Genomic DNA, 137,543 nt, shown 5'->3' with positions numbered 1-137,543 from the left:
AGCCTGTGGCCGTTAACATTCTTGTGATGTCTTGGTTTGAGGAAGAACTGGTGATAACATCTTTAATGGCTGACCTCTTCTTTGGGGGTCTGTTTACAATGTGACTGCCGGTAAAAAAACAAAAAACGAAAAACAACCCACCTCCGACCCGCAGGGCAGGGTGGTCTGGTTTGTTCTCTTATCTCTGGGATTTCTGTGAAGCCTGATCCTGTAGCCCCTTACCCATCCCTCCCTACCCAGCCCCGCCTGTCCCTTACTCAATGAGACCCTTCAGATGTATATCAGCGGGTCATATCCTTGGGGGATGATTGCCAACCTATATGGGGGGGGGGCGGGTAAGAGATAAAGGAAGTTTGCAAAGGAATTTTTTTATTGTTAAAATAAAAAAAATTTTTTTTATTCCAAAGGATCCTGGGGGTCCAGCTAAGATTGCCTTTTTGCCCTTAGGAAAGTGTCAACATCCAGGCAGTTGAGTCCCTAGAGGAATGTCACTCCGCCCGCCTCAAGGACTTGTCAATGGGCTGCAAGTAGTAAGGAAATTCAATAATGTTTCTTCTGCCTTTGTTTCCAAATCAGTTAGATCTCGGGCTCTTGAGTCAGACGGACATGGGTTCAAGTTTCTGCTCTGCCACACTCACTACATGACCATGAACAAGTTGTTTCACCGAAGCACCGAATGGGCTTATTGAGAGGAATAAATGAGATATTAGAGGTACTGCACTTAGCACAGAGTTGGGTACGTAGGAAGCAAATGTCATGCATTATTATCATCGTTCACTTTTTCTTATTTGAAAAATTGTCACTACAGTAAAATCGACTTATTTATTTATTTATTTTTAAAGATTTTACTTCTTTATTCATGAGAGACAGAGGGAGAGAGAGAGAGAGAGGCAGAGGGAAAAGCAGGCTCCCAAGGAGCAGGGAGCCCGATGCGGGACTCAATCCCAGGACACCGGGATCGTGACCTGAGCTGAAGGCAGACGCTTAACGACTGAGCCACCCAGGTGCCCTAAAATTGACTTTTTAAAAAAAGATTTAATTTATTGATTTGAGAAAGAGTGAAAGCGAGAGAGATCATGGAGGGAGAGGGAGAAGCAGACGCCCCGCTGAGCAGGGAGCCCGATGTGGGGCTCGATCCCAGGACCCCGGGATCCTGACCTGAGCTGAAGTCAGACGCTTAACCAACCGAGCCACCCAGGTGCCCCTAAAATTGACTTTCTCCCTGGGTGTACAACTTGAATTTTAGCACATGTACAGATTCATGTAACTGTCCCCATAATCAGAATACACGACAATTCCATTACCCCTCCTCCCCAAAACCCCCGCCTGCTATGCCTTTCCTTTCGCCACTCACGACCCCTGACAACCACTAGCCTTTTCTCCAACCCTAGAGTTTTGGCCTCAAGAATGTCCTATAAAGGCGCCTGGGCGGCTCGGTCGGTTAAATGTCCGACTCTTGATTTCGGCTCAGGTCATGCTCCCAGGATCATGAGATCGAGTCCCACGACTCGGCCATGCTCCATGGCCAGCATGGAGCCTGCTTAACATTCGCTCTCTCCTTCTGCCCCTCCCCCACCTCCAAAAAGGAAGTCGGATAAATGGGATCTGACAGTATGTAACCTTTGGAGACTGGCTGATTCATTCAGTGTAAGGCCTTTGTGATTTGTGTATCAATAGCTTCTTCCTTCCATTGTCCAGGAGACACATGCTGAAAACTGCTTCCTCGCTTTTCACCCCAACTGACTGTCCACGCCAGGTAGACACAAAGAGATACCACAAGGTCTTGGCCTCGAAGTCACTCTCCCTGGGGAAGCTGGCGGCCCCCATCCTTTGTGTCAGCTGCCTTTCCCATCAGCCCCCATAAGCCCTCCTGAAAGAAAAGGCTCTGAGTCCAACTATATGGTTTTTTTTTTTTTAAAGATTTTATTTATTTCTTTGACAGAGAGAGACACAGCGAGAGAGGGAACACAAGCAGGGGGAGTGGGAGAGGGAGAAGCAGGCTTCCCGCAGAGCAGGGAGCCCGATGCGGGGCTCGATCCCAGGACCCTGGGATCATGACCCGAGCCGAAGGCAGTCGATCAACCAACTGAGCCACCCAGGGGCCCCCCAACTATATGGTTTGAGGGAAAGAAAAATCTTTGGTCCCCTCGGTGGTAGCAAACAGAAGACCCAAGGGGCTGACAGCTGGCGTCTGGGGGAGCAGCACTGAGCCTGGATCCCTGTGGGCTCCAGGACCCGCGGCGTGCTGCCATCTGGTCGGGCAGAGTTGGGGAGCCCGTTCTCCTGTCCCCCCCACGTACCAGTCACAGGACAGAACAGGCTGGTGCCCGTGAGTAGGAAGAAAAAATTCAGAGGGCAAGGGAGACATGGAGCAGGAGAGACAGACCGTTTGTGGCCTGAATGACATCTTTCTTTGCGCTATTTTCTTCCTCCAGATGGGTTTGCAGCCACAGCCCAGCCGCAGCCTTGGCTCTCGTTCAGGCTTAGCGTCTATGGGCGCGTCCTTTCTCAGTACTGTTAGAGAACGAGGGTGACGCCGGCCTCCCAGTTGTCCTAGGAACGTCTTTTTTGCCTTTTGTCTGTCCTTCTGTCCATTCCCGGGCATCCTAGGGCTGGGCCCTCGGGCAATGGCACATTAGACAAAAGACAGGGAGGAAGGAGCAGGGGAGAGAAGGAGAGAGTCTGACCCTCTTTGCTTTGTAAGTGCAAAGTCTGTGGCCGGGCCTTTCCAAAGCCTCTCAGACCCTGAGGGGACACATGGTGGCAGCGGCACTAATAAGGGGCTCAGTTCTGCTGTCCGCGGGGGGACTAGTGAGCATTGGCTCGGGGCAGAGAGGCTCGCTCTGGGTCCCAGGGCAAAGCGAGCGGCAGGGGTGGGCTCTGGCTAGCTGACCCGGGTGGCCAGCTCTCACTTCCTCTGGAAGTCCCACGCACCTGACCTCTGAGGCTGCTTCCGTGTGTGTGTGTGTGTGTGTGTGTGTGTGTGTGTGTGTGTGTGTGTGTGTGTGTGTGTGTGTGTGTGTGTGTGTGTGTGCAGCTCTGTGCCACCACCCCTGCTCCAGAACTCCAAGAGAATCGAGCTGTGATCGGACCTGAGCCGAAACAGCCTTGCCCCATCCTGCCTCCCTCTCTTGCCAGTTGTCATCCCGAGAGCTCCCGCCCAACGTGCCCTGTGCATAAAAACCTCCAGCTCAGATTCTGCTTCTAAGGAACTCAACCCAACCAGCAAGTGGGGCCAACACAAGGCAGGGTTAAGGGCACCCTGCTTGTGCTAGAAGAGTTTGGAGCTTGTGGACTGACCAAATAAATAGAAGGAAGCCTGGTTCCTTCAACCCGTTCCCACCTGTGTCCCTTTACTTTTAAGGTCCAGCAAGTCGGGCGCCTGGGTGGCTCAGTTGGTTGGGCGACTGCCTTCGGCTCAGGTCATGATCCTGGGGTCCCGGGATCGAGTCCCACGTCGGGCTCCCTGCTCAGCGGGGAGTCTGCTTCTCCCTCTGACCCTCTTCCCTCTCGTGCTCTCTATCTCTCATTCTCTCTCTCTCTCGAATAAATAAAAAATAAATAAAGTTCAGCAAGTCAAAGGGGCCCACCCCATTTTTTCCAGCATGGGGCTCCCGGTTCCAGCGCCACAGAGAAAAATTTCCAATGGCTTTGCTCCCGGGGCCAGATGTGTTTTGGTTTAGACAGAGAGCAGTGGCAGGTATGGGTCCTGCTGCCCCAGATGCGCCTCTGTCGGGGACAGTCCCTTGGCCTAACCCCAGCCTCCCCGTTGGTGAGGGCACTCAGAGGGACAGGGGGCCGTGGGATGCCTTTTTCCTCATGTGATCAGCCCCTTAAGAGGCACAGGAAGAAGAAAGCCGGTGGAAAGAAAAGGCATCTCCGCCCTGCATTTCCATGTCTTTCTCCAAACCACCTTCTTCCTTTCTCCTTCAACCCAAGTACCACCCACTGCTTCCGCAGCTACGGAGTGAACACCCACCAGGTGCCAGGCGCTGTTCCAGGCACCGTTCCAGGCACTGGGATATGGCGGTGATCGCTACGGAGCGGCCTGGCTCTCAGGGAGCTCATGTTCCTGTTAGTGGAGGTTGGAGAATATAAGTCAGCATATTAAACAGAAAATAATATTAACAATTATAAAGAAGAAAGAGTAGTGGCATAGAGAGAGACCGAGTCCTAGGGGGATGGGCCACTTTGGATAGAGGTCAGGGAAGCTCTCTAGGAGCTGACGCTTTAGCTGAGCCATCAGTACCAAGAAGCCAGCCCAGCAAAGATCTGGGGCAAAAGTCCCCTGGCAGAGGGAACAGCATATACGCAAGTCCTGGGGAACAGTGAATATGCCCAAACTGGGAGATCCAGGGAGATCTCTGGGGAGTCTCTTGGAGCGGGGGTGGAACCAGATGGACCTTTCCTCGCAGGGATCACAATGGAGGCAAGAAGTTTTATATATCTGCATGAATTTTATACACATTTACATTGAGGGCTATCCTGACAAGGCAGAGATCTTACTGGAGTAGCTTCTCTTCCAGACGGTAAAGCTAGGTTTTCAACAGTCACCCAAAGCTTTCAGAAGGACAGAGGACAGCCCTGTGTTCTCTTTTTAGGGCCTCGTGGGGCACTGGTACAGGCAGCTGACTCCCACATGCCAGGAGTAGAGATGACAAAACTTCCTGTCTGTATGCACTTGCTTCAACTTCAGCTTCTCTGGACACAAATGCCTTGGAAACTTACAAACCAAAACAGTCCTCTTGGCAAGGTAGGCCCCAGGTGCCTGAATCTCTTCTCCCAGGAACCATGAAGTCAGGCAAGGTACTGGTTAACCTTCTAGCAGGCTCCCTGCCAAGGCCTGCTCCCCAAGGCATCCTCACCTGACGGCTCAGCTCAGCCCCAATGCTGGCCTCCTTCCTCCAGCCTCTGAGCTGCCTGGGCGCTGGTATGGCTCCCAACGGTCTATTTCACTTACTTGGGCAGGAAGAGACCCGAGGGCCTCCGTGGTACGTCAGACAAGTTTAGGAACATTGAGCCCCAGTGTCACCCTATCGTTCCTCCAGTTGACACACCCATTAACTCCACACACCAGGCCTGTGAGATCTGATCCCACAGAATTGGTTTTCTCTATGAAAATAATCATAATGCTTATGTGGAGGGAGAGGGAGAAGCCTTTGGCCCCCTCCCAAGTCACAGGATAGTGTCTACTTGGTTTCATCTTTTCGGGCAGGTTCTTGGTAGTTTCTCTGTCAGAGGACGTGGGTGTGACTCCCCAGGGGTTGAGGAGCGCGCAGAGGTCACTTCGTTCTAAGAAGGAACAGCTTAATTTTCCTGCAGCCCAGCAGAGAAAGGGGCTAAAGTGGTGAGCAGCGCCCCCAGCCCACGCTGAGTTCAGCCCAGAAGAGCGGGTCCTGGATCTGGACGAGGCCTGTGCTTGGGGCAGGCTGGACAAGAACCAGACAACCCGGGCAACTCCTCCCTCTGCATGCAGCTGAGGGGCAGGACACGCTCCCTTAGGATCCCCGGCTTCCCAGGAAAGTAAGTCCTAATGGAGCTGGGGGTCCACACCTGCCACTGTTCTTCACCTAAACCAACAGTGCCAACACCGAGAGGGATACCACGATTTCTATGGTCCCTTTAACTCAAGCAATGTCTGATTCTAGGAGCCTGGGGCATCAAGGTCACCTCAGAGTCCTAAGGGAGGGGCCGGGTCAGAGCTGCTGAGCTGTGAATGGCTGGGGTGGGGAGGGGCAGTGGGTACAAAATCCAGGCTCCACGAACGATAATAATATTGTGGGGTACTTGACCATCAGTCAAATTCTACAGTGTCGATTGTCACAGCGATGCTGTGAGGTGAGTAGAACAGGTCTGACATCATGCAGGTGTCCCTCCAGAGAGGCAAGTAAGAGGGGCCCTCCACTTCCTGTGGCCCTACCCTGCTCTGGACCTTGAGGGTCTGCCTTCTAGGTGCTGGGGGGAGGTGAGAGCTGCCACTCTCCCAAAGGACCCCTCCATATACTCATAGCACATGCCGTTGGCCGGCCAAGTCCTTGAAAACCAACCCACCCAAAATCAATTTGCAGATGTATTTGCAAATTGAATTGATTTATCACCCCCACCCACTCATCAATATTTACTTCTACTTCATAGCAAAATCAATTCAACATATTGCTCCTAGAGCCCCCACGCTAGAAATGATCTCTCCCCATCTAAACTTCAAGCCCATCTTTTATTATTTTTTTTTTAAGATTTTTAAAAAATATTTTATTTATTTATTTGACACAGAGAGAGACACAGCGAGAGAGGGAACACAAGCAGGGGGAGTGGGAGAGGGAGAAGCAGGCTTCCCACTGAGCAGGGAGCCCGATGCGGGGCTCGATCCCAGGACCCTGGGATCATGACCTGAGCCGAAGGCAGACGCCTAATGACTGAGCCACCCAGGTGCCCCAAGCCCATCTTTTAGAAAGCATTTTTTGTTGCTTCACTTGGTTATTTAAAGACTGATAGCTTCCCATATCATTAAAGGTTTGTCCCAGCCATTCCACTCCGCCATCTGCTCCTGCTCCCAGAGCTTGTATCTCTAGTCAGTAGAGTTCTGACAAGAGACATCGATTCACTGAAGCAGATGTGTTGACCGTTCCTCAGAAAACAAGGCCCAAGCCTCTTTTTTTATGATACTTTTAGCTCTTGAGCTTCTGCTCTCACCCCCCTCAAAGAAGGAGGAACAGTGTATCGACCCTCTTCCCCTATAGTATAGAGCGTGGTATTTGCCATGAAGTAGAAGCTAAGTAGATATTGATAAGACAAGTGAGTAGTAAGTGGTTGCTCTGTCTCGCTGGGGAAGAGACATCCTTCAAGGGCTGCCATTAACCAGGCATTTGATTCTGCCCCGTTCCAAGCACTGGTTGTAAGCATGAAATGTTTAGACCCACTCACTCCTTCCCCAGGGACAGAACAGGGGCCTCCTTCTGCCAGAGAGCCCTCCTCTCTGAAGGTGATTCTCCAGAAACGACTGTTCATCTGCAGAGTACGGGTTAGTATGCTTCTGGCACCCGTGGACCCCTGTCAGGAGCACTTGCCTCCAGAACTTGACCTCTGAGTCTGGAGCAAAGGGCTTTGCTGTCAGGTGGGAGCCTTCCTGGGTCATTGCCTCTGTAGAGGGGGGTCCTGGGCAGTGGTTAGTGAGATGAAGGGATTTCTCTGGAGAACAGAATACACAATCCAGAAATAGCCCCCCCCCATTGCCTATGTAGAGCTTGCATATGATAAAGGAGGCATCACAGATTGTGGAGGAAGAATGGGTGTGATTTAACAGTCAGTGTTCAGGTAACCAAAGAGCCCTGTAGAATCAGGAACAATTAGAGGCGTTCCTCTCATAGACCAGGGTACATTCCCAAGGCATTGGATATTTAAGTGTAAAAATGAAACCATCCAAGTACTACAGGGAAACGGGGACGTTCTTCTATAACTTGGGAGTGGGGAAATCTTTCGTAATTCTGACCCAACACCCAGAGGCAATAAGAGGAAAAATTAGTATAAGTTTGTAAGGCAAAAAACATTAAATTACATTTAAATAAGTAAAAAAGAAAATTTAAATAAGTAATATTAAAAAGACAAATGAGAGAAGAGTAAAAAAATATTTGCAACTTACATCACAGACAAAGCGTTAGTATTCTTAGTATATAAAGAGCTGCTAATGTAAATTAAAAGACCAACACCCTGTGAGAAAAACGCACTAAAAATATGAACAGTTTGCAGAAAAAGCAAGGCAAATGTTTCCAAACTATATGAAAAGATGCTCAACCTCACTTATAGTTAAAGAAATACAAACTGCCCCAAGGAACTATTTCTTGCTGATCAGAATGGCCAAAATCCAAAACTGAACAAAACACTCTCTTGTCCAGGCTGTGAGAAAACATTCTCACACTTCGCTGCTGGGAATGCAAAATGGTGCAGTCCCTATGGAAGGGAATGCACCAATACCTAACGAAACTGCATGAGTGTGTCCTTTGATCCCGCAATGCCACTTCTAAGAATCAATCCTAAAGATACACTGCAAATAATACAAAAAGACAGAGAGATAAGGGCGCCTGGGTGGCTCAGTTGGTTAGGCGAGTGCCTTCGGCTCAGGTCATGATCCTGGAGTCCCGGGATCGAGTCCCGCATCGGGCTCCCTGCTCAGCAGGGAGTCTGCTTCTCCCTCTGACCCTCCCCCCTCGTGCTCTCTCTTTCTCATTCTCTCTCTCAAATAAATAAGTAAAATCTTAAAAAAAAAAAAAAAGAGAGATAAGGCTATTTCTTCAGCTCTGTTTTTATTTTTTTATTTTTATTTTTATTTAAGATTTATTTCTTTATTTACTTGAAAGAGAGAGAATGAGAGAGAGAGAGCATATGAGAGGGGAGGAGGGTCAGAGGGAGCAGCTGACTCCCCGCTGAGCAGGGAGCCCGATGTGGGACTCGATCCCGGGACTCCAGGATCATGACCTGCGCCGATGGCAGTCGCTTAACCAACTGAGCCACCCAGGTGCCCTTCAGCTCTGTTTTTAATAACCAATGCCTGGAAAACAACAAATGTCCATCAGTAAGGCCTGGCAGAATGAACAATAGTGCATCCACACAATGGAGTACTTCGTAGCCATAAAAAGAATGAGAAGTTTCTTCAGAAGATTAACAGTAGGATTATCATTTGACGCAGCAATTCCCCCCATTTTGCAAATCCTAATAAGTGAATAAATCAACAGCTGGTAACAAGCAGGAAAACAGCTATTATGTGCCTCCTGATGGAAGAACACAATACCACCTGTAAAGTAATTTTGCCAAGAGATATGTCCAAAAAAATCTGATTAAGCCTCTGGATTTAACTTCCAGTCTACAGGAAATTTAGGCGACAAAGGAAATATTAAGTAACCCCACAGAGATAGTGGCAGTGGGACCCAGCCTCTGGAGGAGTTGGGATGGGGGAGGGGAATGGAGTCTGAAGAGACCGCCTAACCAGTCATATATCTTGTTTGAATCCTGAGTCAAATAAACAAATTAGGTCTTTTTACTTTTTTTTTTTTTAATAGGCTACTTGCCCAGTGCGGAGCCCAGTGTGGGGCTTGAACTCATGACCCTGATATCAAGACCTGAGCTGAGACCAAGAGTCAGATGCTTAACTGACTGAGCCACCCAGGTGCCCCACAAATCAGGAATTGCTGTTTTCTGTGCTTGTGTTTCGCAAGTGGAATCATTTCCTCTTAGAGACACATACTGGAATATTAAGAAATGAAATAATATTATGTCTGGGTCAAAGGGAGGGGAGGAGGTGGACACAGAGATGGAACAAGGCGTAGTCATGGGCTCTGGGCTAATTGCTGGACCCGAGCGATGGGTACATGGAAATTCACTAGACTATTCTCTATATTTCGGCGAGTGTTGAACAGACCCCGAAGGAACTGGGTTTACTTGGCTCTACAGCAACACTCAGTTTATCCCCTCTACTCCTCCAGCCGGAAGGGCAGTACACAGGGAAGAAATGCAAGCCTCCTTATTGTCAACGGGTGATTGATCACACAGAGGCCAAGAGAGGTTGGCAGCTTGCCCAAGGTCACTTGTACAAATCCTCAACCAAGCCGATCTTCCATTATGCACAACAGGCCTTGGCCTCTGACCCATGAGCTTTGCAAAGGCCCCAGAAAATGTGTTTGCTCCCAAATTACAAAACACTTAACAGCCAAATCAATAAAAGTGAATGTTTACAAACGGTAACACTGTCACCTACTCAACTGCAACTCAACTCAACTCTTTTAAAATCATTTTTCGATTTTGCTGACTATGGGATGTAAGCATGCTTTTTCATGTTTGCCATGATGTGCAGCGGAGCCTCCCAAATCTTAGCGCTGGGCCCCTCATGGGTCTTCAGCAGACCCACGTACAGCACGGGAGCCTGAAGGGCACGGGCCGGGTGCCCCAGTTCCACTGTCCTGCCACCCAGATAACTGTATAATTTGGTCAAATCAGATACCAGCAAGTCAGGCCAGAGAGCACTTGGCAGAAATTCTTCCTGTCTCCCGGGAGCCCTGGGGCCCAAATGCCACTTACAACACTTCAACTCCATCTTCCTGGTTTGCTTAAGCGGACTTGTAGAAGCAGACCCTCGGAGAGGCAGTTCTGGGTCAAATGAGACCCCTTCAGACAACGCTTGTGAGTGGGGGTGGGGTGGGGTCTGTCACTCCTCCCTCTCTCACCCCACCCCTGCCCCCGGAACAGGGAGGCCTGCAACCCTCGATGCTGCTGGAAGAGACCCTGAGGATGAGTCTCCGCAGGGGTTTGGAGCAGACCTGAGAGCAAACTGCAGAGAAATGGGACCAGGGCCCTGATGAAACCATGCCCACGGTTCACTTCCTGATGGCTCAGCTACATGAGCCAATAAATTACCTTTGTTGCTAAGCTAGTGTGGGTGGGGTTTGCTGCTTGAAATCAAAGTCATCCTGACTGATGCAGACCTCCCAGCTCTGCCATCCATCCACTTGGGGCACAACCTCACAGCCGTTGCCTTCCGCAGTGGTTTTCCCTGGGGTACTCTCACTCCCACAGGATCTGGCCCAGAGGCAACTGCACGCCTGCCCTCCCATCTTACACAGACAGCCAGGAGAGTCTGTCAGAAGTCCGGGACCTTTCCAGAAACATCCCCTTCCCTAGATGTAGCAGACAGTGACAGAATGTCCTGGAAGCTGGGCTTTCAGCATTTTTCTTGTTCCTCTCATGCCTTCCATGCCTTCCTAGGGATAACCTGGTAAACAGAATTCCGATTCCATTCACCTGTTCCATAAGCGTTTACTAAACCCCTGTGCGGACTGCCTCATGAGGCATCCTGGGTGAACAGAGTGGGGTGAGAAGCCAAGGATGAGCTGGAGCAGAGAGCTGAGTGATCCGGGCAGTGGGGAGGGGGGTGAGGAATGGTTAGGAGTGTGGGCTCTGAATTCAAACCGTGGGTGTCCTTGGGCAAGTTATTATGTAGTCCCGTGCCTCAGTTTCCTTATCTGTCAAGTGGCATGTTTGGCATATATGTAGTGAAGGCTCAAAAAGCATTAGCTTTTATTATTAAGCATCAATTTTTATTACTACTGGATTCTTTTTCAAGAAAAGGGACTGAGGGGCACCTGGGTGGCTCAGTCGTTAAACGTCTGCCTTCAGCTCAGGTCATGATCCCAGGGTCCTGGGATCGAGCCCTGCATCCAGCTCCTTGCTCTGCGGGAAGCCTGCTTCTCCCTCTCCCCGCTTGTACTCTCTCGCTTTCTCTCCTTCTCTCTCTCTCAAATAAATAAATAAAATCTTTAAAAACAAAGTGTGTGTGGGGGGGGAACTGAGTATAACCCACTCAGTTCGATGGAGCTTGGGCCTGAGGACCCTTTCCCTTAGAATGCAGGAGTTCAGGGCTGAAGGGGCGACTAGGCTGACCGGCTGTAAGACAAACTCTAGAGACCAATTCTTTTTTTTTTTTTTTTTTAAGATTTTATTTATTTCTTTGAGAGAGAGAGAGCAAGCAAGAGAGAGAGAGCTCAAGCAGGGTAAGAGCAGAGGGAAAAGCAGACTCCCCACTGAGCAGGGAGCCCAACACGGGGTTCAGTCCCAGGACCCCGGGATCATGACCTGAGCCAAAGGCAGATGCTTACCTGACTGAGCCACCCAGGAGCCCCTCCAGAGACCAATTCTGACTCATGAGGCTCCCATTCAGGGCTCCTAGGAAGAAGCCGGAGGAGGGGCCCTTCCTCTCCCTTAGTTAAATGCAGAGGACCATATCTCATGGAAGGAAGGACCCTTCTGGGGCAAGGAGTCCTCCTTTGCACAACACAGTTCAACCACGCAGTTTGCTCAATGGCCCTGTCGTGGGCCAGGGCCTGGGCCTGTGCACTGGGAGCAGAGATGACTGAGGTTTGAATGTCCACTGAGCTGTTGGTTTCCCCACGGCAGTGGAGGAATGATGATGCGGAGACACACAAGTGTCAACTGTCACTCGCTAAAGGCTGAAGGGACCACAGTTACAGGAGGAAAGAGATTAGCCCCGATCCTGGAAGGCTTCTGGCACAGGCAGGATTTGGACTGGAGTTTGGAGGAAGAGCAGGTCTTTGATATGTCGAAGGGGACAGCTCTGGGGATGAAAGACTGACGCAAAGGGACAGGGGTGGGGCCCACACAGGACACAGCGCTAATGGACCGGCAGGAGGGACAACAGGAGGGAATGAGACCTCGTGCAGCCGCAGCCTGCCCTGCCACCTGTCAGGCCCCTGTGCCTGGCTTGCAGGAGTGGCTGCTGGTGGCAATGGCCCTCAAAGGTGGGTATCGCTCAGAAAGACAAGGAAGAGCCTGGTGAAGGGTGAGGAACTTGGATGGCCCCTCAACAGGTTTCCTCGTTGGTTTGATTCCAACTCTTGCTTCCTTCTGTCTGACTCCTGGTTAAAACATCGGGCACTTGGAATGTGTTCTGACCAGTTATGAACCGTGCTTTGTTAGTTGAGTGACTGAATGAAAGTATTAGATCAGATAGTCTCAAGGGCACATGCCTGGCTTGAAAATTCTGCGACCCGTGAAGGAATCTGGTGCCATTTAGACGGTGTTAATGGCAAACTGATTGGAAAATTTATTGCAAGTGCCAGAAAACATGTCTACTCCTTAATCTGGGGCTAGAGGCCATTCTAATCACAGCACATAAGCAGGGGCAGGAAGGGAAGAAATGGCTCCCCAGAGGAGAATCTGGATCTAGTATATCCAGAAGGGGGGTGAATATTGGGAAGAAGGTGTGAATCTTGGAAGAATCACCAATTCCAGAGAAAAGCAGAGAATCTGGATTCCTGCCACTGCGACCACATACATACCCACAAGGTGGGAAGAACGGCTTCACAGGTAGGCGAGTAGGAAAAAATTTAGATACTTAATTCCAACCAATTATTCCAAAAAATTGTAAAAGGCAGGTATGTTTGAAAGGACGTTGTAATATCATCTTGTGCAGCTTGAACCAAAGAGGTGGGGAAGGAAAGGGCAGGTGAGCTCCCTTCCCTTGGGAAGGCTCTCCTGGGTCTGACTTCTAAGCATCTGTCCTAGACCACACATGCTCTGTTAGAAAGGTGAGGCAAGTCCTCCACCGAGAAAGCTAAGGGTGGGCTCAGGGCCCTGGTGAGGACGTGGGATTACCCCAGTTGGGAAGGGGGGCATCTTATATGCCCTAATGAGTGGTCAGCTTCAGCTCCAGGCACCCAGAAGCTCTTTTGGGAAAGTTAGCATGATGCTCAGATCCTACATTGGAATGAGGAGTTGTGAGCCCTTGAAGGAGGCATTATTCACAAATTCCAATCCCGGTGTGTCCACCAAAGTCTAAGCAGAGGCCTCCAGGCCCATGGGGAGCCCTATAGGTCTGAGGAGCCAGCCTTGGTCCCTATTAATAGTATGTTCTAGAAGTACCCTCAGGTCTCAGGAGTGGGTCTGGACCCAGCTACCCTGCTCAGGGATACCACTGAATAGCCAAGGGTCTCCAGGCTTCCCGGTTGTCTCCTAGCCTGGCAGCCACTAGCACTAAGCCCAGGAGATAACTCAAGACGAAGTCCACTACCTGAGACCGGCCACAGGGCCCCATTAATGCCTCCTAAAGAACCACAGACTCCCAGGGCACCTGGGCAGCTCAGTCGGTTGAGCATCTGACTCTCGATCTCAGTTCAGGTCCTGATCTCAGGGTCTTGATCTCAGGGTCATGAGTTCAGGCCATGCATTGGACTCCACGCTAGGCATGTCGCCTTCTTTAAAAACAAACAAACAAAAAAACCCCACAAACTCCCACTAAGCAAACAGACCACAAGTATTAAACACATCAAACTGTTGATTTTGACAATCACCTGTTTGCTGCTGGTGAAATCGTAGGAACTCCCTCGAAAGTGCCAACTGCCAACGTGGACGCCTCGAAGCTGGTCACAGGTGGGTGCTGCCTCGCCTTTGCCTGGGATTCGGGGCGGCGGGAACTATTCTCCCCCTCCAGGGATCTCTCAGCCCCCAGGCCACCGCAATCTCACAGATCTTCTTCCTTCGTGCCCTGGGACGAAGGGGCATGGACTGATGTTCAGAATTGCAGGGGATGCATCAGGGCCCCAGATTTGGAAAACCACCCCACAGTTAGACTCCGGGTTCCAGTCCCAGTTCTGACTCTTAACAGCTGTGCTACCTTTGGCGAGGCAGCCACTGACCTTCCCTGACCTGCAGTATGCTCCTCTGCTTACAGGCTGGCCACCTGCCCTTCCTCCTCCTCAGAGGCGTCGTTGGTTTCAGCCACAATAAGGTGTCCACTTAGTTCCTGCAAACTGTCTGGCATGTTCTGGTCACAGGATAATAACTCCAAGAATGCCCTAGAAACATTTCCAGGAAGCACATGCACATTTTCTAGTAGAGAGACCCAATCCTTCATCCTGTCTACCTGGGCTCCTTGTGACTTCCAGCACCCAGTTCTCAGGAGTCTGCGAGCCTGGCGCTTTGCCGGCTACCCAGGCGGGCAAGGGAGAAGCATTGCCAGGGGGAACAGGGCAGGAGCTCCCCTCCAGGCACAGGAAGCAGGGACAGAGCAGGTCACTGCCGTGCAGCGTGGTCCTGGAGAAACGTTCAGAGCGCCAGAGGGCACAAGTCTGCAGGGGGAGTAAAGGAAGCCTCCCAGAGGATCTGTGAGCTGGCTTCTGGCTTCTGGATGCTGGATTGTTTTTCAGGCAGACAGGTCAGGGAGGGCAGTCCGGGCAAAAGGACCCGCTGTGCCAAGTCCTCCGGGTGTGAGGGCACTGCTGTGGGGCCGGGCGGCGGGGAAAGGCTAGAGAGGACATCCCGGAAGAGGAGAGTGCCAGGCCAGAGGCAGGGCCTCGGGCCACCCAGGAGAGTCACGTGTTTCTTTTTTGTTTTAATTGAAGCATAGTTGACACACAATGTTGTATTCGTTTCAGGTGGGAGGGTCACACTTTTAATCCCTAGGACAGCAGGAGAGCCCCCTGGGGAGGTGAAGGGAAGGAGGGAAGGAGGGAAGGGCTTCCCTCCGCCTTTCACGAAGCTGGGAAGGGCAGACAAGGGCAAGGGCAAGGCCACAGGCGGAGCGCAGGCAGGAAATAAGGAGCCTCGGACGCTGAGAACAGCCCCCCCCATCCCACGACTGGGACCTCAACTCCTCAACGGTCACTGGAAGACAGCCTCCTCCAGGGATCGGCGAAGTGTGGACACCATGATCGGCCAAGGCCGACACAGTGTCCATTTCCACGAGGCTGCCTGGCTCCTACCAAAGCAAGCGCCTCACCCTTCTCTGTGCCTCTTTCTGAGGCTGCTGGGGTTGCTCCCCACCTCCCAGCTCTGCTCAGCAGGGCCTCTCCTGGTTTGGCGGGGGTATGCAGGGCTCAGCCCGGACTGGGAAACACGGGCACGCCATGTGGCTGGGTACCAGGTCACGGGGTGCAACATGAATTGTGGCAATGAGAGCATCCCGAGTTGGGGGAGGGGCAGCCAGGGTAGCATGCAGGAGGGCTGGCTCCAGATACTGTAAATAAATACAGGCAATAAAATTTAGAAAGGCCAGGTGAGGGGCGCCTGGGTGGCTCAGTCGGTTAAGCGACTGCCTTCAGCTCAGGTCATGATCCCAGGGTCCTGGCATCGAGCCCCGCATCGGGCTCCCCGCTTGGCGGGAAGCCTGCTTCTCCCTCTCCCACTTGTGTTCCCTCTTGCGCTGTCTCTCTCTCTCTCTGTCAATTAAATAAATAAAATCTTTAAAAAAAAGAAAAGAAAAGAAAGGCCAGGTGACCTCTCCAAAGTGTCTAGAATGGGGGCAGATACCCAGGGGGTCATTTGGAAGGACATCATCAAAGGCCAGATCCTCAGCCTCCAGGGGCCTCGAGTCCAAAGGCAGAGGCCAGCTATCCACAGGGCATGATGATTCCAGAAGAAAACTCCAGGGCTGCAAGCTGCTAGAACTGGAAGGGCCCCGGGCCTGTGCCGGGGTCTGGGGACACGGTGTAACACGGAGCTCAAAGTCCATTGGGAAAGTAGACGAGCAAACAACAGCCAGGGCCTGCGGGATAAGAGTGGAGTGTTGGGCTCTCCCAGCCGGAAATCCCACTATGTCGCCTTAAACATGGGGGCCTTCCGCTCTCCATCATCCTCAATATCCCAGGTCATGGCTCTTGACCCTAACCTCCTGGGAAAGGGGGTTCCCGAGTCCCTAGACTTTGAGTCGACATTGCCTCATGGGTTTTCAAAAAGTGGCTTAAGGACAAGCTCTCTGAATCACGGCTGCATCACCCAAAAATTACCTGAATCTGCTTCAGTGTCTTTTTTTCCAGTTTAGAAATTTCTGAACTCTAACTTCCCGCACTGCAGTGGGTCTTCATTGTCATCAGCTTTGCACGAACTTATTTCGGGCTCCGCTTTTTCACATAACATCATTTGATATCCTTGTTCTGGCAACAACCTTATTGTTGTTTTTAACGACCTTGCTGTATTCCACCCTGTGCCTGGTTCTACATTTTCGCCTGCGTTTCTGCCCGTGACCAAGGCCTCGGGCAAGCCTGGCCTTCTAGCCTCTCACCTCTATTTGTTTATAAAACATGGTGATGTGGATGGGGCGCTTGGGTGGCTCAGTCGTTAAGCGTCTCCCTTTGGCTCAGGTCGTGATCCCAGGGTCCTGGTATCGAGCCCCGCGTCGGGCTCCCTGCTCAGTGGGGAGCCTGCTTCTCCCTCTCCCACTCCCCCTGCTTGTGTTCCCTCTCTCACTGTGTCTCTGTCAAATAAATAAATAAAATCTTAAAAAACAAACAAACATGGTGATGTGGAAACTCTCAAGTCATTTCCAAGCCTTAGTGTTGCAAGTGTCTATGATTTTCCAGCTGTGGAATCCTAATTTGTAACCTTAGGGTAACAGTGCCTAGAAGGGAGAGAGAGACCTCACTGTGAGGTGGGAAGACATTGAGGAAGAAACAAGTAGGAGAAGTGATGACCACTCGCCCCCTTCCAGCAAGAATGTGGTCTGAGGCCTGGCTGGGTGATCCGGACCCCTTTGTTCTTTGTCTAGCCTAGGCAGCCCGCCACATTAGGAAGTGGGGGTGCTCGGCCCCCACCCCGGCTCCTCACAGTGAAGCCACAGCCCTCCAAGACTTCCAGGCTTTCCCGCCCCTCGATGACAAAGCACTTTTGGAGTCTAAGGTCAAACCCTCCAGACCAGGAGAGTGCTGAGTCACGGTGGGGCAGCAGCCTACGGCAACCCCCGCCTCTTCCCCCTCCAGCTCTAGAAGGAACCAGTGTCCTCCAGAAAAAAAAAAAAAAAAACACCTAGCCTGGCTCTTCTCTGGCCTGCCGTCCCTCCCCCTGCTCCCAGCCCCAGGAGGTGGCAGTCCCGGGAGGCCAGCCAAACTCCCCGCCTCCTCCAAGTCACGAGGAGCTGGGGCTGGAGGGGAGGGAGGCCAAATCCTGGTCAGCAAAGGTCCAAAGAGCAAATCTGGAAGCTTGGAAATGGCAGTTCTAACACCCAGGGGTCCCAGAAGGTGGGGAATGGCCCAAGCAAACACACACACACACACACACACACACACACACACACACACACACCCAGGGGTCACACACACACACACACAGGGGTCACACACACACACCCAGGGGTCACACACACACACACACACACACACCCAGGGGTCACACACACACACACCCAGGGGTCACACACACACACCCAGGGGTCACACACACACACACACACACACACACACACACCCAGGGGTCTCACACACACACACACACACACCCAGGGGTCACACACACACACACACACACACACCCAGGGGTCTCACACACACACACACACACACCCAGGGGTCACACACACACACACAGGGGTCACACACACACACACACACACACACAGGGGTCTCACACACACACACACACACCCAGGGGTCTCACACACACACACACACACACACACCCAGGGGTCTCACACACACACACACACACACACACACACACACACATCCCAGCACAAGATTTCTCTTTCACTCTCCCCAGCCAGCCTCCCCCAATGGCGGACTACAGCCAAAACTGTCCCCCAGTTTTGCCGTGAGGGTCACTGCCACCGCATCTGTTGTACCCAAGCACGGAGCCAATACTGACTCATGAAACCAACTTTCTGCAACAGACCACCTTCCTTCAGGTGGGTCCAACTCCCTGCGGGCTCTTTCCACCTGGATGTCCTGGAGGCCCTGAAACTCAAGACATCCAGTCCAAAAGCAAGCTTGCCTTCCCTCCAGCCTGCGTTTCGTTCCGTGGTCCCGTTTTCAGTGAATGGCAGTAGCCATCCAGCTCCCAGGCCTGAAGACCGGGGGCTCTCTCGCCCACCTCCCACCCCTCGCTTCCACCCTTCATGTTACCCAATCGGCCACTTCGCCATGTCTGTTCTGTCTCCTCCATATCTCACATCGGCTTGCTGTCCCCTCTGCGGAGAACCAGGGCTGCTGCCTCCCAGCTGGTACCCAGCCTCTTGCCTGACTGTGATCCATCCTCCACGTTCAGTCCTGCAGCCATCTGTCGGCTCAGCAAATACTGAGCACCTAGGAACAAGCGTCTTGCAAAATGCTGAAAGTGCAGGATGAAGAACACAGAAACACACCTGCCCTCCAGGAGCTTACAGTATCCGATAGCTGGAAAGACAATCAAAGAGTGACCTATGTGTATATAATATATAATTACCCACACAAATATAATATAGCGTAGTTATGCATCTTCACTACTTACGGAGCTACAAATACCAACTCAATTTGCCATTTGTATTTTAACTTGCTTTACAGTATTTTTTGTCCTACAGCTTGTTGTAGGATTCCATGTATATGAAATTCTAGAACATGCAAAATTAATCAATATCGAAAAAATATCAGAAGAGTGGTTGTCTTGCAGGGGTACAGGGGAAACCTTCTAGAAAGGGATACAAAGGAACTTTCTAGGATAATGGAAATAAATGTTCTGTATCTTGTTTCCACTGTATTCAAGGGTCAAAATTCACCTAAGATTCTGTGTGTTTTATTGTAATTCATTTTAAAAAAATTAAATCACTCATTTTGCAAAGAAAAGAACAATTTTGTTGGCTTTTTACTTACTTGATTCCAGTCTGCTCCATATTCTTATAGTTTACACCCACAATTTTTCTTCTAGGTATGCTTCCCTCAAAGATGTAACTACATATATCTTTGGCTTATCAAGTTTTTGTAGGACCATACCCTCTGTTCTTTTTTTTTTTTAAGATTTTATTTATTTATTTGAGAGAGAGAATGAGAGATAGAGAGCATGAAAGGGAAGAGGGTCAGAGGGAGAAGAAGACTCCCTGCTGAGCAGGGAGCCCGATGAGGGACTCAATCCCGGGACTCCAGGATCATGACCTGAGCCGAAGGCAGTTGCTCAACCAACTGAGCCACCCAGGCACCCCATACCCTCTGTTCTTTTGCCCTGAGTGCTTTGTCCAACTGAAAGGACTTACTAGGAACAATTTTAATTCATTTTCACCAACTGTGTGACAGCCATGTCCTTGATTTGGTCATTGTCTTGAGGATTCACCATAATCAGCCTTTGTTGCTCAAAATATTTCTCGAGTTTTTTACTAGTTGAAAAAGACACACAGTTCTAACTTCAATACCACAAGTCCCAGAAATTTTGGATTCTCTAGTTTCCTCTTGCCAATGGACCAATTCTGTTCTAAATTCATCTCTTTCCCGTAATCAAGTGCAGCTAATCACCAAGGTAGTCTAGTAACATTCGGTTTTGCAAACTTGTTACGATTTGGAGCTCTTTCAGAAATTGGAGTGTCATCGATTTGCCCTTATTTGGCAGATTCTTTCTCTTCTGAAGACTCTGGCTTTTTTCTTTGGCACAATGCTATAGTCGGTTGTCCTCTGCTATCGTCCCATGGTGGCCGGGCACCACTCAGTCTCCTGCATGGCCCAGAGTCTCTCGTCTGCCCTCCATGTTGCTGAACCTCTTGGCCGTCCAACTTTTCATTTTTTTTTAAGTAGTCAAATCTGCCAACCACCCATTTATGGCTTTTGAAAACCTCAAAAGAACATTCCCTACCCCGGAATTCTAAAAGATAATCTTCTATATATTCTTCTAGGAACGTCATAGGGGTTTTGTTTTTTAAAGGCTTGGATCTTTTTTTTTTCCTAAGATTATTTATTTATTTATTTGAGAGAGAGAGAGAGAGAGAGAGAGAGAGCAGGAACACAAGCAGGGGGACTGGGAGAGGGAGAAGCAGGCTTCCCGTACAGCAGGGAGCCCGAAGCTGGGCTTGATCCCAGGACCCTGGGATCATGACCTGAGCCAAAGGCAGACGCTTAACTGACTGAGCCACCCAGGCGCCCCAAAGGCTTGGATCTTTAATCTGTCTGGAACATGTTTTGAAATTCAGTGAGTCATTTTTGTCCACATGACTATATATTGTTTCAACATCATTTGTTGAACCCACTCTTTCTCCCCAAATTCAAAATGTCACTTTAGGATCCACCAAGTTCCCATAAGTTTGTGGGTAAGACTGTTAACACTTCCTGTGCCCGTACCAACTGCCTAGAGTACTTTATGGTACTTTTTTTTAATATCAGGGAAGGTAAATCTACCCTCATAACCTTTTCTCCCCCAGCTGCTCATCAGCTATTCTACACACACATTCTTCCAAATAAAATTTAGGATCATTTTGTCAAGTTCCAAAAAACACCATGGAGTTTTACAGAAATTGCATTGAATGTATAGGTTTCTTTGGGGACAACTGACATCTTTACAAAACTGAGGTTGGCTATCTAGAAACATGGCGTTTCCTCCTTTATGCAAGTCTTCTGTCCAGCAGCAAACATTTATAATTCTCATATTCATATATTTCTTGTTAACTTTATTCCTAGGTACTTTAAGCTTTTGTTGCCAGTGTAAATTAAAAATATTTTTTTTTCTTTTTAAAGATTTTATTTACTTATTTGACAGAGAGAGACACAGCGAGAGTGGGAACACAAGCAGGGGGGGTGGGAGAGGGAGAAGCAGGCCTCCCGTGGAGCAGGGAGCCCAACGTGGGGCTCGATCCCGGGACCCCGGGACCATGACCTGAGCCGAAGGCAGGCGCTTAACGACCGAGCCACCCAGGCGCCCCCCAAATATTTTTTTTTCATTGCATTTTCTAACCCGTGTTTTTCCCGTTATATAGGAGAGTTCTGCATCTGATGACTTTGCTGTAGTCTTACCCTAATAGCACAAGATTTCTAACCAGGTATCTCCCTGGTCAGAAATCCCTTAGTGTCTCCAGATTGCCCAGAATAAAATGTAACCCCTTTTTATGGCACACAATCCTGTACCTTATACCACCCTTCTGGCATTCTCCAGGCCAACACGTTTTCTTAAGGTGCCTTGGACAGGCCATGCATTTCCACACACTTACACCTTTGCCCATGCTGTTCTCTCTGCTTGGAATTCCCTTCCCTATCTCCCACCTCCACTCTATAACCTTCCTTCCAGCTTTTTCTTCAAACTTAGTTCAACTGTCACATTCCTAGGGAAGCCTTCCCTGACCTTCTATCCCAGACTGAGTAAGGCACCCCTTGTCTACACTCTCCCCGCAGCCTTCTGCTTATTTCTTTGTAGCTCTAGCCCCACTAAAATTTTTTTTCCTGAAAGTAACATGTTCATTTTGAAACGAATATAGTAAAGACCCAAGAAAGAGAAGTCACCATAATTCCATCAGCAACGTATTTTAGTATTTTAGTAGTGTTCCTTCCTTTCGTAAGGTTGGGAAGTTCAGCTTCCAGTTTCATGTTTGTGAGCATCCCGAAAAGGGTCTTGGATAGGTCGAAGGACATGGTTAAGAAGAGTGAACCTCGAAGCCAGCCGACTGGCGGACTGGAAGAAAGGAGCCCGAACCTAGCTCCAATTCCGCCACCCTCGAATTCACACCCATTCCGTGCTTGGGACGCAGCTGCAAGCCACACTCAGTGGCCCTGCCCTTCCAGGGTTTCCTGCACCTGTGACGTCTGTGGCACATTCAGCCCCATCAACTTCTCTCCAAGGGTAACCCCAGGAGGTGGCTCCTCAAGCTTGAGTCTCCCGTTACTGGGGCCGGTAAAAGAGGCCATTTCAAAATGGCCTCATGGCTTTGTCTCCAGATCCAAGTGGCTTCTCCTTTCTTTTCTAACCCCCGTTCTCCCGATTTTCTCAGAAGCCCAGGTGGCTCACCCCCAAGACTCCCTCCGGGAAGGCGCTCTCCGTGTCTCTCGGGAAACACGGCCCGCCCAGCCTTTGTTGTATAATCTGCACAAGGAGCCATATTTGCTTTCAGCCAAAGGCGGACGGGGTCGCCAGAGTCGGAGGGGCGGGGGGACAATGGGGACGAGGGGTGGGGGGGCGGTCACTGCGCCCGCGTTTTGCTCCTAGATAGACCATGAGGAGGAGAAAGTGAACCCTTTCCCAGCTCCACCTCTGACTCACACGACCTCCTAGGGCCCAGGTTTCCACTTAACAATTTGCGAGACGAGGAAATCACCTCGGGGGTGCGAACTGTTGGCCTACCGCTCGGATTGTTAACATGCCCTTGGCCAAGAGTCTCACGGAGCCCGCCGGGGGGCTCAGACTCGCCCCGACGCCCCCGGGGCCAGGGGCGCTTTCCGTCGGTTCCGAGACCCAGGACGCCCTGGGCCCAGGGCTCGGCGCTGGGCTTCGCGCCCGTCCCCACGTCTTCCCTACGGCCCCACCGCCAGGGCGCGCAAGGACGCCCACTGGACCCCACGCGCGGCGGGACACGCGCGGCCGGACACGCGCGGCCTCCCGGGCGGCGCCGCCCCTCCCCCACCGCCCCGGAGGCGGGGGCCGCGCGCCCACCGGAAGAGGCGGGGCTCGGCACGGAGGGCAGGCGGCTTGATTGGCCGGAGGGAGCCTGACGCCCGATCCCGCTATAAGTAGGGGGCCGCAGCCGTCTGCGCCACAGTCTCCGCCGAGAGTCGCCGCGGTTTCCTGCTTCAACAGTGCTTGGACGGAACCCGGCGCTCGTCCCCCACCCGGGCCGGCCGTTCAGAGCTAGCCCTCCGCCATCTCTTCGTCGCGCCCTCGGACCGCTCCAAGGCCCCCGCCGCCGCTCGCCGCCGCCTTTTCTCAGCCGCCGCCATGACGACCGCGTCCCCCTCGCAGGTGCGCCAGAACTACCACCAGGACTCTGAGGCCGCCATCAACCGCCAGATCAACCTGGAGCTCTACGCCTCCTACGTCTACCTGTCCATGGTGAGCGCCGGCCCGCGGGCGGGGGCGGCCTCCCGGGGCGGCGGGGCGGGGCGGCGCGGGGGTGTGGCTAACGCGCGGGCTCTCCCGCCTCCGCGCGTCCTGCTGGAAAATGGACGCTGCTCGAGGTCTACCAGGGCTTGCGCAGAAATTCTGGCCCACTCGCCCGTTCCCACTGTCCCCTGGGAGGGTGCCCTTTTAGGCGAGGGCCGCCTCTGCGCACCGCTCTATATTTAAAGAGAGCCTAGTTTCTTGAAATCCTCGATTTCGAGCGGTTGCAACCTGTACAGTCCTGCCATTAGGAAAGTGGGTTTTTGCGTTTCCATCCCTTCCTCTGCGTCAATCACGTGATCCTGGGGCCCTCCGTTTGCTGGGGTAATGGGGGCGAAGTGGTCCAGGCCCCGTCCCCCCTCCCCCCTCCCCCGGGTATGGCGGAGCCTGCTGGGAAATGGTATCGAATAGCAGCTGGGGTGGTGGGGGGAGCTGGTGCTAAGTGGCTTATCTCCCACGGGCCGACCACTCTCCGAGCAGCCGTCGCCACCCCTCTGTTTGCTTATCTCTTGAGTTCCACATGGAAATCTCCCCTTTTGCGGGACACAGTTGTCTTAGTCATCCGTCTTTTTGCCTCCGGCACTTAATTCTTTATACTTTTTGTGCCTGAGAGTTGTGGCCCGCTAATTGCACCCTTGGTTTTTGGATAAACTACACCAGCGGTTACTGGGCAAAGAATTTTTCCATGCACTGATCGATGGAATCCCTTTTCCAAAATACTATTTTTAGGCGGTGTGGTGGGAGTTTCTTAGAATTGTCTTATGATTGTGCAAATTATCCAAGAATAGACAAGTTCCAGATGGATTTGAAGACAGGCCTGGATTTCCCCGACTGCCCTTCCATTTCAGGAACACCTGAATACACACAGCAAGTGCCTAAAACTGAATCGGGTTTTTTGCCTTCTGGAAATTTTTTCGTACGTTAGCGTTGCCGACATTTGTCCCCTTGCCTAACGGGTTAATTTTAGAAATTAAAGCTGTAAACTGGCAAGCTCATATTTTAACATGGGTTAGTCAGTAGGGAGAGAAGGCACTATTTGTACAGGGTAAATACTCCCACACCCTCTCCAATCAAATTTGACAACTGGCTGGAAGAACTTTGCGCTAATACAGAGCCTTAAGAAATTCCATGCTGGGGGCAGTTCCCCATGATAATCCTAAAGGTTCCTTGTAGTACCAGTTGTTTCAAGGACCAAGTTTTGCTTTTGCGTTTTAGAGTACAGATTGACTAGTGTTCAGTCCAGGAACACAGTCTGCCCGTCTGTCTCCTTCAGCGCAGACCCCTTTAGAAAGGCTAGGTGGCAGAGTGCCTTTTAACAGAACATGTTCGTGTTCTTCTTTCAGTCTTACTACTTTGACCGCGATGATGTGGCTTTGAAGAACTTTGCCAAATATTTTCTTCACCAATCTCATGAGGAGAGGGAACATGCTGAGAAACTGATGAAGCTGCAGAACCAACGAGGTGGCCGAATCTTCCTTCAGGATATCAAGGTGAACAAAAGATCCTAGAAATCCCCTGCTTCATGATCTAGCAGTCTTCAGGTGTCAGAAACCACTCACACTAGCAGTTGCCCTTATAAAATGAGGGTACTTTTGGCTTCTGTGCTTTTTTTGGGGCCTACCATCTCCGCTAAAAGAGGCGGACAGTAATGGGCAAGGATGTTAAATTTGAAACCTTTGGAGAAACTTGGATGTCCCTTTGCCAAAGCGCAGTGGTTACATGTTAGGTGCTTGCTAACTTGTGGATTAATTGGTAGAGGCTGCAGATGCATTGATGTGACCTCTTCTCATTCAGAAACCAGACCGTGATGATTGGGAGAACGGGCTGAATGCAATGGAGTGTGCATTACATTTGGAAAAGAGCGTGAATCAGTCACTACTGGAACTGCACAAACTGGCCACTGATAAAAGTGACCCCCATGTAAGTATTGGCAATGTGGGAGTGAATGGAGGAAGTCATTTGCCTCTTAGGGGCTGGGAAAACTTAACCAACCATTAACGTTCTTCCCTATTCTGTTTTCCAGTTGTGTGACTTCATTGAGACTCATTACCTGAATGAGCAGGTGAAATCCATCAAAGAATTGGGTGACCACGTAACCAACCTGCGCAAGATGGGGGCTCCCGAATCTGGCATGGCAGAGTATCTCTTTGACAAGCACACCTTGGGAAACAGTGATAGTGAAAGCTAAGCCTTAGGCTGTCTTCCCATAGCCACAAGGGTGACTTCCCTGGTCACCAAGGCAGTGCATGCATGTTGGGGTTACCTTTACCTTTTCTATAAGTTGTACCAAAACATCTACTTAACTTCTTTCATTTGTACCATTCTTCAAATAAAGTAATTTGGTACCCAGCTGTTGTCTTCTGAGTTTGTGGGATGGGCTAGAAATGCATTTAGGTTGTCTTTGCAATCTGTTCAAGTGCTATAGTTGAGCCACAGTAAAAAAAAAAAAAAATGAAATATCTGGGAGGGTTTGTAAAAAGTCCTTAGTGTGGAAAAGGTATCAAGGCTGGGTGTGTTGGGACTTACGGACTCCTGATTCTGAATTCTGAATTGGATGTTTTGAATTACATGTTTCCAGTAGTCCATTCCAGCTTCTCATAATTTTTTAATGTGCAAAAGGCATTTAGAGGCTTAAGTAGTCCTGAAACTATATGGATCTTCTTATCCATTAAGCTAACCATTTAAAGCTGTCCTACAAACACATTCTTCAGTGTGGACAGCTGCATGACAGACTGGATCAGTGTCCTGCTGGTGTACATGCAGGTAGGACCAGGCCGGTGAAGTGTTCCCCCCCCTTGGGAAACAGGCTAGGAATGTGCTTCATCCCTAGAGAGAATTGGAGAAAGTTTTCAATGTGAGTATGGAAGATAATCATTTCAATCGTCGGGAGTTAGGGCCCCTAAAATCAGTGAGTAGTGTCAGGAGACTGAAGAGCCATCTCTACTTGCTAACAACTACATATTAACGTCCTTTCCCGGACAAACTGCAGATTTGTAGAAGTTTCTGTATCTAAGAACTTTTGACCACAGAAGGGACTGCTTGAGAATAGAAAACAGGAAGTTCTAGTTCCAGTTCTTACATGATGGGGGGTGGGGCGGGGGAGGTACGGGGGATCTAACTAACTGGGTGAAATCCAGAATGTAGGGAAATGGTTTTGTGACCCCTGTGGATTGACCCCAAGGAAGCATGAAGAAAATTTATGTTCAGAAGTCTGAGTATCCCAAAGCAGTGAGATACCCCAAGGGACCTGGATGCCCTCACCTTAACCATCTGCCAGTTCCCAGGGGTCTAACGCTTTCCAGAAGTACTGAGAAGTTGTGGGGGAGTGTTCATATGCTCTCTCTGAGCTTTGCCTGGGCAGTGAGTGGGGCTCTTGGGGTACAGCCCAGAGCGCCCAGTTCTTCCTCATGGTTTTGCATCTGCTACTCTGAGCTGGGTCCAGGAATAACATGTGACTACTTAAAAGTGTGGCCTAGTGGCCACCAGGCATGGTCCCCGTCAGAGCAATCTCACCTTCACATGGCACCCAGGGAGCTCTTTCCTAGTGATGATGTCAGGCTCCAGTAAAATGAGCTAAAGCCCTCAAACTTGGGCCCTTGCTGAGGTGGCCAGGTGTGTGCCCCAAGCCAATGCTGGGTGTAAGTCCAGCATGCTCTGGCAGTGACGGGACCATAGGAAAATGGGCTCCCAGGAAGGTGGAAGAAGGGCAGAATCACAGCAAGGGAAGGTGGTGGTATTTCCCACCCATATGGGAGGGGGGAAGGTGAAGTGACCCTGGTTAAGGTGGAAGACAGACCTGTTTTCCAAGGCCCAATAGGGATCCTCATGACCTCTGAGTACAGTGTGTAGGTTAGTTGACTGGTCCAAATGTGATTCTCCAAGATGATGTTCAGGGGTCTCCAACATGCCCGTCAGGTTAAACTCGACAGTTTTCCTCTTCGTGTGACCCGATTCTGGGTCCTCTGCTGAGGACCCGATACTATCTGAGAGCAATTCAAAACTGGTCTTTGTCCCTGGAGTCATAGGCTGTAGGCTTTGGTCTTTGACAGCGCTGTCTATGCCCAAGACTCTGCGAAGGCTTGGTGCGGACTGTCCAGGTGGGAAGATCATAGGTGTGTGGCTGAGGGGTGTCTGTGGGGCACTGTGGTAGCCTGACCTCCCGTACAGTGCAGCAGTCTCGAAAGCATCCTCCTTAATCTTCCAGGCCTTGCTGTCTTCTTGGTCCCTAGAGTGCTGCCTGGCACCCCCGAATTTCATGGGCTGGCCCTCATGGAGAAGGCCTTCTTTCTTGGACCACAGTAGTTTGGTCTTTGAGTTTGCCTTGGGGGGATGGTGGTCATGGGACTGCAGCCCTAGGAAGCGGCCAATGATGCCAGTGTGAGGGCCTTCCTCCTCCATGTCTTCCTTATGCAGACTGGAAAGAGGCATGAGACTCGGGGTTAAGTAGGGGACAAAGGACCAAAGCCGGACTTGACTTCTCTTTTACCCCCTTTTCCCTCCTCTTGGCCCAAAGCCAAGGACACACTGTTCCTCACAGTGCCTGGACTCCCCTCTCTCCCGACCCATCCTGTACTGCACTGCCTTCTTACTCCTTCCCAGCCCGGCTCACCTCACTGTTCTGTGGCCCCCTCTTGCCCAAGTTCACTAAACTCCCTAGCCGGGCGCATCTTCTCTTTAACGTCTCTCCCTCCAAGCGACCTGAACTACTGGTCCCGGGTGTGGTGGGTCAGATGAGGCCCAGGAGTGACTCTGGGTGGGCCAGGGGTTTGCGGTTCCAGCTGGGGAGCAGCATCCACAAAGAAGTGTGGCTTCCTGGGAGCCCAAAGCCTTTACTCGGCAGGAGAAAGCCCATTAGCCCAGAATGTGGCCTGTCCTTGCCGGTGTCCACATTCTCCCCATGCTTCGAGGCCCAGCTCCGGGTCCAGCCAGAGGCCACCTCCCAGGCCAGAGGTGGTCTCTGTTCTATGCTGTGGCTCTTTCCCAGGCATCTAGTACCTTGTACCGTCTATCAGAGTTTGGACCTTGGGTTTGAGCCCCCTCACTAAATTGTTCCTTGGAGACAAGGTCTATGTATTAGTATCCTCTGTTCCCACCCAACCCTCAGCTGCTAGAGCACAGACCATAGGGAATTCAAAAGCAACTTCCAGGGGCGCCTGGGTGGCTCAGTCGGTTAAGCATCTGTCTTCGGCTCAGGTCATGATCCCGGGGTCCTGGGATAGAGCCCCGCACATCAGGGTCCCTGCTCAGCAGAGAGTCTGCTTCTCCCTCTGCCTCCCTTCCCCAGCCCTTGTGCTCTCCCTCTTTGTTCACTCTCGCTTTTATTTTTATTTTATTTTTAAAAGATTTTTATTTATTTGAGAGAGAAACTTCCAGAAATGTTTCTGACCTAAGCAAGCCTCCATCCTTCATTTGATCACTTTTTCAAACCTTCCTCACACCCATTAGGGACTCTAGCTAATTCAAATTATGGCTTAGTAGGGTATTTCATTTTTAAAAGAAAACTGCTTAAATCTGTGGAAGAAAACCTGGATGGTATGGACCCTGACACACAGAGGACTCTCCAAAGTCCCCTCCACTGCCCTACAGGGGAGCAAGGGCTCTCTGGGATGGCCCTTCGGGCCACTGTGGCCCAGCTCCAACTCACAAGGGAATCAGACCAAATCAGGGAAATGGGGCCCATGGGCAGGAAAGTTTGGCTTCTGTGGGTGACCTGAGGCCTATACTCTAGCCCAGAATCTACCCAGAAGGTACCTGTGATGAATCATCCTCTTGCTGGCACATGCTTGCCCCACCCTCATCCCAGGGGAACCCCCCCGCCCACTTTCACTCTCCATCTAAACACCCTGGTCCATCAGAAAACGTAGTTCTGGACCAGGCTCTAACATTCCAACTGCATCACTGATCACTGTCAGCCCTTGAGTAAGTCTCTTCTTTCTCTGGGCCTCAGTTTCCAACTCTGGACATGGGGGGCTTCGGCTGGAGGTACCTAAAAGCCCTTATAGCTTTAGGAGTTACTAAGCAGTACAAGGTAAGGATTAAGGGTGTGGAGGTAGAAGCAGACATACCTGGTCCGCATACACTGCTTGTTAACTATGTGATCCTGGGCTGGGCAACCTATTTAACCTCTCTGAACTTGGACTTAATCATCTGAAAACTGGAGATATCAAACCAGGGTTATTGGGAAGAAAAAGAGAGTTTATATAAAGAGCTTAGCGGAGTTCCCAGCACCTAGCATGCGTCAATATTTATTAACTAGGGCGCCTGGGTGGCTCAGATGGTTAAGCGTCTGCCTTCAGCTCAGGTCATGATCCCAGGGTCCTGGGATCGAGTCCCACATCGGGCTCCCTGCTCCTTGGGAGCCTGCTTCTCCCTCTGCTTCTCTCTCTCTCTCCCTCTGTCTCTCATGAATAAATAAATAAAATCTTTAAAAATAAATAAATAAATAAATAAATATTGATTAACTAGTGCTTTTCCTTCCAAGTTCTTGTGCGTAGGCTTTTCTATGCACCAAAGTGGTTCCCTGGCACTGCTCACCTGATGTTGAAGGTGGAGCCTAAAAAGGAGGCTCGACGAGACTGGGCGGAAGCAGCTGTGTAGGGGGGTTGTGGTTCTGGCTCATTCCAGTACATATCCCGCTCCATCGGGGGCAGGTCCTGGTGCATCTCGTCCACAGCCAGCAGGGACACCTGGTTGCCAGGTACAGAAGGAGAAGTCCAAGAGACAGGACAGCCCAAGCGGGACCGTGATCTTGCTAGATGACCTGGAAAGGTCACTTCCCTCTCTCTGGGCCTCGGTTTCCCTACTTGTGAAACGGAGAGACTGATGCCTATCTGCAACCTCAGAAGTTGGGGTGAGAATCCCGTGAGTGAATGGTTGGCTGGGAGGTGGGGGTGGCAACTCACTGTAAGGTCTCCCTACAGAACTGTGGGGTCCCCTCCTTGGGTCCAGTTCAGGGAAGGTCCACAGGACAGGCTCCTAAATACCTGCAAGCTCCTGTCGACAATCCAGTTTGTCTCAAAGTCATCATCATCCTCTCCAAATGGGTTGATGAGCTGTTCTGCCACCTTGTGGAGAGGTGAGGCTCTGAAGTCGTCAGGTAGATTCCCTGCAGCCTTGCTCCCTGCCCTTGAACTTCAGCTCCTGCTCTTTCCATGCCCCCCAAGATGCCCCTCCTGCCTGACCACCATCTCCAAAGCCAGTATGTAAGGGCTCCAGCCACCCACACTCATAGGCACCCGCACACAGTCCCCTTCCCTTCAGGACACTGAGCCCAAGCCCCTCTCCCGAGCCCGTTGCTCCCTGTACACCCAGAGCTGTCCTTGAGTCTGTCACTCACACAGTCACCACTGGTCCCTCCCCTCACTGTATCTTCCCTGGAGTTCCATAATTCTTTTTTTTTTTTAAGATTTTATTTATTTATTTGACAGAGAGAGACACAGCGAGAGAGGGAACACTAGCAGGGGGAGTGGGAGAGGGAGAAGCAGGCTTCCCACAGAGCAGGGAGCCCGATGCGGGGCTCGATCCCAGGACCCTGGGATCACAACATGAGCCGAAGGCAGATGCTTAACGACTGAGCCACCCAGGCGCCCCGGCCATGACCCTTCTAGCCACAAGCCACGACCACAGCCGGTCTGGCCGCAGAGACTCTCACCTTCAGCCAGCCGGCGTAGAAGAAGAACTGCAGGAATGTGAAAACAGGTACAACAAGGTCCAGCTCGTGGCCAGGGTAGGCTTTGGCTGGGTCCAAGAACTGCCGCCCAATCAGGCAAGCCAGGAAGAAGCTGTACACAGCCACGGTCACCACCTGGGCGGGAAAAGAGGGTGGCGGCAGAAATGGGCTGGCTGGGGTCCTGGAGTCAGGAAGCTCCCTAGGCTGGGAGGCCTTGCTCTGATTCGCACAGTCCTATGACTTTGGGTCTCCGCGATCTCTTTAAAATGGGGATATCCGGGGGGCCTGGGTGGCTCAGATGGTTAAGCGTCTGCCTTCGGCTCAGGTCATGATCTCAGGGTCCTGGGATCGAGTCCCACAGCAAGGAGCCCGCTTCTCCCTCTGCCTGCCACTCCCCCTGCTTGTACTCTCCTTCTCTCTCTGGCAAATAAATAAATAAAATCTTTAAAAAATAAATAAAAAAATAATAAAATGGGGATATTCACATTCCCTCCACTGGGCTGAACCAGGCAGAAGCCTGGACTCTTCAAACTTGTCACTAGAGAGAATCTGCAAAGTCCAGACCTAAATCCCAGGGTGAGCCTCTAAGCCCCTAAGTGAGCCCTTCCCATCGCAGGCTGTTTCCTGAGTCCTCCCAGTACCCCCATTTTCCCAAGGGGCAGCTTCCCTGGCCTGGTCCTCACCTGCGTGTACACCAGCGGGATACTGATCCAGTCGTAGGCAAACAGGTGTCCACACTGAGTACGCAAGATGTTCATCTCCTGGGGAGCAGAATGGAGGGTTGGCTTTCTGACCACCATCTGCTCTCCCAGGCTCAACTTCAGCTCTTCCCCAGGTGCCAGGGTCTGGCGCTCATGGTCCAGCCCTGACTATGTAGTCAGCGGGAGCTCACTTAACCTCTCTGCACCTCAGCCTCCTCATCTATCAAAAAGGAGGAGCTAGGATCTCAGAGGCTCCCTTTAGAGAGGAAGTGGGAGGGGAATTTGGGGGAGGGGCTACCGTGGGTTGTGGAATCCTGTGGGTCAAAATCCTACAATACCAAGGCAGGTTCTAGGAAGAGCCTCAAGCCCCGTCTTTGTAGGAAACTGTTCCACCTGGGCCACAACCGTCCCCACTCTGCATCAGCCCCATCTGTGTAGTGAGCTCACGTCTAGCAGGCTCTGGAGCAGGACAGGGTCCCGGATTCGACCTCCAATCCATGCCTTCATTGCCAGGTTGGCAAACCACACCCAGGGCACCCAGAACGTGTTGTGAGGCAAGCTCAACTTTTCCAAGTGCTTGCGTTCCGCGGGGGTCATAAAGCCTGCGGGGTGGAGTGAAGAAGGCAGTGGGTGGGGGAGCCCGCAGAACGGATGGCTGGCAGGGGTGGCCAGGCCTTTGCCGAAGCCCAGGATTTAGGCCCAAGCTCACTGGGACCACGGAGCTCCTTTGCCATCCTCCGTGCTGTTCTGGCCTGAGAACTGTCTTATTAATCAGGACCAGGTCAGGAAAGGTCAGAGACGGAGGTCACAGAAATGCAGACTGAAAACTGTAGAACTGGACGGGAAAGGGCAGAGGGAGGCAGACCGGTACTTTCTCACCAGTTCCCAAGGCCCCGCCCCCGGCCCTCCGTACCCACTCTTCCCTCATCCCTCAAGGGCCCTTAACCCTATCTCAAACCGCTATGCTCTCGCGAGGTTCCGGGCCTTGCTCCCACCCATCTTCAGGCCCCCGACTCCGCCCCGCCCAATTCGGCGAGGTCTCGACCCCACCCCGCTCCTGGCCCCACCCAATCTTCAGCCCGGAGGCCTCGGGCTCCACCCATCTGCTCCGGCCCCGCCCGGGCCCGCTCCTGGCCCCCGCTCCGGGCCCCGCTCCGGGCCCCGCCCCGGGCCCCGCTCCGGGCCCCGCCCCGGGCCCCGCCCCGGGCCCCGCCCCCGGGCCCCGCCGGCCCCGCCCACCTGCTTTCACCAGGTGCTGGGAGCTGGGAAAGCGCTTGTAGACCGCGGCGCTGACGCTGCGCAGGATGAGCACGTTGCCCAGGTTGGCGTAGCGCATGAGCGTGCGCCGCAGCAGCCGGCCTTGCTCGTCCTTGCCCTCCACCAAGCCTGATACCAGGTTCATGAGGCGGTCGGGCCACGGCAGGTTCTCGTACTGGTTCCACCAGCGGGTCACGACCAGCGTCACGTAGAAGCCTGGGCAGGAGAGGCGGGGGGCGGGGGGAGGGGGGCCGAGGGCCCGGGCTGCGGCCAGAGCCAAGCGAGGTCGGTGCCTCGGTTTCTCCATCTTTCTGATGGGGAGCAGGCCCAGCCCCGACCCTCCTGGAAGGCTCTGAGGAGCGGAAGACCATCAAAGCCCCGCACGAAGGCGCAAGAGCCTGAGTTCTCTCCCCCGGGGGCCACTGCCTATCCCAGGAATCTGCCAGACCCCTCCCCTCCTGCTCAGAGGCTCCGGGGACTATGTCACCGCAGCCCTCAGAAGCTGGGGTCTTCGGTGCTAACTTAGGATGTCCTTCCTAATGTCTAACATCAGTCCGTCTGGCTGCATCTCCCCATTTCCCTGAACTGCCGAGAGGCACTGACACGCCACTGGCCTTCCCCAGCTAGTTCCTCGTAGTCCACCTCTGTGGAGCCTGGAGCAGCCACTGGGGTCCCGACGCGCCAAAAGGGGAGCTCACCCAGCACGAAGGAAATGGGGATGAGCTGGATGTAGCTGTCGCAATACAGAGTCAGTTTCTCAAACATCACCTGCTGTTCCTCGGTGAGGGCCATCCTGGGGGGTGGGGGGTGGGGGGGGTGTGTAGACACTGGGAGGACATGGCTGAGGTCGGTACTGACTCCAGCCACGCCTAGGGTAGGAGTGTGGCTGCCTCTTTGCTACCGCACCACTTCCCTGTCCCTTTCACTGGCCCTGCCTGGGGCCCCCTCCTCTGGCCTGAGCCAGATCCCACTTCCTTCTCTGGCAACCCCAAACCCCAAGGGCGCATCTGCTCCACGGCTGCAAGAGGCCCCTCAGGAGGTTTTCTGTGAGGTATAGGAGGAAGGTCCTGCCCAGGGAGTTACTTTTGGGCACCACTGACCCTTTTAAAGGATCCAAAGGACAGTTTGAAAGCAGGTTCAAGAAGTGTTTGATCTTTAAAAAAACATACGGTGGGGAGAGATGAATAGGTGAGCACAGAGGGTTCTCAGGGCAGTGAAACTAGTCTGTATGATACTAGAATGGTAGATAATGCCATTTGTCCAAACCCACAGAATGTACAACATCAAGAGTGGACCCTAGTGTAAACTGTGGACTTTGGGTGATAATGGTGTGTCCATGTGGGTTCATCTATTATGACAAATGTGCCACTTGGCTGTGGCATATTGGTAGTGGGGGCGGTTGTGTGTGTTCGAGGGGGTATATGGACGCTCTCTACCTTCTGCTCAATTTTACTATCAACTTAAAACTCTAAAAAATAAAGTCTAATTTTTTTTAAAGTATATTGGTGCCCGAGTAACAACCAAAGAAAACCAATATGCTTTACTATTGGTATTGTAATTACGAATCAAGAATTTTCTGTATTTAATAGTTTTTCAATCCATTTCAGTCATTAATGCTTTTTCCATTCAGAATGCTTTCATATATTCTATGATTATATCTCTCCTATATTTTATTTAAGTAAACATTTTTATTGGGGGGAAAATACAGTCCGGGCCTGTGAGCTTGTGCGGGACTCAGGAAAACAGGCTGGCGGAGTTGCACCAGATGAGGCTTGGATTCCAGAGGCCTCTCCCTGGGTTGGAGGAAAGACACTCCCAGCCTGCAGGTTGCCTCCTGTTACCTCCTCCCCAGCCCCCAACCTCCGGCCCCCCCACCCCCACCCCCAGGGCTTGGCCAGGAGCTCAGGTCAGCCTTAGCCGGCTCTGGTACATTGGCCCCCTGCATGGCTGGCTAGTTGTTCCAAGCCCCAGCTGTACGCCTCCCGGGCCCCAGCCCCAGCCTTTCCCCCTGCACCTGTAAATGAAACGGATGGTGTAGTAGCTGAGCAGGAAGATGAGGAACTCGCCATAGAGCAGCTTGTAGATGCTGCCTCGCCAGCACAGCAGCAGGCGAGAGAAGGAGCCTAAGCGGGCATTCGCCACTTGGCTTGAGTAGGTGACGGTCATGGCCGGGCACTGGACTGCAGCAAGTGGGCTTGGGTCCTAGTAGACAGGGAGAGACACTTATGGGGGGCTTGTTCGGGGCTTGTCTGGGCCCCATGAGTGATCTTAGCCGGGACCCTTCCCTGCTCCGGGCCTCAGCTTTCCTGTCTGGACACTGGGAGGGGGATGAGGGCCTCAAGGGCCCTTTCGGCTCTTCCTGCCTGTGGGACATGGGAAGCCAGGGAAGAGAGCCCCAAGCTGCCCACAGCCTTGACAGGGAAGACAGACAGGTCTGCGCCCTTAAGTTGTATGACGAAGGCAACGACAACAGCAAAAGCAAAGTCCACACGCTGGGCATGGTCCCCTGAGCCAGGCAGCATTCTGAGCCTATCTTCTTCATTAGCTCCCTAAGCACCCACGACCACCTTGGAGCAAGACTGGTAAGGGGCCTGGTCAGTCTTGTCCACTGCCCTGTCTCCAATGCCCAGAACAGAGGCTGGCTGGTAGAGATGCTCAAATAATGTTTACTGAACAGTGACCCCAGGGCCTTTCCATTTGCTAATCCTTCTGCCTGGAGGATGCTCTTTCTCATCTAATGTATGGCTCATTCCCACGTCAGGCTGTCTGCCCAGAAAGGGTGTTCCCAACTACGGTCCCTGCAGATAACATCCCAGTGCCACTTGTACTCTCTGACCCCTCATCTTGTCGATTTCTGTCCACAGCATGTATCTTGTTCTGCTTGAAATGCTATTTTGCAGGACGTCTGCTGGTTTACTGACCATTCCCTCCCGCGCACGGAAGCTTCTGCTGCGCTCTCGTAGGAGGTGCTCCGTCAGAGCTTCTCGAAGCAATGACGGACACCCGCCCTCTCCCTGCTTGCGCGGATGGGGCTCCATAGCTGTGCCTTTGTGCCCCGTGCACACCAAGCTCATTCCCACCTCGGAGACTTTGCACAGGTGCCCCCCCCCCACGCGCACACATGCTGCCCGTGGGTGGACATCCCACGCACCAATGCAGGGACCACCGTCCACCCCGTAAGCCCTCAAAGCCCCGGCCCAGCCTGCTTCCGCCGACCACTACTCACAAGAAGGGCTCCAGTCTTCTCAGGCAGTCCCACAATAGTTCTGGCCACTGGACCCGTGGGACTCTTGGGGGTTCTGTGGCCAGTGCCCGCTCTTAGGGGCTGGCCCTGCGCATGCGTGTGTTAAGCGGTCACTTGACTCCCTCAGCCAGGGCTTCCACAAAGGAGCCTTGTTTGGGCCCCTCTCATAATCTGCACCTAAGCAGCGGCCAGCGCCGCCTGGCCAGGGCCCCTCTAATTCCTGCCGGTGCTGGGGGGAAGGTGCTGAGCTGAGGGCTAGAATTTGGGGTAGCTCCCCTCCACCATGGGCCCAATCCTGCCATTTTCTCTGGGCCCTCAAATACGGAGATTGAAGGACCTGTTTCCTTTTTCTTTTCTTCTCTTTTTTTTTAAAGGCCATATATTGTATGATGCCGTTTTTTAAAATATTTTATTTATTTGACAGAGAGAGAGAGAAAGACAGCGAGAGAGGGAACACAAGCAGGGGGAATGGGAGAGGGAGAAGCAGGCTTCCCGCTGAGCGGGGAGACCGATGTGGGGCTCGATCCCAGGACGCTGGGATCATGACCTGAGCTGAAGGCAGACGCTTAACGACTGAGCCACCCAGGCGCCCCTGACCTGAGCTTAAGGCAGACGCTTAACGACTGAGCCACCCAGGCGCCCCTGGAAGGATCTGTTTCTGACCACTGAGGTCTTGCGAGGAGAGCTGTGGGGAATGGGGCCAGGCCCTGTCTGGAGCTACACAGCGGGAGCCGCGGGCCAGCCAATGGGGCTTTGGCAGTTCGGAGGGCACTGGAAAGAACACTGGACCACAGTCAGAAGCCCTGGCTTCTAGTCCTGGCTCTGCCACCTGTGTGTGTGGTGACCCCAGTGGTCCTCTGCTCCTTCCTAGGCCTCAGTATCCCTATCCAAAAAGGATGGTACTGCTTTAGACCTCATCACCTTTCTGAGGGCGACAGCGGGCCGCCCCTGCTGGTGAGGAGCCCTGATTGGCTGGTGGTGACATCATAGGTCATTCAGGCTGTGATTGGCTGGTAGAATCCAGTTGGTAGGTTGGTTCACAGCTATGGAAAGAGGGGGTGGGGTGCGGGGGTAGGAGGCTGCCGTGTGGGGGCTGGGCCTGGTGCGGGATGACACAGCAGCCCTGGTGTTTGTGCAAAATGGGAGTATGTACCCAGGTCCCCAAGGGCAGCCGGTTAATAGCTCAGCACCTGGTTCCAAACATTTTAATCCATCAATCTATACACGAGGGCCCTCCTAAGCCACTGGAAGTGATGGGTGTCCAGAACGGGCTCCTCTTGTGAAAGCTTGAAGCCGCAGTGGCTCTTGGTCTTCAGTGAGTGGCCATGAGAATGGTCTGGAATGTATAGGAAACGTGCACCTTCTCGGGATCTTTCTCCAGAGTCTGATTCTGCCACGGCGGGGTGTGTGTGTGTGTGTGTGTGTGTGTGCGCGCGCGCGCGCGCGCGCTACATCTCTAATGAGCACGGCGGGGGGCGAGGAGGAGGATTATAATGCCAGTGGCCTTCAGATCGGACTTTCTGAACCCCTGATTTACAATATGACCTCAAGCCTTAAAATAAATCCACTCCTTCCCTCCCCTCTCCCTCCCTCCTCTCTCCCACTCCTCCTCCGTCACCTCGCTTTTTCCCCTCTCCCTGACATACTCCTAAGTGTTAACAATGCTGAGATTGCAGGTGACTTTTTTTTTTTTTTAAGATTTTTCACCTATTTATTTAACAGAGAAGGAGAGAGAGCACAGCAGGGGGAGCAGCAGACAGATGAAGAGAGAGAAGCAACTGCCCCCCCCCAGCTGAGCAGGGAGCCTGATGGGGGGGCTCCCTACCAGGGATCATGATCGGAGCCAAAGGCCGACTCCCAACCGACTGAGCCACCCAGGCACTGAGCCACCCAGGCGCCCCTGCAGGTGACTTTTGTGCACACCACTTTTGCCTTTATAATTGTCTGCCTGGGGCAAAAGATTATTTCACAACAACCTTGGATACTTTTCTAATCACAGCTAAAATAATGGCATCGCAGTTATGAGGGAGTCTTCAGAGATCAGCAACGGCCTTTTAGGAGTATTTGCTACCCCGCTGCTGCCTGTGGGAAACACCTTTCCCATCGCTGTCCTTAACTTGAGCCTCGGTCTCCTCATCCGGAAAATGGGACAATAACACCTATGTCAGCAATGAGAATGATGGGTAACAATTTCGTCAGTTCTCCAAACCGGTGGTTCTCATGCCTGGCTGCCTGGCCCTGGCACCTCTGCCCGACCCCTCCAGATTCGGTTGGGCTGGCAGGTCCCAGACGTGGCCATTTTCTCAAGTTCCCCAGGCAAGTCCAAAGGACAGCATGGGTGGAGAATCACTGCTGTAAGGGATAATGCCCTACCCTGTATTTCCTTTTCCCCCACCAAAACATATCAACACTCAAGAGAGAGCTTTCCACTTAGCAGGTGATTAATATGTTAAATTGAAACGTGTGCCTTCACCACGTCTGGCACGGGGATGCCCACTCCATGTCAGTTGAAGGAATGGACGAAACGCCTCTCTTTCTGTGCCATCAGGTTCCTGCCTCCCCCATGGTGACCACTGGAGGGCGCCCTTGCCTAGCTGGCTCTGGCCCTGGAAGCCTTGTTAGCCGGTCGGAGTCCATAGGGACCCTGGAGCTGACACTGGATGTCTTTCCCTCATCTCCTTGACCCTGACCAGCAGCTGTAGAGCTATAAGAGGGAGTTGGAAGACGCAGTGGCAGCTGAAGTCCTCCTGCTCTTTTCCCTGAACCGCAGGTTTCTCGTCAGTGTCCCAAAAGTCCCACCAGGACCCACTGACCGCACTGTACCAGCCCCTTTCCCTTCCCAGGTGCCCCAGGACATCCACAGAGACACTTCATAAGAAGGTGCTCCTGGCCGCACCCCAGTGCTAAGACAAGTAGACCCCAGGCATAAGCCAGGGTCTCTTCCACTGGGTCTCGGCCATGAAAATGTCCCCAGCCAGCCAGGTGCGTCTCAGGCAGGCTGCAGCAGGCACTGACCAGCCGAAGCTATGCTTGGACAAAAAGCCCCAGGATTGAACCCTGCAAGGATGGGGTCCAACCCAGTCACCCAACAAACCATTTCTGATGCCAGAACTAAGGCTAATCTGATTCCTGCGTCCAGAAATTCCTAGTTAAATAAAAATAAAGGAAACATGTAACTTTAACACAAAATGGCAAGTCCTAATATCTGTGTCAAGGCCACAGAGCTCAGAGAAGCGTTTACAGAGAAGGGAGCATTTCAGCTGGGTCTTGAGGCATGGGTAGGAGTTTGCCTGAGCTGAGGAGGATGGAAGGGTATTACATAGAAGGGAAAGCCCACGCAAAGTCACATAGGCATTCCTGAGGGACAGTTCAGTAAGGTTTCATCATCTACATTTTCCAGAGGGGGACGCTGAAGCTCAAGACCTCTCTTGTCCAAGGTCACACAGCTCTAAAAGGCCAGGCTGGGACTGAAATCTGGGTCTTCTCATTTTGAATCCTGTGGCTTTTCCATGACTCACCAACACCTCCCCAGTGCAGGTCAGTTTCTGAGGGGTGGAGGCTTACCTGTTAGGGTAGTGGTTTCTGTTAGCGTTAAAGGGAGGTCCAAGGGATAGGGGGTGCACAGAAGACACGTTGACTGCAGCAGAACCCATGCTCTTGAGGCCACCAGCAGAGAGCCATCTCTTAGAGACAGGCAAAACAGAGCTGGGAAGATGGGTGGGGGTTCCCGGGACAGAATGCGACGGCCTTCTCATCTGGGATCACCATGGCAACAGGAGCATCACAGAGGGCCTGCCACTGTGCCCTTCCAGGCCCTGCCTCAGCTGGGCAGGAAGAAGAGGACCCAGCTTGGCTGGGGGCAGTGGGCAGGGGGCCCTCGGGTGGGCCAACCAGCCCTGGATGCTGCCTCCAGCCTCTATGTAGGGTACCTGCCAGCCCTCACCCCCCTCTTGGGCCAATCACAGAAAGAACAAGGCAGAAGCCAAGAGAGAAAAGGAGGAGGCTTGGCATATCTGGCCAAGGGAGGGGAGGGTCACCGCCAGCCTGGGGCCTGGAAGCAGCACAGACAACAGCACCTCTCTACCGGGGCCGGCAGCCCTGATGCCTAAAAGGCTGGGTAGACTCAACATCCCAAGAGATGAACACATAAGCTCTGGCTCCTGCAGAAAGACAACAGGGACTGGGAGGGGCTGGGACACACTGGGTCCAGCTTCACCGAGCCCTGTCCTGCCAGTGACAACGGAATAGCATGGAATAGTCCAGAGCCGGCCCAACCAGAGACAAAAGGCAAGAGGATTCACCACAGCCTTGGGGAGAACACTGGGATCTCCGAGCTGCCCTGTCCCCATGGACTCCGCCCCACTGAGGCCAGCCAGGTGAGGCACAGACCCCATCCACAATGCCCCTCCCCTTCCAGCTCAGAACTGGGGCTAATGGGCAGTTGAGGAGGAGGAGGAGCATCACAGGCCAGGCTTCTCCTGGAGAACTGCACCGGGTGTAAGAAGGCCTAGGTGCTGTCATGCCTTTACTACAAGTCAGTAGCCTCGGGCATCCTCATCTGTGGAATGGGTAGCTTAGCAGCTTGACACACTATGAGAGACTATGCAGATGGTTGCTCACCCCACTGCTCATCTTGCAGACAAAGATACCGGGGCATAGAGAAAGAAATGGACTTAACCTCAAGTCACAAAGAATGAGGGTCAGAGCTGGAAGGTGTACGTAGGTCCCCTGTCTCGGTCAGAGCATGTGACTCTTCACTGTTCCAGAATGTTCCTGCTGTTCAACCCCACAAACACGTGTTGATGCCTGCTGTGCTCACACTTGATCTTAGCCAAAAGGCCGAGAAGCGATGCCTGCTGTGCTCAGCACCGTGCTGGGCATCATGGGAGGGAAAGAGAAGAAACAATGGTTTCCCCAATATCTTGAGCATTTATGGGTGCCAGGCTCTGAGCGCTTTTTTTTTTTTTTTTTGAGATTTTATTTATTTATTTGAGAGAGAGAGAGAATGAGAGATAGAGAGCATGAGAGGGAAGAGGTTCAGAGGGAGAAACAGACTCCCCGATCAGCAGGGAGCCTGATGTGGGACTCGATCCCGGGACTCCAGGATCATGACCTTAGCCGAAGGCAGTCGCTTAACCAACGGAGCCACCCAGGCGCCCCTGAGCGCTTTTTAGATGGGATTTCATCTCGTCATCAGAACTGGGGAATAGAAGGTGTTATCTACCTTTACAGGTAGGTGTCAAGGCCCAGAGAGAAGGTAAATAACTCGCCCAAGCCTCCACTCAAATCTCAGTCGGCCTGGTGCAAATTCCTTGCAGTCGCGACTGTGCACACTGCCCCCTGGCCCTTAGTTCCTGACCATGGTTGGTCAGCTGGGAGGGCTGCCCGGCAGCGATGTCCTGGAGGGGATTCTTCTACTCCGTGTGCGGTTGGACCAGGTCGCCAGCTCTGAGAGTCTGTTTGCCAGGAGGTGGCCAGGTGAGCGGAACAGACCCAAGGGCAGTGGGCGAGGCTGGCCCCAGCGCAGGCCAGCTGTGGAGTGAGCCGTGTTGGTGACTCTCCCTTAGTCCACAGGACCACCAAGCCAGCTGCCCTTAGTGGCTTTGAGCCCCTTGGGCACAGGTCGCCTGGACAACCACAGCTCCAACCCTTCTCCACCCCAGGCTGGGGTTTCAGAGTTAGCAAATAAAAATAGGGGGCAGTCAGGGAAATCTGAACTTCAGATAATAAATACTTGTTTTAGGGTAAGTCTGTCCTACACTACGAAGGCCTCTGGGGGAGGGCATCCAGAAGCAAGAGTCTTTTCGGGGTCGGCCTCGCAGATTTGGTGAACTGCTCCATCTGTCCACCCCCTTGGGCTGCTGCTGACTTTTAGAGCCTGGCTGCTCAAAGGGAGGTCTGGGGAGGCTTGCAGGCAATGCAGCCTCTCGGGTCCCACCCTGCCTCGCTCAGTCAGAATCCGCATCTGCACAAGATCCCCGGGAGATCTGGGTGCACACACAGTTTTGAGAGGCTTGCTTCACACAGTGACAAGAGAGATTTCAGTGCTTTGTAGACAGGAAAATAACAGCAGTGAAATAACAGCATCACCAGAGGTTATCATTCAAATGTATTTCCTTCCTTTCTTTTTTTAAAATATTGAGGCAACAGTCACATACCATAAAACTCACCATTTTAACCGTTTTGAGTGTACAGTTCAGTGACTTTAACTTCATTCAACTATCACCACTCATTCTAGTACATTCTTGTCACCCAAATGGAAACTCAGTACCCATCACACAGTCGCTCCCCGTTCACGCTTTTCTCCCAGCCCTGGTCACCGTCAATCTGCTTCTCCTATCTCTGTGGATTTGCCCTTTCTTGACACTTCGTATAAATGGAATCATACGCTACTTGTCCTTTTATGTCTGGCTTCTTTCACTAGGAATCGTCATGTTTTCAAGGGTCATCCACGTTGTAGCAGAGCGACAGTGCTTCTTTCCTTTCTGGGTTGAATAATATTCCGTTGTATGGATAGACCACAGTTTGTTTATTCATTCCCCAGGTGATGGACATCTGGATTGTTCCCATTTTTTTTTTTTTATCTGCTATGTATATATCTGGGCAAGGTTATCTGTAAACGTGTCTTCAATTCTTTCAGGTATATACCTAGGAGTGGGGTTGCTGGGTCATAGGGTCATTCTGTGGTTAACTTTGTGAGGAACTACCTGTTTTCCACAGTGGTTGTACAATTTTATACTCCCACCAGCACTGCACGAGGGATTCCAGTTTCTCCACCTCCTTGCCAGTGCTTGTTATACCCCCACCCCGCAAAAAGCCACCCGATGTGCAGTGGTATCACATTGTGGTTTTGATTTGCATTTCCCTAATGACAAATAATGTTGAACCTCTCGTGTGCCTGTTGGTTTTTGCTTGTCTTCATTGGAGAAATGTCTATTCAAGTCCTTTGCCCGTTATCCTTCACCCATATATTCTTATTGTTGAGTTTTAAGAGTCCTTTGTATATTCTGGACATTAGATTTATAAGAAATATATGATTTACAAATATTTTTTCCTCATTCTTTGGGTCATCTTTTTACCTTCTTCAGAATGTCCTTTGATACACAGAAGTGTTTTTTTATTTTGATGAAGTTCAGTTTATTTTTTCTTTTTTTTTAAAAGATTTTATGTATTTATTTATTTGAGAGAGAGAGAGAGAGAAACAGCATGAGAGGGGAGAGGGTCAGAGGGAGAAGCAGGGTCCCCGCTGAGCCGGGAGCCCGATGTGGGACTCGATCCCAGGACCCCAGGATCATGACCTGAGCCGAAGGCAGTTGCTTAACCAACTGAGCCACCCAGGCGCCCAGTTTTTTTCTTTTGTTGTTTGTTCTTTAACGTCATATCTAAGAAATCATTACCAAATCCAAGGTCATAAAGATTTACTGTTAAGTTTTCTAGCTCCAGGTTTTACATGTAGGTCTTTGACCTATTTTGAGATAATTTTTGTATGTGGTGTGAGGTAAAGGTCCAACTTCATTCTTTTGCACTCAGATACCTAGTTTTCCAAGCACTATTATTTGAAAAGATCATTCTTTCCCCATTGAGTGGTCTTGGCACTATTATTGAAAATCAATTGACAATAGATGTGTGGGTTTATTTCTGGACTCTCAATTTTATTCCATTAATCTATATGTCTATCCTTATGCCAGTACCACACTATTTGGGTTGTGTAGCTTTTTACAAGTTTTGAAATCGGGAAGTGTTCTCCAATTTTGTTCTTCCCTTTCAAGATTGTTTTGGCTATGTATGGTCCCTTACAATTCCATATGAATTTGAGGATCAACTTGCTCATTTCTGCAAAAAAGATAGTTGGAATTTTGTTGGAGATTGCATTGAATCTATAGATTACTTTGCTTTCTTTACAATATTGTTTCTTTACAATCCATGAACATAGGATGTCTTTTCATTTACTTAGGTCTGTTTAAATTTCTTTCAACAATGTTTTGTAGTTTGCAGTGTACAAGTCTTATACCCCTTTGTTAAGTTTATTCCTAAACATTTTGTTATTTTTGGTAATGTAAATGAAATTGTTTTTCTAAATTTCATTTTCAGGTAATTCACTTCTAGTGTATAGAAATACAACTGATTTTGCTTATCGCATTTCATTTGCTTATTGATCTTATATTCTGCAAATTTGCTGAATTCATTTATTAACTATGATGGTTTCTGTGTGGGTTCTTTAGGATTTTCTATATATTAGATTACACCAACTACAAATAGAGATAGTTTTACTACTTCCCTTCCAATTTGGATGACTTTTACTTACTTTCTTGCCATGGCTAAAACTTCCAGTAAAATGTTGAATAAAAGTGGCAAGACCAGACATCCTTATATTGTTTCTGATCTTAGGAGGAAAGCTTTCAGTCTTTCACCATTGAGTATGATATTAACTGTGGATTTTCTTTTTCTTTTTTTGAAGATTTTATTTATTTTTATTTGAGAGAGAGTGAGTGAGAGAGAGCACAAGTGGGGAAAGGGCAGAAGGAGAGAGAGAAACAGGCTCCCCATTGAGCAGGGGCCTGACATGGGGTTCGATCCCAGGACCCTGGGATCATGACCTAAGCTGAAGGCAGACACTTAACTGACTGAGCCACCCAGGCACCCCAGCTGTGGATTTTCACAGATCTCCTTTATGAGACTAAGGAAGTTCCCTTCTATTCCTACTTTTATGAGTGTTTTTATCATGCAAGGGTGTTCGGTGGGTTTTTTATCCCCAACTTTTTTTATTGTAGTAAAATATACATAACATAAAGTTTACCATTTTAACCATTTCTAAGCGTACAGTTCAATGGTATTAAATGTATTCATGATGTTTACAACCATCACCACCTTCTATCCCCATAATCCTTTCATCTTGTAAAACTGAAACTCTATATACAGTCCCGGGTAACCACCATTCTACTTTTTTGTCTGTATGGTTTTGGCTACTCTAAGTATCTCATGTAAGTGGAATCATACGGTATTTGTCTTTTTGTGACTGGCTTATTTCACTTAGCATAATATTTTCAAGCTTCATCAGTAAGGGTGTTGGGTTTTATAAAATTATTTTTCTGCATCAGTTGAGATGGTCACATGGTTACCTTCCTCCATTCCATTAATATTGTATATTACATTGGTTAATTTTCATGTGTTGAACCACCTTTGCATTCTTGGGATAAATCCCACTTGCCCATGCAGTATGATCATTTTAATATGTTGCTGGATTCAAATTTCTCAATAATCTGTTGAGAATTTTTGCATCTATATTTAAGGAATATTGGTCTATAGATTTCTTTCCTTATGCTATCTTTGTCTGGCTTTAATATCAAGGTAATCCTGGCATCACGGAATGAATTAGGAAGCACACTCTATTTTTTGGAAGAGTTTGAGAAAGATTAGTATTAATTCTTCTTTAAATGTTTGAGAGAATTTACCAGTGAAACAGTCTGGTCCTAGCCTTTTCTTTATTGGAAATTTTGTACTTATTTAATCTCTTGTTATGGGTCTAGTCAAGTTTCTGTTTCTTCTTGGGTCAGTCTTGGTAGTTTGTGTGTTTCTAGGAAATTTTCTTTTCATCTAGGTTATCTGCTTTGTTGATCTACAATTACTCATCATATTCTCTTGTAATCCTTTTTGTATCTATAAGGTTGATAGTAATGTCCTTACTTTCATCCTGATTTTAGTAATTTGAGTCTTTTATCTCTCTCTTTTTTTGTCATTCTAACTAAAAATACATCAATTTTGTTACTCTTTTCAAAGAAGCAACTTTTGTTTTCATTGATTCTCTTTGTTGTTTTTCTTTTTTTAAATTTTATTTATTTATTGGAGAGAGAGAGAGAGAGAGAGCACAAGCAGGGGGAGTGGCAGGCAGAAGGAGAAGCAGGCTCCTCGCTGAGCAAGGAGCCCTATGTGGGACTCCATCCCAGGACCCTGAGATTATGACCCAAGCCACAGGCAGACACTTACTTAACCAACTGAGCCACCCAGGCATCCCTCTTTGTTGTTTTTCAATTCTGTATTTCATTTATTTCCACTCTCATCTTTATTATTTCCTTCCTTCTGTTCACTTTGTTTAGTTTGTTCTTCTTTTCCTAAGTTCCTTAAAGTTGAAGTTTAGGGCTGGTCTTGAGTGACAGTATGAGGTTGGAGACTGTAACCGTCTTGCTACCAAAAGGAAGCACCAGTCTGAGAATACAGTCAAGCCAGGAAGAGGACAAGAGAGACACTGGATCTTGAGGACAGTACTCGAGCCCCTGAAACAATCCATGTTTACAGCAAGTCCTGCTTCTGGGCAATCAGTTACATGATTCAATAATCTTCTTTGGGCCCATTAAAAAAAAGTTGAAAGTTTAGTTATTGATTTGAGATCCTTTTCCTGTTTAATATAGGTGTTTACAGCTATAAATTTCCCTCTGGGAACCGCTTTTATTGCATTCTGTAAGTTTGGGTATGCTCAGTTTCTATTTTCATTCATCTCATCTAATTTCCCCTGTGATTTCTTTTTAATCCATGGGGCACTTAAAAGTGTGTTGTTCAGTTTTCACGTATAATAGCAGAATTTTCAGTTTTCCTTCTTTTATTAATTTCTAGTTTCGTGTCATTGTGGTCAGAGAAGATACTTCATATGCATTCTGTATTTTTAAATGTATTGAGACTTGTTTTGTGGTATAAACATGGTCTATCCTGGGGAATATTCCATGCTCACTTGAGAAGAATGTGTATTCTGCTGTGGTTGAGTGGAGTTAGGTCTAGTTGGTTTATAGTGTTGTGCAATGCTTCTATTTCTTTGTTTATCTTTTGTGTAGTAGTTCTAGCCATTATTGAAAGTGAAGTGTCGACGTCCTTATTATTGTTGAACTGTTTGTTTCTCCCTTCAATATATGTTTATTATTGTTATATCTTCTTGATGAATTGAGCCATTTATCATTATATAATGTCTCTCTTTGTCTTTTTAAATAATTTTTGCCTTAAAGTCTATTTTTTAAATATTAGTATGGCCACTTGATTTCTCTTTTTTGTTAATTTTTGGCATGGATTATCTTTTCCATCCCTTCACTTTTAACCTTTTTGAGTTTTTGAGCCAAAAGAAAGACTCATGTAGACAGCATATAGTTGCATCATGTATCCTTTTTAATCCATTCTATCAATCTCTGTCTTTTAATTAGGGAATTTAATCTATTTATATTTAACTGCAATTACTAATAAGAACTTACTTCTGCCCCTTTATTTGTTTGCTATATGTCTTGTATCTCTTGTTATTGTTGTTTCTCAATTCCTCCTTCTTTTGTGTTAGGTGTTTTCTAACGTACATTTTGATTCCCTTCTTTTTTATTTTCTTAGTTGTTGTCCTGGGGATTACAATTAACATCTTAATTTATAACAATCTAGTTCAAATTAATATCAATTTAGTTTCAATAGTATACAAAAACTTTGCTCTTCTACAGCTCCATTCCCTGCCCTTTATGTTGTTAGCATCATAAATTACATCTTTATACATTAGGTTTCTATCAGTATAGATTTATAATTATTGTAGTTGTCCTTTAAATCATATAAGAAAAAAAGAATTATGTTCTAAAAAATACATCATTACTGACTTTTAAATTTACGTGTATCCATGTTATCAGTGTTCATTTTTTCATGTGGATTTGAGTTACTATCTAAATGTCTTTCATATCAGCCTAAAGCACTCTATTTAACATTTCTGGTAAGGAAGGTCTACTAGGAACAAACTCAGTTTTTGCTAATCTGGAAATGTCTTGATTTCTCCTTCATTCCTGAAGGATAGTTTTGCCAGATATACAAGTCCTGGTTCCTTTTTTTTTTCCTTTCCAAACTTCCAATATATTATCCCACTGCCTTCTGGCCTCCAAGGTTTCTGATGAGAAATCAGCTGTTAATCTTATTGAGGTTCTCTTGTACATGATCAGTCACTTTTCTCTTCCTGCTTTAAGGATTCTCTTTTTGTTTATAGCCTTCTGCAGTTTGATTATGTCTTGGTATGGATCTCTTTGAGTTTATCTTACTTGAAGCTAATTAAGTTTCCTGGATGTGTAGAGTATGTCTTGCATCAAATTTAGAAGTTTTCAGCCATTGTATCTTCAAATATTCTTATTTCTCTCCCACCTCTCCTTCTGGGACTTCCACTATACATGTTAGTATGCATGATGGTGTCTTATAAATCTCTTAGGTTACGTTTATTTTTCTTTATCCTTTTTATCTCTCTGCTCCACAGACTGGGGAATCTGAATTGACTTATCTTCAGTATGCTGATTCTTTCTTCTGCCTGCTCAAATCTGCTGTTGAACTCCTCTAGTGAATTTTTCATTTCAATAATTCTCTTCAAATCCAGAATTTCTGTTTCTGTGTTATAGCTTCTGTCTCCTAACTGACAGTTTCTGTCTGGTGGGATATGATTATCATGTTTTCCTTTAGTACTTTGTGCATGGTTTCCTTTAGGTCTTTGAGTATATTTTAAATAGTTGATTTAAAGTCTTGTCTACTATATCCAATATCTGTGCTTCCTCAAGGACAGTTTTTTTTCCCCATGTATAGGCTCCCTTTGTATGCATCATAATTTTTTTTCTAAACTGGACATTTTGAGTATTATAATACAACAACTCCAGAAATAGGATTTCCTACCATGCTTGGACTTGTTGCTGCTTGTAGTAGAAATTGTTAGTTTAGTGACCTTTCTGGAACTAATTTTGTAAAGTCTATTTTTTGTAGTCTGTGGCCACTGAAGTCTCGGTTTCATTAGCTTGGTGGTCAGCTAGTCATTTGACAGAGATTTCCTTAAAAGCCTAGAACAGCAACAACAAAAACCTCCCAGTCTTTGCAGATGAGCTCTGTATGTGTGTTGGGAAATTCCTTCAACACTCAGTCATGCAATTTACAACTCTGCTTTAGCCCTCATTTTCTGCTTGCACAGAGCCTGGTGATCAGCTAGAGGTAAGATCTTAGAGCCTTCTCGGATCTTTTCTGAGCATGTATCCAGCCCTGGGCATGCAGGTAGACCTCTATTCCCAGGAATATGTAGGAACTTTTCAAAAGTCCTTGTTTCCTAAACTATTTCATCCCCCAGCTTTTCTTCCTAAGCTTTTTTATTCAATTTGTTGTTTTCTCCAAATGTGATCCCTTGTTCCAGATGGCAGCAGCTAATATAATTGCCTTTATATATTTTCAACAAATGCCCCACAGGTAGCCACCTCAGCCTTGGGGGAGTTCTGAATTAGGCAAAATAAAGGCAAGCTCATTGAGCCAGACATTCAGAGAGCCACCAAACAGGTCAAAACAAACAGCCACAATGTGTTCAGTAGCAGGCTGTTCTGCACCCTCCAATACTAGGAACTTATACCAAGAACATTGTCTTCAAGGCTGCCACAGAGCTGGACAGTGAGGGATGGCCAAGATAAGTGAAATTATCATGAAGTTTTCTTACTGAGATTCAGTGGTTCATTTCTTTTTTTTTTTTTAAGAGTTTATTTATTTGACAGAGAGAGACACAGCAAGAGAGGGAACACAAGCAGGGGGAGAGGGAGAAGCAGGCTTCCCGCTGAGCAGGGAGCCTGATGCCAGGCTCGATCCCAGGACCCTGGGATCATGACCTGAGCTGAAGGCAGACGCTTAACGACTGAGCCACCCAAGCACCCCCAGTGGTTCATTTCTTTTCTTTTCTTTTCTTTTTAAAGATTTTATTTATTTTAGAGAGAGAATGAGATAGAGAGAGAGCACGAGAGGGGGAGGGTCCGAGGGAGAAGCAGACTCACCGTTGAGCAGGGAGCCCGATGCGGGACTCGATTCCGGGACTCCGGGATCATGACCCGAGCCGAGGGCCGTCGCTCAACCAACTGAGCCACCCAGGCGCCCCCCAGTGGTTCATTTCTTGATTGAGTGTTCACCTGGGTGATGTAAACTTTGAGTTGTTTCCAGAGTTCTGATATAGCTGATTCTGACAGTTTTGCCCGTTCATTAGCTGCCTTTGTGATGAGATAGACTCTTGGAATTCCCTACTCCATTTTCACTGATATCCCCAGTTTTTTTTAGCATAGAATTTTTAATGTAAAAATTATTTGATATTTAAATTTTTTATTTAAAAAAATTTTTTTAAGATTTATTTATTTATTTTTGAGAGAGTGAGAAAGAGAGAGAGAGTACATGAGAGCGGGGAGGGTTAGAGGGAGAAGCAGGCCCCTCGCCGAGCAGGGAGCCCAATGCGGGACTCGATCCCGGGACTCCAGGATCATGACCTGAGCCGAGGGCAGTCGCTTAACCAACTGAGCCACCCAGGCGCCCTTAAAAATTTTTTTAAAGTAGGCTCTATACCCAGCATGGAGCACAATGTGGGGCTTGAACCCACAACCCTGGGATCAAGACCTGAGCTGAGATCAAGAGTTAGATGCTTAACCGAATGAGCCACCCAGGTGCCCCCACAATGATTTGATATTAAAACATTTATATAGGGGCGCCTGGGTGACTCAGTTGGCTAAGCAACTGCCTTTGGCTCAGGTCATGATCCCAGGGTCCTGGGCTTGAGTCGAGCCCTGCATCGGGCTCCCTACTTGCCGGGGGTCTGCTTCTCCCTCTCCCTCTGCCACTCCCACTGCTTGTGCTCTCCTGCTCTCTCTCTGCCAAATACATAAATAAAATCTTTCAAATAAATACATAAATGAAACATTTATATACTATTTTTTCACTTGATGTTATACCATAAAATGTTGTATTTACCTATATTATTCGTCATATAAATATCCATTTTAGTAGTTCATTCAGCAAATATTTATTACCTGGTGGTCACTCTTCCAGGGACTGAGTATACAGTAATGAGTGAAATAAGGCCCTGCCCTCATGGAGCTTACATTGGAGTAGGGAGAGAAGTAAGTGACATATAAATATTCATTCATTGTTACTGCTGCTGTTTAATGTTCCATCAGAAGGACACAACTATGATAGGATGAAAAATGGCCCCCCAAAATATCAGATCCCAATCCTGGAAACCTGTAGATGTTACCTTATGTGAATACAGGATGCTTGCAGCTGTGATTAAGTTAAGGATCTTGTGGTGTGTGGATATTATCCTGGATTATCAGGGTGGGCCCCAAGTTCAATCACATGCCTCCATATAAGAGGAAGGAAGAAGGAGATTTGACATGGACAGAAGAGGAAAAGGCAATGTGACAATGGGAGCAGAAATTGGAGTGAAGCTAAGGAATGCCAGGAGCTGCCCGAAGCTGGGAGAAGCAAGGAATAGAGTCTCCCCTAGAGCCTCCAGAGGGAACATGGACCTATGAACATCTTTTTTTTTTTTTTAAGATTCTATTTATTTGAGAGAGAGAGAGAGAGAGAGCATGAGCAGGCGGGGGGGGGGGCAGAAATAGAGGGATGCAGACTCCCCACTGAGCAGGGAGCCCGACAACATGGGGCTCAATCCCAGGTCCCTGAGCTCATGACCTGAGCAGAAGGCAGATGTTTAACTGACTGAGCCACCCAGGCACCCCAGACCTACTAACATCTTGATTTGGGCACAGTGATAGTAATTTTGGACTTTTGGCATCCAGTATGGTATGAAGTAAGTTTCTGTTCTTAAAGCCATCTAGATTGTGGTAATCTGTTACAGTTACCATAGCAAACTAACACAAATTTTGGAACCAAGAGTGGTGTGCTGCTGTAACAAACACCTAAAAATGTGGAGATGGTTTTGGAATTGGGTAATGGGTAGATGCTGGAAGAATTTTGAGAAGCACAATAGAAGCACTTATATGTGATGAACTTGGCTATTAGCTGAGGTCATTTCCTAGCAAAATGTTAAAGGTGCCCTGGTTTCTTCTTGCTGATTATCGTAAAATGCGAGAGGAAAAAGATATACTGGGGAAAGAACTGTTACACCAAAAGGAACCAACACATGATGATGGGGGAAATTTGCAGCCTATCCACATTGTGAAATATACTAAAATTAGGCGATTTACTGTTAGAAAAAATGTGCTCTGGAGAGAAGTCCACGGGTGTGGTTGAACAGCCTTTTGCTAGTGTTGAGGATATTAGGTGTGTGACTCATGGATCCACTCAACCATCTCAGCAGAAGCCAGTGATAGAGATAGAATTATCCAGGAAAGATCTGTGGAGGACTCTCTTGTTTAATGATGTCAGTCTCTGTGACATACACGGGAGACACACAAGGCTTTCCAGAGTTATATATACCAGCAGAAACACTGCCATCTTGAATGGAAAGGGACAGAGACAGAATGGAATGAAAGAAGGCTGTTGGACTCCCACCATTCTAGAGGCAGGAAATAGGCTTATAAAACGACTCAACTTCAAACCTGTACCTACTGTTGAGAAAAAGGAAGCATGACAAAAGGGAATAGCCTCAGGCCCAGAGGGCAGAGCCTTGGACCTGGAAGTCAGAACCACAGATACGGAGGCTGGAGCTCTTGGGTGACAGAGGATTAGTCCCAGACCTTGAAAAGTAGAGGAATTTGTCCTGCTGGATTTTAAAATTACTTGGGACCATGACCCCTTTCTCTCTTCCATTTTCTCCCTTCTGGAGTGGGAGTGTCTATAACTATTACGCTGTGCCTATCCCACCATTGTATTTGGGGAACAGATAACTTGTTACTAATTTCATAGTTCCAGAGATGGAGAGGAATTTTTTCCCCAGGATGGATCATATCCAGAGTCTTACCAAGCCTGGTTTAGATGGTGAGATTTGGGGTTTTGAGCTGATTATATTTAGATGAGATTTTGGGCTTGAGTTGATATTACAATGGGTTAAGACTTTTGGAGATGTTGGGATGGGATGAATGTATTTTGTGTGTGTGACAGACTGATGGCAGACTCTAGAAAACTGAGAAAAAAAAAATTCCCCCCCCAAGATAGCGATTCTAATCCCTGATCATATATAAATCCTGTAAATCCTGCCTTATATAAAAACAGGGTCTTTGGAAATGTGATTAAGTTAAGCATCTTGCTCTTTTTCGCCGCCACCCTGCTCTGCATGGCTGACTGCTTCTCACCATGACTTCTCACAAGATTTTCAGAATCAAGTGATTCATGGCCAAGAAACAAAAGCAGAATTGTCCCATTCCCCAGTGGATTCAGATGAAAACTGGTAATAAAATCAGGTACAACTCCAAGAGGAGGCACTGGAGAAGAACCAAGCTGGGTCTATAAGCCATCACACATCATGAGATGACACACTTAATTGACACACATATTTAATTTTAAGCTGCATGAAGATCATCTGTTCTATCATTCTGTAAACATCCTTCCTACCGGGCCATAGACTTGTCTTATCATGGAAATGATTTTTCTCTGTGACTATGCCTCAGTAATAAATGTGAGAACTTGTGGCTCTAAAAAAAAATTTAAGCATCTTGACAGGTAATGATTATCCTGAATTTTCAGGGTGGGCGCTAAATGCAATCACAAGTGTCCTTATAAGAGGGAGCTAGAGGAGAAGGCAATGTGAAGATAATGGAGAAATGGTATGGCTACAAGCCAAGGAATACCAGCTACCACCAGACACCAGAAGAGACAACAAACTCTCCCCTAGAGCCTCCAGAGGGAACATGGACCAACTGACATCTTCCTTTAGGTCCTCATTTTGGACTTGTGCTTCCAGAATGGTGGGAAAATAAATTTCTGTTATTTTAAACCTCCTAGTTTATGGTAATTTGATACCATTTTCTATAAGAAACTAATACAATAACACAATGCATTTATCCAGTCCCTGCTCATTAGACATTTGGATTGCTATTATGAATTGTACCTGTTTCCTGGTGCAAAAATGCTAGATTTGCTCTAGCACAGAGACCTGGGAGTGGAATTGCTTGGTCATAGCATATGCAAATGTTCAATTCTACAAGGTAACGCCAAATTGTTTGCCAAAGTGGTTACCGATTTACACTTCTATCAACATTACAGTTCCTGTGGATACACATTTTGTTCATCACTTGGTATTATCAGATTTCTTAACTTTTGCCAATCCTAGCAAATGTAAGATGGTGTCTCATTGTGATTTTATTTGAATTTCCCTGACATCCAATGTGATTAGGTTTGAGCATCTTTTCAAACTCTTACTGGCCATCGTGAAATGCATGTTCATGTCTTTTGCCCATTTTTCTAATTATTTTATATATTTTTATTGACTTGGAGGAGTTCCTTTTATATTCTAGATACTAAAACTTCGTTGGTTATGGCTCAACTTTTGACTTGGTTTTATGGTGTCAGTTAATGAAAAGAAGTTCTCAATTTTAACGTAGTAGGATTTATCAGTCTTTTCTTTTATGGTTGGCACTCTATTTTATTTATTTATTTATTTATTTTTAAAGATTTTATTTATTTGACAGAGAGAGACACAGCGAGAGAGGGAACACAAGCAGGGGGAGTGGGAGAGGGAGAAGCAGGCTTCCCGCTGAGCAGGGAGCCCGATGCGGGGCTCGATCCCAGGACCCTGGGATCATGACCTGAGCCAAAGGCAGACGCTTAACAACTGAGCCGCCCAGGCGCCCCTAGCACTTTTTTTTAATGTCTTTTTTTTTTTTTTTAATCCTTCCTTTCATAGGGCATCTGTCTGACTCAGTCAGTAGAGCATGTGACTCTTGATCTTGGGGTTGTGGGTTTGAGCCCCACGTTGGGTATAGAGATTACTTAAAAACCCTTCCTTTCTCTGAAGTAAAAAAAATATTCTACAATTTATTCTAAGAGTTTTGCCTTCTGTATTTAAATTGTTAATCTATCTGGAATTAATTTTTCTGCATAGTGTGAGATAGGGTTTCAATAATTTTATCCACATAGGCTTGATCAGTTTGCTCCTAGGCAATGTATTAATTGGTCCCTTTCTTTCCCCACTGATCAGCAAGACTGTACCTGAACATCAGAGCTCCAGATAAGTGTGGGTCTTTTTCTCCTTTCTCTATTTGATTTCATCAGTCTATATATCTTCATTCCTTAGCTAATATCATACTGTTCTTATTACTAGAGTTTTCTTTTTATTTATTTACTTTTTTAAAAAGATTTTATTTATTTATTTATTTGAGAGAGAGAATGAGAGAGCATGGGGGGGGAGGGTCAGAGGGAGAAGCAGACTCGCGGGACTCGATCCCGGGACTCCAGGATCATGACCTGAGCCGAAGGCAGTCGCTTAACCAACTGAGCCACGCAGGTGCCCATTACTAGAGTTTTATAAGTCCTGATAGCTGGGGGCTAAGCAACTGCCTCGTTCTTCTTTTTCAGGGATGTCTTAGATATTTTTACTCTTCTTTAAAATAAATTTTAAAATCAGCATGTCATATTTAAGAAAATCCCTGTTAGAATTTTGATTGCAATTGCATTGAATCCATAGATCAAATGGGAGAAAATGGACATTTTTGTGAAAGATCTAGTTTTATAATTTGTATCATTTTGATATTTTTATTATTAAAATAATTTAGATTATAATAATTCATACTATGATTATAATTTTCTAATTTGTATCCAAAGTTAAAACTTTCTCTATAATAAATCTTGTACATATTTTGTTAGCTTTATTATAGGTGCTTGTCATCATTGCTATAATAAGTAATGTATTTTTATAAATTCTGTTTTGCTAATTTTTACCATTGTACAGAACTGCAAATAATTTTTATATTGATATTATAGCCAACATTTTTTCCAAGCCTTCTTATTATAATAATTTCTCTATAGAATCCTTTGGATTTGAAATGTAGACAATCATCTGTGAAAAACGAGTTCTGGTTTTTCTTTTCCAATCCTTATCGGTCTTAAATTTCTTTTTTTTTTTTTTTAAAGATTTTATTTATTTGAGAGAGACAGAGAGGGAGAGCACAGGCAGACAGAAGGACAGAGGGAGAGGAAGAAGCAGACTCCCTGCTCAGCAAGGAGCCCAATGTGGGAATCAATCCCCGGACCCTGAGATCATGACCTCAGCCCAAGGCAGATACTTAACCGACTGAGCCACTCAGGTGCCCCTATGTCTTAAAATTCTTTTTCTAGTCTTATCGCACTAGCTAAAATCACCAATACAGTATAGAAGCTCATTCCTGATTTTAAAATAATGTTTCTAGCATTTCACCATTAAGAATGACATTTGCTGCGAGGTTTTGGTGGATACTCTGTATCAGTTTAATGAAATTCCCTTTTATTCTCAGATTTCTAAGTATTTTTTAAAATAAATTATGTCTTGTCCACAAATATCTTCTCAGCACCTGGCACAGGTGCTCGTTACATGTTGCTTGAATAAATGAATGAATGAGGGAACGAACATGTTTATTGGGCTCCTGGGTTTGTTTCTTATTGATTTTTATGAATTCTTTATATATAAAAGAGGTCAACACTTTGCCATTTGCTGGGAATATTTTCCCTAGGCTATTTGCCTTTTAATTTTGGTTATTTTTTGGTGGAAGGAGGAAGATGGAGAAGTTTTAAATTTTAATGTAAACAGATCTATTGATCTTTTTTCTTTTGAGGTCTCTTCAAATGCGTCTAAATTTAGAAAACCTTTACTTCTCTGGATATTTGATAAGGGTTCATTTCTATTTTCTATGCACACTGCTGTCAGTTTAATCTTCCCATAGCAGGGCTCTGATCACATCACTCTCCTGCTCAAAAATGTTTAACTGTCTCCTTGGAGCCTTCAGAATAAAGTCCAAACTCTTTAACTTGGCCTCTAATGCTCGTCATGATTCATCCCAAGCCTGCCTGTCCAGTCTTTTCTCTAGTGTCCCCCAAATCAGCTTCAGTTCCAGCCAAAGTGAAGAGTTTGCTTCTCTCTGTGCTTCTGCTCTGTCCCACCTCCAAGGCTTTGGTCCTGGTGTCCCGTGGCATAGAATGCCCATCCTCCATTCTGTATATTTAAATCCTGCTTAGTCCTCAAGCCCTCTTTTCTCAAAAAGCCTCACCTTACCCTTTGACAGGGTGAGTGGTGAAGGGATAATAACATGAGCTTTTGGAGTCAGACAATGCGGATTAAAATCCTAATTCCTTCAACTTGTTCCCAGTTGCCAAATCCTTTCACCTTTTCTTAGTCTCCATTCTTTCATCATTAAAATGGGAACAGAAAGCAATGAAGGACCACACTGGGTGGTCTGAGGGTGAACTAAATCAATCAAATGTAGAGATCCTAGCACAGGGGCACCTGGCTGGCTCAGTGAGAGGAGCATGTGACTCTTGGTTTGTGAGTTTGAGCCCCATGATGGGTGCAAAGGTTACTAAAAATAAATACATAAAAATTAAAAAAAAAAATCCCAGCACAGTCCCCATCTCACCCTGCCATTTTGGAAGGGAGTCACCAGCTGTGGGGTGAGGGCACACCCACCCCCCTCTAGCCTCTAGTCATATTTGCCTCGGAAGGTTTGGCTGGTTCTCAAATTCCCTTAGGTTTCTGAACTTTCCTCCTCAGGAGGGGGAGTGGCCAAACAGGTTCCACCTCAAGGAATCCAGGCCCCCAGGCACCTTGATGGGACTCCTACACCCATTTGGGCTCAAAGGAATCCCACCCCCCTCCTTTCTTCATAAGTGAGCTCCAATGGTTTTATTGCTAGGAAATAAATATTTAAGTCTCCGAAGGTGTCCACTGGAACCTTCCATTCCTTGCCTTCAGCCCCCACAATATGGTGGTGAGTCAAGTAGGGCCAAGACAATCCTCTCAATTTTAAGGTGGGTAAACTGAGGCTCAAACTGTCTTCCATACAGTTGGGTGTAGAACGTGTGTGTCTACTCAGCCTTTTTCAAGGGGCTCTGGGAGACCTGAGCAGCTGTGTGGGGGAATCTGGGTGAGCTCTGGCCCCAGACTCAGAGACGGGGCAGAAATCCTGGCTATCCGGGCTTCCGGAACCCTTGTCCACAAGTGGGTTAGCGCTCTTAGAGGCTGGCAGCGAGCTTAGTGTCTGGCATTCTCTTTGTGAAGCCGGAGTACCCCACCTACATAGGTTATTTTGTCTATGTCTTCTGAGGAAGAGCAAGGATGATGATTCACTGGCTGGGGCGCGTGATCAGCCTGAATAATGAGAAGAACGAGCTTAGGATCTGGAGCCCTGGGTTCTAGCCCAGCTCTACAGCCAGCATGCTGTGTCACCTGGGGTGCTCTCCCACTCCCTCTGGACCCCAGTTGTTCTATCTGTAAAATGGAGATGGTGGTAGATGGACCGATCTCCGCTGTGGAATCTTAGCTAGCAAACTTAATGTTCTCAGAGTGCAGTCCTGGGCCCCGCCCCTCCCCGAGCCCAGACTGTCTCCAGGGCCTGACTTCACCAGGTTGGCCCCACCAAATCTCTGACGCCATCTGGCTGCCTCCACCCTCTGTCCTGTCCTCCCAGGGGCCTGAGCCGGATTCCCGCTCCCCACCACCCCGGGGCTGGGCGGCCAGTGGTCTTCCTCAGGCCCTGGGCAGGGAGTTGTGGGGGGTAGGGGGGCATTGGGGCGGGGCGGGGGGGGGGAACATGGGCTCCAGACTCATATTTGACCTCTCAAGCCTCTTTCCCTCTCCCTGGAGCCAGCGTCCTTGCCCCGCCCCTCTTGAAATCCGAGCTCAGGGATCCAGGGAGGACTGTAGCTGCAAAACATTCCACCCAGTTGTCCAAACACTCGGCACAGCTGGCGGAGGGAGGGGCGGCCTCCCTTCTCAGGGAGCCCTTGCGCTGTTGCTTTCACGGGGATGGGGGCGTCCCCACAAGGATGCCCTGAGGGGGTTCAGGGGGCTGAGGCTAAAGGAAGAGCGCACAACAGCCACACTCCCGGGCTTGCCCCAGGCCTCCCTTCCCAGGGCCCGCCCCACGGGGGAAGATCCTGGTCTGCCTGGCCAGGTGCTGCGGGTGGCCTTGTGAGCATCCTCGTGACTGACGGCGCCCAGTGCCCCGCGGCCGTGCTGTGGGGGATGGGCAGTGGGAATGCCGCCGGGACAGCAAGCCCCGGAAGTCACTTCGGGGAGCCGCGGTTACTGGCAAGCAGTCCCAGGCCTGGCTGCCTCTTGGCTGTGACTCACTGGTGACCCTGGACGAGCTTCCAAGGCTCAGTTTCTTCATCTGCAGCAGGAGGGACTTGGGCCTCTTCTGGCTCTGATTTTTCTAAGTCACAGCCAAGGACAGAAGACCCTTATAGCTCCCCATGAAACCCCAGCTCTGCCTAAATGTCCAGAGAGTAGCAATTTTTTTCTGTACAGTCCCCAGAGCAACTCTGACTCAGTTTCCTCCCCGAGGGAAGGCTGGTGCTTGGCCCGGGGAGGGGGGGGAGCTCGCTCTCATACACCCTGTTGTCAGCCGGGCTGAGCTCCTTCCCCTCCTGCCATGTTGGGGTGATGGGGGGGCCCTCTCCCCTTTTCATACTTCCTGTTTTCCATTAATTGTTTCCAGGTGGGCCCAGAGGTTGCCCCGCAGAGGAAGGTGGGGGCACGGGAGAATTGAGCAGGGTATCAATGAGGAGCAAAAACAGGAAGGGGGTGGGAGCAGGCCATGGAAAATTCACTGCCAGGAAAGGCAAGGCCAGCATCTGGTTTGCATTAAGCTGAGAGTTTCGAAGCCCAAAGCCTGAGTGGGAGATATTGTTATCCGCAGGGCAGGGCTGGCGGGGTGTGCCTGCTAGTCAGGAACTGGAAGCTTCTCCCCCGCGGGCAGTCAGAGGCTGACAGGAAAGAAGAGGGGAGGCGAGGGAGAAAGGCGGAGGACATTCTCATTTCGAGTGTGGCAGACCCTTCACAGATGTTGCCTGCTGTGATGTTCACAACTGCCCTGGGGACAACTGTTCCCATTTCACAGATGAGGGAAATGAGTCCGAGAGAGGTGAAGTGACTTGCCAAGGTCACACAGCCAGGGACCAGAACTAGGATTAGACTTCAAGCCAAATGAGATAGGGTGGAACCTTCAAACCATTCCACTGGGCCGAGGCTGACCATGTCCCGGACAAGGGGGTACTGAGGATTTGGGGGTAAGCGCGGGCCAGCCTCTGCCCACGGGGTCACTCGGTTCTTGTGGGGGTGTCCGACGGTTCTACTTGTCATGACACAAGGTGGGCATGTGCCCGAGGGCTTCACCCTCAGGAAAGCAATCCACGGGGGAAGGCTTCCTGGTGGAGGGGGAGGTAAGAAGCAAAAGAGAAATTATCAGCAGGAGGTAGGATGTGCTGCCAAGGGCATTGTGTGAGCAAAGGGGTGGTATAGAGCATGTCTGGGCAGTAGCAGCTGGCCTGGTGTGCCTTAGGGAGTGAGATTCCGTATTATGGTTGGGGAAACAGAGGCACAGAGAGACTAACATGCCCAAAGGCTCATAGTCTGGGATGGGGTTGAATCCAGCCTCTCGGACACCGGGCCTGGGTTCTTAACTGCTGCACTGAGTTGTGCTTTTTTGTTGGTGGTTACAAGTTTTAAAAGGGATATTGAGACCAAGGATGGGATGTGGGGCAGGCGGGGGTCCTTGCCCAAAGCCACACAACCAACTAGTGATAGAGCCTGGGCTGGACGGGTCTTTCCAACTTGCCAACCTGGGCAGGGAGGGGTTAGGTGGCTCCTCCTTTGGGCCGTAGTGGAAGCTGGGCCTTGGGCATGCAGAGGACAACTCCCACGACCCTTCAGGGAGTCTCACCTTTCCTGGCCCAGAGCCCAGGAAGCAGGGCCCCCAGTGCCTTCTGCTGCCCGCTGAGCCACAGGAGTTAATAATTATGGGGTTTCAAGAGATAGAGGCCTGCTGGGAGGGCCCTTCGTCCCAGGCCCTGCTCTTCAGAGATAGCAAAGGTTAGCGTGAGGCTCAGCCTGGGGAGGGCGGGAGGAGGGGAGGGGGAAGGCTTCTGCCACCTGCCTGCCTGGCAGTCTCCAGAGGGACCCTCAGGCTGGCCCTGGCATGGATGACCCCAAGGAGCACACCAGGTGTCCTGCCCGAGGAACATGCCCTGTGTTCCTGGCGCTGAGCTCAGGGGCTGTCCGCTACGCCCCATCAGTTCTGGGCCCTGCACTCGAGAGGAACTTGGGAGAGGAGACCTGGGACACAGACAGGTGAGCCAGTGACCTCGGTCACGGTCACGAAGGGGAGGGAGGGAAATCTTGCCATTCTGTAGGGGCACTGGGGGAGGAGGGAGGCAGAAGCCAGGCTCCTGACAGGGGACTGGCATGGAACTCCGGGGAATTTCATGAGCCTCTTACAAGGTCAGTGCCAATGCGTCACCCTGATTGTCTAACTTGGTGGTTGGATAGACATAGAATCTGAGGCTCAGAGAGGGCAAGACAAACATCCTGGGTCACGCAGAGAGCTGAGGAGAGACCTGTCAGTCTGCGGCCACACCACCCTGAACGCGCCCGATCTCGTCTGATCTCGGAAGCTAAGCAGGGTTGGGCCTGGTTAGTACTTGGATGGGAGGAGAGACCTAAGTCAGAATTGGGGCCTGGATCAACCAGGCTGGCCGTTTCCTGCTCCTCATCTGCTTCCAGCCGAGGCTCTGTGGTCAAGGCTGCCAGGCGGGGATGGGGATGGTGGGGAGACGGGCGAAGGGCAGTCGTTTGAGGTCTTGACCTTTTACTTCTTCCTCCACACCTGCTGGCCAGACCCCTAGTAGGCTCCCCTTTTTGCCTGACTGCACACAGTTGCGGCTTCTAGTGAGTTCTCTAGTTTCTGGGCTGTCTTTTCAGAAAACTGATGTAAGGGGTCACACCCCCACCACCCCTGGCTGTGTGACATCAGGTAGGTTCCTGAACTTCTCTGAGCCCAATCCTTTTTGGCTGAGGAGCAGAGCTCACTGTACTGTGGAAGAAGCTAGTGAGGCTTGGCAATCGAAGGTCACTGGATGCATGGATGATGTGGTATTTTTAAAGATTTTTTATTTATTTATTTGAGACAGAATGAGAGAGAGAGAGAGAGAGAGAGCGCGAGCACATGAGAGGGGGGAGGGTCAGAGGGAGAAGCAGACTCCCTGCTGAGCAGGAAGCCCGATGCGGGGCTCGATCCCGGGACTCCAGGATCATGACCTGAGCCGAAGGCAGTTGCTTAACCAACTGAGCCACCCAGGCGCCCCTGATGTGGTATTTTTAGGTAGTAATTCGGGTATCAGTGCTCGCAGAGTCGTGACCCCACATTTGTCCTTGGAGGCCTCACTTAAGCCCACTGGTGCTACCCTGTCCTGCTAAGGGCTCTTGCTCTGGGGCCTTAGCCTGGGCTGACACCACCTCCATGCCTTATCTCCCACCAGTCTGGGTTACCATGACTTGGACCAGTCTTATCTCCTGCTCAGGCTTGTGAAGTCTTGGAGGGTAAGGGCCCTGTCCTGAGCCCCTTTTGTGTCTTTTCCCCCTTCTCCTAAATAATGAACAGAGCAAGGGCCAGGAAGACAGCAGTTGCTCAAGATTTACTTGGTGTAGGATTCAAGTCAACAAACATGGTGACATCTGCTTTGGGCCAGACCCTGGACTAGGCTGGGGTAGGCATAGAAACACTGCACTGAGAAGGAGATGGTTTCTGCCCTTGGGAAACCACAGTCTTAGAAAGAGTTACCCTGCAGAGTGAAGGGCATTGGAGGTCTGGGCAGAATGATTCTGGTAAGTCAGAAGGGATGTCACAGTGGGCTGCCCAGGTTGTTTACTGCACAAGACGCCAGCCAAGGGAGTGAGCAAGCAAGGCATGAAATCCAGCCTGCCCTCCACTCACCCAGTCCTGTACCTTGACATGGGCTGTCCCCATCTAGGAAGGCAGTACCATTTTCTATTTGTGACAAAGACACCGTGCACTTAGTAGAGTGTGCCCTGGGCAGCGGCCCTGGAAGTGGAGGTCCTTGTGAGTATGTCTCCCTACCATATTGGAGCCCCGAATGACAGAGCATGTGTCTATGCAGTTTCCCTTTGGATCTCAGCCCTTGTATGGTTCACAGTTAGTGCTCAGAAGGGATGGATGGATGGATGAATGAATGAATGAATGAACGAATGAACGGATGAATGAAAGAAATGTGTGTCCCCAGTGAAGATCTGACAAATTCAAGCCTGGGGTCCTAGCTCTGTGGGCTCAGAAGAGTAGTGTCCTGAGTTCTGATAGCATCTGGAAGGGAAGCACCTTCCTTCCTCCTGGCCTCCTAGGCCTCTCTAGACACAGAGGGTGGGAGCCAGGGTCCCTGGCAGGAGAGAAGAACTATACTCTCACTGGATCCAGCTGCAGGCTGAAGTTGAGGCCAGTCTGAGTCAGGGCTCAGGACCGGTGACAAAGGGGCGGAAGGATAGCGGGACAGGAAGACCAGTGGTCTGGGATGCAGGAAAAGGTTTTGCAGAGGACCTAAATCCAGACAGGTGTGCAGGGTGGGGGTGCATTCCCCCAGACAGTAGATGCTGGGCAAAAGAAGGGAAGAGATGGTCAGGGAGTGTTCCAAACAAGAGGGGAAGGCCCCTTTGCGGGGTGGGGGTGGTGTGGGGCTGGGGGACGGCTGGGGTTGAAGACTTGGGCCAAAGGGAGGGGTCTTCCCTTGGGATAAGCGCTCAGAGTTAAACCCGAGAAAACTTGTTTTGGGGTCTAGCCCCTTTCCCAACCAGCAGGACGTTGCCCAAGAACGGGCACAGAGCAGGGAGCCCAGGGAAGGGGGGTGCTGGCCAGCGGGTGGGTGTCGGCGGGCTCCAAGAGACCGTCCGCCAAGGTTCTCGAGCAGCGGTGGCCGAGGGCCCGCGCCGCGCCGGGGAATCCGAGACGAGTCAGCCGCGGGCGGCGGAGCGCGGCGCTGACCGCAGGACGCGCCGGCCGCCGGCTCCTCCCCAGCTCCCGCCGGCGCACGATCCCGGGGCTGGCGGGCGGCGGAGGGGCGGGGCCGGGCACGTGTCCTCGGACCACCCCCTCGGCCACGTGACCCGCCGGGGCGGGGGGGTGGCCGCGGAGGGACTGACAGGCGGCGGGCGGGGACGCGGCGCGGGCCGGTGCAGGGAGCTCGCCGCGGCGCCGGGATGTGGAGCGGGTAGGTCCGTGCGCGCTCGCCGCACCGCGCGGGCTCGGGCCGCGGCGGCCTCCAGGGCTGAGGGTCCCTGCCGCGTGTGCACCCGGCCCGCGGCGAAGGGACGCCCCGCAGCGCCGGGACGCGCGAGCCAACTCGCGGCGTAGGTGGAAGGACGCCCCGCGGGGAGGGGTCGGGGGTTCTCTGTGGGTGGGGACCTTCCCGGCAGGACGGCGCCGACTCCTAGCTCATCTGGAGCGCGAGTGAGAAGGGGGCGGGCGGCGGGGGCGGGGGGCGCTTGCAAGCCAGAGTAAGTCTGGGGTACGCACTGGAGGAGCGCCCCCCCCAACCTGGATGAACCCTTGGAAAGCAGTGCAATTGGGAAAGGGGGCTGGGTCTCTGCCAAGGTCGCTAGTAAGTTGATGAACCTCTGTGTGGGGCTCCTGGATCCAGCCCGGCTCAGAGGTGTGGGGTGGGACCTCCCCGCAGTCTGAAGGAGGGCAGTAGAGCCCTGGGTCCTGGCGTAGCGTCCCCAGTCCCTGTAACTGTTTATTGCCCCTCAGGGGTGATCCCTGTCCCTTGGCCGACCTGGTGTGGGTTCCCTGCCATGTTCGTCCAGGAAGGCTGTGGTCTTCTCAGGGACTTGGGCAAACACTTCCTCCTCCCCACGGCCTGGGAAGGCCAGGTCCTGGAAGAGCTGTGGCCAGAGTGGGGTGGGTTGTAGTCCTGTAAAGAACTGGACCACCTGGGGGGGTCCCGGACAGGACTCTTTCCTAGCCAGAGCTGGGGAGTGAGGGACAGCCTCTGGGGGGGCTGGCAGGCTGGAGGGGTTTCTGATGCAGGCTGGGTCCACTTGACTCCATGGCTCCTAGCAAAGCTTGGGCTGAGATGCTAGGGGGTAGTGGGGCTTTGTCCCCAGCAGGGGGTGCTGAGAGAAAGGGCTCCTGGTAGGGGTGAGGTGTGGAGAGGCATGCCTCTTAAAGGGTGGAAAGGTGAAGCAGAGCACGTGTTCTTTGGAAAAGTACCCTCCTCCACCCCCCACCCCCACCCCTGAAGATGAATGAGTTCAGGGAGAAAGTGTTGTATGGGACCTGGTGGGGTTAGCACAATCCTGCCTGGGGCTGTGTTTAAGAGGCATCCCAGTCTGGAAGAAGCTTGTGACCCCATATGTTGGGGGCACCCAGGCAAAACTGTCATTGAGTTACTATGTGATCTTGAGAGTATGGCCTCATTTCTCTGGGTCTCTGGGCGGAATGAGCAGGTTGTGGGGTGGAGAGCTGCAGGCTGATCCGTGCCCAGAGTGCCCTTCCCTGGAGGCATCTAGGCCAGAGCCAGACAGGGCTGGGAGCCATCAGTAGATAGATGCTCTCTTTAAGGACAGTGTCAAAAAGACTCAGGGTCCTGGAGAAGACCCCCGCCCCCCACCCAGTCCAACCTCCCTGCCATATTCCCAAGAGGCTTCTGGGTAAACTGGGCTGCCAAGCTGACCCCCACATGATCCTCAGCATAACTCATTTCTTTCTTTCTTTCTTTCTTTCTTTCTTTCCTTCCTTCCTTCTTTCTTTCTTTCTTTCTTTTTTCTTTTTTCTTTTTCTTTCTTTTTCTTTCTTTTTTTAAGATTTCATTTATTTATTTGAGAGAGAGAGATAGCATAAGCAGAGAGTAGAGGGAGAGAGAGAAGCAGACTCCCCACTGGGCAGGGAGCTAAGCAGACTCCCCGCTGGGCAGGGAACTCCATGCCGATGCTGGGGCTCGATCCTATGATCCTGGGACCATGACCTGAGCCGAAGACAGACGCTTAACTAACTGAGCCACCCAGGTGCCCTATAACTCACTTCTTGCATGTACATTTAGACCCCCAAGGCCTAGCCTAACCCCAGGGCCTAGCTAGGTACAGAGCACCTAGCAGGTGCTTTATAAATGCAGATGGAAAGCGTGAGGGACAGAAGGGGGAGCTGGACACCTGGGAGTGAGAGGCAGAGTTTGGGGGTTACCTTGAGCACTGCATTTTTATGGATCCCCCCAACCCGGGTATTAGAGGCAGGAATTGAAAGATCAGGGGCCAAGCTGCCAGAATCCACTGGGGGCCTGGTGTCCTAGGAGTTCACCCAGACCCCAGCAGGAGCCAGAAGGGACCCTGCTTGGGGTCACACTTGTCCATGTAAGTCTAACTGAGCTGCTTGGGCTTGCGGCCCCCAGGGGCTCAGGACAGTCTGGGTAGGTGTATATTTGGGCCCTTTATTCTAGAGTATGAAGACTCTGGGATCAGTGGCCCTGGCTAAGTTGTCAGGGTCTCTGGGGTTTCTTTCCTCATCTGTAGGTGAGGGATGGTTGCAGTTAATGGCTAGGCCCTGGTGCCAGTTCACCCCCTTGGCCCTGGCCCCAGGGCTGCTCCCCTGGGGTGGGTGGCAGTGGCAGGACTCTGCAGGAGCTCAGGTGGGCCCTCTTCCTTGGGACTCCTTGAGCAGGAGCCCTGAACTCTGAACCCAGAGGCAGCTCCCCCAAAATTGGGATGCTCCCCTCCCCATCCCCCATAGTTTCTCATGTCCATAGTCTTGGGTGCCAAGCTTGCTCTGAGATGGGGTGATGGTGGCATCTCGGTCGGGTATCTGCAACTGACACCATGCTGGGCACTTGGGGCTTGGTCAGCAAAGGCCAAAAATTGAGTTCTGGGCGAGTTTTCTCCCCTGGTCTCAGTTTCCCTGTCTGATAGATGGGGCTAATATTACCTGTTTCTAGGGAGGGCCAGGCTCTGATGGACTGCTCAGGAATGAAATGAGATTCCCCCACCCTCCCAGGGATGGAGGACTGTGTCTTTTGAACAAGCAAGATGCTGGGGAGCCCCAGGGCTGCAGACGTGCTGTGTGATCTTGGAGCAGGTCACCTAACTGCTCTGGGTTTTAATTACCGGAAGGGGCTTGGATTTGCAAGCTCCTGCCTGTTGGGCCTAAGTCATAGGGGTCTGTAGGCTCATACTTCATCTAAAATATGGAAGAAGGTAGGCCTCCTGCCTGGGAAGCGGTTGTGCACCTTTCCCAGCTGCTGCTTTCTGGAAGCCTTCCTTGATCTACCTACCTACCCGGCCCCCTCAGCAGGTGGAGGTATATATACCTCCTGCTGTTCCTTACTCTGCACATGTGTGAGGAGCTCAGACTCATTAGAATCCTGCTTGTTGTAGACTCTCCGCCAGTCTGCCCAAGATTTGTGCCCAATAGGGTGGTGGGGGATGGGGAGCAGAATGAATTAGAATGTGGTCAGAAGGGAGCTCAGGGATGTTGCTGCCAAAATCTGTGCAGTCATGCAGATTGGGTGGATTGGGGGCTGCTGATGGGGTGCGTAGCACATGATAGGTGCTCACTCTGTATGTGTTGGCTTTTCGAGGTGTCAGATCCTTCTAGGACTGAGCAGGCGGATGTGAGGCAGGTGCTGTGCGCCCTGCTCCGCCCCAGCACAGAGTGAGCCCCCACCGTCCCGGGCCTTGTGCTGGCTCCCCGGGGAGACTGCAGGGCTGGATTCCCTGGCAGGGCTGGGCTGGACTGGTGGCCCTGGGGCTATGGTGAGGAAAGGCTTGCTTGACCCAATCCACCTGATTCAGGTGTTCCAACCTCCCTGCCTTCTGTGGCTGTTCCTGACCTTCTCCGCCCCCTGCTCCATGTTCTACAAGGCACACACCTGCGTCCCCCTTGCTGCAGTGGTCCAGAGTCATCTGCTTCCAACCCCCCTCCCCCCAGGGTCCTGCTCGGCTCGCATGCCTGATACTCTGTTCCCATGTGTGACATATATGACACTGTTACCCCCTACTGGAACCCTCCCTTCCAACCCTGGTGATGGCTGCTCCTCAGACCTCCAGGCTGGCTCTGTGGTGCTAGACTCCTCTGTTACCCTCCCCCAGAGCACGCTCAGCCTGCAGCCGCTCCCCCTGGCCCGGTACCTCCCCTCAGCCACCTGTAGACCCATATAGGACATGCCGCTCCCCAGACACCTCAGCGACCCTTTTTCTCTTCCCCGACAGACCCCCTCCCAGTTCCTTATTCCCGTCCTGGGCACCATTTCATTATGTTAGTTAATTACTGTAGTTTTGTTGCTTTTTTTTTTTTTTTCCCTCCGTCACCCTCTCTAGCCCCCGGTTCCTGCCACAATTCCCCCCTCAGAGTCTTGTGTCTCTGTCCCCTCTGCACATCCCTTCCGAGGCCAGGACCTGCCTGGCCTATGCAACAGCCTTGGATGGAAGCCCCACCATCCCCGCCCCCACCCCGCCACCCCCTCAGGGACTTGGCTCCAACTTCCTCAAACCCCATCTGCATCCTCCCTCACTTCTCCAAAACCACCATTCATCCCCTTGCCTCCCGTCTGGATTTCTCTGGGTGACAGGTCACATGATGCAGTAGAGCTGGGACTCTGGGTTCTGTTCCCACCCTGCCGCCGCTTTGCTGTGTGTTCTGGTCAGGTCGCCAGCCCTCTCTGAACACCAGGCGCCTCCTTGTGCCCACCAGGCTGGGGAGCGTATCTCCCTGCAGCGGCATCCTGAGGGTTTGGAGCTGGCGCCGCAACCCCTCTCTGTCAGCTTCGCCTGGCTGGGCTTGCAGGCCTGGCGGGGAGCCGATGCGGGGAAACCTTTCCTGGGGCCCCCGGGGCCCCTGGATGGGAGGAGTCACTTGGCCATCGGCCTCCCTGCTCTCCTGGCTTACCAGAAGGCCTGTGGGTGCAGGGGCGTGAGTCTGAACAGGGCCCTTGTGTGTGGCACTGCCCTGCAGACCGGATCAGCTGCAGCCACCCCGTTGGCCCCCCGGGCAGAGGGTGAGCGCTCCCAGCGTGCCCTCCCCGCCTCTCCTTCCCCCTGTTTCAGAGCTTCCCTAACTAGTCCCTTCCATCTTCTCCAAGGATCCCATCGTGCCCCTTAGCACCGGGACCTTTGGTTCAAAGAGGTGACCTGGGCGCTGGTCAGTGGAGGGGGAGAGATCGAAGGGCAGAGAGACCTCAAGGCAGGCGGGTTGGGCTGGAAATGGGAAGAGCATGGATCCTGGCCGGGCCCTTCTGGCCCAGTGGGGGTTGCTGGGTGACTGGGGCCCATAGAATCCACGGGTCCTCATTCTCATTTTGCCATTTTTTTATGGATGGGGACGAAAGCCCTGCCGGCCCCCCAGGACAGGCCTGGGGGGTGAGCATTGCGGTTTCTGCTCTGCCCCCCCAACCCCGTGTGTTTCCTGAGGAAGTGAGCCAGTGGGGCCTTTCCTGTCTAAACTGTCATGGGCTCTAGACAGCGAAGCCGGCTTCAGGAAGGGGGATGTCGGATGTTCCCACTTTCCTCTGACCTTGACTCTTACTGTCTCCTGCCTCTGACCTCTTCCCAGTGGCCCTGGGTCCTGCTACAGGCCTTCCCTGTACTCTGGACTCTGTTTCTGCAGGGAATGGGGGCTGAGAAGGTTTAAGCTGAGGGCCTTGGACCTGGACTGAGGGGCAGGGAGGGGGTGTGGTGCAGAAGAACTTAAATGGTAGCCCATGCTTGTCCAAGGAGTGAGTTCCCCAGCCCCATGGGCATTCACATCCAGGCTTTCCCGCTCCTGGTCTGGGATGCTGAAGTGTGTGAAGATAGAGGATTCTGGCTTGGGCTGGACCTGTGGGGTCTGGGGTCCCTCGCGTCCCTCCTTCCTCTGAAATTTCTGAGTTGCCTCACGGCCCTGAAGTGTGAGGGGAGGACCTGCAGATTCAAGCTTCTCTCCCAGGACAGGGAGACCCCGTCTTCCTGAACCCCTGGCCCAGGTGTTGGGCAGTTGGTAACTACCAGGCGGCCCTGCTCTTCCCACACTTTCTGCCACAGGGTTTCTGAGTTGGGCTTTTACACTGGAGGGGACGGGACGTGGAGGGCCACCGTTTCCTCTGGCTGCAGAATTGGGCCCCGTCCTTCCCAGCAGTGGGCTGAAGTGAGAGCCTGTTGGGAAAATGATGGGGGACAGTCCAGCCGTAACCCCAGCCCATGCCCTTGGGACCAACAGGAGAATTAAGTGACCTCACTGGTGGCCCTCGTGGGAGGGGCTGGAGGTCTTTTTCTCCTCGACAGGGGCGTGGGTGATGTCTGGGGTGGTCCTTACAGAGGAAGAGACCCCCGGCGCCGGGTGTCTAAAACCTGGGATCCTGCCCTGTGTCCCATGCCGTCCCTGCTGGTCACCTCCCTCCTTGGCCCACAGTTCTTGCTCATCCTCTTGAGGCCTGCAGCCCCTGAGTTGGGGTCTGTTGCCCCTGTCAAGCCTGAGTGACAAGGACCATCCTTTCTCACCTGAGGAAATGGCCCTGGGCCCCAAGCCTCCAGACTGTCCGCCAGAAGACCTCCCTGAGGCCTGTGGTTTCGGCCGTGGGACCCAGAGCCTGGGCAGGCAGTGCGGGTGTTTGCCAATGTGGCCGCAGACGGCACGGTCTTTACCTGATGCTGTATCCCGTGACTTCTTCACCTGGTTCTTAGGACACCTCCTCCAGGGTTTTACCCCCATCCCGGAGGTGGGAAGCAGCTTCAGAGAATTGTAGTGACGTTCCCAGGGGCTGGTGCATACCCCAGCTCGGAGCCTGGCGTGGGCCCTGGCCTGGCCTGGTTCTGGCCTCTGCTCTCAGCCACAGCTCCCCCAGCCCTGGCCTGCCCTCCTGGGAGGCAGTCTCTGGGCCCGAGCAGAAGCTGAGAAGTCAGTCGGGCCAGAATTGGGTCCGATTTCCCTGCCGCAGCCAAGAAGGAGTCTCCCCAGTCGGCCTGGAGGAGTCTCCCCAGGGCCTCGCAGCCCTTGATCCTGAAGCAGATGCACTGATTTCCACACTCACACCCCCACATACTGGCCGGAAGCGGGGCGCTTCGGGCCTGGACCCAAGCCCTGGCTGCCCATCCAGCACTGCCACCCAGCGAGCAGCCGTGTGGGCGGGCCTGGGCAAGTTCTGCCCTCCTCTGAGACCCCCGTCCCTCATCTGTGGGACGGAGACAGGCCCACGAATGCTGTTGAGAGCTATAAATGAGAGGACATGCAGAGAGCGGCCCAGGTGGTATCTGGCCAGTGTGAGGCCCCTGGGTGCAGACCCCAGCCCAGGGCTGCCGTGGCACTGCCACAGCCTCTGCTCACACCTCAGGGACGCCTTGCCAACGACCCCCACCCCCAAAGGTATTAGGAAGGATCCCTGTCTGGCATAATCACTGCTGATGGAGTGACAGATGCGTTTTCCCCCTTCGTCTGTCAGAGCCCTGGGTCCCTGCCAGGCAGGACCCAGCCAAGCACCCATGAGGCCCACTCTGGGCCAGTTCCAAAGCAGAGGGCAGGCTGGGCCGGGCGCAGGGACAGGGCCATGGGAAGGGTTGGGAATGGGCTCGTTGCTGGGCTTCCCCGGGGTACCCAGTCCCTTTGTGTTACCTGGCGGGGGTGGGGGGGAACCGAAGCTCAGAGGCTGCTTGGTGACCGTCTCAGGGTCCAGATGACAAGGGAGGAGGGACTGATCCCCAGTCTTGCCTTTCACACTTGCCCCTCAGTAAGCCTGAGTCCCGTGACCCCTTGGCCTTGTCTTTCCTCCCTCCTGTGTGGGCCCCTTGGAGCCCCCTCCCCTCCACTTCCCCACCGTTATCAGTGGCCAGGCCCAGCCCGTCACCCTCAGCCCAGCCACCGCGGCTCCGAAGCTGCTGGCTCAGGAGCACCAGCTTTTGCTGAGTGAGCGAGTCCAGAGGTGCTGTCTTGGCACAAACCACCGCTGGCCGCCGAGCCTTCTCCCTTCCTGCCTCCCTCCCTCCGCAGGGTCTCTTGCAAAGTGGGGGTGTGTGGCTGGACGGTGCTGGGTGGGGCAAGGTGGGGAACGGAGGCTGCTGGCCGCGGCACTACCTCTAGGGTCTTCAGCTTCAGGGAGAGAAGGGTCCTGAGGCCCACAGAGGGCTGTTTGCCTGAGGTCACAGGGCAGACCAGCGGAGAGCCGGGACTGCTCCCCACAAGGCTCAGGGAGCAGGAAGACAGTCTGCCCTACCTGGGCTGTTTGGCAGAATCTTCCTGCCTCAGCTCTGTGGGGCCCTGGCTGGGTCCTCCCTCTCCTGCCCACCCTAAGTGGGTTTTAACTTGCATAACATTTGCATTAACAGTAGCCTGGAAGGCAGTTCCCATTTAAGCACTTCCTGTGTGCAAAGGTTTTTGCTGTTTTGTTTTTTTTAAAGATTTTATTTATTTATTTGAGAGAGAGAGAATGAGAGATAGAGAGCACGAGCGAGTGGGAAGAGGGTCAGAGGGAGAAGCAGACTCCCTGCTGAGCAGGGAGCCCCATGCGGGGCTTGATCCCGGGACCCCAGGATCATGATCTGAGTCGAAGGCAGGTGCTCAACCCTCTGAGCCACCCAGGTGCCCCCTGTGTGCCAAGGTTTTATGTACGTCAGATCCATTCGGTGACCCTAGAGGTAGGGCCAAGGGGATGTCCCCGCTTTGTAGAAAGGGAGACTCAGATTCTCAGCACTGACGTGTTTACAGTCACCTGCTGGACAAACCCAAACTGAGCACCTCCTGTGTGCCAAGCCCAGCCCTAGGCCCTGGGCTGGAGAGGGTGGCTGACAAAGATGAATGCGTCCTGTCCTGGCCCCCAGGAGACCCCCGTGTTTGGTCCTTCTGCCCTTGGGACAACCCAGTGATAGCCTCACGGGTAGTGTCCCTGTGTTGCAGATGGGCCCCGACCAGGCCCAGAGTGGCAGGCATGTGGCCCAGGGTGGGTCCCTCAGCTCAGATCTGGGTCTCAGGACCCCGCCCTGGATTTGCTGTTTGCCCCGCAGCCAGCCCCACCCAGACGAGGGCCACCCGCCGCCCCTCGAAGCTGTCCCAGTCCCCTGGAAGAGTGTGGGCCCCAGCAAAAGCCACAGGGAGTCCCCAAGAGGCCTGGCGGAGACCCCTGGAGGGGAGGAGGGCCCTGCAGCCGCCCAACTGGACGTGTTGCGCCTGCGAAGCTCTTCCATGGAGATCCGGGAGAAGGGCTCGGAGTTCCTGAAGGAGGAGCTGCACAAAGCCCAGAAGGTGGGGCTCGGAGGGCGGCGGGTTGGGGGCGGACAGCAGGGATAAGGGACCCACCTGGGGGCGCTGTGGGCTCTCCCCCAGCACCCGCACGGAGGCCGGGGCTGGGCGCAAGGGAAGCACAGAGGGGAAACCAGTTCTTGTGACTTTGGAAGGATTTTTAGAAGTCTTGACTTCTCTGAACGCCCGTTCTAAGCTCTAATAGGCTGACAGTTGGGGTTTCGACATCATGCTACACGCTAAGTGGGAAATGCATCCTAAACTGTAGGGCGACGGAGGAAGGGAGGTGGGGGCTCAGAGGCCCGCGGAAGAGGGCCCCGGCAGTGGAGCCCCATCATTGGGCCCGGTGCCCCCGCCCCGGCCCCCGTGCCAGGCCTGGGGCCCCGTGGGGCTGACAGCGCCCCCCCGTGGAACCCTCCAGGAGCTGAAGCTGAAGGACGAGGAGTGTGAGCGGCTGTCCAAGGTGCGGGAGCAGCTAGAACGGGAGCTAGAGGAGCTGACGGCCAGCCTGTTCGAGGTACCAGGGCCGGCCAGCTGGGGGACCGGCTGGGCAGTGGGTCCGCTGGGGTTCGCGCTGGCTCCTCACCGCTCATGCAGAGCCTGCCTTCTCCCCAGGAAGCCCACAAGATGGTGCGGGAAGCCAACATGAAGCAGGCCGCGTCGGAAAAACAGCTGAAGGAGGCGCGGGGCAAGGTGAGGCCCGGCCAGCTCCCAGACAGGTGCATCCAACAGAGCCCGGGTGTACAGTGTGACGCCAGGCAGGCCGTGGGTCCGCTCTGAGCCTCAGTTTCCCCATCTGTAAAATGGGTGTCTCAGTCCCCACCTCAAAGGCTGTTCCAGGGGCAGCAGGGGGGGTTAGGTGCCAGTCACCACCGGGACGGGCTGTCCTGAGCTGGGGTGGCCGGCGGTTGACAGCCACCCCAACGTTAGCCTTGGACTGAGGTTGATGGCCACCTCATCCCGGCCAGATCGACATGCTGCAGGCAGAGGTGAGCGCCTTGAAGACACTGGTCCTCACATCCACACCAGCCTCTCCCAACCGCGAGCTCCACCCACAGCTGCTGAGCCCCACCAAGGCCGGACCCCGCAAGGGCCACTTGCGTCATAAGAGCACCAGCAGCACCCTCTGCCCCGCGGTGTGCCCCGCGGCTGGACATACCCTCACCCCGGACAAGGAGGGCAAAGAGGTGAGGGGTGGCGGGTAGGCAGTGGGCACAGGAAAGGGAGACGATGTCCAGCATCGTCCAGGCAGTGGGGCCCAGTGGGGAGGCCTAACACCTCGCAATGTGACCTGGAGCCTGGCCTGCCATCCCCGGGCCTCTGTATCCTCTGTCTGGGAGGGCTGGGCAGCCTTTTTGTGATAATGAGCTTTGGCCCTCAGCCTCTGCGTGTACCCTGTGTACACCTCATGGGTCCCGTGAGGGCCTGGTCGCCCCTCCGTGCCCCTCCAAGCAGTAGGTGGTATTCTGGCACCTGAGGCTGGCCTGGGGCCTGAGGGCCTGGCCTGGGTGGGGGGCATGGGGGAGCTCTTCGGGAAGACACCTTCCCTGGGCCTAAGGAGGCTACTACCGGGCCTCTGGGGACAGGCTGCTTGGGCCCTGCATGCCCGTAGCCCTGAGGTCCAGGACCAGCTCGTGACATCCCTGGATTCGAGGGTCCTCAGCGCCCTCTGCCTTGGTACGTAGACACGCAGAGCCTTTGGGGGCTGTCTCCCTCCCCCCCACCTTGGGTATATAGGGTATTTGGTCCAGGCTGGGCAGCGGGCTGTGATGTCCTTGACCGTGGGTCCTTGGGCAAGAGAAGGCGCCTGCCAGAGCCTCGGCTTCCTCATACAAGAAGGGCCCCCCACTGCCCATGGGGACTGATAAGACCTGGGTGTCAGAAGCTCAGCTCAGGGCCGCACCCAGCGAGCCCTACAAGGGCTACATGGGACTCGGGGTCCTGTGGTCTCTGAGCCCCCAGCTCCGTCCCGCCCTGTGTCTCTGGGGCTTCCAGAGAGGGGACGCAGGCCAGGCCTCACCCCCTACTTCCGAGTTCTCAGCTTCTGACCGAATACTAACATCTCCTTCCTCCTGTCTCTGTGCACCTGTCATCTGTCTGTCTGCCCCGCCCCACCCCCCAGCCTGGGCTGCCCCCCCTCCTCTCCCTGCTCCTCTGCGTGGTCCCCAGCAAAGCTGTTCACCTCACCTACGAGCCGGCCTGGCAGCTCCTGTCTGGGGAGCCGCTCACGGCCCCCACCTCCGCTACCTCTTTCTCCTTTTCCCGACAGGTAATGGCTGGGGAGAGGGGCCGCCCCTCTGCCCCCGCCCAGCCTCACTCACACTGCATGTGCCCCAGGGCGGCCAGCCAGTCGTCTCTCCCGAGTAGGCAGCCCCGTGTGTGTTCCATCCGTGTGCATGTCTGTGTGTGTGGTGGTGGTGGTGGGGGGTGGGTACCTGCAGGGCCCATCTTCAGCTTTTCTTCCTCCAGGAGGCAGAGAGGGGCTTCAGGACGAGACCCTGGACCCAAGTCTGCAACCTTGTAGAGCCGGGAAGCTAAAAGCACACCTGGCTATGAAAGTTTGAGTTCTGAGGCCCTTGGTAGAAAGAGAAGGAGGCAGTTCTTCCTTGGAGCTCTGTCCCCTGCTCGGCCACTGGGGACAGACCCGCTGGCAGGCTTGGGCCTGCCCCACAACCTCCCTGGCTCCCCACCATCTTCAGCTCCCCCCACTGCCGCCCCTGGCGCCTTGACCACTCCATCCAGCTCACCCTCCCCTACAGGTGGATACAACTCTGTTCGCAGAGTTCCAGGCCTGGCGAGAATCGCCCACCCTGGACAAGACCTGCCCCTTCCTCGAAAGGGTGTACCGGGAGGACGTGGGCCCCTGTCTGGACTTCACCATGCAGGAGGTGAGGCGGGGCAGAGGGCGGCCGGCCCCGGGGCATAGCCCCTCAGCTGGAGGCCAGCCCCTCACTGCCCCGGCCTGCCGCCCTGCTTTGTCGCAGCTCTCAGCACTGGTCCGGGCCGCGGTGGAGGACAACACACTCACCATTGAGCCGGTGGCTTCGCAGTCGCTGCCCACCGTGAAGGTGGCCACAGTTGAGTGTGGCAGCACCAAGTAAGCTTAGCGCCCTTCATCCTTTGCTGCCCGCTTGGGAAAGCCACCCCTAGCCCCACGCTCTGCCCAGGCAGTAGCCAGGGGCCCGGGACCCAAGCAGGGGGGCGGGAGTGGGGCACACAGGCCTGGCTGGGGAGGGGTGCAGAGGCGCAGTGGCTGACATCAGGCAGGGCAAGGGGGCATCTTTGGCACAAATTCCTGCCTCTAGTCATAGATCCCCAGGCCCTACCAGGAGTCTGGGAGCTGGAGTTTCCCTCTTCCTGGCTGGCCTGCCGGGTAGCCCTCTCCCACCCCGCTCCTCTCTCCCGCAATGGGTTCTGGACCCCGACTGACATGTAAGTGATGTCAGCTGTTGGCTGTCCTTGTGCTAATAAATAACCAATCAGCCCTGGCATCTTGTCCCTGCGACTCAGCTGCCATCGAGCAGGGCTCGCAGCACAACCAGATAGCCAGGGTGGAACAAGGGGCAGAGGTGGGGAGCACTTTCCCTCGGCAGCCCAGGATTTGACCTGCCAGGGAAGCCCCACAGGGGGAGCCTTGGCACAGAGGGGCACATTTGAGCTAGGTTTTGAAGGATGAATAGCAGTTTGCCTAGTAGGGAAGGGCCTTTCAGGCAGAGGGAACAGAATGAGTGAAGGTATGAGAAGCCGGGGTATTAATGGAAACATCACTGGGTTTGTGGGCAGAGTGGTGGGGTGGTTAGGGAGATAGGGCTGAGGCCACAGAGGATGTTTGGGGCCAGAGTGTAAAGGGTCTTGAATGAGGTTTGGGCTTTGACCCACTAGGCCAAATCATCAAGAGATGTTTCCTAAAAAGAGGGTTGCCAAGTCCAATCAGAGTCACAGTGAATCTGGAGGCAGCAAAGGCACTGATAAGTCCTGCAACCCAGGAGCCTACTTAACCTTCCTCTGCTCCGGAGTCTCCATAATGGCTTCCTGGGCAGTAGGAAAGCAGCAGGGAAAGATGATGGGCTACATGTGGGCTTTTGGAGGAGCCCCTGGCTATACTGTGGAGAAGGGGAGACATGAGGCAGAGGGCTAGTTGGAAGAGCTAAGGGGATTCAAGCAAGAGGCCCTGCTGGCGTGACCTAGCCTGAGGACTCGGTGACCAAGTGGAGGAGGGAGTGGACTCCTGTTTAGTTGGGGAAGGCGTGACTGAGCCTGAGAGCCCCGGTAAAGTAGGGGGTACGTTTTTAGGGCCTGCAGAGAGGGGAGCTTTGATAAGATACCTGGCATGAGGTGCACTGGGCTCTCCTGCCCACTAGGGGCAAGGTGAGGGGTGTAGGGGTGAGATCCAGCTTAGGGCAAAGGTCTGTCCCAGGGACTGGGACCTCTCCTTGGCCTGGCCCCCGGCTCCTGGGGAAGGTGGTCGAGGGAGAGGGTGCCAGGCCGCACCCCCAAGTCCGCTTGCCTCTCCCTCCCTTGGTGTATTCTTCTGCCTGCTGCATCCTCCCTGCATGAGCTGGGTGGGCGAGCCCCCGCCAGCCCCCACGGCCCCCTCTGCCTTCCTCTAGTACCTGTGCCCTAAGCGGGCTGGCTCGTGCCTGTCACCACCGAATCCGGCTTGGGGACTCTGAGAGCCACTACTACATCTCGCCGTCCTCCCGGGCCAGGGTGAGTCATCCGGGGGGGGGGGGGGTCACTGGGTTTCTTAGGGGCCCCCTGGGCTGGGACCCTAGGCCAGCCTAGGAGCTCCACCTTGATCTGCAGAACAGGGCACAGGCTCAGAGAGGTACGGAGACTGACTCAGGCCACACAGCCAAGCCTGGTGAATTAGTTTGTCATTCCTGCAGAACCAATTACCATAAACTTAGTGGCTGAAAACAAGCCCCATTCATTCTCATGCTCTCCCTGGGGCAGGAGTGGGCACAGCTTAGCTGGGTCTTCTGCTCAGGGGCTCAGGAGCTGCAGTCAAGGAGTAGGCCGACCGCCTGCTTTCTGGAGATAGTGGTCCTCTTCTGAGCTCACCTGGCTGTTGGCAGGACTCGGTCCCTCCGGGCGGGGGAGGGGGATGGTGGGGGCGTGAAGGACTGAGGTACTACGTGTTTGCTTGCCGAACCCTAATCATGGGAGTGACGTTAGAATTCAGGTTAAACTTCCAGGCTCCTGCCTCCCAGCTCAGGCTCTGGCCCCAGGGTTTTGAGAAGGTTCTGAGGCCTGACGGTAGCGGTGGATGCCACGAGGCCTCCGGGAATCCCAGCTTCCATCCTCAGCTGCCGAGTGGCCCAGGCTGGGTCAGTGGACCCCCCCAAGCTGGGGGATAAGGGCGGGGTGGCCCCGTTCCTCGGTCCCCTCACAGACTGTGCATAGGATTGTAAGGAACCAAAGAAAATGCGTTAGAAGATTCTGAAGCTTGGTGCACACTGCTAATTGGGCCCTTTGGTAGGAACCATCTCCTGCCCTTGACCTACTAGAGGCTGCTCATAGAGACTAAGGTGGACAGATGGCCCCACTGCCAGGCAGCTTGTCTGGTCCCGACAAGCTTCCACAGGGTGTCCAGTGTATTGTCCCGAAACATCCCACAGCAGCGAGCTGAGCTCCATTTGCAGATGGAGAGTCTGTGCCTGAGAAAGGGGGGGGGTGTGTGTGACCTGGACCTGGGGCCTCCCCATTCTGAGCCCAGTCCGCCTTCCCTGCAGCCTCTGCCCCGTGCCTCTGTGCCCAGAGCCCTCTCCAGGGGCCTTTGTCCGATCCCCACCAGGGCTCAACAGAAGGAGCCTCACCAGACATTCTGTGCCCAGCAAAACCATATTGATAGATATAAAAACAAAAAAAAAACACTGTAGAACTTTGTTTCTTCCAAAGGCCTGCATGTCTCTGCGTTGGGCGGAGCCGGGATGGGAGACGAGAATGGTGTGAAGGTTTAGGAGGTGGTCCCCACCCTGAAGAGACCACGGAATGTGGCATCCGTAGGGAGAAGAGGTTTCCGTCCCCAAAGGACAGCCCTGGGGAGAGAACCCCACTGCTCCCTGCCTCTCCTCGCTCGCCAGCCTCCCTTGGGGGCCCACTGGCCACCTCACCACAGTCCCTCCTGAGCCGCACCAGCTTAGTCCCCTCTGGGGCACCCCTCTCTCACGCTTGCCCGGGCCACCACCCCCCTGCACCCACTTTGTCCTCCTGGCTGGCAAGGATTTCTGTGTGTTTGAGCCCCCCCCCGGAACTCTGGACCCTGTGGGCCCCCACACACTTAGCGTCCCTCCCCCCGGGGCGCTGGACATTGAGTAGGTGCTTTTGGGGCACGGCTGCCGGCCACCTTCTGCCCTGTCTCTGGCCGGGTTCCCTAAAAGCGGAGCCTCAGATGAGGATTTTATGCCATTCTTAGGAGGACTAAGGAAAGCAGACTGGGGGGGTGTAGCCTCAGCTGGAGTCTGGCTGCAACCTGATCCATGGGGGCTCTGGAGCCCAGGGTGGGTTCCACCCAGAGGCCAGGGGCTGGCCTTTTTTACACCGCATGCCAGCCAGCCCCCAGCCATACCCCCCTGGCTGTGGTATGCCGGGCTAGGGGGTACAGGGGGCACCCATGAGCCCTTAGTGGCCAACACTCTCAGCCATGGGGAGAGGGGCCCCAGCCTGGGGAAGGGGCCTGGGCAGGGTACCAGCAGCACCCTCTCTGCAGTAGGAGAGTCTTCGTAGAAGGGCCCACGTCTGAGCCAACTTGGCGTCCGCGGTGCCCAGCGTAGGGCATGGAGCAGGCCTCAGGCCAGGCTGAGGGCTTCAGGCCTGGGGATCCAGGGCAGCCCCAGTGAGCAGCTTCTGATCCCCCTGCCTCTCTTGGCATTACCAAGAGCACTGGGCCAAGGCCTGGTTGGCCAGGGCCTCCAGCATGCAGAGCAGGCAGGCCCCTCAGGATGAGCGTGGATTCAAGGGCAGGCCGCCTGGTTTCACCTTCCAGTTCAGCCACTTACTGTCTCTGTGGGCTCTGTAATTGTTGTCTGGTAGCTTTGTTCTTGGAGTCTCTGTTTTCCCCATGTGTAAAATGGGAATAATAAGCATGTCTGCCTCACTGGATGCATGTGCTGGATCAAATGTTAGTTGCTGCTGCTGTTTTTATTGGGAGTAGTACTAATACTACCGTTGGTAATTAAATTTTATTTTATTTATATATATATTTTAAAGATTTTATTAGAGAATGAGGGGGAGAGAGAGAGAGGGCAGGAGTAGGGGGAAGGGGCAGAGGTAGAGGGAGAAGCAGACTCTCCCATTGAGCGGGGAGCCCGACTCGGGGCTCGATCCCAGGACCCTGAGATCATGGCCTGAGCCGAAGGCAGACGCTTAACTGACTGAGCCACCCAGACGCCCGGGGAATTGAATTTTAGAGCCCAGCCCTGTTCAATTGAGGGAGCATTGTCTGGCTCTGATGGGACATGGGGTTTCCCACTCTGGTCTCTGATCTGCCCTGGCTTTTGGGGAGACCCCAAGTGTGAGGGCTGGCTTGTCACAGCCTCCCCGCTTCTGCCCCCAGATCACCGCAGTGTGCAACTTCTTCACGTACATCCGCTACATCCAGCAAGGCCTGGTGCGGCAGGAAGGTGAGCGCCCCCTGGTGGCCGGCGGGGCTGGCCCGTGGGAGAGAGCGGGCGGGTCCGCAGCGGAGGAGTCAACCTAGGCACTTTGTTACCTGGACAGAGGGGAAGACTCTGCCAGGCTCTGCCAGGTCCCGCTGCCTTCTCCCAGCCAGAAACTTCTCCCAGGCCCCGGGGCTTGTGGGGACTGCTCCCTGTTACTGGCCTGGCATTGGAAGCCCTGCACGATGGGGTGTCCCTTGTGGATCTCTTCCCCACTGGGGGTGGCCTCCTCATGGTCATTTGACACCAGCTGCCGCCTCCCACTTTACCCTTGCCCGCCTAGTGGGTCCTCCATCCACCTGTTGTCCCCTCTACCCCTGTTCTGCAAGGCCTAGCATCCCGCTCCACCAAGTTTGTCAGTTCGAAGTCTGAGCCTCTCCTCCCCAGCTTGGGCATCAAGCTTTGGCCTCGGAGGGGAACTTGGACTGACCCCGTGGCTCTGCTGACGGCTCAGGGTCTCTGAGACCCCAGGGAGATGGGGTTGGGAAGCATTTGTGGCCCGCCAAAGGCGTGGCAGTGCGCTCATGCATGTCGGTGCTGGGCTGTGGGGGCGATGCATGGTGGTGCAGAGTTTGTTCAGCACTCAACAGTTTGCAAGGCCTCAGTGTGGAGCCTCAGAGAGGTCAGGCCACTCACTGAGGTCATCTGTGCTGGGGGGCTGGGGGAGCCCTAGGTGTCTACCAGCTGCCTTGCCCAAAGCCAGGGGAGAGGGGCCCGGCCATCTGCCTGAGGTGACCCTGTCCCTGAGCTGTCCACCTTCGTTCCGCCTGCAGCGGAGCCGATGTTTTGGGAGATCACGAGGCTGCGGAAGGAGATGTCGCTGGCGAAGCTCGGCTTCTTCCCCCAGGAGGCCTAGGGCATGGCCCGGGCCTAGAGGGGGGCTCTCAGCAGCAGCTGACCCCTGCCCCAGCACAGACAGACAGGAAGACAGGGTCCTGGAGCCGGCCCTGAGCCAGAAGCTGAGCAGATGGACAGATGGCCAGGCTGCGGACGCCTTGCTGAGCTGGTACCAAACCTTTGTCCCAGGACGGACAGGACCTCATGAGCCGACGCTTCTCCCTTCATCAGTGGCACACAGCCACCAGCGGACTTTCAAGAAAGCGCCAAAGACCAAGGAGCTTGGACCCATACTCAGGGGCTCAGCCCTTAGGAGGGGGTACCTGGGGCAGCACCCCCTTTACGGGCCTGGGAGCTGCTGCTTGCAGGTGCCTTGTTGCTGCCATGTCCTCAGAAAGGGGCCATGCTGGGTGGCCTGACCTCCAGGGTATCCCCCCGCCCCCAACCTCTGGTCCCAAGCCCTGGGCCACCAGCACCCCCTGGTGGCCATCCCTCACCCATTCCCAGGTGGCCTCCCTGTCAGACTGCCCCCAGCTGCCACCCCCCCCCCTTCTCCAGTGTCCGCGGGGCGGTGGGGCCACAAGGGCCTGTCAAGGACTTGCACACCAACCTGGATCTGCTTGAGAACTGCCCCCAAACTGTTCTTAAGATGGATCAGGGCCCCTCCTCCTTGCACTTGACCTTCCCCCTCCCGCATCTGAGCTCTGTGCTCAGGGGGGCCTTGCCCCCACCACCGCTGGAAGGATTAGGATACTTTTCTCCCAAAGTAAAACACAGACAGGGCCTCAGGACACCCGTGTCTGTGTTCAGCTGTGGGTGGCCTTTCAGACAATGGGGGCTGAGGCCGCCAAGCCCTGCACACAGGACTGGGGTAGGATGGGCAGGCCCCAGGCCCCTCCTCACCCCTCACAGCCCACTTGGGACTGGGGTCCAACCTGAACACATCCCTCACCACAGCTGATTTCCTCCTTTGAATGGAATGTAACACGATCTCTATTTAATAAAGGAAGGCTTTGTTGGTAGAGGCTGGGTGCCACGTGCCTTCACTCCTGCGCCCTGGGGTTCGGGCCAAGGCTTGGGCATCTGAAGGAATGAAACCAAATCCTTCCCTAGCCCGCCCTCGTGCTTGGGATTAGGCCCAAATCCTGAAGGGATTGCTGTGGGGAGTACCACTCAAGGCCTCTCCAGCGGTCCGTGGGGCTGTGGGTTATCAGGGCCGAGCCCGGCTTTCTGCCGAGGGGCCTGCTGTGGGGAGAGCAGCGGTGCTGAGGCTGTCCCTCGCGCTGTCTCGTTGGGGCAGATCACCCTCTGGTCTCCCTGTGTCTGTCTAACGGGAGGTTAGAGTTCGAGGCTGCCTGGCGAGAGCTGGACAGTGGCGGGATCGATTGGTGATGTCTGCCAGCAGCGCAGGCAGGGATAAGGCCGCTAGGTTCTTAGCAAGGTGTGGACCTGGGGAGCTTTCTTGTGATTCCAGATCCCCTGCCCACCTGTAGGGGTGTGGGTCCAGGCCCGTGGGGCTCCCGGGGGGATAGCATAGCAGCTTCTGGTCAGTGTGTACTGGGGCTGGTGAGGGGGTCCCTACTGGCCCGAGGCCTCAGGCCGGCTGTGGGCCAGCCAGGACTCTGTCAAGGCCACCCAACCCTATCACCCTCTCTAGCCAGGAACCTTTTCGCTCTTGGTCTCCTGCCTTGCAGATTCCCCCTTCCTTCCCCCCACTTCCTCACGGGCTGATCCCAACATCCTCTCCTGCATACCCGCCTCTTTCTGCCCTTCTCTCGGTCAGTCCTGGGTCAGCTGGGGGAGAAAGAGAAAGAACGTCTGGGCCCTGAAACTTCTCTGCCCCTGGACGAGCCACCCCCAGGGCCAAGGAGACACCAGGCCACGTTTCAGAGCCCTGGCAGAGGGTCCCACAGCCCAGACTCGCTCGGCCCGCCCCCAGCACAGGACTTCCTGTCAGGCCAAGGCGGGGCTGTGGTGGGCAAACAACAGTGGGTGGGGTGCTTGTGAGGGACCCAGGGACACACAATCTGGCCTCAGGACCTCCCAACAGTAGCTTAGTATCTGAGCACTAACATCAGCCCCAGGGCTGGCTCCACGCCCTTTAAACGAACCGTGCACTTAACCCTCAGAGAAATCTCCATGAGGTACTACTATTTCCCCATTTTGCAGATGAATCCCCCGAGGCACTGAGAGGACACATAGTCGAGGGTGCCCCCAGGACAGGAATGCCTGAGCCCAGCTCCAGAGCCAGCACCCAGGACTCCTTGCATCAGACACCTGCCTTGTGCCTGACGCTGGATGAGGCCCTTCTTTGTTTTTCAGAGATGTAGAAACTGAGTCTCAGGCAGAGGCAGAGCTGCATTTTCATTAGGCTTGTTTCCCACATTTTTACCGGGTTAGAGCTGCTCCCCCACCCCTGCTCTTCAGGCTTCTGGGGGTGACTGGGGGCCCTATGGAGGGAGGGGCTTAGGGCTTTGGCTCTTGGAGTTGGGAGAGGTTTAACTGACATCAGCCGGACAGGAGTTGTTCCTCTTAAGTGAATTTTCTAGACAACTCTCTAAGTGCTCCCGGCATCTGTGGTCACCTCTTAAAAGCTAGCTCCAACGGTGGCCATTGAGCCTGAGCCCGCGCGAGCGGGCCTTCCACATTGCTCTGCTGTGTCACGTTTTACCATCCACAAAGCCTGCCCCGACTGGATGCTGCTGGGACTGTGTACCTGGGCCACGGGGCTCTTGTCTGGGCCTCAGTTTGCTCCTCCATGAGTTGGGAAGATTGGACCACGTGACCTTTGCAGCCCCTCCCCCGCTTTTTCATTTCATTGGGGTAAAAAGCACAGTTTACCATCTTAACTTCCTGCCATCGTCTGTACGTGCCACACTTTCTTTGCCCTTCCATCCCTTGATGGACATGTGGGTTGCTCCCACCTACAAGCTAATGTGAATGATGCTGCCAGGGATGCGGGAGAGCCGTGATTTCTTCGAGGCCTTGCTTTCAGTTCCTTTGGATATTTACCGAGAGGCGGGTTCGCTCAGTGATATGCCCCCGTTCTGTCCTCAGTTTTCTGAGGAACCTCCAGACCGTCTTCCGCAGAAGTCGTACCAATTTATGATCCTGCCAACAGCGCACAGGGGTTCCGGTTTCTCCACATCCTTGCCAACACGTGTCACGTTGGTGTTTTTTTGATAATTGCCTGTGAGGTGATAGCTCACTGTGGTTTTGATGTGCATTTCTTCGGTGCTTAATGCCCTCGACCTCATCTTTTCATATGCTTGTTGGCCTTGGACATCCTGAGGAGCCCTACTGCGCACCAGAGCGATGCCTCCGGGGTGAGACTTTCGTGGCTGGTCGGACAGCCCTTCTGTCATTCTGTGGCCCCCGGCCCCCCTCACATCGCAACGAGTTGTGTCCAGGGCCTAATAACCAAACCCACAGTGTGGCCAGCTTTAGCTCAAAGCCAAGTGGCAAAGCTCTGACTTGAGTCCACTTTGTGCGTCTGCTGAGAACACACAGTGCCTGGGCTTTAGGACTGCTCTTTCTGGTAGGTCCAGAGCTTCCCCACGTTCCCCCAACTGGGCCACCGCCACACCTCTGCTGCTTGCCCCAGCCCCCGCTGGTCTGCACAAGTATCACTCAGCTCCCTGACCGTGGCTACTGGTTCCATGGGGGCTGGAGACTTGAGTGTGTCCCACGAGAGACGTGTCAGCTCACGGCCAGGAGAAGCTCTGGGCCAGGGGCCAGCCACGGGTTGGAGGGGCTCAACCTCAAGCAGGCACCCTCCCCCCAAAATGCTCCAGCTGGCCAGACCCTCCCGTGCCTTTTGGCTAGTTCTCCCCTCCCCCTGCCTAAGCCGGATTCCTGGCGGTGGCCCAATGGCAGCTCAGGAATGTCAAGTGGAGCCTCTCCCTGACAGGGAGGTGAGGGGAGGGGGATAATAGAGTCTCAAGTTCTCCTGGAGCCCGTGATTTTAGGAGAGTTGCAAGGTCCACTAGGTTGAAGCCTGGAGGGGTAAAGCCACCTATGGAAGGCCCCGAGGCCTGCAGAGAAATCGTGTGCGCAGCTGTTGGTTCCACTCTGAGAAAGAGACACACAGTTCAGGACTTAACAGGAACACGATGACAGGCGTCAGGAGACCTTGACCACCACTCTCTCCTTGCCAGGATCAAGTGGCTGGAGGGGCGGCACCGCCCAGAGCCCTGTCCTTGCTTTATGGCCTGGGGGACCCTGTGCAGGCCTTCATTTTCCTCATCTGTCTGGGAGCAGCTGGGGCAAGTGGAGGCTCTGACCCACTCCAGTCCCCCAGCGGCCTTGCGTGTGGCTGAGACCAGGTCGGGGTCCAGGGAAGGCCGCAGGGGTCAGCATCTGAACCCTGAGGGCTGCTTGAAGCTGGGGTGGAGGCCGCGCCCCTTGTGGAGGGGCTGGAGATTGGGGCAGGAGGTTCAGTTCCTGTAAGAGCCTGCCCCCTCTCCTTGAGCTCACCTGCAAACATGGTGGCAGCAGGGGTATCTGCAGTCACTGCCCACCTCAGCCGCCAGCCACACACACCTCTGCTGCCCCCCACCCCCCCAACACACATGCTCAGGCTGGGGGTTCAAGGACACCTCAGTGCTCAGGCAGCCCAGGGCCATGGTGCGGCAAGGCCTTAACGGTTGTCTTGGCAACCAAATAGAGGTCTCTTGGTACCAAGGAGAACCCAGAAGCCCCTTCAGCCCTTCCTGGCGCCCTGGCCCTCCTGCCCCACAAATACTAGCTTTAGTGATTTCCTACAAATTGTTAAACCAAGATAAAAGGTTAGCATATCGGAGAAATATACTTCGTGTTCTCCAAGTGCATTCCCTGAACCAGCGCAGCAGCATCACCCCCCTGCGAACCTGTTCCAAATGCAATACTCCGCCCCCAAACCACCGCTGCTGAATCCCACCCGGGTGGGGAGCGCAGCGGTCCTGCCTTAACAGGCTCTCCGGGGATCCTGCTGTGCTCGAGTTTCATACCCCCGCTGGCCCGCAGCATAACCTTGGCCTGATTGCATTTCATGTTGAGTGTGAACGCCTCGCTTCTAGGAACAGGTGTCTATCTCAAAAACACACAAAAAGTAGTTTGGGGAGTACCTTACACTCTCAAAAGGGATGAATTTATTTAAGTAAAAATGGGGAGGTGCTGTAACAGGCAGAGCAGCCAGTGAATGACAGCGCCCCGCTACCGATGCTGGTGCTCCTGAACCCCTTCCACATCCCCACCCTGCAGCCCCAGCGGCAGGAAGACCACGCCCCGCCCCGCCCCCCCCACCTCCCCCCCGCAGACCGCCCCGCGCCGGGCCGGTTGGCGCGGCCGGTCGCTCAGCCCCGACGGCGGCCTCGCTGCGCAGACGCTCGGGGCCGATTGTTTGAAAGCTGTTTACAGTCACCCCGAGGCAGCGTTCCCACCTCCGTGCGCTCAAGACTGAACGTTCCAGGACGCGTGGCTGGAAGCCCCGTGTGCGCAGACTGTGGTTCCAAGCCCCGCTGGCGCAGACCTGGGCCCCGAGGGCAAGGCCGCACCGGTCAAGGGTGTAAAGTCCCCGTCCCTCCCCCGTACCCCCCACCCCGCCCGCCGGGCGCCGCGAGCCGGGAGCCGCGAGCCGGGAGCCGGGAGCCGGGAGCCGGGCAGCGCCCGGCTTGGTGGCCGCGGCCCCCGCGGGCGGGCGGGGTGGGCCCGCCCGGACACCGCCCTCGCCGGCCCGAGCGCGGCGCAGCCAATGGAGGCCGAGGCGCCGTGCGGGGATTGGAGCGGGCGCGGGGCGGGCCGGCGGGGCCGGGCGAGGGGAGGAGGCGAGGCGGGCGCTGTCAGCGCTGTTATAAGGGAGGGAAAAGTTCCCTGCGCCGGGAGCTGGGGAGGCGCACGCTCATACGGCGGCCGCAGCGGCAGGGCGGGGCCGCGGAGGAGCCGGTGGCGGCGGAGGACGCCCCCGGGGCCGCGACTCGCTCCCCTTGGGGTCTCTGGCGGACCTCGCCAAGGTACCGGCGGCCCGAGGGCTTTCGCACGCAGCCATGGGCGGCGTCGGGGAGCCCGGCGAGGCGCCCGCGCAGCCGGGGGCGCCGCTGCCCACCTTCCGCTGGGAGCAGATCCGCCAGCACAACCTGCCGGGCGACAAGTGGCTGGTCATCGAGCGTCGCGTCTACGACATCAGCCGCTGGGCACAGCGGCACCCGGGGGGCAGCCGCCTTATTGGCCACCACGGCGCGGAGGACGCCACGGTAAGGAAGCCCACCGCTGGCCGGGTGGAGCCTGGCGCTGGCTGGGGCCTGGTCATGGGCACTGGGACCCTCTCTACTTGTGGGGTCTGGCATCCTTTCTACTCTTCGCTGACCTTTGATCTCCTGGTCCGGGACCCAGGATTGGGATGGATAAGCCAGGGCCCCGATGTGGAGTAAGGAGGCCAGGTCTCTGCATGGAGGACCTGCACAACGGGCCACAGGGCCGGGCCAGGCTAGAGCGGGTCTGTGCAGGAGTAAGGGGCTCTCAGAGGTGGGTGTGTCATGCTCAAGGAGCCCTCCTTGTGTCCTGAGCTTCTCCTCTCAGTTCTGAGTCCCCCAGGCCAGGTTCCTTTTGCTGAGTGCCAGGGGTAGGGTGGGGTCCCCCGGGAGACTGGCAGGGATGTGCCACCAGACGCTGGAGTCTGGGCAGCAAAGCTTGGGCAGGGCCCAGAGGTCTGTGGCTTTCGCAAGAGCCACTGTAAACTGCTCTGAGGGGCAGTGACTCACCTCTCCTGGGCTGGCAGCTACACGTGGGAGAACTTTGCCAGCCAGGCTGGGTGGGCCTCCTCGGGAAGCAGGGTCACCCCAGGGATAGGCTGGCGCTGGGGGACCCCGACTTCCCCTTCCCAGCCCATGTCTAGACATGTCTTGCCAAGGAGAGATGTGGCCTGGTCCCCTGGGACTGTCTGGCTGGAGTCCAGCAGTCCCCCATCTGGAGACGACAAGTTGAGGCCACGATGCTCTGCCTTGACCGTCTAAAATTCTGGGTTGGCCACCCTGAGTACCAGGAGTCTTCAAGATATCAGGAGATGAATCCCTAACTGGCAGAACTTTAAGCAGCAGCAGAAGTCGTGTTCTGTCCCAGGAGGTCAGTGTCCCTGTTCACCAGGGCTGCCGGGTTGGGCCATCTCCATGAACTCTTAAGGGAAAAGGTCTTTCTTCCCCATTTCTACCCTAAGAAGCTGAGGGTTTAGAGTCAGAAGCCTCCTGAAAGTCTAGAACGTGACAGAAAGCCTTGTCCATGGGCCAGGTGGTGGCCGTGGAGTTGAAGATGACTGGGGGCTAATAAGTGTGTGACCACACACAGGCCTGTATGCGTGTGCGCTGCACACATTTGTGTGCGTGGTCGTACGTGTGTGCATTTCTGCTTGGGGGTTGGGGGGGTGAGGTGCCACGACCCTGACCACCCTCAAGGCCACCCCAACCTTGGAGCTGAGGGGCAGGATGGAGGCAGGAGAGGGGAAGGATGACATAGAGCATTTCTCAATTACTTGCTCCTGCTTGGTGCCCAGGCCGGTGCTGGGGGCCTCCCACATGGGAACCCCATCATACAGTTAGCACTTGACCCCGAGACCTCCGTCTGACAGATTTCACATTGGTTCATCGCCAGTAAGCTCTGTTTCCCATTTCCAAAAAGCAGTCTGTCTGCTCCTTGGGGCTGGGTCCTGGCTCTGCCACTGGAGACTTTGAGTGACCTTGAACCAGGTGTTACTCCTCTGAGCCTCAGTTTCTTCATCTGTAAAGTGGGGAGAGCTGAGCCAGACCGTGAGCCGCCTGCGGGCAGGACCGTGCCTTCTCAACTTTGTGGCCCTGGGGCTGCCACACAGTGGCTCCTGGTTGGTACGTGTGGCTGGCTGGTAAGCATGAGTTGTGCCCTGCAAACCACACAGGGCAGTGGACTAGCCAGGGCATAGCCGCCCCTGGGCTGGGTGGCCTTGTCTCGTTCTATCCAGGTCTGGAATGGGAAGGAGTTGCACTGGGGCCGTCTGAGCTTCCTCAGGGCTGCAAACACTGGGCCGAAGTTGCCAGAAATACCTGGTCTGTTCGGGCCAAAGGGGTTCTGAGGTGGCTGGGGGGTGGGGGACCCCAACGTTTGTCTCTGATAGGCCCACAGCACAGATGACAGATGGTGTGTGTGGTCGAGTCCAGGCCCCAGGCACCCCATTCCAGGCCCTGGAGCACAGGTAGGGGTGGGGCAGCTGTTGTGCTAGAGCTGTCTTCCCTCCCCAACCCTCATTTAGCCCCAGCCGCTCATCAGCTGTTCTCATGTCCAGGCAACAGAAGCCTTCCTGCCAGGAAATTCCCAGAGTTCCTGTGCCATGAAGTCAGCCTGTGGCCATCCTGGGATACAAAGCTGGGTACCCTGGGGAGAGTGCTCTGGGCCCTGAGCCAGGTTTGCCTATGCTGGCTGCCCGCATAACCCGGCTTGAGACTAGCTGAGCCAGCCAGGGAAGGGCGAGGCCCGGCTGTTGGCTGGTCAGAAGTATACCAGGGCTGGGCACTGAGTACCTACTATGTGCTGGGCTCCAAATTCAACGTTTGATTTATAGATACTCTTCTAATCCTCAGGATACCCCTATGAGGCGGGTACTATTAGTGATTTTCCCACTTTACAGCTCAAAAAAGGAAAGTGACTTGAAATTAAGTGGCAGTGTCTGAGATGTGAATCCATAGCCCATCCTCTTAAACATGCTGCCCTGTGGCTTAACTGGGTTTTTTCCATTCATTCATTCTTCACTTACTGAATCATTAAACCCACCAGCAGATAGATATTCAGTGAGCATACTGTATCCACCAAACTCTGTTCTAACCTCTGAAGATACAGCCGCGAACAAAACATTGCAAGGACAAAGTTCCTTGGCAGAGGGTTGAGCTAGAGCAGAGACTCAGAGGTGGGAAGGTACTCAAGAAACAGCAAGGATATCGGCGGGGCTGGAGTGCAGTAGTGGGGAGAGGGGCAGGCAGTGAGGTCCAGAGGTCACGGGGAGCTGGCTCCCACTGGGCTTCCGTGTCCCTGAAAGCAGAACTTTGGTTTTATTCTAAGGGGATCTTGGAGGGCAGAGCAGGGAAGCCAGGGCAATCTGAGATACCTTTGAAAGGATCCTTAATGTGAAGGGGAAGGCAGAGCCCTCCAGGAGAAGGGCAGGAGGCTAAGGGAGGAGACGGTGGGGACCTACCGTCTCCCAGGTGAGGTCACTCAGAAGAGGTGACCATTCACCTGGGCTCTGAAGGGCAGGCATGGCCAGGGCAGAAGGCAGGAGCTGCTCGGGGCCCAGGTGCACCAGGGGGGTGGTATTAGGAGTTAGCTTCAGGGGGTGTTCAGACAACAACGCACTGAAGGCAGGTATGAGTGTTGGCCCATTTTGCAGATGAGGAGACAGGCTGAATGTGGGTGACATGAAGGGACTTTCTTGGGGCCCTCAAAGGGCAGGGCCTTCGTCCTCAGGCTTGGAGAGTGGGGTTTGTGTCTAGGTCGGAGCTGGGGGGAGGTGGGGCAGATGAGAGGCTCTGGAGGGAGGGGGGGCTGGTCAGAGGGGGCTGGCCAGGAACGCAGGGGACCTGGTTCCACAGCCCACGTTCTTCCCACCCACCACGCTGGCTGCCCGCATAACCCGGCTGCCTGACAGCACTCTCCATGGAGTGTGACCTCCCTGGGCTCCGTGGGTGGTTTCTGCAGGGTCCCCACCCACTCAGGCTCCTTCCCAGGGTAGTTGTAGTGCCAGGCTCCTGCCCTGGGGGAGTGCTGGGCAGGAACACAGTGCAGATGTAGGGACGCTGGTGGCCCCAGCACCCTGGCGGCCCTCTGCTTTTCTTGCCGAGGGCACCCAAGCGTTGTGGTTTCCCACGAAACAGCTAGGAAGAGCCAGAGTGGGAGAGTGGTGGTGGTGGAGAAAGGACCACGTGTCAGACGGCCTGGCCCCTTTGGGGTGCCTGACACTTGTGAAGCCAAGGGTGCTGGGTGGAACCCTAATGTGGGTACCGGCCCATCACCAGGGGCACCGGGAGCGTCTCTCTGGGAGGGTCTGTCCTTGCGCTGGGCTGGCCTGCACAGGTGGGAGGTGGATGGGCCGTGTTCAGAGTTCGGTGCCCTTTGGCCTCTGTGTCTTCGTGTCCTCGTCTGTAAAACGGGGACCCTGATACTACTTCCCCACAGGCTCTGATAAGGAGTGCTGGGGTCGGGGGATGGGAAGGAGCATGCGTGCTGGGCATGAGGGCCTCCTTTATCTTCCCACCCGGGAGAGGGACAGATGGAGGGATTGCCGGGGTATCCCCTGAGGCTTACCCCCCCCCCATTGTCACAACTCAACAGAGGCTTAAGGAGGCCGCAAGGACAGACCCAGACCACCTGAGCCCCCAGCAGCCCTGCTCCATTCCCTTCCTGATCTGGAACATTCCCGATCCTTCGGGGAGTGACCAGGAATGCTTGCCCGTCCCCACTGTGTCCCTGTTCCCCAGCTTCCAGCTGGCAGGGTGCACGCCACTCTCCTACCTCGACGCCCACAGGCCCGCCCTTGGAGGCCACTAAACCCCAGCGGACTCGGGAGAGGGGCACGTTGGGCCAGCGGGGTGCTCGGCCAGAGCCGAACGCCAGGCCCTTGTAAGGGCCTGCACTGACTCCGTCCTCCCGGCAGCCCCGAGAGACGGGCGTCGGTGGTTTCTGCCGTCCTACTGAGGAAATACGAAAGGGAGGGACGTGCGATCTTGTCCTCCCCAGCTCGGCTCGTAATGCTGCTCGGATGCCGTCCCCAGCAGGCTGGCGCAGAGCCCCCCACTCCCGCCCCTTAGCTGGCTGCTACTCGGGGCTCACGAGGGGCTGTGGGGCAGGGCAGGAGCCCCTCCGGGAGCCAAGGCAGGGCTGGGAGGGCATGGACATCCCAGAGCTACTTGGGTTCAAACCCCCGCCCTGCCATGACGAACTGTGGCCTGGGCGGGTGCCCCTACCATGCTGAGCCTCCGGTCCAGTAAAATGGTTCTTACGTAACCCTGCCTTGCGGGCTGTGGAGGGTTGGCTCTTGTCCTCTTACAACTGCTCTCCAGCCCCGGCTCTGCCAGGCCCTGGGGACAGCCCTGTGGACGGAGCCTGTCACTGCCGCTAGCAGCCTCGCCCAGCTCTGTTCCAGGCCGGCGGGAGAGACCTGGAGTGACACCCTTGGCACATTAGGTGGGGGAGGACCGTAGGATGTTTCCAGGTGCACCAGGGGTAGGTGAGGGTGGGGTCTCCTCAGGCAGTGCAGCCCGAGAAACGCCAGGACCCCCCTCCTGTGCCTCACAGTCCAGGCTCCGAGCAGCCAGGTCCTTGGCTCTGTGGGATGGTGGCCAGCTTCGTGGTGAGGGCCACGTTCCACCCCCTGCCCAGGAGACCCACTGCCTCCTCTCTGGCCCGGGAGTGGTCACCCTGGGGCTACGGCTGAGTGCGCCCCGAGCACAGTTTTACAGTCAGACTGGGTTCTGGTCTAATCTCCATCAAATGGAGCTGTGTGACCTTGGTCAGTGGCTTAACCTCCCTGAGTCTTCTGCCCAGCCCCTGGGTTCTTAAGCAGTGGCCCAGAGAGGATCTGGTCACATGGCCCTGGCGAGTTTTCCAGCAAAAGCTGTTTGCTGGTGCATCAGGTTTTGGTCTGAGGCCAGCAGTGCACCTTGTTGGGACTGAGAGCATGAAAAGAAACAGGCTCGGGGCACCTGGGCAGCTCAGTCTGTTGGGCGTCCGACTCTTGGTTTCGGCTCAGGTCATGATCTCATGGTTGTGGGATTGAGCCCGGCATCGGGCTCCACACTCAGTTCGGAGTTGGCTTCAGATTCTTTCTCCTCTCTCTCTCGCAAATAAATAAATAAAATCTTAAAAAAGAAGAAGAAGAAGAACAGGCTCAGCGGTGCCCACCTACTTTCCAAGGACCTGCCACAGCCCTGCCCATCCCCTCTCATCAGCCGGCGCCTTGTCTGTGAGCTGTGGGATTTTCTCACCGGCCCTTTGGGGACTCGCACTTCCCCTTGTCACGCCAGGGGATAAACCTGGCCGGAAGTCCCTCAGGTGGCCCTCTGCCTCGGTGCATCCCCAGGCCTGGCCTGGGCGAATCGGGACCCAGGGAAAGAGTCCAGGAGGCTGGCCTGCTCCTGCAGCAGCCCGGCTCCGGAGCACGGCCCTGGAGCATCTGGGGGTCTGCTGGGCGCCAGGGTGGCCCCAGAACACAGAGGCTGGGGGAGAAGGGCTGGAAGAGGAGGGAAGAAATCCTGGGGCCGGGGAGCTCTGTGCTGCCAGGGGAGTTTTAGAGGAAGCAAGCAGGAATCAAGAGTCAGTGCTCATCAGCCTTCGAAAGGAGGGAAATCCTACCACCTGCTACAACATGGCTGAAGTTTGAGGACAAGATGCTGAGTGACAAGTTAGTCACAAAAGGACAAATATGTTTGATTCCTCTTATCACAGGCCCCTAGAGTAGTCGAATTCCTAGAGACAGTAGAGGGGTGGTTGCCGGGGGCTGGGGAGGGGGGGCAGTCAGTGTTTCATGGGGGCAGAGATTGAAAAAGTTGCGGAGGTGGGTTGTGGCGGTGGTCGCCCAGCAGTGTGAATGCACTTGATGCCACTGAACTGAATACTTCAAAATGGTTAAAAGAGTAAATTAAGAAAACAAAAAAAGTTAATGCTCTGAGTCCAGAGCCAGAAAGGTGCTGGAGTCTTGCCCTCTTCTGCCTGGTCCCAGAAGGAGGACAGACTCGCTCAAGGTCACAGCAAGTGGGGTCAGCCGGAGCCCCAGAGCTGTCTTCCCTCCCGGCTCCCCAGGAGGCCCGGGCCACGCAGCTTCCTGTGGGGCCAGTCTCCCCTCCACCTTCTCTCTCCCAAGTCAAGGTCACCCCAGAGAGGGGGAGGCCGTCTCCCCTCTTAGGAGCTCAGGAAAGGGCCCCCACATCACCTTCCCCAGGGCCTAGGTTATTGCAGAAGCTTCACCCTCCCAGCAACCCCCCCCCCCCCCCCCGCCCCGATCCCGTCTCTAGGCTGCTCCCGGCCAGCAAGAGAGCACACAAAAGGAAAAGGGACCCCTTGGGGGGATCCTGCAGGTGTGGCCTCTAAGTGGGGGCTGGAGGGGCCTGCAGTGCTTCCTCCCCCCAGGACCGCGTGGGATGTCCAGTAGCAAGTATAGGGGCCCAGCTGTCCGTTTGAACATCCCCCAGAAGCTGGAAGGCTTGTTAGCAAGGGAACAATAGGAGGCCGGGTGTGTTCTCAGCCTCCTTCAAAGCTGTTTCCTTTGGCAGCCAGCGGTCCCCTTCCCCAGGCCCGCCCTGCCTCTCACCGCAGTCCCTGGTCAGGGCAGCTGGGTGGCGAGGGCTAGTTTCTTCAGAGAGAGCCTCTGAAAGTCCAGGGATAAAGATCCAGTGAAGAACTGGGAAGAACAACGAGCCCGTGGCACCAGGACTTGATCAGCAAGACTAAGGGAGCCCAGTTTGCTCACATTTCAGAGCTGCCTGGGCCGGCTTCCTCACTGGTCCTGGGCCCTAGCACTTTGGCTTTGGCCCTCTAACCCCTGTTGCCTTGCACCCCACCCCCAGCTGTTACAGAATCACGGGAATGTGCAATACTTACTTCATTTGCTTTTTTTAAAAAAGTATTTTCCCCCTCTGTTTTTAAAATCAAATGTGTTTAACTTTTCAGTGTCTCCCTTGCAAGCCTAAGAACTCAGTCTGTGTGGCCCTTGCCTGATTTTTGGACACCCCCCACCCCCCACCCCGCCGCCTGCTGGCGGAAGCAGCTGGGGCCCGGCAGGTGAGGCGTTTCCAGCAGGACGCCCAGGGCCTGGGGAGGACCCAGCCAGGCCAGTGGGCAAGGTCAACCCATTTGGCCCTATTTATGTGACCACAAAACAGCTGCGTCTCCATCCATCGGAGCCCCGCACTGCCATCCACGGTCCTCCCCCTGCCTTGTCTGCCTCCTGCCTCTGGGGGCCGCCGCGGCTGTCTGTCTGTCTGTCCCCCTGACTGTTGGCTCTCCTTCAGGATGCCTTCCACGCCTTCCACCAGGACCTCAATTTCGTGCGCAGGTTCCTGCAGCCCCTGCTGATTGGAGAGCTGGCCCCGGAGGAGCCTAGTCAGGATGGAGCCCAGGACGTGAGCTGGGGGGAGGGGGGAGCTGGGGGGGGCATCGCCAGGAGCAACTCCGTCCACATTGCCCCCAGGGGCCCAGGCTGGGTTTACCATCCCTCCCTGGGCAGGTAGCTGAAGGTGGAGCTAGGGGGACACGTGCAGGAACCCGGGGCTGCGGGGCTGGCTGAGCCAGCATTTGCTGGTGTTTCCTGCTCTGGGCCCAGTATCCCCATCTACACTGAGAGTTTGGACGCACTGGGCTGTAAGGGTTCGCCCCGCTCTGGCTTTCTCTGCTTCTCATGTGCCCCATACCTTTTGTGGGGCGAGGCTTTGCCACCAGCCAGCTCCCCGGCTCAGACCCCAGGCTGGTGCTCTCGCCCCTCCGTCCCTCCAGCTGCACCCCCGGGGTCTCACACTGGGACTGGCTGAGGCATGGGTCACTGTTGGGGGCTCCTGGGGACCACTGGGAGCTTGCTTCTGTAGCCGACCAGCCCTTCCACCGTGGCAGGCCCAGCTGGTCGAGGACTTCCGCGCCCTGCGCCAGGTGGCTGAGGACATGGAGCTGTTTGAGGCGAAGCCCGCCTTCTTCGCTCTCCTGCTGGGCCATATCCTGGCCATGGAGGTGCTCGCTTGGCTCCTCATCTACCTCTTCGGCCCAGGCTGGGTGCCCAGCACCCTTGCCGCCCTTGTCTTGGCCACCTCCCAGGTGACTCCAGCACTGTTTTGCCGCCGCCTGAACTATCTAGTAGATACGGGGCCTGGCACACCAGGACACTCTGGACATATTTGCTGGGTGAATGAACGAATGAATGAATGAGCAGCAGAGGTTCCCAAAAGGCGTGTATCTGTAGGTCAAGCTGCATTTTAAACGAGCTCCATGACAGACTTGCAAGCCCCTAGGCCTCCCGAAACTCAGTTGTCCTCATCTGTTAAAAAGAGGAAGATGGCACACAGGGTCTTAAAACACAACATTAGCTGTGGGGGTGCCCTGGGACCTGGGAGGTCTCCCTGGGGGCTCCAGTGCTGGGCCCCCCGTGGTTCCCTCCCGCCGGCTCCTAACCCTGCTCCTGCCCCCAGGCTCAGTGCTGGTGTCTGCAGCATGACCTGGGCCATATCTCGGTCTTCAAGAAGTCCCAGTGGAACCACGTGGCCCAGCAGTTTGTGATGGGGCAGCTGAAGGTGAGGGTGGAGGCGGGTGGTCGGGAGCCAGGGGCTGAGCTGGGGGTGTCTCGCCGGGCCTGTGCGAGTGTGCAGGCATGGGGTGGCGGACCCGGCCCCTGCCCTGAGAGCCCCTCTCACCCCTACAGGGCTTCTCAGCCCACTGGTGGAACTTCCGCCATTTCCAGCACCACGCCAAGCCCAACATCTTCCACAAGGACCCAGATGTGACCGTGGCACCCGTCTTCCTCCTGGGGGAGTCGTCCATTGAGGTGTGTGGGGGAGAATATGGACTCACTCGGCTGGGCATGCAGCTCATTGGGCGGTGGGGGACTGTGGCCACTGAGTCCCTCGCTGTAGCCCAGACCTGGCCCTTGACCCAGCTCCCCCCGCCCCTGACTCCAGGCCTAGCCCCCCGCCCGAGGGGCTCCCCTTCCCTCCTTGCCAACCTGTTGGGGGGATGGGGATGGGCCCAATGGCCAGAACCCAGGGTTGCCTTGCCCCCAGCCAGACCCCTGCACCGACCTGGGAGGAGCAGGGCCTGGCGGGCTGCTCTCCCCAGCCCTGGCTGTCTCCACAGTACGGCAAGAAGAAGCGCCGGTACTTACCCTACAACCACCAGCACCTATACTTCTTCCTGAGTGAGTGTCCGTGCGTCCTTCGGAGGTGGGGGCAGGGTGGGGCCTGGGACCGTGCCTGCCAACCCTGGACAGGGGTTGCCACCGCCTCCCGGGACAGGGGCCCACTTGTTAAACCTCCCTCCATACGGCACCTGGAGGCCTCTCCCAGCCCCGGTCACCCCAGCCTGCAGCCAGGCCTGACTGTCCCCTCGCCAGAGGCCGCCACGGCCCTGCCCTGCCCGAAGCGTTCAGAGTTCCTTCCTGCACTCACACCAGGGGGCTCCGGAGCCCTACAGCATTAGGACAGTCATTGGGGCGGCCAGGGTGAGGGTTTAAGGGTCAGGACGTGGGAAGCTGGCCCCAGCCTGCAGAAGGCTCAGATGCCAAGGGAAGGTGATGAGTCCTCCTCGTGGACTAGGCCTTGTGGGTGATGTGAGGTCACCCAGCTGGAGGGGACCGGCACCAGGTCCCACAGGTGTTCCCGGGAAAACAGCTCCTCGCTCCCCAACTCCCTAAGCCCCATGGATGTCCACCCTCAGCCTGTCCTGCTTGGTACCCCAGCCCTGCTCCTCCTGAGCCCCCTTGTGCCCCCTTGCAGTTGGCCCGCCGCTGCTCACCCTGGTGAACTTTGAAGTGGAAAATCTGGCCTACATGCTGGTGTGCATGCGGTGGACGGTGAGTGGGGGCTCTGCTCGGGTCTCCTAGGGAAGCCAGCTGTGGCAGCAGGAGGTGGGGCACGAGGGGGCAGCCCTGCCCATGAATGCAAACAGGTGTGCACGGGACGCTGTGATACACGTGTGTGTGTGTGCGCGCGCGCGCGTGCGTGTGCGCATGAGTGTGCACGGGGTGTGTTGGGGGTCTCTCCCAGTCGGGGTGTCCTCCCGCGGGGTGGGGATCCCCTGGGCCGACTCTGCCAGGCATTTGTCTCCCACAGAGGGGTCCCCCCATGGCACTTCCCCTCCAGAGTCAGTCCCATGAGGCTGGCAAGGCAAGGACCCTGTCCCTTTACCTTGCTGAGAAAAACCGAGGCCCGGAGGCAGACAGGGACCCGTGCAGGGCTCCGAGGCACAGCCAGCAGGAGGGGTGGATGACCCCAGCTCCCGCTCCCGGCTGCTGCCTCGGGGCCTCTGTGCTCCTCTCCCCTCCTCCGCAGGACTTGCTCTGGGCCGCCAGCTTCTACTCGCGCTTCTTCCTGTGCTACAGTCCCTTCTATGGCCTCCCTGGGGCCCTGCTCCTCTTCGTTGCCGTCAGGTACGGCCGGGTTTGGAATGGCAGCGAGCTGGAGAGGCCACACACAGGCAGCAGGGGACCCCGACCACAGCCCTCCGCTCTCAGAGCCTCCACGTCCCCATCTGCAGTATGGGGGCAGCAGGGCTGCCTCCCTGGGTGGCTGAGGAACATGAGTGGCAGGATCCCAGGGACAGTGGGTCTGGGGGACGTGGCCTGGCTTACAAGCGGCCCCGTGGATGGCCACCCTCACGAGCAGGGCTGCTCTGGGCTCCGCCGAGCAATGGCCCCTGCTTTGCCCAGCGGGGGAGGGGCTACTGCAATCCCGTGGCGTAGATGAGGAAACCGAGGCCTAGTCTGATCCAAGTGGTGAGCTGGACACGGGCAGTGCCTGAGCCTCCCCTCACAGGGTCCTGGAGAGCCACTGGTTCGTGTGGATCACGCAGATGAACCACATCCCCAAGGAGATCGGCCATGAGAAGCACCGGGACTGGGCCAGCTCTCAGGTGGGCCGCTGGGGTGCCGCCGGGCCACGTCCCCGCTAGGGGGCATGGGGGCCCTGGCAGGGCTGCCAGGTCCGGGCCCCTTGCCCACCTGTCTCACCAGTGCCCCACCCGTTCCTGGCAGCTGGCAGCCACCTGCAACGTGGAGCCCTCGCTCTTCACTGACTGGTTCAGCGGGCACCTCAACTTCCAGATTGAGCACCAGTGAGCGCGGGCCCTGGAGGCCCCATGGGGGTGGGAGTGAGTCCTGAGCCCAGGGGCTGACGAGGGGCCCCTGTGTCCAGTCTTTCCCCGGGGAGGCCAAGACATAAGCCCCGGACTCCCTGGAGGCCCGGGAGGTGATGGGTGGGTGGGGGCTCCCTCCGGCACCCCCTCACCTCAGGTGCCAGCCCACACTCTTCCCCCCCAGCCTCTTCCCCACGATGCCAAGGCACAACTACCGCAGGGTGGCCCCACTGGTCAAGGCACTGTGTGCCAAGCATGGCCTCAAGTACGAGGTGAAGCCCTTCCTCACCGCCCTGGTGGACATCATTGGGTAAGGGCCCTCCATGCACGGTGGCTCCCCTGGGGCCCCTTCCTGGGCACCTGGCTCTCTGAGCCCACACGGGTCCCTCTCCAAGAGCTGGCACTCGAGGCCTTTCTTTCTTTTTTTTTTTTTTTTTAAGATTTTATTTATTTATTTGAGAGAGAGAGAATGAGAGAGAGCACGAGAGGGAAGAGGGTCAGAGGGAGAAGCAGACTCCCTGCCGAGCAGGGAGCCCGCTGTGGGACTCGATCCCGGGACTCCAGGATCATGACCTGAGCCGAAGGCAGTCGCTTAACCAACTGAGCCACCCAGGCGCCCTCGAGGCCTTTCTGATCAAACTTTCTGTCTTCAGCCTGTGCCCTCCCTCCTTTCCCAGGGTTCTCTCATTCCGCCGGGCTTAGGGAGCACCTGTCGGGGGCCCAGGCCCTGTCCTGAGGGCTGTCGATGCATCAGTTTCTATGAGCAGGACAGGCCGAGATCCCTGCCTTCCTGGAGCTGACATCCTAGTAGGGGAAAAAGAACGCAGTTAAAATAAGTACAGAAGATGTGGGAAGAGAGGTTAACGCTTTGGCAAAACAAAACCATGAAACCTAAGAATGGGAGTGGGCAAGGGGTTGGGAGAGCCAGGCAGGACTTGCGTTTTTAATAGGGTGGCAGGGTAGGTGGTGTTGACAAGGCGCCACGTGAGCAGAGATGGGGACATGTGTGCGGGGGGGCGACTACCCGGGGCAAGGGAACCGTGCGAAGGCCTCTCCCAGTGACCCTTCTGCACCACCCCCACCCCCACGCCAGCCTCCTGCCCCAGAGGAATGGGGACAAGTCCACTCACCCTCACTGTCTTGGGGGGAAGGAGGTAGTATCTTGCAGTCGACACATGCACCCCATCTCTGCCTCCTAGATCCCTGAAGAAGTCTGGCGACGTCTGGCTGGAAGCCTACCTCCACCAGTGAGGGCAGCATGCAGGGCCCCGGCTGCCACCAAGCTGGCCCAGGCAGGCTTGACCCCTCCGCCCCCCTGCCCCCCTCCCCACCTGGCCTAGGGGGCCCTGCCCACCCTTCTGGATCTGCTGTCTTCACCTCAGCCCCTTCACCTGTCTGCTTGGCAGCCCTAAGGCCATGGCTCTTGGCCAAACAGGACCAGGGCTGGGGGATGGTACATAAAGCCACACAGCATGGCATGTTTTCCTAGAGCAAAAATTTAGGGAAAACTGTTATTTTTATATAAAAACAAACCCAGATCTGTGATGGAGTATTGAATCTGCAAGAATCTTGGGGCTGGAGTCTGCCGCAGACTTCATGAGAGGAGTTCGGGCCCTTGGGTGCTGGGAGATGGGGGTGAGGGGGATAAATGGTGACTTTCAGAGGTCCCCTCTGCCCTGGGTCGGGGAGCCAGCAGCTGCCCCAGGCTCAGCTCTCTCTGTGGGCCTGGGCCTTCCTATTCCTTACCCACTCACCAGCAACTTTGGGTAGTCACATTGGGCTCCCCTCACCTGAGTCCTCTACACAGTGAGAGGGGGGCTGGCCCAGCAGACCAGGGCTCAGGGCGGAAGGTCATGTCCACAGGGGCCCCGTGAGCACAGGAAGCGAAGTCAGTATGACCCGGACCTGCACTGGCCTCCCACAGCCTCCGTGATGAGCGGCCTCCTCGGGCCACCTGCCGGTCCTGCACTTGGCATCAGGCTGGTGGGGGTGCAGCTTGACTGCGCTCAGTGGCCCCCAAGAAGGGGGACACGGGCCTTCTCGCACGCCTTCCTGGGACCTGGTGCCTGCGTGGTGTCAGCAGCTTAAAGAAAATGAAGCACCGAGCTAGGATTTCTCTCAGGGCCTTTCTGGAGGGGGAGCCGAAGTCCCCCCATCTGCCACAGGATTGCCCCTCACTTTGTCGGGGCTGCCATTGCCGTGGGCTGGGTTCTCTTCAGGAAGTAGAAGGGGCACACATCCTGGAGGTCTTATCCAGTCCTTTCCCAGGACCACCCCGCCCCCCCCCCCGAGCCCCTCCATGCGGCTCCCACCCACTCTTCTCTGGTCGGGAAAACCGGGGTGGGGGGATGGGGGTCCTGCCTCCGTGGGGACTCATGGCTGTATCACCTTGTGGGAAGTTATTTAACCTCTCTGAGCAGTAGTATGACCTCCTAGGGTGGTGGAAGGTAAAAAGGGGGTGCTGTGTGGAAGGTTCTTTGCATAGGGCTTAACAACAGGGCTCAGAATTTTTTTTTTTTTAAGATTTTATTTATTTATATGACAGAGAGAGACACAGTGAGAGAGGGAACACAAGCAGGGGGAGTGGGAGAGGGAGAAGCAGGCTTCCCACCGAGCAGGGAGCCCGATGCGGGGCTCGATCCCAGGACCCTGGGATCATGACCTGAGCCGAAGGCAGATGCTTAATGACTGAGCCACCCAGGTGCCCCAGGGCTCAGAATTTTTTAAAACTTCATGCACACACTTCAACACCCTGGGGCCCCACCTGCCCTGACCTGGGACAAGCCCGTGGCTGTCTCTGACCACATGTCCAGAGCAGATCCCACATTCAGGGCCCCTGCCCAGGCTGTTCCCTCTGCTGGGAGACCCCCCTTCCTGTGGCCACCTATGGAAACCCTGCTGACTCCGGGTGCCATGTGGGCCCTGACAGCAGTCCCTCTATCTCCTGTGCAGTCAGTGCATTTCCTGCAGTGGCTCTGATGCACAGGCACTTACCGGAAATGTTAACACCCTGTACGTAGGGGCAGCACATCCCCGTGGTAGGGAATGCTGAGCCTGCGACGCCACCTAGGGGCGTCCAGAGCATCTGCAACCGCGGTGGGGCGGGCCACGCTCCGTGCTGCCCCTGATGGTGGCCTCGGGGAGTGCGCTCTTCCTCTGCAAATCGGTGGTTGCCTCGCGACTTGCGCAGAGGACACTTGGGGAAGTCTCCTTCACTGGCGGGTCGTCTTTGCCCTTGTCCCATCTGGCCCCCATGCGGACAGGTCATCACCCCTCTCCTGAGCTGAGCTCCCCTTCTCTATCAGGAGGTCTCTTCCGGAGTCCCAGAACAAAAACCTAGGGAGTGTGGGCCAGGAGTGTAAAAGGAAAGAAGGAAGGGCCTTGGCGGAGCCTCCAAGAAACCCGCGATCTCTGCTTGCTGGTCTGCACGTAGTCTTGGGCACAGAGGAAAAGCAGAACGGCTGTGGGCAGCCAGGACTTGCTGATTTGTTCCTTCAGTCAACCAGCACGTACAGAGTCTCCCGTGGGCAGTCCGGGCAGATGGTGGGAAGGGACGTTCACAAGAACCAGACCTGCCCGTGATGTTGGAAGTGGCTGGTCCGGGTTATGAATGAACTCCTATGTGACAGGACAGGTCATAGATCTTTCACAGGGTCCCCCCACCCCCACCCGCGGCAGGTCCGGGAGCACCTGGCTGCCTATTCTGCTTGGCCCTTTCCAAGCTCTCGGGACCTGTCCCTAATTCTCCTGGATTCTTGAACCAGGTGATTTGGAAGAAAGAACTAAACGCCTTCAACATCCAAAGAAACATATTTATGAGGGCAGAGAGCAGTGGAGACTTGGTCTTCAAATGCTAGCGTGCTCGGTGGCCGCCGGTTGTGTATGCTTGGGCCAGTCTGATTCGAAATGTCAAATGCAGCTCAGAGAACCCCAAGTTCCTGGACCCGGGCCACGCCTTCCCTTGGGCCTCAGTCTTTTCAGATGTGCTCGTAGGCACTCCTGGGATGCACAGTTTCTCATTCCCATGTCAGGTGTCAGACCAGGGGCTTTGTGAGAAGCTGCATCCTGTCCAGAGGGACGCACCTCTCCAGGGACGGTGCAGCTGGGACAGCTGAAGAGTCCTGATTGGCCCAAGGCACTATCTCCTGAGCAGTGATTGGTGACTCCCAGAGGCAACTGGAGCCGAGGGCTGCCACCTCCACCCTGCCCCTTGTCACCAAAGGCCTCCTCTCTCCTCCCAATGGACCGAGAGGGTTTCTGAGTGGCCCACTGGACGCCTAAGGAACTTGCCAGGGCACTGACCACCGCTGTGGCTCCAGGTCCACGTACAGCCCAGACTGCTGGGCCAACCCCTCCTCGGGGCCCAGTGCCCTGCACGTGCCCAGGCCACCCACCAAGCTGAGCGGGCTCTCAGCCTCCCAGGGACTCCTTCCACCATCTCTGCCCCCTCTGGCCATCTGCTGGGCTTCTTGGGAGTGGCCTGACATTTGACATGATGGTGTCAGGGGACGTCTTGTTCTGGGAAACAGCCCTTGCCTTGAGGGAGTGGAGGAGATGGCCAGGGAGAGTGCCGGGTGAGGAGCAGGGATCCAGCTGCTGCCACCGTGTGGCCTCTGGCCAGTCCTTGCCTATCTGGTCCCAGCCTCCACCGAGAATGGAAGCTTCGGGTCTTGTGATCACTCAGGACCTCCCATGTCAGGGACTCATGACTTTGGGAGGGGGTGCGAGGGTGGGGAAACCCATGATTCTGTGTTGGGCAAGAGCCTCCACAGAGTTTGGGGACAGGAGAAACAAGCAGAGAGCATTTTATGGGTGTCCCCAGCTTCATGCTGCCAGGGTAATAATACTTGAGCACAAAGCCACAGCGAGGGGCGCCTGGGTGGCTCAGATGGTTAAGCGTCTGCCTTCAGCTTCGGTCGTGATCCCAGGGTCCCCACATCGGGCTCCCTGGGGAGCCTGTTTCTCCCTCTCCCTCTACTGTTACCCCTGCTTGTGCTCTCTCGCCTTTTAAATAAATAAATAAAATCTTAAAACAACAACAACAAAAAAACACAAAAAGCCACAGCGAAGATCCAAGTGCCCACTGACCTGATCCAAGATTTAGCAGGTGCCTTCAGAGCCACAGCGTCCACCAAGCCCATTGGTCCTTCCCACCACTCTCCCTGTCCCCAGGAGCCTGCTTGGCACGGGGGATGAACTTACAGCTGGTGGGGTGGCGCGGCCTGTAATGTCCCATCCCGGGGGGACCAGGCGCCATGCCCTGCCCGGGTAGGAGGCAGAACACAGGCACAGGTTAAGAAGGATGGAAGGTGCGTCCCTCGTGGTCTTCCAGCCTCGAAGACCTCTCTCCTGGAAGGGCCAGGCCAAGGGCTGACAGGTGTGGAGAGTGACAGCCTCACGGCAGCCCAGTACCTTCGCTATACGAATGGCGGGACTGGCCCAGAGAGCCAGGGCACGGGGCTCACCCAAGGCCACTCAGTGGGTCTCTGCCTCCTGGCTCAGGGCTCCCTCAGCAAACCTGGGTCCTACTGCCGAGTCCCTGCACCCACTGGGGAGCCACCTCCACCCTACCTGGGAGAGCTGGCCGTCCCTGCCCGCGATACTGCGGTCACGGGGAAAGCAAGAGGGGCACGAGGGTCTACCCCGGAGCCCTCCGCAGCCCTGCTGGGAGGAAACACAAGGCCAGGCGCTGGCTATGCCAAACCCCTTGGCCCTTCGCTGGCACACCTGGCTTCACCTGCTGGCCGAGCCAGCCCGGGGGCAGGGGAGCAGGGCAGCATGTGGGCTTCTGGTACAGTGGAAGGCAAACAGTACCAGTGCTCCTGGCACAGCCCTGTGGACTTTGCCCAGGCTTGGCGGTAGGACAGACCCAGGATTCAGTGTCTGCCGCCGCCTGTGAACCTGGCGGCCCTGGGCTGAGACGGCACGGGCATCTCCCCAGGTTGTGGGGACCAAATGAGCCCCTGAGCTGGACCCAGGGGCCACAGGATGGAAGCATAGGTCTCCAGGACTTTCCAAAGCCCCTTCTGAGAGTCTCTTCGCCCCCCCAGCGCTCTGTGCACTGACCAGAAAATTGTGAGCAGACAGCTGGTCCCAGGAGGAACTAGGAACAGAGATGGGGAATGGGGAGGTCAGGAATGTGCTCCTCCTTGTTGCCCTGCAGAGACCTTCCAGAAAGCCTCCTTTGGCTCCAGTGGCCATGTGTGGTTGGGTTTGTGTGAATGCACTTCAGGGAAGGGGAAGGGGAGAGAAGTTCTCTCCTGAGCAGAGGCAGCAAGGGATGGGGGTAGGGTGACTGCAGTTGCGGAGGCGACAGCAAAAAGCCTGCCTTCTACCAGCATGGGTCTCCTCCTCCCTGGTGCCCTGGCTACAAAGCCCCTTCCTCGGTCCCGACAGCCCGCCCAGCATTAACGTGCAATAAATGAGAATAAAATTACTTTTATTTCCAAAAAATGTAGGGGTGGGGAAGTGACATGGTAAAAATTAACATCAGTTCCCTATGGATCCATTCTGTCTCTAGGGAAGGACAACTGTTAGGGCCTGTGTTCTTGGTGTGAGGGCCTCGCGGGGGGGGGGGGGCCCACGTTGCCATGGCAACCCACAGGTCGGTCACACAGGATGCGTCCCCCGTGGCTGGCCAGAGCTGGGGGGTGACAGCCCTCCCCCATAGGCCCCCACTTTGAGCTCCCCTCCCCTGAAGCTAAATACTGGTTAGTGGGTTAGATTTCCGAATGTAGCAGCCCCGGGCCCCTCCCTCCCACTCCCTCCCATCTCCTCCGCTGCCTGGCCTCCAGCCCTCAAACTTCTTGTTGCAGTTTTCACTGGGCCCTCGGCATATCTCTCTCCCAAACCCCCAGATCCTCAGGGTCATCTCTTCTGGCACTGCCTCCCCCTGGGCCCCTGCTGCCTTCTCGACAGTAGCGGCCCCTGCAGCCCCCACAGTCGGGGTCCCTGTGGCCTCTGTGAGTGAGCCGGGGGGGGGCTCAGCCCACGGCGGGGCCCGGAGAGGCAGGTGGTAAAAGGTGCTGACAAGGCCCAGCCCTGTTGTCGCTCGCCCTGTCAGAATGTATCTATAACAAAAGGTTAAAAAAAACAGAAGACAGGAGAGAGCAGAAGACAGTGTGAGCACGTCCACACTGGCAGTCCCAGCATGGGGAGGGGCTGTGTGAGGCGCCCTCCTGCAGCTTGAAGGGCTCAAGGCCACTCGGCCAAGCAGCTAGAGACTGGCTGGCGCTGCCTGGCAGGTAACGGAGCACTTCGGAGAAGGGTCCGATCGCTCCAGAATCTTAGGTCTCCCAGCCCCGTCAAACATCTGAAGGGGATGTGGTGGGTGGGGCAGGGCTGAGCCAACAGGCCGGCTGATCCTCTGACCGGGCCATGGCCTTGGCCAAGCCCACCTTCAGGATGGCCGCCTTGGCCCCCAGGTCCCAGGCTGTGGAGCTAGGGAGACATGGCAGATGGTGGGATGGAACAGCACAAGCCTCGGGTCAGAGGGCTCCCCTGGGGCGAGGACACTTGCCTGGGCCCCGAGGTCTGAGCTGGCAGCACTGCAGGCAAAGGGAGCCGGGGTCAGGGCCGGGACCCCAGACATCTGAAGAGAAAGGGTGCCAGCAGGGAGGCCCCGAGCCCCGGTCTCAGTGTGGGCCGGGAGGGGGCCGGGTGCATCAAGCACACATTCCCTAACGCCAAGCACGGGGCCGGGGCCAGGGCCAGTGGGGCCATGTCAGAGGGCGGGGCCAGGCCTGCAGACCAGGGTGCCGTGGTGCCCAGCTAGGACCCCGGGTCCCCCACGGACCTCAGGAGTATCGGAGGAAGACAAGGCGGTGTGAGGCCTAAAGGCCAGGCAGCAAGAGGGGCTGTTACAGGCCGTATCTGTGGACCTCTGGTCTGGCAGAAGTTGGGGGCTGGGACAGAGCACCTCTCTCTGTTCCTGGGGGTGGGAGCTGGGAGAAGGTGAGGGGCCACCTGATAGAGGGTGGTCCCATGAGGGAGGGTGTCAGAGAGAGAAGCAAAGTGAAAGCGGAGAGAAAAACAGGAGAAAGACCGAAAATGGGATCCCCAAGCCAGCATGTACCCCAACCTCGGGGACACCCCTCAGAACAAAAGCCCACCCCTCCCTGTGGCCAGCACTCCCACCTGCTCCCCCTCCCCCGTGGGTGCCCCCAGGGCTGTTGCTTCATTTGTGGAGGTAGGCGTCCAGCCACAGCTCCCCGGACTTCTTCAGACACCTGGGAAGAGGAGGGGGGACCGTCAGGGGAGCCCCAGGGAGAGGGTGGCTGCAGAGGCTGCGCTGGGGGTGCGGTGCTTCTCAGCCCTCAGCGGGGCTGCAGCGTTGCCTGCTCAGGGCGCCCCAGGGAACCCCTTGAGGAAGGACAAAGGGAGGGTCCCCATCCAGCCCAGGGCGAAGCCAGGTCATTCCTAGTAAGGGGGGGTGGCCTGGTGGGGACACTGGGAGGGCTCATCCCCTCTGGTGGCTGTCAGTCCCCAACATGGGCAATCCCAGCTGCATGCCTCTCGGTCTCTTCCTTGGGCCCCAGGAACCCCGCGCCACCCCCCCTCCCCGCCCGCCACCGCTTACCTGATGATGTCCAGCATGGCCCTCAGCAGCGGCTTCTCCTGGTACTTGATGCCGTGCTTGGCGCACAGAGACTTCACCAGTGGTGCGACTTTGTGGAAGTTGTGCCGAGGCATGGTGGGGAAGAGGCTGGGGAGAGCGGAGACAGGGTGAGGGCGCCCCTGCCTCTGCTCACAGCCCACGCAGAGAGCAGTGGTCAGGGCCGGGGAGACCCTGTCCACAGCTCTCCCTGTGCGGCCCCCCGCCCCTCCCCAGGAGACCGGTACACAGGGGTTGGGGGCGCTGGGCCTCTTGTTTCCCTGTCCATAAAGGGATCAATCCCCCGGCCCTGCTAGGCTTGCAGGATCAAGGGAGACCTCTGTAATTACAAAGCTTGGGCCACTCGGGAGGGGTGGCTGTCATAGGGCCGTGTGAGCCCCTCCCCCTGACCTCAGTGGGCTGGCTGCAGAGCCACGCTCGGGGCCTGGCCAGGGTGGAGAGGGAGGTAGCCCCCATGTGCTGCCCGTGCCCAGATGGGGCTGGTGACCTCCTCCCTCCCCCAGTGCCACCCACCTTCCCAGCCCGCCCGCCCGCCCGCGCTCACTGGTGCTCGATCTGGAAGTTGAGGTGCCCGCTGAACCAGTCATTGAAAAAGGACTGCTCCACGTTGCAGGTGGCTACCAGCTGAGGAGGGGAGGGGTGAGAGGCCAGGAGAAGGGAGGATGGAAGGCTTCGTCTCCTTTCCACGAGGCCCACCCCTCCCTAACATCCCGCCCCACCTAGAGACCTCGGCCCGCCCAGATTCCCCGCCAGTCCCTCCCAGCAGAAGGCCACAGGCAGCCGCAGGGAAGCCCAGTACAGCCCTGGGCCCACTGAGCAGCCAAGTGCTGGAGGCCGGGGAGATGGACCCACAGGCTCCACAGGGCCCCGGTGACCAGCTCTGGCTGCTCTCACCTGGCTGCTGAACCAGTCTCGGTAGGGCTCATGGTCAATCTCCATGACGAGGTGGTTCATCTGTGTGACCCACACAAACCAGTGGCTCTCCAGGAACCTGGAAGAGAGCACAGCTCAGCGCGGGAGCCACGGCAGTTGTCACGGGGCCTGGCCCTGGGGGGAACAGACGCTCTCCCTCAGCCCCAGATGGCCTGGGCAGGGAGTGGGGAGCTCGGAGCCCTCCCGCACAGGCCCTCCCTTCAAAGCCCTGTCAAGACCAAGCGCGGGTACCTGATGAAGTTGAGGAAAACGACGGCCCCCAGGATGCCATAGAAAGGGACGTAGGTGATGAAGAACCGGGCATAGTAGCTCACAGCCCAGGCCAAGTCCTGCAGAGAAAACGAGATTAGATACCGGACCACCACCCACCCCGGCACCACGTCCTGATCACGGGTGTGCACACGGCCCTCCTACGCCCCGCGAGGCAAAGGGGTCCAAGAACCCCCAACAGGCCTCGAGGAAGTTGGGCACCAGGCCCACGGAGGATGTGATGCTTGCTTGCACAGGGTTGGTGACTGTCTTTGTTTCCAGGGAAATGCGGAGTGAGCAGCAGGAGGGGGCTGGGTGCTCTGCTTCAGGGAAACAGGGCAGGGACCAGGAGATGTCAGCCAGGAGCAGCCCTTTCATGGTCCCGGGGATTCTGAAGGTACACAGACCCCCCCACCACCACCAACTGCCCTTTGGCCATGTCCTCCTTACCCATCAGCACCTGGGATCTCTTTCCTGGCCAGGCAAAGGTCGATGATACTGTCCATCCTCTCCATATGCCCTCCCACCCCAGCTACCTCTCACATGCTATAGTCGTCCCTCACCCCCGTGCCCAGTTCCCCTCCTGTCCCCTCTTCCCTTCCTGCCCCTCGCTGGGGTGGCCACGGGATCCTGAGCTCGCAGGTCTCTCCTCACCTGGACAAGCGCTTCCCTTGGCTGCCCTGACTGCCCCACCCTCCACGGCGAACCTCCCGGCCAGGTGCTCTGTGGAAGGGGTCCCTCTCTCCCCACCATCTCTCTGCGACCCGAGGCTGCATGCCTCCACTGGGCCATAGTGGGAGCCTCCCGTTGGCCTCCTGCTCTCCCTCGGGTACCATGGCAACTAGAGCCACCTTCTTAGCCCCAAGCAGAACCCGGCTCCCCCCCCGCTGACTCTGTGTGATTGCAGGTGATGTATTCCGCTGGGCCTCCGTGCCCCCATCTGCAGGCCGGGGAGAGACCTCCCACTGAAGTTGTCCATGGGTTGGCCGTGTATTGCAACAGTGAGTGTGGCCTGCAAGGAAAAGCTCTGAACGACTCTAACCCAGTCCCTTTGCGCTTTGTCGCCATGGAGATCTTCCCCTCGTGGTGGTGACGCTGCCATCCTCAAAGCCCCACTCGCCCTCTTCCCCACTAGGGGATACAGGATGAGATCCGGCCCCTGGGTAGGGTGCATGGGCCCTCCGCATGCCAGCCCACTGACCTGGCCCCGTGCAGCCAGTCTCCCGACCCACGTGCACCCGGCCAGGCCAAGCTCTGTCACACTGCAGGGTCTCTTCCATCTGGGCCTCCTGCCCTCCCCCCTTGTCTGCTTGGCAAACTCATCCTCAAGTCTGCGTGCAGTTAAGCTCCACAAACTCTGTGAATGCCTCCTCTCTATTCGAGGGCAGAGTTGGGTGCTGGGAGCCAAAGGAGGGCCTTCGGGAGCCCTGTGTCCGGAAGGACAGGCTTATAAAGAGATCCCTTCAATACCGTTTGGAAGGTGACAGAAGCAAGGGGAGCATGGGGGTGGTCCTGACATGACGCTCAAATTTACGAAAGGCCTCCATCAGGAGATGGACACGAAATGATGGGAGACCCAGAGCAAGGCCCACAGCCCCAAGGAGGAGATACAGATTCCAGAATGATCTAGGAGGCCTGGGCAGTTGCGTTTGGGGACTGCTTAGTCGTGAGGAATCCAGGCTGGTCCCCGCATGGGTGTCATCAGCTGAGGAGGGGAGCAGAGGGGAGCAGCTGGGAGGTCTGGGGGAAGGGAGAGTCTGGATGGGCGGCAGTGGGCCCTGGGTATGACCTGGGATCCAGCGAGGGGTCTTTAAGGGGGTGGGAGAAGCAAGCATTACAAGTTCTGCTCCTACATTTCATCACATTCAACTTTGTTTCTTTCATGTGTGTATGTAGTACAGTAGGAAACACACGTATATCCATGGGGCCGATCTTATTTCCTTTTGTGCAGAGCGACCCACGACCCCGGAACCACTGGTTTCAGGGATAGGGTGTGACGCATATGTGGGGGGAATAGAGAGGTGGAGGAGAGCCAGCAGAGGTGGGACTTGGAAGCTGACAGGGAGAATTTTAGGAGAGAGTGGTTTGTGGTGTCGGATGCAGGACCTCCAGGGAGGGAGGCTGAGAAGCATCTCCAGGATATGGTCACCACCAACACTGCCAGGGGGCAAACACCTCCCTCCTTGAGGCTCTCCGAGTGCATCAAGCCCTCTCCTCCACATGACTGGCGTCTGGGCCTGGATAAGCCCTCAGTGTGGGGGGCTGTGCCGTACCTGACACGATGCTCAGCAGCATCCCCGGCTGGATGCCCGCCAGATGCCTGATGCCAGTAGCACCCAATCTCCCTTGCGCTGTGACAGTCAAAAAGGTCTCCAGATATTGCCAACTGGCCCAAGAGAATTGCTCCTGTTGAGGACCACAGCCCCAAGCCAGGGTTGCACTTGGCACCTAAGCTCGCTGTTACCGTAAATCAGAAAAGCGCAGCGCAGGACTCACCTCTGCCCCACGCAGTCACGGACCCCTGGGGGTGGGGGACACCGGATCTTATCTTCCCTGAATCCTCAGCACCGAGCACTGACTGAAGTCAGCTGCTTCAGAGAAGGAGCCTAAGGCTGGAGGCCTGTCCCTCCCACCCAGCTGGAGCCCTACTCCCCAGTAGGGTCAAGGGCAGGGCTGCCCAGGCTCCCCACCACCGAGCGGAGGGCCCCGAAAGACCTGAGGGGCCCTATCAAATTTCCCTGGGTCTGCCATCTGATCCCATCCAGGCACAGTCTTATTTCCTTTCCTGTTGCCCTTATTGAGCCCTTTGTCCCTTGGGGAACAAACACGGTAAAAAGAAAAGTATATATTCAGGCAGGAGTCATCTGCCATAAAGGTTCATTAAATACGCCCAGCAGCACACCATGAAACCCCACACAGCAGGGCTCAAACTCCTCTTCAGCTTGAGTGACTCCTTCCAGGCCCCAGGGAGCCCAGTGGAAGCAGTAGTTACCATAGGCGAGAGATCTGGGCTCAAATTCCCATCGTGCAACTGACCCAGAAAGTCCGTCCCTCCGGCCCGTGTCACTTCACTCATTAAGCCAGGGTCAAATGACATAACGAGGGTGGCCGTGCTGGGACATAGTAAGTACGGATGAAAGGCTCACTTCTGGAAAAATATCGTGTCCTAGAAGTGGGTGGTACAGGTTCTACCGACACAGGACTGGCAGAGACTTCCAGAGTCCTGCTGCCTCGCTCACCCCCGCGCCCCCCACCCGGGGCTCCTGGCTCCCAGTCCTGGACATCAGCAGAATCAACAGGCGTGGCCCCTTTGCCCACAGTTTCAATGAGACAGGACAAGGCAGAGGACTTTGAAGACCTGCGAACGCTATAGAAATATGAGGGACTGTTACTTGAGAGAGACTGGTAGCTGTAGTGGGGGGACAGTACAGGACACGGCCTGGGTTCTAAGGGCCTGACCCACCCCTTGGTGTCACCCTGGGCAAGTCCCCAAACTCTCAAGAGTCCCAATACTTTCATTTATGAAACTGGACTAAGAAAAAAAAACAAAAACAAAAAACCCGTGAGCCTAAGTGACCCTCCACTTGGTCTCCAGGGCAGGGGGCCCTGTCCCTGACCCCGCGAACCCCGCTTTGCCGCAGACTCTGCCTATTGGTGACTACTCCATCCAGGTCATTCTGATCACCTTCTTATGCCGAATCCCGCCTGCACATGCACATAAAGCCAACGACGGGGGCGTGTACCACACGCACCCTCTCTCTCTCTCTGGACACAGAATCTGGAGCTTCCACCAAGCCTGGTGTTACAGGCTGGATTGTGTCCCCTAAAATGCACATGTTGAAGCCTTCATCCCAGGGCCTCTCATGGCTTTATTTGGAGATAGGGTCATGACCGATGGGGTCAATAGGGTGGGCTCTAGTTCACTGCGACCGGTGTTCTTAAGAAAGGGGACTCTGGACACAGACACAGATGAATACAGGGACAACGATGCCGAGACCCAGGCAGAAGACCCAGCGCCCAGCAGCCAAGGACACTGGCCCAGACCAGGTCGTGCCTAACTGCCCACAGAAGGACCTACGCGGACAACACCTCGTCTCGGACTTCTGGCCTCCAGAACTCTGATGCCGCATCTGTGCCGTGGAACAGAGCGGCCTTGTTGTGCAGCCTGAGCAAACGAATCCACCTCTCAGCTCAGCCACTGCCCGGCTGCTCTCCCTTTACCACGGGGAGCGTGGTGTGCCCCGGCCCACGGGGTCTCAGGGCTGCGCAGGGACGCGGGGACACGGGAGGCAACGGCCAGAGTGGCGGACAGGCGGGCCCAATTTGGCTCTCATCCCGTCGCCTTCAGGAGCTTTCTGAGGCAGCTCTGCAAAGGCCGTGGCCCCCCACTGGCCCCGCGGGGTGTGGGTAGCAGGGGATCGTGTAGGGATGTGGCCTGCCTGGCTCCTGGCAGCGCCAGAGCAGGTGCCTTCCTGAGAGTGACGAGGCCGCCCCCCCACCTCCCGGGGGCAGGGACCGGGGGCAACGTGCAGGCCCCCGGGGCCCACCTGTACCCCTTGACTCACCACCCAGTCTCGGCGTCTGATCATGGTTGTGATGATCTGGTACTGGAAGTACGTGGGGATGAGCATCGGCGGCCCGACTGCGGGGAGAGCAGGGGTCCTTAGAGGCATCCCGTCCCACCGCACCAGGCTGGTCAGTCAGGGGGAGCCCGGCGAGCGCTGAAGTGGGGGCCCAGCTCCGCAGCTCCCAGGCAGAGGCAGCGACATGTGCCTGAGGAGGGGCTGGGAGCACGTGTCCCCCTCCCCCCCCACCGCCCCCTTTCCCTACCCAGGGGCCCCCGAGTGTGGGACCCTGGGCCTCTGGGTCCCATCTGCACCATGTGCCAGGAGCAGCTTACTCGGGATGGATGGCCCTTCCTGCTCAGACAGGCTCAGGGGCGATTCCTGGGTCTAAAGAGGTGGCAGGTGGTTGGGGGGGGACAGATGGCCATTCTGGGGTGTGGTTGGAGGGCAGCCCCCAACACTCACTCAGGAAGAAGTACTCGTGCTGGTGGTTGTAAGGCAGGTATTTGAGCTTCTTCTTGCCGTACTGAGGAGAGAGGAAGAGAAGGTGAGCACCTGGCGCCCCGCAGGCTCCAGCAGCCCGCCCCCCCCCCCCCCCGCCCACTCTGCAGTCACTGTTTCTATCCTGTCAGCCCACGGGGCCCTCTGGCCCCTAGCTGCTCCGGCCAACACCGGCCACCACTTCCTCGGCCCCAGCTGAGGGCACCGACCCCGAGCTTTGTCCCATCCAGGCCTCAGCTCACGCCCTCCTCCGCCAGCCCACGAGCCTGGGGCTTTTGAAGCTGAGGCTCAGGGTCAAATCACTGCTCAAGGCCACACGAGAAATGGGCCCAGCTGGGATCTGAACCCAAGAAAGCTGACTCAGAGTCCACATGGCAGGCACCAAATAAATAAGTGTTTGTGGAGTGAATGCACAACTGAACAACTCATACGGGGTCCCACCGAGGGAGCTCCTTGGCCAGTCTCCACCCCTTTGAGAGTGAGAAAAGCTCCCGGGGCACGCTGGGGAGCTCCCCAGAGCCCGCAGCAGCCGGGGGAACACAGATAAGGGCCTGGGGAATTGTTAATAGTCACCGGGCTGGGAGCATCTACCTCCCTAGAGCCCCCTGCAACTTTCCAAGGCTAATCACTTCTCCCAGGCAGATAGCTTTTAGTCGAGGATGCTGGCAGGCCAGGGACCCACCCAGGGTACCCTGGTGCCCAGAAAGTCACAGCGAGGAAGGCCGTGTTGGGGCCTGGGCATCCTCACTGCACCAAGCCGCTCAGGCCACGCTGAGCACGAGCCTGTAGGGGAGTCACTGCCCCACGGGGTCCCTGGAGCCCTTCAATGCTAGGGTCCAGCCTTCTGCAGACCAGCCCACCTTGCTCCTTGGGGACTGAGACCATAAGATGTTGCTCAGAGAGTGACCTCCGCTCTTGCTTTCGGTGCCAAGATCTGCCAAGATCACCGGTACAGGTCACTTAGCCCCTGCACCCCCACCCCATTTGGCACCCAAACCACTGGTGGTTAAGAGGAGCCGATGAGAACACAGACAAAAACGCCGGGGGGCTGGCACCTGGGACACTGCCCCTCACTCGCCCTTCCCCAGATCCAGCCCTTTGCAGGTGCTCATTCCTACTTATTGTACTCAGGAGATGGAGACACGTTATGGATGCAGAGACCCCGGATGTTGGCTAAGCCAACGCCGCTGTCTGCAGGTGGGAGCGGAGAGGGTAACGACCGTCAAAATCGCAGGGAGGGCCCACGACGCCTGAAAGTTGGAGCCCTGCATGGGAAAGAAGCCCAGCTTGCCCCCAGGACCGGCGCCTTGGCACCAGCGGCCATGGTCACGGCCCATCTGGCCAAAGCACCACTAGAACCGACCCCTTTGTCCTGTGTGGCCTCCTGTGCCTTGACAGGGGTCTCACTCATCCCCAGAAAGTGTGGCCATTGGCACAAGGACGGTCACTAAGGCCGGGGCTGAGGCTGGCCTTGGAGAGGTCCTAGCCAAGGAGGCTTCAAAGGCAGCCTTGGAAGATTTCTCAGAGGAGGGAGTAGAGAGGCACCCACTCAGTGGCCTGTCGGGGTTCCAGGGAGCATATGGCCCCTGGTTCCTGCTCTAACCTCCTCCCAGAAGCCAGGAAACAGACCCACAGGCCCAGCCTCTGTGTGCAGGCTTCTTGGCCCTGAACAGGAGCCCTCCCTGCCACAGCTCTGCCCATGGGTCATCCCAGGAGGTGGCCCCAGGCCCCATGGACCCTCTCAGTCTGGTTAGACTCCTGGGAAGTGAACACTAAGGGCAGCCCAGACAGGTGGGCGGACCGGAGAGTTCCCATAGAAGGACCCAGGGGCAGCTAAGCTGCTGGGGTGGGGGGGGAGGGGCACCAGGGGATTCGTTTGAAGTTGCGTTTCCGTAGTAAGCATGCTGTTCCCATTGATTTATGGTGACCTCTGGGGAGCGACAGGTCCCACGCGCTGATGCTCCCCCAGCTGCCCCTGGCCCGTGGGCACTCCTGGCCCCCACGTGGGCCCCTTCAATGCTGCAGACTGTCCTGCAGCAGCTGCCCGGTCCCCGACCTCTCTGTCAGACCCTGGGGGTTCCCGGGCTCAGGGAGGCAGGGCCTCAGGATTCAGACACAATTCAGCATTTGAGCAAATTGCTCCACACACACCCTCCTCTGCCCCGCCATGAGCCGTGGGTCCCCGCCTCATCCAGTGGGGGTCCGATGGGCACTTCCCGGGGCTACTGAGGGACCGGCCGATGAGGCGGGCATCATGGTCCTTCAGGAACAGAACGGCGAGCTGCAGTCCCAGCGACGGGCACGGCTGTGTGTGGTGACACACCGAACCGTCACTGCACGTCTGTTCCCAGCTCGGTGACCTCAGGTGGGGCAACTAACTGCAAGGCCACCTGTCAGGGTATGGCTTGCCCACAGCACCCACTTTCCTCGGAAAACCAGAGAGCACAAGCTCACTCTGACGATGCATGACTACCTTGCTGGCTCGGCTCTCTGCCAGTGTCTAGCCCCGTAAGTCATGGGTGCAGGGAGGGCTGGAAGAGGGCTTTAGAACGTGCCGAGCTGGGGGGAGGGCTCCAGGCATCTCAATTCATCAGAAAGCTGGAGGGACCCAACAAGCCAGTTCCCTGGGGTCCAGCAGGTGGTGGCCCTGGGCAGGTTCCTGTGGGACCCAGAAGCCCTGGCTGGGAGCAAGACAGCCTGGGTTTGGGTGGTAGCACTGCCTTTTCCTGCTAGAACCTCAAGCAAGTTACTTCACGTCTCTTGGCCTTAGCCTTCCATCCTTGAAATGGGCGTGATGAGAGCCCCTGCCTCATGGTTAAGCAAAGGTGAAGTGACGTCCTGCGTGCCGGGCCTGGCGCGGTGCTGGGTGCGCGGACTCGGTGAGAGTCTGCCCTCCTCCCCGCACCTCCTCCCGTCCGGGAGAGTCCTCATCACACACAGGGAGAAAGCTCAGATGGCTGTCATAGGTGAGGCTTGGGGAAGACAGAGGGTGCTTTCGCTCAGGCAAGGCGGCTTGTTGTGGTTGAGAGATGAAAATGGTAGCAGACCAAGGGCTCCCTTTGACGCATTCCCAAGCAGTGGCTCACAGGGGACGCAAATCAGGGCGGAGGGAGGGGGAGCCCTGCCAACCCTGGTGGCCTGGTTTCCCGGAGGTCCCTGCCCCTTTGCCCAGGCTGGGCTGGCTCTCCTGTGCTCACCCGCTCCACAGACCCCGGGCCAGGCTTGGATCGCAGGCTGAGTGCATGCCAGGGGCATGTGCAGGGGACTTTTCAGCTTTGGAACAAAATGTCTGAGAATGACAAGGGCCTTCCTTGTCCCTTCAGGGTTGGGGGAGGGGAGCTGTCGCAAAGCCCAGTCCCCACCTCTGGGAACCCGCAAACTCCCGGAGAGAAATGAGCTACATGGCCAGGCCGGGCATGCGTAGAATGGCAAGGCCCCGGTCCACGGGCCCTGACAGGAGGGCCCTGGTTGTTCCAAGGGAGGACTGGTCCCTTGGCCGGTTCACAAAGAAGCCTGGAAGGTTGGCTGCAGCCAGGCGGTGGGGCAGGGAGAGCGTCCCAGATAGGTGGAAAGGCAGGATCTCTGGGGAGGAGGTGCAGACACCCGCGGCTTCCGAAAGCCTGCCTCAGTACCACAGGGATAATGGCCTCCCCGTCGCCCTCTGGGATGTGGCAGACACATAAAGGGAGGGGCGAAGCCTGCCGCTGACTTCACCTCTATTTAATGCTGTTCCAGAAGCTCCAGAAGTAAGAGGGTGGAACTATGAGAAAGAGTGCCTTTTATTATTTTCAAGGATATAACTGTCTACCCAGGAAACTCAAAAGAGAACCAACTGAAAGACAACTTAGGATCGCAGAGAGGCCTGGGCAGACGCCAGCTGGACCTAAGCTACCCACCAAGTATCAACAGCTTCCCGGAACATTGGAGAAACACCGATCCCAATAGCCAAAGTAGGAAAGATCCAGGATTGAACCGGAAAAGAAACACCCGCGAGACGTATAAAGAAAAGTATAAAACAGAATTTTAAGAGAAAAAAAAAAGGCTTGAGGAACTGGAGAAACAGGCCTTACTGCAGGATGGAAAGACAGAGTGTGAAGATGGTGACTTTTGCTAAGAGGGCTGCCGGCCAGTGATGAAGGGCCAGGGGTGGGTGGGGGGCCGCCCGAGTCTCGCAGAAGACGCCCCCCCCCATGAGGCTGACCACCCAGCTCGGGCGCGGGGCTCAAGGGGGCACACTGCCCCGCACAGATGGGGCCGTGCATCCTGATGGGGGTGCTGGGGAACCTGGCTGACTCCAGACAAATGAGAAGGATGGACACCAGCCTACCCACAGCACGTGTGGCCAAAGTTAAATACTTCAAAAGTGAAGCCACAAAACACGGAAAATAATACAAATGGAGAACTTTCTTGGAGCGTCTGGCTGGCTCACTTGGTAGAGCACATGACTCTCGATCTCGAGGTTGTGAGTTCGAGCCCCACGATGGGTGTAGAGACTACTTAAAATAAAATCTTAAAAAAAAAAAAAAAGAATTTCTAAGCATGAAAGAAATTAAAGGAATCTGCAGGAGGGGGGAGAAAAGTGAATACCTCTTTCTACATAAAACAAACAGAATCCTCCCAGAAGTCATAAATAAGACCAAAAGGCAGAGAACTCATGAGGAAAGGGGTTTTGCTGTTGAGATTCCTCTACTTAATTTCTGCTTAGCTCTTTGGAGCTCGTTTGTTTACCTGGGCCTGGAGATAAGAGGCCTGGCCTCCTTGCTCTGGAGGCCAGAGGCTGGCTCAACAACCCCAAGGCCTGGCCACATGGGGCCAGGTGGGTGGCCCTGGTGTGGTGTGTGATATGTGGGCCTGGCAGGAGACAAGGCCGTCGGACCACTGTTGCCGGGGTCCCTCCCAGGGCCGCAGCATGCTCTCGTGGACACCAGGGCACAGCTCGACCAGGAGCCCAGCAAATATCTGGCCTTTTTCCCCACACAGGTGTTAAGAGTTGAGGATTTCCACAGGGTGGTCTTTCAAATGCTACTAGCAATGGGGTAACCAGGTCTCCGAAACCTCCCACCCGGCCCCGGCCCCAAAGCCGGCACTGAAGAGGTGTCTAGGGAGAGGAGGTGTTGGAAGAGGCTTCACTGGCCATGGCACAGAGCAGAAAGAAGCCTTCCTACCAGCAGAGCTGGTGAGACTAGATTTCTGGTGTTAGGGACACAGAGAACAACTGGCAGGACAGCCACCAGCTCTCCAACAGGAGACCTCACGCAGAAAGGGAAGCCTTTGATTTCACTCAGCAGAAGGCCCCAAGTTAATCAGCAGCATTATCTGGACACCTCTAATCAAAGCTAGCAAACTGCTTCCTAGAAGAAAGAGGCAAGCAGCATGTACTTTGGAAGGGAATATAATCCCTGCCTGGCTTCCCAAGTACTGAATGTTGGCTAATTTCCTCTGCTATTGGCCATGTTGCAGAAAACCCATGTTTCTGCTCAGATATTCTCTTGGGTGGAACTGAGATGGGAAAGACAGGGTACAAACTAGAACTGGAGGGACACCCTCTCTCCTCTCCTTGTTCCAAGCCTCGGATGCCAACATTGTCAGGAACACACCACTGGTGGGAATCCGGGACCCTGCTCCTTCCTCAATGGGCCTTGCTTGACAGATGCTTACTGAGCCCCTCCTCTGTGCCCGGCCCTGGGATGCTTACGAGCTGTACAAAAGCAAAAGGATCTTCTAAACTTGGGCTTACCTCATCACTGAACTTCCAAAAGGCAAAGCATAGGTAGATTTTTTGGTAAATTAAACCCTAACATAAAGGCTGTCCCATGAGGGCTCTACTTTCTAAAAAAAAAAAAAAAAAAAGTGTTTAAATGAGGGCATTCTTTAAAGGCACTGGGGGTGATTTTATTAAAAAGAAATTAAGAATTAGCAACAAGTTTCCTATCTTACAAAACAGCATGGGTTACATGATGCTACAGAAATACAACGGAGCACCGCACAGACCCAGGCGAAGGCCAAATCACCTGGACGCCCAGAAAGACGCCTGTGTTTGGTAAGGCGGCAAGTCGCAGGACAGAAGGCCTAAGTTTTAATTTTGGTTTTTAAAATGAGTATGTGCTGGGGCGCCTGGGTGGCTCAGTCGGTTAAGCGTCTGCCTTCAGCCAGGTCATGATCTCAGGGTCCTGGGATCGAGCCCCCGTTGGGCTCCCTGCTCAGCGGGGGGGTCTGCTCCTCCTTCTCACTCGGCCCCTCCCCCCTGCTCATTCTCCCTCTCTCTCTCAAATACATAAAATCTTTAAAAATAAATAAATACAAAATGAATGTGCATATGAATATGCACATAAAAGAAATCTGGAAGGGTTTACGTACCATGTTTTCATCAGTGGCTACCCTCAGGGCTATGATCTTTGGGGCAAAGGGGCATGATGGAGGTAATAGGAGATTCACTTTGTGATTTTGTGTATTTCTAGTAATATTTAATTGCTTGTCACAGGTAAATTCTATATTTATACTAAAAATTGAACTAACATAAAAATAAGGCAGTGTGCTAGAGCAGAAGGAAATGACCTCACTCTCACATCCGGGGCTTCATCCTAGACTAGCCGCTAAATTAGTTCAGGATCCTGAACACATCCCCTCCTTCCCCGGAGCCTCCCTTTGTCACATCTGGTGAAGCAGGTTGGACCAGACTACGCTGAGGTCCCTCTCAGCATCGAGGACTGTGACTCTCCCAATAAGATTTCCTTGAGCTGGTGTTTGGGGACCACACCCGAGCCCCGGACCTGTGCCTGCCTGCCTGCTGAACCGGGACCAGAGTTCCCTGGCCCCCAGAAAGAAACAAGCCGGGAAATGTTCTTCCCCAGCCCATGGGAGGGAGAGAGGCCTCTAATGCTGATAAGGAGCTGGTTCATTATTCATACGTGAGGCCATTCCATCGAAATTCCAGCTTGAGCAATTCAGGGCGTCCAGGAAGGGTTTCCAGGTAAACATCAGAGGCAGATGTGTTTGGATGACTATCCAACCTCCAGGATTCCTTCCCTGGTTCCAGCTCAGGTCAAACCCTCCCCACGTCAACACTGACCCTTCATCATACCTCAATGGGCTGCGATTCGCCCAGGACGAGCAGGTGCAGCATGTTCACATCGGGATCCTTGTTGAAGATGTTGGGCTTGGCGTGATGCTGGAAGTGGCGATGGTTCCACCAGTTGGCGGAGGCACCCTGGGTGGGGGGGAATGGGGTGAGCAGCGCCAAGACTCAGAACCGACTTCTCCATCACACCCGGGGCCTCGGGCCCCTGAGCCTCCGAAAGCAGCCCGGCCAGTACTGAGTCCAGAGTGCTGGCCAGCCCTGAGGCCAGGACTTGTGAATGGAGCCAAGCCAGGCCAGCCCTCCATGTTTCCCCATCCCCCACAGCAATGGCGGCGAGGCCAGCTGGTGCCAGAGCGCATGGCGGGCACCTTGGCTGGTGTGGGGTGGCCTCTGCCCTCTGCCAGCACCAGGTGTGAGCCCCCACACCCCTCAGTCTCCGCACGTCCCCCGAGTGCCGTGTTATACAAGGAGAAACACTTCTCTTTCAGGAACGGTAAGAGAGGGTCTCTACTACATGGCCCAGGATTCTACTCCTAGGTGTGTACGCAAGAGAAATGAAAACATGGCCACACAAAATCGTACACCAACTTTCTCATTACTCAAAATGACCAACAGGTGGAAACTGTGTGGCCATGCCACAGAAAGGTGGGAAGCACCTGCTACAACGTGGACGAAACTTGAAAACCTCCTGCTGAGTGAACGAAGCCAGACACAAAAGGACCACATATGTGATTCCATCTATAGGAAATGTCCAGACTAGAGAATCTAGAGATGGAAAGGTTAGTGGCTGCCCAGGGTTAGGGCTGGAGACACATGGGAGGGATGAGGGGGTTGGGAGGTGGCAGCTAAGAGGTGTGGGGTTTCTTTTGGGGATGATGAAGATGCTCCCAAGTCGATTGGGATGATGGTTGCATAAATCTGTGAATATTCTATAAGCAGTTGGCAAGAGACAACCCAACAGCCAGATCAGTTGCTGCCCTGAGCCGTGAGGACTCAGTGAGGTCCCACCCGGAAGGCCAAAGGAAGGCTTAATAAGCCATCGCTAACAGGAACAGGGACGAGCTCCCAGGTTCTAACATGAAAATATAAAACCATGATTCTAGGAGACAGGAAGCATTGCCTGAGTCTTTATTTCAAAGTCACAAAGATCTGTCTCACCAACTCAAGCTCTCGACACAGTTTGGAGGCATGTCTCTCCCCAAAGTTGCCCTGTGGCACGTAGAAGGAAATGGGACCCTTCCGACTCTTCACTCTTTACTGGTGAACTACTGCTGGATCAATCAACCCTTGGGCCCAGGGTCTGGCCATCCACAAAAAGAACTAACTGCTAAAACAAACACTTTACTTGGAAGATCCTTTTAGCACAAACAAGGTCTCTGGACACGGAGAGGCCTGGGCAGGCACAGGTGTGGCCCTTGCCTGTAGCACGTGGGTCTCAAAACCCATCAAAGCGGGGGAAAAAAAATGTCAGTGAGTGAGGGCTCGGAGGCCTGAGGACTCAGCTGACACATTCACCTTTCTAGCCGGAAGGAACCCCACTCCTGGGAAAGGTCACATGGAAAGTCCCCAACACAAAGAAACTGAGGAGCAAGTCATGTTAAGAGTGGGCAGATATTTAGAATACACCGATCCAGGGATGTTTGTGGAATAATAAATGAAGGAAGGAAAGAGAGATGAGCTGTGAACGCCCCGGGGATGAGTCAGCGAAGGGAGGCCGTTTTGCTCTCTCTGGACAGAGCTAGTCCTCCGGGGGGGTTCTCTTCCATTCTTCACTAGGCAGAGCCCTACTTGGTCTTCCCACCCAGAAGCCCTGCCTGCCCTGGGATGAGGAGCAGCCCTGGGGATGAAGCGGTGATCCAGAGGCAAGCCCTTGGCCTGGCAAGGGAGAGTAGGGCACCCCAGCACCCTGAGATGGGGCCGGGAAAGACAAGCAAACCTGGGGGAGGAGAGGGGGCCAGGCAGAGTGAGAGTGAGCGGTGCCTTCCTGACAGAGGGAAGAGGCCGGGCGAGGGCCTCAGGGGCCGGGGAAGGGGCAGTGTGGACTGCTCCAGAAGCCAAAGGCCCCTTGGTTGAGCCGAAGACCCAGGATCGCAGCCCAAATCCTGAGCTAAACCCTATCAGACCCTGAGGGAAATCGAAAAATGTGTACTCCTGGCTTGAATGGTCACAAAGGCATCAACAACGTTTTCCGAATCGACTTTTTGGTTGGTCTCATTTTCAAATGAGAGAATTGCCAAGTTGGATGACTTTTCTCCACCAAGTGACAATCTTAATTTAAAAATTAAAAAAAAAATTTTTTTTTAGGGTGGGAGGGGCAGGGGGAGAGGGAGAGAGAGAGACTCTCAAGCCGACTCCCCACCCAGCACGGAGCCCGACACAGGACTCAATCTCCCGACCCTGAGCTCATGACCCGAGCTGAAACCAAGAGTCGGACGCTTAACCGACTGAGCCACCCAGGCGCCCCTTAAATAATTTTTAACTAACTTAAACCAAAGTAAAATAATAATAAATTCTGTTATGGTACAAATAATATGCTTTCCCTTAATGTTGGGACCTTTAATACGTCCAAGTTCCCAACTCTTAAATATTTCTCAACTACTTTAATGTTCTGAGGAAAAAGACCAACTAACCATTAAAAAAAGAATACATACAAACACGCATATAGGGTCACAGATTTTTTTCCTTTTGCCTCAGGTTCCAATATGGCCCAGCACAGTCCTGATCTTTATTTAAAATGTTGCTATTTTGTTCACTGTAGATTTTCCTTGGCATTAATTTTGTTTTTTAAAACATACATCAAAATGTTCTTCATCCTGATTACTGAGTCCTTTAGTGTCCCCTTAAATTTTGTGCCCAAGGCAAGTGCCTCACTTGCCTCACCCTAGTCCTGGCCCTGGTGGCCCGAGATGATGTATTGAAAAAGTTGGCGGTCCCCTGGTCTCCGTCTCCAGATGCGGAGTCTGGAGGGTGCTGGCCTTGCAGTGTGCATTTTATCCTAAGTGCAATGCCGAACAATTAAAGGGTTTTTAACAGAGGTGTGATGACTCAGGACTCTTTGTACAAGACCATCCTCTGAAAAACCTGTCTGCAGGAAGAGCCCGCAAGTCGGGATGGGGAGAGCCCACTCTGGAATCCCGCAGCGGCTCAGGCTGCCAGTAGGAAGCAGGTCCCAGCCCCTCAAGGCGCCTGGCACCCCATTCTCTGCTCCCCACCAGCTTGTGCTAGGACACTCGAGGTGGCAGGGCACCTGGGGACCTCCCTGAAGCCAGCCCCCTTTTTTCCCAGCAAAGGGAAGCCAGGAGAGCAGATAGATCTACAAGGCTTGTCTGCAGCTGTGTGACTATGGGGTGCCAGACTGGTTTCAGCCAAGCTGTGAGGCTCCAGGCTCTGGGGCACCCTAGGGTGAGCTGCATAACTGTGCCCCCCGGCCTACACATGGCAAGAAGGACACAGCAAAGCAGACAACTGACCAGCCATGAGTGCAGCCCCCGAATCTGACCTCTAACCTCTGGGCCCAAGTACCCCGTCTTCCCCCTATCCCAGAGTTCTGACGTCATTAGCCCACATTCTCCATGGAGGCCAGTCCTCTGCCCTGGCCTCGTCCTCCGTCTGACACAAGAGCTGCGCTCCAAGGCCCTGCGAAAACTGAGGGATGTGGGCGCCTGGGTGGCTCAGTCATTAAGCGTCTGCCTTCGGCTCAGGTCACGATCCCAGGGTCCTGGGATCGAGCCCCGCATCGGGCTCCCTGCTCGGCGGGAAGCCTGCTTCTCCCTCTTCTACTCCCCCTGCTTATGTTCCTGCTCTTGCTGTGTCTCTCTCTGTCAAATAAATAAATAAAATCTTTAAAAAAAAAAAAGAAAGAAAAGAAAACTGCGGGATGCGAGGCAGGAAAGGCCCTCCCGGCTTCCACCCAGAATCTGGATACAGGACACAGCCCATCTTTGTTAAGCGGGTGGGGATGCAGGTCGGGAGTGAAATGTTACTTTCCAATACCGAGGAGGGCTTTGTCCAGCAGACAAGAGTATGAAATGAAACAAAGCGCTCTACTATGCACACCCGCTCCCTTCAGCCCTGAATGTCTGGACAGAAACCAGGTTCTCAGGCTGCCTCAGGCTCAGGGCCAGGCAAGCTGCAAGGGAACCGGTTCCTAGTTCAGCGCTGGTTTGCCCCCAACCAGATCCGGGGCCCACAAGACAAGCCATGGGCTCTCCACGGTCTGGGTTGAAGGGAGTGGGTGTGCATAGTAGAGCGCTTTGTTCCAAAGATGGGGTACTTGGGCCCAGAGGTTAGAGGTCAGAGGCGGGGTATATGCTTAACCCAGACAGCTAGCTCTTCCCAAGCCAGAGTGAGGCGGGGTGGTGGGATTCTTTAGGACCCAGACTTTCTTAGGAAGCAGCTGGCTGCTTCTGGGAAAGGGCCGAGCAGGGGATGATCTGTTTCAGAACGAGCCGGCAAGGAGGTAAGCCAATCGGATGAGTCCAAGGTCGCTGGCAAGTCCAGCCTGTCTTCTGATGAACTTGCCTCGCTGTAACGCTTTGTGGGGCGACCTCCTCAGCGGTAGCGGGGAGGACAGGAACTATTTCCCCACGAGCCTTAAATACAACTCTGGTCCTGTGGCCCAGCTGATCATTGTGCTCTTTCATGTCCCTTATCTAAAGACTTCCGCGACAATATCTCTCTTTCAGACTAAGAGGGACTTATTAGAAAAGTTTTTAGATAACGAGCAAACAATATCAATATCATCAACTGAGTCAATGTACAAGGGCAGTGTGCGCCTGTCCTCATAACCAGCATGCTGCTTTTGCTGGTCGATTTGATACGGAGACAGGGCTGGGAAGGTCAGAGGAGGGGAGGATTCGAAAACCCCAGCAGGAAGGCCTGGCTCCCCGGCGCGTTACCCTGAGGCCACAGACACTGACCCTGAGGCCACAGACACTGACCCGGGAGGAGACTTGGCCCCAGGCAAAGTAAGCCAGGGCCGAGCCAGCTGCTAATTGATGGGCAGACACCCAGGGCTGCCGGTATTTACCTTTAAGTGGCCAATGATGAACTTGTGGACAACGTGGTTCCATGCGGACTTCTTGAAGACAGACAGGTGGCCATAATCATGTTGCAGCCATCCAGCTTGGGCCTGGGGAAAGAGATGCTTTCACAGAGCCAGCTTTCAAGCGTCCCCGGCCTCTGCGAGCTAAGGGGGTGGGGGTGGGGGTTAGGGTGGGGGCTTTAGGCGTCCGGTGAGGGTGCCCCACCTCACCTGAGAGGTAGCAAGGACAAAGGCTGTGATGATGGTTGGAATCCAGCCATTGCCAAAGTAAAAGATGATGAGCCAGGCAATGCTCTCCATGACGATGATGTGGGCCAGGAGAAGGAGGAAGAACAGGTGGTTACTCTTGAACAGGTTCATGTCCTCAGCAGCCTTCCTCAGGGCCCGGAAGTCCTCGGTGATCTGGGACTGTTGAGCAAGAGCACAGGGAAGGTGTTGGCCACCTAGCTGCGCTGGAGGGGACCGATGTCTTCTTGCCAGGAGAAGCGGTGGCAAGAGGGGCCGCTCCACAGGCCTGTGACCCGAGGGAGCCCAGCCACCACGCATCACGCCCGCCACACCTGCCTGGGCCTCCACAGCCCGGAGGACTGCACATTTGGCCCCAGCCAGGTAGGTGGCAGAGAAAGGATTCGACTCAAAAGCCAGTGTTTTGCACACCACGTTCACAGTGGCATTACTCCCAAGGCACGAGGCAGAAACAACCCAACTAGCCATCAATGGATGCATGCCTAAAGAGAATGTGGTCTATCCGCACAATGGAATACTATTCAGCCTCAAAGAGGAAGGAGAGTCCGACACCCGCTACTGCAGGGATGAACCTTGCAGACCCCATGCTCCGTGAAATTAAGCCAGACACCACAGGACAAATACTGAATGATCCCATGTACCTGAGCTACCTAGAGTAGGCAAATCACAGACAGGAAGTGGAGTAGTGTTCACCGGGGCTGCAGGGAGGGGGGATGTTTAATGGGGAGTTAATGTTTAATGGGGACAGTTATAATTTGGGGTGATGAATAAGTTCCGGAAGTAGATGATGGTAAAGTTTGCATAACAATGTGAATGTGCTCCCAAGCCACCAAACTGTGCATCTAAAACTGGCTAAAATGGTAAAATTTGTGCTATGTATACCACACACACACACACACACACACACACACACACACACACACACACACACACACACACAAGCTCGCACTTCTCCACTACCCAACCCTGCCCCCACTTGCTCTGGGCACTCTGTCGAGGGGGTTGTGGTGGGGGACACAAGACTGCCGGACGACATCCCTGCCCCTAGGGAGTTCAGGGAGGCAGGACCACTGGGTGGGCCTTGGGGATGTGGAGCGGGGGAGGCCAAGGTGGAGTCGGGGGCAGCTCTGGAGACATGAGCATGGCTGGGCGAAGGAGCAGGGGTCAAGCAGGTGGGGGGAAGAGGGTGCTTTGAAAGGGTAGACAGGGTGCCATGTGGGGGGAGGAAGCCAGGTTTGGGAGCCCGGGTGATAAGTGGCAAAGAATCTGAAGAGTGGCTAACACCCGTTTAAGTCGGGAAAGCGGGGAAACCAGGTAGGGGCCAAGAAGGCAGCGTCAGGAAGGCGAAACCCCACAGGACACCGCGGAGAGGCAAGAAGCTGCCTGCCTACAGGGGGGCTGGGGAGGGCGGAGGGTGGAGCCATGGGTGAAGGAAGCAGGATGGAAACCCAGGTCAGCTCCAGGGAGGGGTGAAGACAATCTCCCCCCATCAGCCTTGGGGAGAAAGGGGAGGGGCAGAGACGGGGAGAGCCAGGGGAAGGGACACATGGAATGGGCTGGATTTCCCGGGAAGGAGAGAGAAAACGGTGGGAGGACGGGACCAGAAGAGAAGACCCTGGGCCCAGCCTAACTCTATTGACACCACGGACGTGAAGAGCCTGGGAAAGAATCACTCCAAGGTAGGGGGCCAGCCTAGGCTGGCAGCAGGAGGAAGAGGCTCACTGCAGAATCTGAGTCCTGCCTAACCCCAGGCATTGGGCGGTGGCTCCCTTGGACTGGCATAAAATTCCCTTGGCCCACACCTGGCACTCTGTCTTTGGGTGGGCACCCCCTCTCCCTGCAAACCCTCCCCTCCTTCCTTGGTCTGGGCACACTCACGTTCTTGCCATGGTCCTGGCTGGGCTCCTCCGGAGCCAGCTCTCCAATCAGCAGAGGCTTCATGAACTTGCGCACGAAATCAAGGTCACGGTGGAAGGCGAGGAAGGCATCCTAGGGAGCAGGGAAGCAGGTGGTAAGTGGGAGACCTCAACCAGGGAGGGCAGGGCTCACCAGCAGCCGCTCTCCACGTCCCCACTTGGGACACTGAGCGAGGCCTCCCGGGACCTGGCCCCAAATGCTCTCTCCTGCCTCATCTCGGCGGATCCCGTGGTGCCCGGCCAAACCGGCGCTACCCCTGGGTCTCCACCCTCAGCTCACCAAGGGTGTGTGCAGACATTCAGGATGCCTCCGGGCGAGTCAGAAAAATGTACCCCTGCAGGGAGATGCACGGACTGGGCAGGGCACCCAGGAAACCACACCACCCGCCACCCCAAGCACATGGTTTACAACGAAAAGCACAGGGCTGGAGCCCACTACAGCACAGAAAATGTGCTTGGGAGATCATGTCAAGCCAAAACCAAATACAGAACTAGGCAAAAAACATGTCTGACAAAAGCTTTTTCATTATTAGAAAAAGCACGAAAATAATTACGAAAACGATGAAGCCCTAAACGGTTATGTGTTAAGGTAGTGGCATTATGCCTTGCTTTATTTTATTCTCAAACTTTCTCTAATACTGCTGTATTATTGCTTTTAAAATTTAAAAAGTAGGGGGTGCCTGGGTGGCTCAGTCGGTTAAGCATCTGCCTTCTGCTCAGGTCATGATCCCGGGGTCCTGAGATCGAACCCCATGTCGGGGCTCCCTGCTTGGCGGGGAGTCTGCTTCTCCCTTTCCCTCAGCCTGCCGCTCCCCATGTTTGCACCCTCTCTGTCAAATAAATAAATAAAAAATCTTTAAAAAAAAGTATTATTATTGTAATTCTAATTACAAAGTTATAATGTGCTCGATTTGGGCAAATTTAGAGAATGTACAGAAGAATAAAGAGGAAAATAAATACCACCCAGAGAGCGACCACCATTGCTAATATTTTTGCTTGTTTCCCTCTAGGTTCTTTTCTATATGCATTATGTAAATTATTACATAAATCATCTCATAACCAACATGGCATTTCCATTAGGGATGAGCAGACATCATGGGCTACAATATGATGACCCAGTGGCAAACATTTACCCAGCAGTGAGCCAAACTTTCACACATTGCAGGACAGAGGACAAAGTCAAATGACACCATGAGAAACATCAACGTAGCTGGGGGTGGGAAGTGTGTGTGTGTGTGCGCGTGTGTATGTTGGGAAGGGGTGTTTAGCCTTTAAAAAGCTGAAAAAAGGGGCGCCTGGGTGGCTCAGTCGTTAAGCGTCTGCCTTCGGCTCAGGTCATGGTCCCAGGGTCCTGGGATCGAGCCCCGCATCGGGCTCCCTGCTCGGCAGGAAGCCTGCTTCTCCCTCTCCCACTCCCCCTGCTTGTGTTCCCTCTCTTGCTGTGTCTCTCTCTGTCAAATGAATAAATAAAATCTTTAAAAATAAATAAATAAATAAAAGCTGAAAAAGATAAAACAAAAAGATTATTAAAAAGGCAATGCTTGATTTGAAAGTCTCCTATTTGGAGGGGGAAAAAAAAATAAAGACCCAGCCATTCCACAGGTCATTTTTGGGGTTGAAGGAGAAAATTTGAATATGGACCACATATCTGGTCATAGGAAGGACTTACTGTTCATTCTCTTAATCGCAGAGAAGGTATTGTGATGATGTTAGACCATGTCCCCATTCTTAGGAGCAGGTGGTGAAGAATTGAGGGACGAGGTGGCTCATTTCTCAGCCAGCATCCGCTGCCCTACCTCACCCCAGCCCCAGGTCTAGGTCATGCCCTCAAGCCCCCGCCTGGGCTGGGGAACTTGGTGGAGCAGAGGGACAGACAGACAGACTCCCATCCTGACCCAGGCCATTCCTTGGCCATTTCCAGAGGGCTCTCGGGTGGCCTCTCACCCCCCCATGTGACAGGGAGGGAGCCAGGAGCCTTGTTTATGCTCCCTCCCCGAAGGCTGAGCACCCTGTGGTATAGATGAAGACACCGGAGCACAGGAAGGGGACATCCTCTGCTCCAAGTGCAGAGCCAGGATCAAATCCAGTTTCACCTGACTCAGGGACTGCTGCACCACATCCCTCCTGCCCGTTGAGGAAACCAAGTGCTGTTAGATTGTCTGGCCGTCCCTGGTAGATCTGACGGCTTTCTGAGCAAACCAGGTGAAGAACACCTGTGAACCCACCAAACTCATGCTGATGCCAGGACCTTAGCACGGCGCTTCCTTCTGCCTGGGAGCCCTGCTCCCATGGTGCCCCGTGGCCAGCTTTTCCCAACCACCCCCCAGCCCCACACTCTCTCTTGGACATTGCCCTGTTTTGCCTTCTTCGTAACAGTTACAAATTCACGGGCTGTATTACTTCCATGTATGTCATTCTCCACCCCCGCTAGACTATGCTGAGCTCCACAAGGGAAGGGCCACAGCCGTCTTGTTCACTGCAACCCCAAGGCTTACGACCATGCTTAAGAGGGGCTTACAAGTGAATGTGAGGGCCCAGGATCCCACAGATCTGCCGCCTCGAACCCCAGGAAACTCTCCCACTCTGCAATCATGTTCAGACCCTTCTTGCGCTGTTTTGTGCAACTGGCTCATGCTTCTAAGACACCAGAACTCTTCACCCTCTCCCGCCGCAGTCTGGGGTTGCAGAGTTGCCACATGTTGAGACATGTAGGTTAGCCACTGAGCTACACTTAGGTGTACATAAGCGCTAACCTTTACCAAACTCTAAGGCAGGTCCTATTTTAGAGACAAGAAAAGAGACTGAGAGAGGCGAAGTTGCTAGCCTGCAGGCACATTGCAGGTGTGCCTACTTCTAGAGTTTTCCAATGTTCATACACATGCCTCAATCAAAACAAGCTTCCTCCCCGCTGAGAGTTGAGCACTTTTTGTGTCTTCCCCTTCAAAGCGTCGCAGAGGGACCTCACACTCCTACAGAAGGTTCCCAGTAACTGTTGGGTTATAGAAGTGTCTGGCTGGTGCTAGGGACGTCACCAGGTAAGGCAAGAGGGGGCCAATCCAAACGTTGACTTTGGGAACAAGAATTGGAACCAGAATCTGTCCTCACTTGTCAGGAAGAGAAGCCAACGGCTTTCCAGGAGGGCCTGAGACAAGGGTGAAGAGAAAGGAGCAGCAACAGCTTGAGAGCAGACTGGACCTGTCCTCAGGCGGGCAGGTGTGTGGGCTGCAGGGTGGGAAGGGCAGGCTGCTGGAGGAAGGACCAGAGATCCTAAAATGGAAGACCCTGTACGCTGCACTTCCTGTTTCCGCCACCCCCAGCGCCAACGCCAGCCAACTTCTTCATGAAGACACCTTCCCTGGCCCAACCCCACTCAGGGTAGAGCTGGTGGCTCCTACCACACCGAGGGTTGGGAGCCATGATTTGTTTCCGGCTGTGCCCACCTTCTCTGCAGAGCAGAGCTAGTCTCCAGGCCAGTCTCATACATCTGGGCACTGAGCCTGGACCCAGGAAACATGGGAGGAGCAAACTCAGGGCATTCCATGTCTCAGGTAGCAGCCCTGGGGAGCAGGACTCCGCAGAACAAGGGGTTAAAGAGGGAGAAGCTGAGGAAGTACCCTGAGTTCTCAGCTAGAGACAGAGTCACTGACGCCCTTCCCATGGTGGAGCCCCTGGACCGTGGCGCATCCCACGGAAAGGAAGAGGCTGGGGGCCGAGCTCTGTGACCAGAGCGTTCTCGATGAGAGCATCTCTCAGCTGGTATCTGGCACACGCAAGGCCCCGGGGGTGGGAAGGGCACATCTACACAGAAGGTAGGCGCAAGTGACAGCAGAGGAAACCCACGGGGCCTGAGAGGATTCTCACAAAGGGTAAGCAATGGGAGGATGCTTCGCTGGGTGCTTGCCTGAGGCTGCAGTCAGCGGGGGGCCAGCCTGCCCTGCCCGGATCCCGCTCAGAAGGTACAGCTGCCTTCTGGGCAAAAACAGAGGAGCGATTTCATGCGCTGTCAACACCTTTTCCTTTGGTGAAAATGGGGACACTCAACATTTCTTCACACTCTGTGGTCTACTTAACTACCTACTCTGGGTGCTGGGGACATGCACATAGGGGCACAGGAGGCTAAGGGACACCCAGTAACGATCCCTCACACCTGTAGGGCGTCCTGGGGGTGAAAGAGTGAAGTTATGCACAGCCCATTGGAGCCTGGCAACAACCTCCCATTTCACAGACGTGTGAAAGCAAAGTTCACAGGAAATGCCTCGCTTAGGAATTCCTAAAGCGGGGATGCAAGCCTAGGTCCTCTGACTCCGAATACCACGACCCTCCTGCCCTGTCTAAAGGAGGTCAGAGATCGTGCCATTTTCAATCGGTTGCCTTTTCATTAGAACAACATAGGAGCAGGTTCACCGATGGAAAGAACCCTGACCACTTCTCGCCTTCCCCGGGTTCTAGTAGGCGACCGATGCAGATGGGGCAGGAAAAGCTGGAGACAAGGCAGGAGGTGGGGAGCTGGCACCTAGAAGGAGAGGATCCAGTGTCAAGTCCCAGCTTGAGAGGAAGGGAGAGAAGCAAACCCACCAGATGTGGTCATTGTCTGAATTGTTCATCTTAACGCCCGGGGCCCAGCTCAGAGCCGCAGAGACACCGAATAATTGTGTGATGAATCGCAGCTGAAGATTCAAAGCCCCAAGTGGGGGAAGCTCTGCAGTGGTGGGTGGTGAGCCTCTGCCTTGAAGAGCAGACATCCTTGGGACGAGGAGGGTTCCTTTTCCCACAGCAAGGTGGAGAGCAAAGGAGTGCCAGAGGGCAGGGGAGGTGGAATAGGAAGGGAGAGAGGGAGAGGGGTGGGCCTAGAGGGCTCTGTGATGACAGATCCTGAGCTCAGGGGCTGAGTGCTACCACCGGAGCAAGGTTTTCAAACTCGAGCAAGGTTTTTAAACCTAAGAGCAATGAGAGATACCTACAGGTCTGATCCGAGGGCCAGCTGCACTAACACGCACGCATGTGCTCTGTGAATTGCAAAAATTAAGCACCTGTATTCTTACAGGCAAGGCCAAATTCTTCCTTCTGCAGAAGCACCAAATGACAGCTGCCCTTGGCTAGGTCACCCTTTGGGGAAGAGGTGATCTTGACTTCTGAGGCCCTTTTTTCAGAAACAGGAAAATCCCTTATAGAGGCCCTGAATTGTCCCAAGAATGGCTTCTTGGACTTTCGGCCTCTTCGGAGGATGTTACTGCACCATGATCGGCTCAAAACAGTGCGCTGAGTGCTCCGGGGGATCCGAACTCTTATCTGCTGACCGGTCCCTCCCCAACTTGCATGGCCCTAATACTCTGTCTGTCCCAAGCTCTAAGGAAGAAGTCTGTGCTCTGAGAGGCAAAGCCACCTCTCAACGGCCCAAGACCAAGGGTCTCTTGATTCCTAGCCTATTTTTACCTCCCGGGGTCCTCTGTCCTTTCCCTACACGCCCCGTGCTGCCCGCGGCCTTTCCCCACCCCGGTCCCAGACAGCGAAGAGAGGAGAATCCAGTTGCCCACTCCACGGTACACCACTATATCCCCACTTAGCACATGCCAGGCCCTGAAAGCCTCATCTTAGAAGGTGGTAAGCTTCGGGGATAAGGATTTCGCAATGTGTTAACACAACACATAAAGGGGGCGTAGATTTCAACATTTTTTTTCACCTAATTCCTTGTTGCTTACTTTACCATAATCCTCACCTTCTTCTCTCACTTGCCTGACCAGTGACAAGAAGCAATGTTTCTAGTGCTTACTCACAGCTTATGAAGCGCTTCGCCGCACAATATATATTTCTCCACGTAAGAGAGTATAGTTACTGGTGGGAAGAGCTCGGCCAGGAGGCAGGTCTTTTATTTGAGAATTGCCCTTACCCAGCTCCCGCAAACAGGGGCGGGAAGGGCCACGTGACATAACACAGATGGTCTGAAAACCTTACACCCACTAAGTTATGATTAGCGGCACAGCCCCCAGGGCTGAAGCAGTGTTGACAAGCAGGTAAAACCGGATGGGCCCAAAAGCTGTAGGCACCATCTCTTGTTGACCGTCTTCTTGAGCTCACATATATGCCCAGACCCTGCTCCCCAAAGCCATAAGCCATTCACAGCCTAGATTATAACTGCCTGGGTAGGCCTATCCCAAGGAGACTTGGAAAAGGTAGGGAGATCAAAAGTTGCACAGACTGACAGGGTCCAAACAGCTAGGACAGCAAAAGCCCCCAAATGGTCAGCATGCTAGGCGTCCAGGTGCCACGATCTAGCTATCTCTCCCGATCTAGCTATCTCTCCCGATCCAGCTATCTCTCCCGATCCAGCTATCTCTCCCGTGGCCTCTCCCCTATTCACCCTTCCCAAGTAGCCTCCGACTCGCTGCCGCCGCCGAGAGGCCCCTTTCTTCCCTCCTTAACTCTCCTGGGTTCCCTCTCTCCCATTGGAGTTCCCCTGGGCTCCAGCAGCACTCTAAAGAAATGCAAGGATTGCAGACTCGGGATCAGGAGGTGCCAAAGGGACTGAGCCACACCTGGTGTGGGTAAGATGGGCCGCTCCGGCTCTGGCCCCAATACCTTGGGCTCCCAATACCTTTAGGAGTGCAGATGAGGGAAGGGCATTCCTGGCAGGATTTAGAAACAGAGGACCATTGAGTAGTTGAGAAGTCTGAGTAACTCTGGCCCAGCTGGACCTGTTGCCAAACCAGCCTAGGGCTGCTAAATCCACACTGCTCCAGGCCCCTCTCGACCTGGGCTTTGCAAACTCTCCTTCCAATTCCCCACCCCGGTGCCCAAGAACCGACCCTTTAGGGGATGGGTCCTGGTAGTCCTTGCAAGCCTGAGAACAGGAGCTCCCGGGCGGTCTCTCTGTGGCAGCCATTGCGGACCTTCTCAGAGCAGGAGCAAGCCCTGCGGAGACAGGCCTTTTCCTTCCTCACCCCCTACTCTGGCTGGAGAGTGAGGGACGTGCGCTGAATCCCACACCTGGCTCCTCTCCCGCTCCGCTCCTCGGCGCCCAGAAGCGGCCATCTTCCGAGCTGGGGATGCCAAACACCTAGGGCCCGAGGGCCCCCTTTGGGGAGTACCTGGCTCCGTGTGAACCCGGCGGAAGGATGGGAGGCCTGTGTCCTTAGCGTGCTCGGTAGACCCGGTTCCCCACCGCTTGGATCTCCACCGCGCTGCTGCCTCCCGGGCTCCAAAATCCGACCCCCATAGCCAGGTGGCCCCGCTGTCCTAAAGGATGAGGGTTTGGGACGGGGAACGAGCGCAGTAGGCACACTTTCCTTGCCTCCAGGACGCTCCATTCAGCGCTGAAGGTCTGGTTTGGAGCCCTGGGATCCCTGGCTCCTGACTCCCGCCTGCAGAAGAGAAAGGCGGCAGGAGAGCCCCCACACCCTTACCGTAGCGTCCTCCCCCGCGTAGTGCCCGATGACCCGCTGGCCCCCTGGGTGCCGGCTGGACCATTTGGTGATGTTGTAGACCTTGCGGTCGATGACAAGCCACTTGTCCGTGCGCAAGGTGTGCTTCTGAATCTCCTCCCAGCTGAAGGTGGGCATGGGCGCCTCGCGCTCGGTGGCCCCCTCGCCCTGGTTCCCCCCTTTCCCCATGCTGCCTGCTGACCGGGATGCCCCGTGCACTGTGGCCTCCACGCCCGCAGCTCGAGTGTGCGGCCCGGGCCCTCCTCCCTTTCGGCTTTTGTCTTCTCCTACTCCTCCTCCCGCCGCGCCCTTCCCCCAGCCTCCTTGCCCGCGCTCGGGAGTCACCCCTGCCTTCCCTCTGACTATCCCCGGCTACCCAGTGCCCCCAACTGGTGTCTGTGCTCCGCCCCGCCCACCGCCCGCCAGCCCGTAGTGGACTTTTGCCTCCAGGAAAAACTCCGGGGTCGTTCAGGACCTGGACGCCTCTTCCGCCCGCCCCTCCGGCTCCCCCCGCCCGCGGCTCCGCATCCTCCCGCGTTCCCCGCCGCCCTGGTTTCCACAGTGATCAGCAGAGCGCCTGCACCAATCCGGGCGCGTCGCCCCGCCTGCCATTGGCCCAGGAGGATCTTTCGAAGGCCAGCGGGCTGGAGCGGTGGTCCCCGGCTCCCCCGCCCTCGCGCCCGCGCTGAGTCGAGCCCAGCGGCAAGGCCGCTACGTGTCCGACCTCCTCCCCCCCCCCCCCCCCCCCCCCCCGCGCTCCAGCCCCAGGCGCCGGAGGAGAGATCTCAGAGGAGCCGGGCGGGCAGACCAGCCGGTTGCTGGGCGCCGCGCGCTCCGGGGCGCGTACGCGCACGCCCGGCGCTCCCGGGCTCTGCACCTGACGCGGGCACACTCCCGGCCCGGCTCGGCCGGGTCTGGGCGACGCCCTTCCCCGGCCCGCTGGACTCGGGAGTCCGTTATCTCCGCGTTGCCCGCGCTCTCCACATTAGCGCCGTCCTGCAGCCTCCCTGGAGAAACGAGCCGGCCCCGGACTCGTGCAGGGCTCTGAACCCTGTAATCAGACGCTCTCAGGAAAGAATTGGGGGACCTCTGCTCTGCTTCTTTGTGCAAGGCGCCATGGTGGTGGGGGGAGCGGGGGGCCCGGCGACCAACCGGACACGGTCCTTGCCCTGTACTCAGGAAGCGCACAGGCGAGCTGGGCGACGGGGCAGGGAGCGCACACGAAGCACTGGACAGTAGAGCCGGACAGACTCCAGGAAATAAAGATGGAGACATCAAAAGGATAGGTGGAGAGGCAGGCCCCCAGACTCCAGCTGGTTGGAGCTTGCTTGGGATCGATGCCCCGAGCCCTGGATCGTGAAGGTGGCCTGAGGATATCAGTGGGACGTAAGGATGAACAGAGGGAGGTGGGGGGTGAGGACAGCCTTGGGGATCAGGAGTTCCTAAGCGGCCCTCATGTTTCAGGGGGGTGATTTCTAGGTCCCTGAGTGCTGGCACACTGCCCTCATTAGCTTCTCACCCCAACCCTGTGAGGTGAAGGTGTAGCAGGACTGACTCGATCTTGAATTCAGTTTGCCTCGAACACTTCTCCCTCCATACTTT

At 54.7% G+C, this 137,543-nt stretch overlaps 5 protein-coding genes across 20 annotated transcripts; 3 read left to right on the top strand and 2 right to left on the bottom strand.

Annotated features, from left to right (window-relative positions):
- Positions 1 to 22,564: 22,564 nt before the first annotated feature.
- On the top strand, positions 22,565 to 25,650 carry FTH1 (ferritin heavy chain 1). Its single transcript, XM_035723144.1, has 5 exons — positions 22,565 to 22,741; positions 22,939 to 23,253; positions 24,645 to 24,791; positions 25,096 to 25,221; positions 25,325 to 25,650. The coding sequence occupies exons 1-5, from the start codon at positions 22,565 to 22,567 to the stop codon at positions 25,487 to 25,489; spliced, it is 930 nt and encodes a 309-aa protein (XP_035579037.1). The 3' UTR covers positions 25,490 to 25,650.
- A 118-nt stretch (positions 25,651 to 25,768) lies between these two features.
- On the bottom strand, positions 25,769 to 39,887 carry BEST1 (bestrophin 1). 3 transcript variants are annotated; one of them, XM_027577793.2, is made up of 11 exons: positions 36,155 to 36,225; positions 34,943 to 35,130; positions 33,627 to 33,721; positions 32,911 to 33,144; positions 32,119 to 32,273; positions 31,654 to 31,731; positions 30,953 to 31,105; positions 30,285 to 30,365; positions 29,836 to 29,987; positions 27,098 to 27,715; positions 25,769 to 26,127 (listed from the first exon to the last, which is right to left on the bottom strand). In XM_027577793.2, the coding sequence occupies exons 2-11, from the start codon at positions 35,092 to 35,094 to the stop codon at positions 26,109 to 26,111; spliced, it is 1,737 nt and encodes a 578-aa protein (XP_027433594.2). In that variant the 5' UTR covers positions 35,095 to 35,130; positions 36,155 to 36,225; the 3' UTR covers positions 25,769 to 26,108. The 3 variants fall into 3 exon arrangements, with proteins under 3 accessions (XP_027433594.2, XP_027433595.2, XP_027433596.2); XM_027577794.2 differs by lacking the exon at positions 36,155 to 36,225 and adding an exon at positions 39,737 to 39,887 and having other exon boundaries at positions 25,784 to 26,127; XM_027577795.2 differs by lacking the exon at positions 30,953 to 31,105 and having other exon boundaries at positions 25,784 to 26,127.
- A 94-nt stretch (positions 39,888 to 39,981) lies between these two features.
- On the top strand, positions 39,982 to 82,579 carry RAB3IL1 (RAB3A interacting protein like 1). 13 transcript variants are annotated; one of them, XM_027581457.2, is made up of 12 exons: positions 39,982 to 40,548; positions 41,242 to 41,404; positions 72,831 to 73,068; positions 73,487 to 73,582; positions 73,663 to 73,758; positions 74,034 to 74,252; positions 75,188 to 75,334; positions 75,825 to 75,953; positions 76,050 to 76,162; positions 77,676 to 77,775; positions 80,624 to 80,690; positions 81,500 to 82,579. In XM_027581457.2, the coding sequence occupies exons 2-12, from the start codon at positions 41,250 to 41,252 to the stop codon at positions 81,580 to 81,582; spliced, it is 1,443 nt and encodes a 480-aa protein (XP_027437258.2). In that variant the 5' UTR covers positions 39,982 to 40,548; positions 41,242 to 41,249; the 3' UTR covers positions 81,583 to 82,579. The 13 variants fall into 13 exon arrangements, 10 of the variants coding, with proteins under 10 accessions (XP_027437258.2, XP_027437259.2, XP_027437257.2 ...); XM_027581458.2 differs by having other exon boundaries at positions 41,239 to 41,404; positions 73,681 to 73,758; XM_027581456.2 differs by having other exon boundaries at positions 41,239 to 41,404.
- Positions 82,580 to 87,409: 4,830 nt separating this feature from the next.
- Positions 87,410 to 100,919, top strand: FADS3 (fatty acid desaturase 3). Its single transcript, XM_027580702.1, has 12 exons — positions 87,410 to 87,793; positions 95,558 to 95,668; positions 96,153 to 96,350; positions 96,722 to 96,823; positions 96,952 to 97,074; positions 97,383 to 97,443; positions 98,021 to 98,097; positions 98,576 to 98,673; positions 99,059 to 99,155; positions 99,277 to 99,356; positions 99,562 to 99,687; positions 100,577 to 100,919. Exons 1-12 carry the CDS (start codon positions 87,587 to 87,589, stop codon positions 100,626 to 100,628), a joined length of 1,332 nt encoding a protein of 443 aa, XP_027436503.1. The 5' UTR covers positions 87,410 to 87,586; the 3' UTR covers positions 100,629 to 100,919.
- Positions 100,920 to 105,799: 4,880 nt separating this feature from the next.
- FADS2 (fatty acid desaturase 2) lies at positions 105,800 to 136,653 on the bottom strand. Of its 2 annotated transcripts, none has more exons than XM_027580435.2 (12): positions 135,924 to 136,653; positions 128,486 to 128,596; positions 126,572 to 126,769; positions 126,347 to 126,448; positions 121,321 to 121,446; positions 114,204 to 114,264; positions 113,739 to 113,815; positions 109,156 to 109,253; positions 108,886 to 108,982; positions 108,536 to 108,615; positions 107,956 to 108,081; positions 105,800 to 107,605 (listed from the first exon to the last, which is right to left on the bottom strand). In XM_027580435.2, exons 1-12 carry the CDS (start codon positions 136,128 to 136,130, stop codon positions 107,554 to 107,556), a joined length of 1,335 nt encoding a protein of 444 aa, XP_027436236.1. In that variant the 5' UTR covers positions 136,131 to 136,653; the 3' UTR covers positions 105,800 to 107,553. The 2 variants fall into 2 exon arrangements, with proteins under 2 accessions (XP_027436236.1, XP_027436235.1); XM_027580434.2 differs by lacking the exon at positions 135,924 to 136,653 and adding an exon at positions 135,609 to 135,842.
- Positions 136,654 to 137,543: the final 890 nt, after the last annotated feature.

Source organism: Zalophus californianus, chromosome 11 (assembly GCF_009762305.2).
Source record: "Zalophus californianus isolate mZalCal1 chromosome 11, mZalCal1.pri.v2, whole genome shotgun sequence".
Lineage (NCBI taxonomy): Eukaryota > Metazoa > Chordata > Mammalia > Carnivora > Otariidae > Zalophus > Zalophus californianus.
The sequence above is the reverse complement of the archived record's forward strand: the minus strand, read 5'-3'. Positions and strand labels throughout refer to the sequence as shown.

Excerpts from the sequence above, each read along its gene's own strand:
- FTH1 (XM_035723144.1), top strand. The coding sequence starts at position 22,565 with ATGCCCTTGGCCAAGAGTCTCACGGAGCCCGCCGGGGGGCTCAGACTC. Across the intron at positions 23,254-24,644 it reads CCTACGTCTACCTGTCCATG|TCTTACTACTTTGACCGCGA; the intron begins GTGAGCGCCGGC and ends TTCTTCTTTCAG. Across the intron at positions 25,222-25,324 it reads CTGATAAAAGTGACCCCCAT|TTGTGTGACTTCATTGAGAC; the intron begins GTAAGTATTGGC and ends TCTGTTTTCCAG.
- BEST1 (XM_027577794.2), bottom strand. The coding sequence starts at position 35,094 with ATGACCGTCACCTACTCAAGCCAAGTGGCGAATGCCCGCTTAGGCTCC. Across the intron at positions 32,274-32,910 it reads CCAGCACCTGGTGAAAGCAG|GCTTTATGACCCCCGCGGAA; the intron begins GTGGGCGGGGCC and ends TCCACCCCGCAG. Across the intron at positions 29,988-30,284 it reads TTGTCGACAGGAGCTTGCAG|GTGTCCCTGCTGGCTGTGGA; the intron begins GTATTTAGGAGC and ends CCTGGCAACCAG.
- RAB3IL1 (XM_027581457.2), top strand. The coding sequence starts at position 41,250 with ATGTGGGACTCGATCCCGGGACTCCAGGATCATGACCTTAGCCGAAGG. Across the intron at positions 75,335-75,824 it reads CTTTCTCCTTTTCCCGACAG|GTGGATACAACTCTGTTCGC; the intron begins GTAATGGCTGGG and ends CCTCCCCTACAG. Across the intron at positions 80,691-81,499 it reads AGGCCTGGTGCGGCAGGAAG|CGGAGCCGATGTTTTGGGAG; the intron begins GTGAGCGCCCCC and ends TTCCGCCTGCAG.
- FADS3 (XM_027580702.1), top strand. The coding sequence starts at position 87,587 with ATGGGCGGCGTCGGGGAGCCCGGCGAGGCGCCCGCGCAGCCGGGGGCG. Across the intron at positions 96,824-96,951 it reads TTGTGATGGGGCAGCTGAAG|GGCTTCTCAGCCCACTGGTG; the intron begins GTGAGGGTGGAG and ends TCACCCCTACAG. Across the intron at positions 99,357-99,561 it reads AACTTCCAGATTGAGCACCA|CCTCTTCCCCACGATGCCAA; the intron begins GTGAGCGCGGGC and ends CTTCCCCCCCAG.
- FADS2 (XM_027580434.2), bottom strand. The coding sequence starts at position 135,827 with ATGGAGCGTCCTGGAGGCAAGGAAAGTGTGCCTACTGCGCTCGTTCCC. Across the intron at positions 128,597-135,608 it reads CCGGGTTCACACGGAGCCAG|GATGCCTTCCTCGCCTTCCA; the intron begins GTACTCCCCAAA and ends CCTGCTCCCTAG. Across the intron at positions 121,447-126,346 it reads TCATCATTGGCCACTTAAAG|GGTGCCTCCGCCAACTGGTG; the intron begins GTAAATACCGGC and ends CCCCCCACCCAG.